The following is a 135513-nucleotide window of genomic DNA, read 5'->3' on the forward strand; positions in this document are numbered from 1 at the left end:
GTTAATCTCCTGGTTGTCCCCACCGTGCTTTGGTGGGGAGAGTTTGTAGAGTAACAGCTGGATTTGCCCTGGATGAAACTAAATCAAGATGCATACCAAGAGGGCTCCAGCCTCATGGGTGTTCAGTACTGGGCATCAGATTAACTTTTTTTTTTTGGAAAATAACCCAACTTGGAGGGCTTATGTGTTTGTGGAGGGTGAATGTCAACTCCTTACCTTCAACTGTTTCAGTCTCCAGATCTGATCCTTTCATGCTTCACTGCTTGCTAGGGCAGACAAAGCCTACACAACTTGCTCAAGGCCATAGAGAACATCAAGGGCAGCGTGAAGATAAAGCTCAGCCCTCCTGAGCTGCTTCTTACCTCTTCAAGACATGTAGCACAATGAAGCGTGCAGTTATAACCTACTGCATCCAAACATCTTGGGCTACATATAGCCTCATATCAGGAGGCACATCTGACCTGCCACTAGCTGCAGTCAGACAAGATGCCCCCATCACATGGACCTGTCCCTCTCATCTTTCTTTCTCACAGAAAAGTGCTTTTATTTCCATCAATGAGCTCCACAGTGACCTGGGACTATTCCACCCACTGGCTTCTGACAAACCAACTTAGTCATGGATGATGATACAACTTGACTAATAATAGGTCAGCAGTGCAAATACTGTGAGGCCAGAAATAATATAGCATGGTGATGACAGTTTCTTCGTGCTGAAAGGATAAGTGGGCAGTATTACTTTTCAGATGAGATTTATTGACCGTAAACTGAAGGTGAAGGTGCAAGTCATTCCATCAGTAGACTTTTTTCCACTGTTTAACAAGTGATTGTTTGCTCTGCTGTGTAGGTGGTTTACAGTTAGCTGAATCATATTGCCTTGGTATTTTATAGAATATCAGCATTTCTATGCCTCGGTCCCAGCTGAAGGGCCAATACCATTGCCAAGTTGCTTTAAGTTTTATTTGTATAATCTCTGGTTTAAATTTAAGGATGAGCAGTGGGAAGGTACAATATTACCTTCTAGCAAGGCCAACATATTTTATTTTCATGTTCTAGTCAGAAAAGAATGGTATTTTAAAAAATGCCTTTCTGTAAATACCTTAGCACATACCTTCTTATTTGTTATACAGCCAAATTTTGAGGAGATTAAGAACTAGATTTAAAAAAGCATTGACATACCTAACTATCACAGGTAGCTAATCAGTCTTGACTCTTATGACAATCTCACTAGGCATCTGCAGATCTTCAGAAATCTGGCCATGTGGAAAATGGTTTCAGATCCACAGAGCCTATCAAATATTTTTTTTGCCCCCCCCAAGAGTTTCTTTTTCGGTAAATAAAAAAAATAAGGCCGATGTGTTATAGAGGGTCTAATGCATTGTAGAAGAATCAAACAAAAAGAAAACAGGGGGTGGGGAGAAAGAGACAGACAGACAAAGAGGCTCAATCATTAATGAAATTCTCTGGTCAAAACTAATGGCAATGCTCCATTGACTTCAGGAAAGCAAATTCAGGCCATGAACCGCAACTGGAAGAGAATAAAAGCATATTGTCTGGACAGGACATATGTGCAGTGTAAGTTCAGAGATGGATGCTACTCAGTTATTTTAGCATGTTGCATTTATGAGCCAGACCCAGGGCTGCAATTACTTGAGCACAAATTAAGTTTCATATAACATTTACTAGCTGCAGAACAGAGCAGTGCTTGTTTACATCTACACGGTGGCTTACACGATATTCCAAAGAAAAGCCAAAGAGCGAGGCAGGTACTGAAGAGCCATAGAGGGCAGGGAGGAAGAAGACTTGTGTATGCAATTAGAATTGCAAAGGAAATTAAATAAGCGGAATATAATTGCCAGGTTGGTGTTTAGCCTGTAAACAGGCTATAATATGCCTGCTTTTACAAACTCCTGCTCAGAAAATCTGATATAAACTCTTTAACATACTGCAAATAATTACATTCTTGGATTTCCTTTAATCTCACATGTGTGGGACTTAAAACCTTGAGTGAGGCACCTGTGGTTTGAAGCTGATTTGTTGAACTCACCTGTATCTGATAGTCCCTGACACAGCGTTGTAAATTAGTCATGGCTAATTTGGTTATAGTTATGTTTTCTCTGTTTTTTGTTGGGTTTTTTTGTTGTTGTTATGACATCCTCCCTCTCAGAATGAGCATTATCCTCACTACTTTTACCTCATCTGTGTTTACTTTTCCAAATGTTCATGATCAGGAGCCAAAGTGAAGGAAACAGGCCTTTATAACTCCCTTTTTTCCTGTCAAATCAAGACTGCAGCCTCCCTCCCAGTCTGGGGATTTGTCAGTAGAATAAGATCTATTTTTTCAGAGTCCTCTTTTTGAGTGAAGTCCTCAAATTCCAGTTAAATGGAGCAGAACAGGGTGATTTAGAGTTTTGCATTTAAAGCTTACACCAGTATCCTTAAAAAAAACCAACTTTGATATCAGAGTGAATTCAGTTCAACAGCCTTTTTAAGAGGATTCAGTTACAAACCCTTGCTGTCCCTCTGGTAAGATTCACTGAGAAAGGGGGATTACAGATAGAATTGAGTTGCTTCAGTGACAGTTTCCTCTGTCAAGACATTGATGGTCTTTATTTACATGCAGTTTATGTGGTTTCCTGTATTGTTCTATTTATTATATTTTATTATATTTTTATTATATTCTATTTTTGGAAAAGGTGTCTGTATTTTATATATTTTTTTAAAATATTATTTTAATAAAAAGATGCAAGTTAACTGAGACTAATAGAATGACTTTGAAGATGAGATTTGTTTCATTTGGGCTTCATCAATAAGTCATCCTGAACCATGATCTTGATGTGCTTTCTGTGAATGGGGTGAAAAAAATATTCATTTAACTCTGCTTTTTTATACATAACAGAAAAATAATAGGATTTAAACTTCCTAACCTGCTGTTAGTAGTTCCTGCTGGTAGATCCACACAGATGGATCCCATGAGGCCCTCAGAGGTTCTTCACACAGAGGTCTCCCTGGGTGCAGCTTCTGACAGACTGTGAGGTCTAATTGGCTTTTTCTGTCAGAACCAGCACGTGATAGCACCTCTCATTCATATACTGGAATCTGTGGTCTATAAATAACTTGTTATCTGATTTACATACAGGTAGCTACCAAACACTCTTATCTGAGCAGTTGCACTGATATTATCTGGCAGCCACTCAACCACTTAGATCTAAACCCACTGGGCTGAAATTACTTTAATCAGATGAAAAAGGGAAAAGCAAACCCATAAACCACCAGCTCTCCCTAGCTCCTCGGTTTTTCTGCCTACGTTGTTCTTCCATTTTGGTCAGTTCTCAGCTGAGCATGTTCAGCTTCTGTGCCCAGTCACTCCCCAGTCTGCATTTTCCAACTTCCAGCTTCGTAAGATAATACTGAAAAATCTTCTCCTCCAGATTTGCTTCATTGCTTATAGACACTTCCTCTACTGATAGCACCTGCTTTTGCTTAGCCTCTGAGGGGCACGGTGAGATGACAGAAAACAGCTTTTTTTTTTTCCTACGTAATTCTGTAGTTTCCCCATTATCTCTGTTAGATTAAACCTCGTTTTCCCTTTTACAGTGGCTTTTCAACAAATGGTTATGAAAGCCCATCAGCGTAAAGCTGTACTGGCTTTTCTGCTGCTGAATTCAGTGGTGAAATTCCTGTTGATGCAAACAACTGGATCCAGCCCTGCATAAATAAAGTGGCTCTTGCCTACTGGAGACAGAGAAGCACAAATTTATCTATGGCAATACCAGCTGTGCTCACCCTGTCTCCCCCCACCAGGACAGGCCCCAGGAGGGCTCAGTGCTTTAGGGTGCCCTGGACCTGGCACTGGGGTGGGGTTCAGATGTCAAAATCCAGGCAGTTAGCAACAGACTAGATGTCCCCCTTGTTCTCCATCCTCTTCCAGAAGAGTGTGGGCCTCCTGGAAGTCCCCTGTTATATCCCAAGGAGCACACAGATGTCTTGGACACTCTGAGATGTCTAAAGTGGCATTAGAAGCCATTGAATCCCACCCATCAGGTCCTTGCTGACAGTGGTATTTCTGACTGAATGTCCACCTTCACAACATGTGGTCTTGGAGCCACATGGAAGGGAGCAGGACAAATTCAAACAAGACTCTTCTGCTTACCAGTCTGCCTGGGGTCATTGGGGCAGGACTGAGTGGGCTAGCTAAAGGCCACAGGGGGCCAATGCACAGGGACCAGTATGTTGGGGAGGAGCCTCTGCAGCTGGGCACCACAAATGACCAGCTGACCACATGCCCTGGAGACCCCACAGAATCACCTTGGTTGGAAAAGCCCTTGAAGATCCTCCAGTCCAACCATTAACCTCACACTGACTGTTCTCAACTCCACCAGATCCCTAAGCACTATGTCTTAGAGACTGCTCCTTACAGATTAACAGTCCTGTCTTTCTTTTACTTTAGACAGTCGTGTTTCAGGTAGACCTGCACCTCCATCAGTAGGTGTTTTCAGACCAAAGCAAGGTGGCTATTCCCAGGGAGCCACTGTTTCCTTAGAAGGTGGCTTGATAACATTTCTGGTCTCCCAGGCTACTGCTGCCTCTTTTCCCTCCCAGCTGGCTCTGCAGCTTGGTAGACCTTTGCTCCCCACCCACTCACCAGGAGAAAACTACCTCTCTCACCCCAAAAGCTGGAATTTATGTCATGTTAAAGGCTTCTGTCAGTTCAAGGAAAGAAGGACGCAGGGACCAAGAGCTGCAGGCAGGAGAACAGTGCTACAGGGTATTAAGCCTTTAGACTGGCTCTGCAAGATCAAACCCCCCCAGCTCAGGATATCCCACTGCAGACTGCAGGAGCCAACAAAAGCCACCCCGTTAGCACGTGTTGATGAGCACTCCTCAGCAACACGGGTTGCAGAGCTGTGGTCTCTGCAGAGATCAGGACTACAGAAAATACTTTTCTTTTTGGTCTCCCCAGTTACTATCACCACCTTGCAGCCTTTCACTGTTTCTGTGAAATTTCTGGGTTATGACTTTAAAATATTTCCAAGAACTTAATGTTTTTATATAGCTAAAGATACATATTAAGATAAACTAACAAATAAAGTTTTCATGTTCTCCCTCAGAGTCTCTGCCACCCAAGGGTTCAGTACATCTTGCTTTTATTAATGAAACATCAAAACATGGATTTTTCAGGTACCCATCTATATAGTCTCCATAGACAGAAGAAATGGGTAAAACATGGTGTGAAGAGGTGAAACACTTGCCCAAGGTCTCTTTATAATGTTGGGTGCCTGACAGATCACAAACTTTTCATTAACTTCAATGGACACCAATTTAGGCTCTTAGTGTGATTGCCAGGAGATGAAATAAAAGTCAAAGTGTCCTGACCCCGGTGCAGTCATGGAGAGTAATTGGATAATATTGCTTTAAATAGCTTGGGAACCCCCCACCAGCCTTTCTCAGCTTGCAGGAACCATCCAGACCCCCACCACAGCAGCTGAGCAGATAGGAAGCCAGGTCTGGTACAATAAGCACAGCGTGGGGCCAGCGTGGTTTCCCTGTATGCCTGGTGTTGTGTAGAGAGCAAAGACACCATGAGCCCTTCCCTGTAGTACAATTGCATTGTCCTCTCCATGGGGTCACGCAGCCCCCCCTCAGCTGCTGCTGGACCCCCCCTCCCCGGCTCTGAGCAGTGCCCAGCCGTCCATCCAGCTCTGCCCATCACATCCCAGCTGGGAGATCAATCCTCTTGACTTGTATTTTTCTTCCTCCTCGCTTCAGTAGCAGCATTTTCTCCATTTCACTAGAACATAACCAACCACCATGGAAAAGAGGATGAACCAGGTAGTCCCCAGGTCATCTTGCCAACCCACTGCCTCTGTGTTTCAGAGGAGACGGGGGTCCAGAAAAAGCAGGGTGGGGGGTGAGTTTTGCTGCAGAAATATCAGAGAGGCCCTGCTGACCAAACTGCTTTTTGAACTGCTCTTTTCTCTCTGGTCTTATGGAAGGGCTCCTGAAGAGTCAGCCTCTAGACCAGGTATCAAGTAGAAAACCACCACTTGGTTGGTTCTTTGTATCCCACCTCAGCTGACCCCTTGAGCCTGTTCAGTCTTTCTGCTGCTGCCTAGTAAGCTCATCTCTAGCCCAGACACAGAGCTCTGCTTTAGCTCCTCTCTAATCCCATCTCAGTAAACTGATCATCTGCAGATCTGGGAAATCTTGTGGGTTTGGGGAAAAAAAAAAAAAAAAGGCTCATTTTGTCAATGCCCTTCAATGAGAGCAATCTTTCAGCCACCCACGCCTATCAGCTAACTATGTTTGGCCAGACATCAAAAACAAAGTCAAGCCTGAACCACTGACGATTTCAGTATAACCTTTGCCTGGGAGGAGTTCCGGAAAGCCCACGTGTTTTCAGGCTGCTTTAATGCCCGCGTCTTGGCTTGCTAACATAGATGCTTTCCTGCATCGATCTGCCCATCTCATCCACTTAACCTTCTTCACTGGGTCTCTGTCGGACACAGAGCCAGAAGCTTTACAGACACGTTGGCTTATGGGGGTAGAACATCTCATTTCTGTTTGACACAGACATTGGCAGCTGAAATACTTTTCATGTTCCCAGCTGTTCCACAGCTCAGAAACTTAGAGGGGGAGATGGAATAAGGGGTCAGGTGTGAAGCTTATTCGGGGGAGGGGTAAAAAGGAATTATAATCCTAAACGCTTATAAAGGGATCAGCAGCCAAAGGTACATGAGTTAGAACAGATTTGCCTGCATGAGATGAAGAAATGTCACCAAAATAAGTCTCGCATGTATAAATCAAGGCAAAATGAAACTCACTGTTACTAAAGAAAGTAAAGTTTACCATGACCTGTGAACTGATGGGGTCTGATAAAAAAGCAACCATGAAGTCTAGCAGCTACAAATGAGGTCTCTGGTCCGTAAGAGGGAAGTGCACCGTAAGTTGAAGGCCAGAGAGTCCATTTTTCCTTCTGTTTTGTGCAGTTGCTTTACAAAGTACTTTGTCATCTATTGGTACCCCAGATAACCTGATGTTTCCTGGTAGAGCTGGACAAATGGTCACCAGCTCAATATGTACAAATGTACAGCAATTTTTTTCACTTTGGAAGGGAAAAAAACATTCTTTTCTAATTTCTAAATACTAGACAGCTGGCCACAGTTAAAGCACCATCTAGTACTTTCTGGTTACCCTTAGTTAAACACATATTTGTAATTTTCAAAACCTAAACTGTAGTTACAGAGTTATGATGGTATCCATTACACTGGTGCTTTTTTATCATTATTACAACTCCTGCCCAAAACGTTGGCAGTATTAGGACAATTCAGCAGCATGTAATTTAACTTACCTCTCATCCAGAGCTGAGGGTGGTCCCTCTGATCAGGTCCGAGGTCACTGATGGGGCAGGTTCAGAGAAAGTTGCTCTTGCCTTTGCCAGGGTCAGACTGACTAGGAAAACCTGAAAGCATTTGTCTTTTATCAGCTCTCCCCCACCATCACTGCATGACCTGCACCAGATCTCACTCATGTGAGAACCATCAGCTAACGGCAAAACAAAAGAGCTAATCACCATCTCAGGAATGGACCTGCAAAGGTCAGGTGGTGAGAATTGCCAGGCCAAGATATTTATCACCTGTGGTGTCAGAAATGATACAACTGTTTTTCTTTCTTTTTTTTTTTTTTAATTTAAATGTGGTGAGGGAATCCTTTTCCATCAGAGCAATACCAACACCAGACTTAAGCTAGGTGTGATCATAAAATAACCATGCTTTGCCCCCATGGGATCTCAAGCACCGTGTGTACCGTTAAATCCTGCGTCGCACCTCCGCGCCGCCTGAATCCTCATGCACCGGCTGCTGACTTGCTCCTCTCGCCTCGGAGTGGAGGAACTCCTGTAGCCCAGTTGCCACTGATGAAGCAGAGGGGAGCGAGTCGTGACTCCTATCTCCTTGCTTGTCAGCGGCTCAGTGGAAGTTATGGAGTTACTAGAGCCACTAGCAGATGTGTAGATGAAGGCGTGGAGGGGCTCCATGATACACCCAGTTATCAGAGTAGCATCAAAGAGCCCAGATCCTTAATCCTCACTTTTTGTCATCAGCAAACATTATTTCAGCATGAGGTGGGCCATATCTCAATGCTGTAATCATAAAACTTCCAAGTTGTTCATAGCTGCCTACATGACATTTAGTTAATCTAGCTCAGCTATTAAGCACAGTTCCAGGGAAGAGCCTCTGTCATGCTTCTGGACCCCAGTGTCCCCAGAGAGCGACCAGCACTGGTTGCAGGAGGGGAGGGGAAGTCCCAGCTTGCTGTTGTTCAAAGTCCCAGGTCTTCTGATGGGACAAGCTGGCTCTGCCAGTTGCCTTTTAACACAGACAGACCCCAAATGTCTTCTAACACACTGAGAACCTGGTTGTAGCGTGAGTTTGTGGAGGGGCCGTGGCATTTTGTAGCACGTGAGAACACACTATCAGCAGGACGTGGGAACTAGTGCAGGGAACCTGTGTCTGCCAGTGGTTCAGACTCCGTGAGGTGGTTCCCCACACCCCTGACCCAGTGCCACTTGCTGTAATCCATTAATCTGGGCCCATGACAAGGGATTTAGCGTCAGCAGGGCTGGCAAAAGTGTCACCCAGGACTGAAGCTTGTGAAGAGCGTGGCAGGCCCCCCCAGTGGCCACGCAGGCCTAAAGGACAGATGTCAGCCAGTTCTCTCATCTGCAGCACACACACACACAGAAACCCTCAGAAAACCAGATCTGGAAGCAGAAGGGAAAAAGTATGTTTGTGTCTTGTGCTCACGTTGCTTCTCTGCATTAACCGCGGTCAGCAGGGACTTAACCTGGATCCTCTGACCCCGCGTAGGTGAAGCGTGATTGATTCACATATTCTGTTTGCCATGATGCAGGAAGCTCAGAGACCCCCTGTGTGGCCTCTCTTCCCATAGGGAGTGACAAAGTACCATCCCAAATGGGAATATTTTACAGAAGAGGGCTTTTGAGTCTTCTCTATTGCTCCACGCTTCACACTGGCTATTGCTCTTTGAAGTGATGAGCTACGTGGATTTACTTGTAAGAAATGTTTACAAGAGGGTGGCCATCAACTGTTCCACGCAGGTGCCCATCCTGGCATGATCTAGATGTAATTCAGAGCGCCACAGTAAAACATCTGGGGTATGAAAGTACGGCATGCCTCTGTCTGCAGTGAACCCAGGAGAAGTTTTCTTTCTGCAGCTCTTCAAGATCTCTCTTCTGGGTCTGGTGGACATAGAATCATAGAATCATTCAGGTTGGAAAAGACATGTTTAACTTCAATTGCTCAGTTACAAGTAAACACTCAGTGATAGAAGAAAAGAAAAAGATGTATGCGGGGAGAGAAAATAAAGAGAGGGAGAGAAAAAAAAAAAAAGATGAAACAGGATAAGGTGAAAGCAAAAAAAAAGGGCTCATTAAAGAACAGATAGCACATTCTTAGCCACAGCAGGAATGAAAAATCTTTCATCAGATCAATGATTTTGGAGACTTGGTGGGTGTACTTTATGTCTCTCTTGTCTAGTAGCAGCAATTTCCACACAGCCTCACACCTCCTGCGCTCACCGCAGGCAGCAGGGAACAAAGGCTCTCAGAAAGCAGAATTGATGTCGGGAAGGGCTTTGGCATTCCTTGCTGTTGCAGAGCGGGGGGGACCGTTCGGCGTCAGACCAGACGTGGAATTTGAGGGAGGGGTGTCCTCCACAGGCACGCAGGGCCGCCCGGGGAGCCCCGGCTGGGATGGGCAGATGCTGAGGTGCGCAGAGGGCAGGTGAGGGTGCAGGACTGCCTGTGCAGGCAGGGGTTGAAACCTCAGCCAAACTCGGGAGCCTGAGATATAAATCAGATTCTGGTCCCTCTGACTTGCTTAGGAGAAACAGTATTTCTTAACTAATGGCTAAACACATGCTGGCCAACCAGAAGTGGCTCTGGCATTTTTATCAAAACTGCGCTCGCTTCAGACTTGGTTGAGAGAGAACAATCAAGTGCTATTTTCGAGGGTGACTGACTTCACGCCCTTGGAATGAGCATCCCTAGGAGACCTCAGCTGATGTCTTTTAAAGAGCCAGCAAAAATCCCAATTTAGGGAAGAGAAGGATTTTTCTTTTTCCTTTCATAGAGAATGCCTGTTCCACAAATCAAAAGGAAAATGTTTAGTTCTGACTGGGTGTTATGCGTGCTAAAAACAGAAGCAAAGTGGCAGCCAGTGGACCCAAACTCAACCCGTGCTATAGAAAACAAATACCTTTCAAATGAGAAGACAAAATATCAGGACAGTAGGTATGCCCACAGTAGAGACAAAAATTGCAGAATGCTTTTATAAGCAGATTTTGATTTTCTCAAAAAGAAAAAAAAATAATATTAAGGAGCACATTTATTTAGTTTGATTCTATTGAATTCACAGAATCACAGAATCATTCAGATTGGAAAAGACCCTTGGGATCATCGAATCCAACCCTCAGCCCGACTCTACAAAGTTCTCCCCTACACCACATCCCCCAACAGCTCACCCAAATGACCCTTAAACACACCCAGGGATGGTGACTCCACCCCCTCCCTGGGCAGCCTATTCCAACAGCCTCATCTTGCATTCTGCTTGGAACTGCCTCAGATTCATTTTGAACCCCCACAACATTTTCACAAACAGACCAAAAATGCAAATACTTGTTTAAAAACTAAAGGCAGCAAGATCCCATTGGCTGATGAGCAGAGCACAATCTCTGTGTTCAGTGGAACAAATGGCGTATTTAAAGATCTTCTGACACTCGCTCCTGGAAGGAGTTATCTTCACAGCGATACCTACGTACCAGCTGATATAAGGCAGCCGGTGTTGAATTGGTGGCTTTATGCCACTCTTCAGAATTAGATATTAAATAATAATTGCATTCACTTCAGTTACTGGCTTGAAATATTGGCTGTCATCCACATACACTTGCTAATTCAACTACAGATCATTACAAAGAGTTACTGTATTTAATCTGGAAACCGTCTCTGTTTTAAAGGATGTAAGAACACAACTGCCTTGAGCCTGCTTCCACAGAAAGCGCAGTCCCTCACGTGTTGGGGACAGTGGTGTAACTCACTCTGCTCCAGAAGTCAGCTTGGGCCATGCTTGTCACTCCACCCTGCATTGCACGAGGCAGGAGATTTCACCAGGGCCCTGCTCGCAGCCCTGATTGATTGCATGTGTTCAGGCACAGAAGCAGTCACGAACTGGATGGGCGAAGTGGATGCTATAATATTTTTTAATGGGCCAAAATCAGGCGTAGTGTGATTTTGTGGTTGAGACAGGAATACATTAATGCTGCACGAGCTCCAAATAATGGATGTATTCACAGTGCTGACAAGCAATTTGCCATGTTGGAGTGTTCCAGTCAGTCACCAGCGGTTTCCAAGAGTTCCCATACACTATAGTTAGGACAGCTACCCTGGAAAGGCACCCAGTATTTCTCTCCAAATCACGAAATACATTTTGTCATCCCTGCACAAGCTTATCCAGCTATCACACGTGGAATGTACCGATTTGAACAGTTACGAAACTTGTTTGTTCTTCATTGCTATTGTCCTTGGCTGTCGTGCCCTCCCCCTCTAAAAGCAGTCACTATTTTGCCTTCTTTATCTGCTAATAAATTGCAGATCCATCAAGAAGTGATTTTAAAACTGAAGAAGTAGAAAGTAGATCAGTCTATCAGCAAATTGAGCTGAAAAACTCCTGGCTTGTTATTAATTTAGTTGACTAAGGGTATGGTCCCGATTACTCAGAACCATCTACGTACACTGAATGCTTACTCCAGCAAACTGTCCTAATCCCACTAGAAACAACTCCAAGGCAATTTTTCCTGCCATGAGACTTGTCCTAGAAGCAGTCCCTGTAGCACACAAGAAGTCTTCCCACCTCTGCAGGACACCTGACTTTTGGCAGAACAACCTGAGACCTGCTGCTCCTCCCGTCAGGAATCTGGCCGTCACCTGTGAGCCTTTGCTTATTCGAGTGATTTTTGTCTCTCCGTACTCCTCTAGTGTCAAATAAGACAGTTTATCCAGTAATTTGATCCCACGTAGTATCTGTAATTGTGTGTTATTGCTACTCATTCTTTTAATGGTGTGTGATTGTTTTTCCAGGGCACATGGTATCACTCTGTGTGTGACTGAGCAGATGACTCTTAAAAAGCAGCGTAATGAACGCTCAGCAGTCTATACTTCTTCTTGTCGTTTTCTTCTAAATGCAAGATTTGCTTGTGATTCTGTTTCCCCACAATTTCCCCACAATGACAATGATTTCAACTTAGATCTAATCAATCCAGAGAGAGCACAGCAAAAGAAAAGCCCTCGAAGTGAGGGCTTTTGCCAATGGAAAGTACAAATAGTTTTAGCTTGTCCCACTTGCAACAAATGAAACTTTAATGTCACAGGTTTGGATGAGAGAAATATTTAATCTTTCCTATCATTATGGAATTATCTAGTTTTTCTGTGCTGACCTATTAAAAGTTAAGACACATCACAGTGACCGTGGCACTAAGCACTCTTTAATTTTATTGTGCACAAAACACAAAATCACCCACTGGATCGATGTTCTCATATGACATCAGGAATATTTAAAAAGCTGCTTGCAATTTTCAAAGATTATTTGGGACAATGTTGGAAAACAGTTTTCCAGGAAGTAGCAGTAATCCTTCTTCTATCCTATTTTTACTCAGAAATGCAGACAGAAGGGGAGAGGTGTGTGTCTGTGGTGGTGTGTGGTTTCTCCTTTACAGAAAGAAGAAGTTTGTAAATTAGTTTGTTCATCAATTTGATCCTAAAATTAGATTTCTGCTGTCCCGAAGCTCTTTCCACTGTAACTAAATACCACTTCCAGAGGAAATAAAGGATCAAAAATTACAGTCTAGAAAATCAGATGGAAACAGTTTTTGTATTTTTGGTACTAAGGCTACTTACTTTTCCTACACTGACAAGAAAAAGAACTTGATGATATCAGGAGAGTCTTTCATCCTCCTTTTCCTGGACTCTATTAATGTAATAAAACATTTTACTTTCCAATCTAAATCAGAATTACATAGGCTAGTAATCACTGAAGCCAACAGTATCTCTTGTAATCTGGAGTTTTCCAAAATCTTTATCAGTTACTTGAATGATGAAAGTCACCTGCGACAAATACATCTGCTTCACACCATTTTTCTGCAGAAATGTGTAACTATTTATTGAAAGCCTAAGGACTGTAGAGGTAGCCACTGACAACACTGAACGCATTTTAAGCTGATGGCGTCCTGAAAACCAGGCTATGTATGGGGTTGGGGTGCTCTGTAAGTGTGGGGGGAACAAACACCGTCAAGAGGGTACCCTTTAGTCAAATTTTACTTACGAGAATGTGTTATCATCAAATCTTCATTTAAGGAGTGAGAATGCTGCAGGCAGAGAAGCTTCCCTGCCACAGAGAACGGAATGAAGGCTCCTCTGTGTACACAGTAGAGTTGCTATGGTCTTTTATTTGCAATGGATCACAGAGGATGATCTTTATTCTTCTTATTCAAAGACCATTCAGGTCAATGAAAGATTCCCTTAAGCTGCAGGGGCTTTTGTATAAAAGGAAGAGACAAATGCCTAGTGCCAATAATGACTGATGAAACAGTGGACTGTTTGGGAATGTGTATATATACACATAATTAATTTGCTTACGGGAGATGTATCACACGATTTTTCTGGTAAGCAGAAAGCAGAGCATACTTCTGAGTATTCCCCATCTGACTTTATTTCCTCATATCTTAACAAACGTAACAAACTGAAACATGGAGCTATTTATTTTCTGTTCTGTAATAAAAAAGATACATTACTTTGATGCCCAGAAAATACATTAAACATTCATTTATTTGTGAGAGTTTCATTATATTATTACATATGCCTTGGTTTGGTGCATAGGAAATGTACAGTTTAACGTGCTAATTTTATTACCAGTTTTAGAAAGGTACGGAGCTTTACTCCGGAGTAGACGTGAGACAGAGGTCTGAGTGCCATGTGTTGCTGAGTACAGATGAGACTGGAATTTAAGCAATATGCCTTATCCTTGTAACAGGTTAATTTCAATTAGAGGTATTTGATTAATTAGAATCAAACATAATCTTACAATCAAATAATAAGTACCAAAAAAAGGAGTATTTTTTAATATGTGCAATAGCTTGTTAGTCTCTTACTATTTCTAGTTCCTTTTGCACTTCCTCTTGTAGCCATAGCTGAATGGTGCTTTTTAAATATCTAGGCTAAACTTTTCAGAAATGATTAGCAATTCTGGCTGCCTATTCAGAATTATCCTACCGGGGCCCAAAAGCGAATATTTAGCTCTTTCTGACAATCTGACTCCTTCAAGGTAGTTAATATTGGGGTGAAATTACTAACCCTTATCAAACTTCTCCATCCAAAGATACCATATATTCATCCCAATGAACTCTGACATCTGGTTTTTTCCACATCCTCAGTCGCTCTGGTTATCTGGCCAAGGACCAATAGTTAAGATCTGCCTAAACATTTAGAAAAGTTTTACATTTCACTAGGCAGCTGAGCACTTTTACACACTACTTATTTATACAGACAACTACATCAGGCTCACTTAGTTTTCTCCACCCTATGTCTAATCAACATAATAGCTTGTTATTTGTCTTAAACTATAAACCAAATATTTAAAAATAAAACAAAAAAACCACACTATTGGGTTTTACAAACAAGTATATGACATAATAGTTTGTGGTAACGATTTAGGTTGGAGCGGCTTGCTTGTCTGGGATTTTAAACGCTCTCTCAGAACCAGTACTCGGAGACAAAGATGTGAACGTTGACGATGTTACGATGAGATACCACTCCACCCATGACGTAGTTCATCTCCAGTTTCAGGATGGCATGGAAAGGTCCAACGATGGGCCTCACCTGGCGAACTACACCTGTTGGGGTAGAAATAGGAAGCTGAGATTAACAGGAGAATCAGATGGGTTTGGATGAGCTACACACCCCTTCGTGTTCAGTATAGCTGATGGAAAGTTATTTTATCTATTGGATCCATAAATAGCTTGCAAGAAACCTTGCACAATAAGAATAAAATATAACTTTTGAATCAAAATACCTTGAAGAAGATCTAGAAGGAGCACTAAAATGCTGCCAATGGCAGAAAACCCGTATATTCTGAAATGAGTGATTTTTTTTTAGATTTTATTCAGAGAGATAAATTCTGTAAGCAGTCTGTGACACTGCTTGTGAGGTAGGACACAAGGAGACTTTCCCTAGGTAAGCCAGTACACACGTTGCCCTGAGGAGTACATGAGCACGCACACCTGGGAATGCCATGCAATTTCTGGTTCCGTGTTGAAAACAGCATTTCATTTGGAACAGTAGAAATTATTTGTAATGCAGCAGTAAAATCAACACTTTCCCTATAAACATCAGACGACGCTAATCTGTAAATTGTTTGTGTGCCATGTCACGGATGGACAACCCCCTGGAAGCGATGGGAGTAAAAGCAGGGGAGTTTAATGAGGAAAGGGGGATTATCACAGCATCTGTCCCTGAGTCATTCCTCACAGGGATGGCGGCCATTCCCTCACCAACATCAGGGCTTGATAATGAGGAAGGAAGTGGCAAGGGAGAAGTAAGCTCTCTCTTTAGGGCTCTAGTCCCTTGGTTTGTTTTACACGGAGGAGGCCCAGTGCTGAGGTGCGGCAGGATGAGGACAGGGAGGGGATGAGAGTGGTGGGGTCCTCGGGGGGGTGGCAGGGCAGGGATCCTCCATTCAGGGCTTGTGCCACCACCCCAGTCAGGCAGCAGGGCAGGCCAGGGGAGCAGCCAGGTTCAACCAAGGGCCCAGGTCACCAGGCAAGTTCATGGTGATGACGCTGGGCCTAAGTCAAACCGTGGAGGCAACGTGTGGGTCAGGGTCAACAGCAAGAGGATCTACGGCTGTGATGGAGCTGGAGACCAGCCCTCTTCCAGCACTGCTCAGGCAGGGCCTGAAGCTGAAATGGGGCTCCTGGCCTCTGGGCAGGGCGTGGGAGAGGACCCCGGGGAGGCCCAGCTGGGCCACGAGGTCTTATGGGTGCCTTGACACAACGTGGCTAAACAGAATAGTGTTACAGGTTCAGACCTACACAAAAGAAAGTCACCGGGAGCTTTGCCGTTGACTCCAAAGGCTCAAGATCAGATCGTAAACATGTTCTCACTTCATGGCTATTTTCTAGGCCTGGTGTTACAGAGGAGGGAGCTACCAAAGGGCTCTCCTCTGAAAGGACGTATCCAAAAGGTCAAAATCACATGAACCTGAGGTCAGCCAGCAGGCAGAGGGAGTCTGGTGGAGACCCCCCTCCGCAGACACCTCCTTCTGACAACTGACTTGTCTGACAGGGCGTTTGATTCAGAAGGAAATACACAGTTTAAGAAAGGATTATTTAAGTTGCATTTCCTTCTGCATGCTGGGGGTTATGTTTCACAAGCGGGCAGCACACCAGCACTTTCACGGAGCCCCAGCCGAACTCCTGCAGCAGTCCCCTACGAACACATTGGCTTGAGATCTGATGGGAGAGATAAACGTTTGCTTATGGAGGCTGTCAGCACCTTCTTCTAAGGCAGTGATGACATTACAGTTTTGTCCTGTTTAAATACTAACTAATATCTTCAGCATGCAGTAAAACTGCAAACTTTTCACCACATTCACTTTGCTTGCCATATTTGATGAACACACTTTTCAAGCATCCCTCCCCCTACAATTTATATGTACATACATACATATATAAAATTTTTTTTTTTTTTTTTTTAGTTTTCTTGGCTATTCTCCTGCACCTTATAAAAATGACTGGGCTTGGCAGATGATATATTGAAAAAGAAAAGCCTTGCTAAAATTGCCCTCCCTTTAGGGTAACATTTAAAGCATTTTGCTAACGACACATCACATTATTGCAGGCACTGCTTTAACTGACAACCACGGAAACACACGGCATTGGAATCGCTCAGCACTGGCAAGCTGTTTAACCCACCCCGTTAGTGGTTCATGCAGTGATCACCAAGCCTCAGATGGCAAAGGTTGCTGTTTCCATTTAGCAATCTTTTTATAGTGTTCTACACTTTCTTGCTCTACTCTAGTAGAGTCTACTCTAGTCTAGGAGTGGGATTGCAAATTGTGTTTTTTTCTGACATGATGCAATTCTACTCAAGATGGTTTATGCCACAGTATGGCATCTATCCGTACATGACTGATGTAGCATTCAAAGCAATTAGTAACTTTCTCATTCTTGTTCGGATGCATTCTGTTAATAGGCAGAAAAAATGGAACATTTCTTTTCAAGGTAGAATGGGCAAACACCCTGTGATCCATGTGGCAGTACTTTTCCCCACAGTTCTCTTGCTGCAGTCTTAAAATCACGTTAAGATGGCTGTGTTGAAGCAAGAAACTGAAGGAATGGACAAAGAAACACAATACTCTCACAATATTTATTTATCCAGTTCATTGTGCCAATGTCCTGGATGGTCCTGAAATGACCACCAGTGCAAAAGAACCGTTTGCCTCCCTCTCCTATTAGATAAATAGGATGATGCAGTCAGATGGGTTTGTGCTACAGCGTGTGTATAAGGAGAAGTCATTCTACATGGGCAGAAGAAAGAAAAAGAAAAGAGTAAGAAAAAACCATTGAAATGTTCTACTGGATAAACGCATATGACATGTTTTCAGCTCTTGGCAGATTACTTTTTTGGTAGAAAGTGCTAAAATGGAAAACCTGAGTATTTTTCTCCACCAAACTCAATGACAAATGCAGGTGGAAACCATGCGATAGCAAAGCTGCTCGGAGCCTGAAACCTGGCTGCACACTCACCCAGCTCCCAGTGACCTGGCTGCCGTGGTCCTAGGACTTGGCTCAGAAATGCTGTTAAAGGCCACCTGCTATAATGTGCCACTGCCTTCTGATGCTCCCTGTGTCTGATTCCCTAATGCCTCGTGCCTCTCCTGTCAGGTACAAGGGAGGAGCAGCTATTCCAGCCCCCAACAAGGCCGGCAGGGCCTTGTGCCTACCCTCACAAACAGATGTCTAAAGAAAAAGCTTGAGACTCAGGCCTGGTCCATGTCAGTCACATACGTGGCTCAGTGAATCAGCCAATATCTCATGAGTATTTAGCACAGGACACATTACACATTCAAAGATGCCGCGTGTAATAACTCTGGATGTTTTTAAGCAATGTGGATTTATCAGTTTCTGCAATATTTGCATCAACATGTTGTTCCACTATGCCTTTTGGCAGACTAATGCTGGGTCCAGATTTGTGGTCTGGCATCCTTCGGCATTTATGGCTGAATATTAAGTATAAAAACATACTTTATAGTAATAGGAAGGTTACAATTTTTAAAAGTACTGAAAAGTCAGGAAATGTAGAAATAAAGCAGCCGCTTTTTGATCTCTTTTTTTTACCAGTCTAAATCCAAAGTAGCTGGATGGAGCCACTCAGATTTGACATGGGGATAACTGCAGACTGGGACTTGCTCCTGGATGGCTGTAGCAGTACACACTGTCCTGTGAGTCACTCTCTATACGATGCCAGGAGAACAATGGTGTTTAAGTGACCTGAAAACAGGGCTCTCAAATACCACCATCAGCTGGTCCTCTCTGGGACCAAAGCTGCAGGCTCTACAGCTGGTAAATGGCATGAGTTTATTTAAGCAAGTTCACCCAAATCCTTTTCCAACAAAATCAGGTTTCAGCTAGGTTAGCATTTTGCACAGAAAAAAAAGCCAGGAGAATATTTGTCTATATTAAAACAGGGTGAATCACTGATAATAAACGAACAGGGAGATTTGCACTGCTGCTGAATCCCACGTGCCAGGCAGTCCTGAGCATCTGTGTTGTCCTGCCTACAGGCACATCTATGCAAGCAAGCGCCGTTACCCTCCAGGCTGATGTGCTGCTCTTGCTGTTTATACTCCTGGGTTCATCATCTGTGACCCAAACACAGACTCAGCCTACAGAAAACACTACGTGTCACAGGCCAGGCAGATGACTTTCCATCAGCTCACGTTTGTTTGGTTTTGCTTTTTTGTTAACTGAGCAGAGATGTTATTACACGTCCCAAATCTGCTGGGGTATCTTCATGGTTTGCTGACCTCCTTTTAGAAAACAATAATAAGGCTTCTTTTTTCTTGCACACTTTGCCCTGACTGCAAACAGGATCTATGCCAATCCTTCCCATCTGCTGATCTGTGTAAGCAAACAGCCTTGGCTCGAGAGGCAGTAAGTGTTTGGATGTCACAGTTATTTCTGCACTGATAGTCTGACCGTGGCCCAGAACTTTTAAAGCTCTGTAATTAATACACTGAGCTGCTCTCTTGCCCTGTTTCTTCTTCTTTCATGTTTCCCATTTCGATTTTGTCTAAGGCAAAAGTATATCACCATGTGTAGTGAAGACATCAACCTAAATAATATATAATACTTATTTTCAAGTGAGAATAATGACAACAACCAGCAATCTTAGAGCCACTGTCACTGGATTACTGAGGCTTTGCTTATCAAAGAAGATGGGATAAATAAGACAGCAAGGTTAATATTGTTAATCTTCCTAAGCCTTTCAGCAGAATTTCTATTATTGTAATCAGATGCCACAGGTATTCCTTGGCTTGTCTATACCTCTTTAAGATATCATTACATTTCTCTGCTTTGAAATATGTGAGAGCCTTAGGCAATTCACCTCTGTGTCTGGTTTCTGCTTGTATTTTTGCATTAGGCAGCTGATTTGCTAAGAAGCTCCATTTTGAACTTAAGAGAAACACTGCTGTTTTGTTACCACATTAACCCATTCTGGGTGACAAGTCCCTGCATTATCATGCATTAACATTTTTGTCTCCAGCAATCCAGACTCCTGATTCTGACTTCTGTGGTAAGCTCACTGCCCAGTATGCTGAAGGAGGACTTGCAAAACTCTCCAAAATACCTTTTTAAGAAAAAAAAATTTTTTTTCTTCTTTTTTTTCCCCACTGCTAACCACAAAATCTGCAGCAATTACACTTGCAATGAATCTGGGTCATTGTGTTCCTTACCCCTCTTGCTGAACACTGCATTTGCATTTTCTCTAGAGAAAGTTTCCTCTAACAGGGATCTCCACGGCTTGCCAGAAAGCAAAGCAGAACCAAAGAAGCTTATTTTCACACTGCCACTAGAAAAGGCTGTTTGGGGCTGGTAGAGAGGATGCCTTATGTTATGTTTTCTGTTCCGGAGGTGAAGGTCGCAGGATTTTCCACAGGGATTGATTCTTAAGTCTAGCCAAATATTTAAATCTGTATTATCATAAGAACACAGTACAGACATAAGCAGTACCCATTCCTCAGAAAGAGAGCCTTGGAACACCTAAACTTTTAAGAACCCCCCCAAAATCACGTTAGTGGAGCAGGCAAGGGATCAGAGGCTGAAGGAGAGGCCACAGGGAGTGCTGATTATGGGGGAGCTCGATCTGATGAGTGCTGGAAGAGGGGATGTGCTGAGGGAAACCTCCTCTTGCCTTACCTGCCTATGCATATGTATTTGTGTACATATTAAACAACCCAAACTCTTGCCAAATCAAAAGTTGTTCTTCCAAATAACCTGTGGGCTATGCTTAGGAAAATACAATAAACAGAATTATCAAAAATTTGATCAATTCCCTCAACCACATTTCAAGCTTTGGGTTAAGTAACAAGCACAAGAGCCCTTTTCGTCTTACCACCTTCCCATCTTTTCCCCCACACACAGGGTTACAGCTATATTGTCTTGTTCTGGTCATCACATGCCAGAGGACAGTAACAAAACTACCTTTTTATCTCCCTTTGTGCTCACAGCAAGCACACAGTCTCCGTTCTGTGACTCCTCTCAGGTGCCAAGTCAAAAAAGAGACACGTAGCTTTTTACAATCAGTTGAATCCAACAGTATATTGCCCCTTTTTTATTAGTGCAAAACTTCACCCTTGACATTACAGGCAGGTACTAATTTAATACTCAGCCATTCTGTGAACAAACTATGTAGGAAATTTTGCTTTTTTTTCTTTTTACATTGTTTAATTGTATGATCTGTGGTCAGCTAAAACTGACCATAAACTGACTAAACTCAGGATGGATGGTGAAAAGTTACTGCGAGAGCATACAGTGATGAAAAGAACAATCCACTTTTCTGAATCATTAATCTATAGTTAACATATTAAGTTGGTCCTAAATAGAACAAACCACATCTTTTTATTCATTCTGAGTATCTAAAATAATCAGAATGGGATATATATTTGAAATACCAAAGGCAGAAAAACAAGTCCAAGCATAGCTCAGTGTTCACACTTCCTTCAAAATAAGCACACACTGCTACTGAATTCTTTTTTTCGTGTTTGCATCCTGGCCATGCATTATTAAAATTAACTTTCACAGATCAGAAACTAATAGGACAACTGAGAATTAGTTCACACTCACTCTACTGTAAGTGGATCTACTGACCATATATAAAAAAAGAATATTTTGCATTAGTTAGAATTAACAGCAACTTGGCATATGAAATATGATATGAATTATTGTGTGGAATACAGCTCCAGAAGAATGTTAGTACCAGCTCCATTGTAAAATACAGTCATAGACAGCAAAGGGTCTAAGAGCTGAGGAAAGCTGAAGAATCTCCGAGGATCTTCTTGGTAATTCTTATGGGCAGTGACGTTCTTTGCCGCTGACATGCAGCCTGTTCTCTGGCTGCCTAGCTCTGAGGTCCCCAGGCAATTTCTAATCAAGTACACGCCAGCAAGGCAGGCAGGACAGCAGGCTCAAAAAGCTGAGCAGGGTATGAAGCTTAACAGGTGAGAGGCAGGATTACATACTAGGGCTGAAAAATGCGTAGCTTCTTCAGGCAGAATATCTGACATTTTGGTAGCAATATACTCATTTCTATTCCTCATGAGATAAAATCCCATGTGAGATGCGTAAGAGCCCAAGCAAATCAGCTTTTCCCCTAAATTTCCTAATCCTCGGGCTATGAGTCTACAGGTCTGATTGTAAGCGAAGGCTAAATTCCATCACAAAATGTGTCCCCTTTGAAAAAAAAAAAACACAGGAAGGATTGTCAAGAGAACGTGCTATTACATGGTGAGAGATAGTGCTGTCTGTTTTCAGATGGAACTTTTGAGACGAGCTGCTAGTGACACCTACAAGAGAGAGATTTCAATGACACAAAAAACACCTTATAATTTTTCCTCTAGCTATTTTCCTTCTGCTTTAAATGGATACTCGGAACATGAAATGATTAATTCGGAAAAATTCAAGTACCAGAGAAGGTGGTGAGAGCTGTGGAACTGGAGTCTAAACTCAACTGAAACTCAGCTAATTTACTGGGGTTTATATTAACTCCAAATAATCCCAGCCTATGTTCTGAAGTCCTGCATTTGGCTGTTCCTGGATCTCTGTTTCCCCACAAAAAACATTCTGGTCCTATTTACAGCCTTGTCAGAGATGAATAGTCCTAGCTGTCACAACACAACAGTAACTGCCCTTTTTTAAGCAATGGATTTTTGGGAATCACAAAAATAGCCTTTAAATAGTCTGCTAGTCTCTCCCCTAATGATAGTGAACTTCTTTAATCCTGTGTGGACATTGCAGTAATGAAGCTGAGCAGTTATCATCTCAGCCTCCTGGAACCTAAAGCCATTGCACGGCTATTAAAGAAAAGTAGCCCAAAACACCGTCACGGTAGCAGTAACGTGTGGTGAACAACCTTTTGTAGGGGAAATGCATGTTTATGAGTTTGCCTTAAGCAACACAAGAAGACTAATCTCCTCATGTTAATGCAAGAACCTGGACTCTAATTTCAAGTTTGCTTTTCTCCTCAAGGCCTCTTGCTTTATACCGCTGGCCAAGATTTTCAAAATTAAGAGTAAACATCTCAGATGCATCAGTGTTACTTAAGAGCCTAGTCATAGTTTCAAAAGAGATGTTCAGGCAATTAGGAAGTTTGGAGTAGGGAAATGATCGTTGCAGTGGCTATTTTAAAAGGCAAAGTTGATAGGATCATTCCAGAAATGAGCAAGAGGAAAAAAAAATCCAGCCATAAATAAACTTGGATCAAACCGTAGACAATGAGTTGCAGGTTAGGCTTGAATACCAGACAATCTCAGACTACAACATGTAAATACATATCTACAGTGTGAAGCCAGAACTATGTAGCCAAACTTTTTTGGCTCTGTAGACCTCAACTCAAAGAAGTTGAGATTTGTAAGAAAAATGTTATTTCATATTCAGTTCATCAATAAGGTTAAAAAATAATTCACGTCCTGATCATAAACAGAAAATACATATTTTTAAGCTATTTTATCCAATTTTTTTTCTGTAAAAAGTTTTGGCGTTCTTCATACATTGAAATTTAATTAAAATCCTTTTCTAAAGGCTGCACTTTACTCCAAAAATTTATGACAAAGTAATGATTTTCAGTGCTTAAATTGCTCTGCCAACATAGTTACTGGAGTACTTACTGACCTATACCGTGCCAGGGGAGAAGGGAAGTCAATCAACTGTTGGGCAACTGCTTAATGTATCCTAGCTTTGAAAATACAATGCTTCAACACTGCACATTAGGGAATGTCTTACTGCATTTGGTAGAGTGAAAGCTGCAAAGTTTTTCCTTTTGTAACAATCCAGTCTTATGTTTTCAACATCACCACAATCCGGAATCAGAATCACAGAATAGTGGACGCAGAAGGCACCTCTGAAGACCATCTCTACAACCCCTTGCTCAAAGCAGCATGTTGCTCTGGGCTGTGTTCAGTCAGGTTTTGAGTACCTCTAGGGATGGAGCCTCCACAGCTCTAGGCAACCTGTTCCAGTGTTCAACCACCTTTACAGTAAAGAAAATAAGTTTTTTCCTATGTTTAAATGGAATGTCCTGTCTTTCAATTTGCGCCCATTGACTCTTGTCCTTTCCACACCACTGAGAAGAGTCTGTCTTTTCTTTACTCCCTCCCATGACATCGATCAGATTCCCCCTGAGCCTCCTCTTCTCCAGGCTGAACAGTCCCAGCTCTCTCAGCCTCTCCTCATATGACAGATGCTCCAGTGCCTTAATCGTCTTCACCACCTTTTTCTGGACTCCACGATGTCTACATCCTTCTTGTACCAGGAAGCCCAAAACTGGACACAGCATTCCAGTGGTGACCTCACCAGTGCTGAGCAGAGGGGACGGATGACCTCCTTCAGCCTGCTGGCAACACTCTTCCTAACACAGCCCATTGGCTGCTTTTGGCACAAGGGCACATCATTAGCTCATGATCAACTCTGGTGTCCACCAGGACACCCAGGTCTTTCTCTGAAGAGCTGCTTCCAGCTGGTAGGCCCCCAGTGTATACTGGTGCATTGGGTTATTGCTCCCCTGCAGCAGGACTTTGCACTTCCCTTTGCTGAACTTCATGAGGTTCCTGTCAGCCCATTCATTACTCTACCCTGTCGAGGTCCCTCTGAATGGCACCACAACCCTCTGGTGTATCAGCCACTCAGCACAGTTTTGTCTCCTCTTCAAACCTGTTAAGGTGCCCTCTGTCCCATCACCCAGGCTGTTAAAGAAGAAATTGGCCCCAATATTGATCCTTGGGCTAGACCACTGGTGACTGGGTGCTAGCTGTCCTGCTGATCACAACCCTTTCAGCCCGGCAGTTCAGCCATTTTTCAATCTACCTCCTTGTCCACTTATCTAGTCTACATTTCCTCAGGTTGCCTATGAGGGTATTATGGGAAGACAGTGTTGAAAGCCTTACTAAAGTCAAGATAAACAACATCCACTCTTCTCTCATCCACTAATCCAGTCATCTCTTTGTAGAAGGCTGTCAGGTTGGTCAGGCATGATTTCCCCTTCATAAATCCTTGCTGACTACTTCCAGTCACCTTCTTGTCCTTAATATGCTTGGAAATGGTTTCCAGGAGGATTTGCTTCATCACCTTCCCATGGACTGAGGTGAGGCTGACCAGCCGGTAGTTCCCTAGATCCTCCTTCTTGGCCTTCTTGAAGCTTGCAGTGACATTTGCCTTCTTCCAGTCCACGGGAACATCTGATCACCACATTCTTTCAAAGATAATTGAGAGTGGCCTCGCAGTGACATTGGCCAGCTCCCTCAGCACTTCTGGGGGCACCCCATTAGCTCCCATGAACTTGGGGTATGTCCAGTTTGTTTAAGTGTTCCCTAACCTGATCCTCCTCCACCGAGGGTGAGTATTTCTTGCTCCGGACATTCCTATCGCTCTGAGGGCCCCGGGACCCCTGAAGGCCAGTCTTATCAGTAAAGAATGAAGCAAAGGCAGCATTGAATACTTCAGCTTTCTCTGTGTCTTTTCTCACTAGGTCTCACGCCTCATTCAGAAGCAGGCCCACATTTTTCCTAGTCTTCCTTTCGCTCTTGTATACCTGTAGAAGCCCTTCTTCTTACCCTTCACAGCAGTGGGCTGTGCCTCCATAGGCAGTCTCACAGGCATTATGTTCCTCCAGTCCTCTCTAGTTCATGACTGTGCCTAAAGGCACAATCTAGCTGTCAAACTGCAGGCATTTCCCAGACCACCAGATGTCTGCTGACTTCAGAAAGTTAATGTACACCTTAGATTCCTCCATCTCTCAAAAGCTAAATAGTCCTTTTCATTTTCCTTTTTTTTTTTTTTTTTGGCGAAAGCTATCTATATTTCTCTCAATTATTTGTGACAATAACAATGTAGGCTCCTGCTATGTGGTGCTCTACAGTTTCTGATACAATCTGTTTTATTAATAAGTGGCTGCTCTTTGGAAAATGAAATATTTCTTGGTAATCATCACTGCAGGCATCAAATCATATACAGAAAAATAGCTCTGAAGATATCATTAATCCTTGAGCTGCCACACCTGACAAACATAAATATGGTTAAAGGATTCAGAAAACTCATTAATCAAAATACAAGTACTGAAATAGATTTCCTCTTGCTTTGAAGTATATTGCCCTCATAACACTGTGAATTAGACCTTCATTCAGGCTTGATGGTGAACACTTCACAAAATAATAGATTTGGAGAATCAAGTTAGAGATGGATGTTAACAAGGTTTCCATGCTGATGGAGAACTGCTTCACAGGAATGTGGCTGGCTATACGTATCGTTGCTGAAGTATCTGGGGACAAGGTTTTCAAAAATATATACTTTTCAAACATGAACCTCCAAGATATTTATTCAAATTCCTTAAAAAATGGCCTAATTTTCAACTGTTGAGCCACCAAGTGCTTATAAAATGCTTCAGAAGTAAGTTTGGACACAAAAAATGGCACTTCCATAAGCTACATGACACTCAGGGCAATTTCACTGTTGGTTTAAGCTGATCAAAAATAGTGGTCCTGCTATGTCCTCCACCCCTTCCCTTGGATTAACACCTGAAAGAAAAGAATCAAAAATGTAGGTTCCTGCACAAGCAGTAATGCTGACAACAGGGAAAGGGCTGGAGTGTTTGTTCAGAGGTACAGGAGAGGGCGATTTCCCTTTCGAGCACCACAAAGGTCCAGATCACTTCATGCAAAACCAGTGTTCCTTATTACGGTGATTTTGGTACGGTAACAGCAAATATTGCACCAGTGGCATGAAGAGGACTCCTAATGACTTGGGCCAGCACGTGCAGTGCTGACTGCAGTGGCATGTTATCCCAGGAACAGGCACAAATGCCTGCGTCCCCAGAGCGATTCGATAACTGCTGCCCCGCAGTGCAGCTCAAAGCTGAGCTGCATCCTTCTCTGAGAGGTGTAAAAGAGGAACAGGGGTAGGGCAAGACAGAATCACAGAATCCCAGCATCATCTGGGTTGGAAAAGCCCTTGAAGATCCTCCAGTCCAACCATGAACCTCACACTGACCGTTCTCTACTCCACCAGATCCCTCAGCGCTGGCTCAACCCGACTCTTCAACCCCTCCAGGGATGGGGACTCCCCCCCTGCCCTGGACAGCCCATTCCAACGCCCAACAACCCCTTCTGCAAAGAAATAATTCCTAAGAGCCAGTCTGACCCTGCCCTGGCACAGCTTGAGGCCATTCCCTCTTGTCCTGGTGCTGGTTCCTTGGCTCAAGAGACTCATCCCCCCTCTCTGCACCCTCCTTTCAGGGAGTTGTAGAGGGTGATGAGGTCTCCCCTCAGCCTCCTCTGCTCCAGACTAAGGCACCCTTCAGAAAAAAAAAAAAAAAGTAGTGTAACAAGGTGGGCCTGCGCCTGCGACCGTAAGCAACATGTCTTGCTCAGATCTCTCCCATGCTCAGAGTATCTATTAACCACAGTAATCCACGTAAAGACAAAGCTCTCCTTTAAAGACTGTCCAAACAATTGTGTCTAAAACTCTCCAGGTACTCACAGCCTTTGAAGTTTCCACCTAGGGTACAAGTCTTAGTTTAAGTTTAGCTAAAACTGAATTTGCTTCTCTTTTTGCCTTTCGTTTCACCTCAATAGAAAAAAGAAAAAGGAAATTACAGCACAAAATCACATTTCAGCATGAAAAAGGATCTTTCTGCCTTATTCGACAGTTCAGAAATTTGGGATTCAATTTATTATAAATGCTATCCTTCAACCACTCAATGAAGTTTAATTTCATTAACACTTGGGCTTTTCTAGAAAGCTTTGATTGCTGAAATGCATCAAATAAAGAGGCAATAAAGAGGCCTCATGGTATTAATACATTTTTTGGCCAGAAACAAATGGTAAATATTTTCAAAGCTATTATCTGTCATGTTGGATCATATGGAGCCTTGGTATTATGAAAGAATTAAAAACAACCTTTGATTTTACTGAGGTTTGGCTAGTTTACAAATACTATGATCTTTATTAAGGATACCAAATAACTTCAGAGAGATGTGCTCTTATCTTGGCTTGGCAAACTTCAAGTGCTTTTAGATCTCTGGTTTGCCTTCCAGCCAAACCTCGCAATGGGTTTTAATGTTGACAATGCTGCGAAATCACTCATGCCTAAAATGCAATAACTGTACTTGAAGTAGCCTCATTAAAAAATAGTTTCCACCATATATTTTTTAATCCTTCCTGTTCCACCTTTGAGAACGTGACATGCTTTTATAAGAATCCTACATATTACAAAAACAGGTGGAAAAACTTTAAGGCTGAATGTCCAATATATGCAAAATCACACATATCGTCCTCCTGATACTTTATTCCCAGTATCTTATTTACAGGGGTTTAGTGTCCATCATGGTACATCACCACATACATGCAATCTCTCCAGTTAGAGAGAGTAGCTTAGTTTACCCTTCCCGTCCCACAACCCCATTATTCCGTTTCAGCTGAGTTTTGATATGGTAGCATATCCATGACACCTGGGCAATTAATTATTGTAACCCTAAGCATTTCTTGGCAAAGAGCCACCTTATGGCACACACAGCACGATATGGCTCTGTGATTCAATTTACCATAGAAGAAAAAGCACCTAATCCTGAGGATTTGACATGAAAGCCCTTATAGAGCTGCTCAGTCATCACCTAGAGGCAACAGCTCTGCTGGTATTGTTAGCAGAACTTCTGACGAGGGAAGCTCTCTGAATTTTCACGTGTGTTAATCCCTGACCAAATTCTCAAAATAAGGCTGAAATAAGGGGGTCACTTCACCACATCTGACCCCTTTAAAAATAAAAGTTAGGGTGGGTTTTTTTCAAGTGAGCCATGCATCTGTGCATCATACCGGCAAAGATTTATGATACGCCTCGAGTCTCTTATCTTCCGTCTCCATGTTTATAGGGTGTGTAGGCGCTACTGCAGGAACGAGATGCTTGTTATCCACACACAAACTCAGGAGCAGCAGCAGAAGCAGCTGAATCAGTCGCACAAATATTTCACACCTGGAGATCCTCAGAAAAGCAGGTCTCTGACTACTCTAAACCTGGGCAAAACACCTCAGAAGGCTGAATTCACACAGACATCTCTCAGAGGAATTGCCGTAGTGTGTTTCTCGGCGTACTGGATTCCAAATCTGGCTTTATTTGCTCATTTATGTAGTATCTCAGCCCACTGTTTAATACCAAAAAATGCATGCTATGTAATCTGAACCAAAGACCTTTGGCGGTCCCCTTAGCTGTTCCCTGACTCAGTCCATTTCTTTCCCAAATTGGCAGGTTTTATACTTCACGCCACAGTTCACAAAACTTCGTCAGAGTCACGGTGTGATTTATTTGTCTGCTGGCTTTATGGAAACTGTAACCGAAGGTGGTCTGTATGAATGTTTTTGTAATACATTACACCTTCCGACCCGAGGGGTGAGATGAACATCGATCAAGGAGGAACGTTGGATTAACCAGATACTTGCAATGTGCTAGAGTGAAATTTGGCATGAGGAAGGTTGTTCCACTCAAGCACGAGACTCATTCTCACCAGAAAAGCACCTTCAGCATTTCTCAGATGCAAAATAAAAATCCACCTCCTGCTCGAGTTGCTTGTTTGCCTCCAGAAGAGCTCTCCAGCCTGACATTTTTTCTGGAGGGGAGGGAGGGTGTTGAGAGATTTGACTACTGAACAGCGCAGTCATCAGCATCCCGAAAGGGCAGGTTCAGGCAATAAATCTAGGATCCCGTTTACCAAATGGCTTCTGGGCACCCTCGTCTCAACTGCGTAGCTACCAATTTCGACGGGGCAACCTGGCATAGAGAAAAACTCACCAAATATTCTTTGCTGAGGGCTCTTGTGAAAGGGGCAAGCCTAGATGAAACCAGAACAAAGATACTAAAAGGGACTGTGTCTTTTTTAATGTAAGGCTGCAAAACCCTGTCGAAAAACCTGCTGAATTATGTCCCTGCTCTGTGTGCTGACTGTGAATCACTGGACAGCATCGGTTTTGTATTGCCAGACACCATTGTCGCTTCATGCTAATGACATTACAGCCATGACAAAAGGTGGCTATCATGTCTTACTTTCTAGTAAGAGTATCCACAAGGCGAGATAAAAGATGTGCTGAAATCCTTACCCCTGTGAACAGCAGAGCTCTCCTGGACGCCCTGGCTCTGCCTACACCTAGCCCCTGCTTCCCCACAGAAAAGCAATTGTAGGTGAACTGGAAGTTTCAGCATCACAGCAGTGCCAGGAAGCCCAAATCAGTCAGGGGATCTCATTATGCTAAACACTGTAACAAATGCAGGGTAAGAGCCAGCCAGCCTCTGGCCCAAAAATAAAGAGTCTCGAGCAGCGGAGGATAAGGGAGAAGCACAGAGGAATGTGAAGGTACTTGCCCGGCACTGCAGAGTGGGTCCAGGGACCAAGTTCAGAACCAAATCTTTTTCAATCCAGTGACTCTGAATTTAATGTCAGACCATACAAACATTTGAGTGGTGGACTGTGAAAAGACTTCGCCACACTGGGAGTGGCCAAACTACTCATGAGATCCAGAACTACTACCCCTGTGCTAAGGACAGGTTTCCCAAAAAGTCAAATAAATCTCCAGTCTCATTCTCCTCCCCCAAACCATATGGGATCCCACAAGCACACTTTTTTTTATGGTATCTGGTTTTGTTTACCTTAGGGTCATTTTTGAAAAGTCTCTCCCCAGCCTCTGGAACATACTAAACAATCCTGACACCATCGTAGAAATTAGACTACTAAAAAATCCAGTGTTGTGCTACAGTAGTTGAGACACTTTCTGTAACGGGTCAAAGGTCACATCATGAACTATCACAAAGAGATAAAAGAGGCTGGAAAGTCAGGACAGAGATAGCAGTGAAATCCTTGCAAATAACAATGGAGAGCAGTTAGTACAAATCTGTAAAATTATAAGCGACCATTGACACCAGTCTATTCAAGCACCAGCACCCCTGAGAAGCTCCACAGGTACAAGTGAAATTGTATAATTGCATTGGCTCTGGATGTTTTTGATAAGAATAGTACCATTCTGCTTAACAGGCAAGAGTATCTGCTTAGGTTAGCATCAAATGCAGTATGGAAGATTTCAGCCTATCAAAACTACTTTTAGCTGTATTACAAAATTTTAAAATCTTCCTGAAGTTTACCAGACTACAAGGTGGTATTACAGTCACCTCAGGAAATGAATGCATAGCTGAGGGGGGAAATGTTTTATAGTATCTGATAATACCTTAGGCATTGATAGGACATTTTTGTACAGGTTGAAAATGCATTCTTCATTTTTCACTGACAGCTGGTTAAAGGAGGAATGCAGTGAAAAGTCCATAAAAGCTTTTAAAAAAAACCCTGGATAGGTCTGCACTTCTGTTTTTCTCCCACCCATGCTAATAAGTGATGTGCAACAGTGCCACCCTGGCCTGTAACCACACCAGGCAACAGAGAGTCTACAGCACTTCTTGAACCAGGAAAGAATGGGGTTTCACATCTCTTTTTAATAAAATAGGGTAGAAATATTGGAGGCAACTTTGTGCACAACTCTTTTTCTTCAGCTTGCATGAAGTCTACGCACTGCCCCTCCAGCAGGCTGCCTTGCATTCCTTCTCTTCCACTGGAGGTGTTTTCTGTAGGTCAGCATAGCTATTTTTGGAGTCTGTTCTTACTTCTTTTGGCTCCTCCATGTCTGATACCGTGATCATCGATTCCCATTTGATGTATCTTCTTTCCTTGCTTTTGCAATACTGTCCTTGCCTCTCTTCTCCTACCTTTGTGCCCACTCCTTCTACATCTCCTTTGGGAGGTCATGTTCTTTCTTTTTCTAACATTCCCTGGGGCAGCTCTCTCCTCTGTTTCTAGTTTCTTCTTTTTTCCTTCCTCACAACCTGCTTCTACACACTCTCCTCTCCTCCTATGACCTCAGCTGCTATCTCTCCATGAAGAATCAAAAACCAGATTGATCAGTCACTCTCCATTCAATCCTGTGTATTTCTCAGCTCCACTAACATCTTCTCCCTGATGTCTCTGTGTCCTCTTACACGGATAATGGCTAAAACTGATGACCTGACTCTCTTCAGTCCACAGTTCTCTGTCAGTGTTGAAGTCCTCACTTTTCTTCTGTAACACCATCTCTAACAGCTCCTCCCACTCTCTAAACCTTTACCAAAAGAAACCTGTACCTTTTCACTTTTTTGACTGTTACACTTCTGAGAGCATCTTGTTCCTTTCCATTCACACAAACACAGTTTAGATGCAGGTCCTTCTTAAGGCGTCATCTCTCTTCTTGTTTGTGACAACCTAGCACAGAGATGTTTTACTAATGAAGGACTTCCTGCAAGAGCATCTTCATTGCTCTGTCCTTTCTCCCCCTCTCTTCCCAGTACTCTCTCCTTTCTTTGAATCCCTTCACTGGTTTCCTCTCTGCTCTGACATCAAGTCAAGGTTTATTACACTCAGCTCTTTCAGTAACACTAGTAACTATTTTCCTGCTTTTTTCCAAATACTCTTATGCGTTTCATCTCTCTGAGCTAGTTCGTGTCTTTTCTTTAAAAAAAAACCCCAAAACCTCCTGTAGAGATTTTCTATCTTTTCTCTTGTAGAGAAAAGATATTTGGTGATCTAATTTCCATTAGCAGATAAAATAGCTTTGATACTCTGGTCATTTCTCCTGAAATATTACAACAGAATGAAACATGCTTATTATTCCTCTTACCCATGCATCTATGTTTTATTGTCAGAGTAAATGTGCTCCTTCCTCTATAATACAGGCAGAAGAAAAAGGTTAAAAAATAGGCTACACAGATTCAAGAGGCATATGCCCATCAGTAATCACCAAGCACGATTGTCCAGGTGTGCTCTCCCAGAAGCATATAAACTGATGATTTCTTAGCTCCCTATAAGTTACTGGTCTAATCAATAAAGCTTTCTGATAACCAGTAAATCCTTCTGCTGTCGTCTGCGCCCTTTGTCTTTCTCCACCCTTACACAAATCCTTCCCCTTTCTTTACAAGAGCGACTTATTCTGTGAACTTCTGTGGACTAGGTTCCCTTCTTATTTATTTGTCTTGAAAACTTCCCTGCACTTTTATAGGAACACCTAACATACTGATTATTAATAACAAGAAAAATGATATTACGATGAGAGCAGCAGAACCGCTGCTGGCAGAATTATTTGCAATCCTAATTTCACACATGCAACATGCTGTCCAGAACCTCTGCCCCTCCAGGTAATATCAGCTGGGGTTTTGTTTTGTTTTTCCTTTTCCAATTCTGCTGCAGGCAGTTTACTTTGCCGCTTCCATCCGTTAATCTCAAAGTACTTTTACATGGAGAAATTAATTAAGACTCTTACATACAAGAATTAATTAAGACAGTAGTAGGCATGTTTTATCATCTCCGTGGTGCACATGGGGGAACTGAGGTGAAGAAAGAGTTGCCCAATTCTTTTGCAGAGCTGGGAACGTACTTAGACATATATAATATCCTCTCAGGCTGGTGTGTAAGAACATCCTTTCTCTGCTAACGTTGTGAGGCAGATACCCAGTTTACGAAGGAAAATACCACTGACACGCAGTCCTATTATTCAAAATGGAAACGCTTCCCTCAGGCAAATACCTTGGCCAGTCAAACTTCTAGACACATCCTTCTTTCTTATTTCAGAGAGAAAGAAGCACACAGCACGAAAAGCAAACTACTGTAACTACTAGGGGATCTGATAACATTTATACTCTAGTTCTAAAGAATCAACCCAATACCTGAAATCTGTAATCTTATCATCCTGCTTTAACAGACTCTCCCTCTTTCTCAGCATTCACATGTATACTTCTGTTTGATAAAGAAAGAAATATAAACCTAATGACTTATGATTTTTATCTACAGTTCATAAAACCTTTGCACAGCTGACACTGTACTATCATGCTTCTGAAATGCAACAGTGCCACCTTCAGATCACGCCAAATACTGCTTTTTCACAAACCATCAGTACGGAAGAAGCACAGCAGAGATTTTTCTTTTCATCCAGACAAGTCCTGCTAGAAAGCCCAGAAGCACATGTATAAACCTGAGCAGAACCTGCACATTCACGTACCAAAACACAAATGTTCACTGGAAACAACGGTCCTTTGTCTTCATAAATAAACATTCACGAAGAGCAATCAAATACTACTTTTTAATACCTGGCATATTCATCCTCTAAGTATGAGAAACACAGCGTATTTCCCTGCCGCTGCACTAGCAACTCACACTGGGCAGAGCAGCACATCAGCCAGGACCTCCTCCTGCTCTGCAACCTTCACATAATTTGCCAACTCCTGGCTACGCTGGGTCCCAGAGTGAGAGCCAAGCTACAGCATACGCTGGAAATATGTATCTGTATGCATGTATATATACTAGATACATCATACACATCACATACTGGACACAGTATGCATTACAGCCCACAAAAGGGCCCTGCTCTGAAGAAACCCACCAGCAAGTATAACCCCCCGTTGCTTTGCAGCCCCTCCCTGCTACATGAGGAGATGCAGGTCTAGGGTATGACCCATATACGCAGCTCTACCTCCTGCCACGCCTCATCCCCACCAAGCTGAGACTGTAAATCAAACGTGTATGTTCCATTCTGAAGTTTCTTCTAAACAACAGCATTTGAGAGATCCCTTTTACCCTCAGCAGAGGTATTTATTTAAAACTGAACCAGCCTGCCATTAAATATTAAAACAGGTAACAGATTCAGTAAATTCAGTCCTGCTTTAAAGATTTGATTATTATCCAAAAATTGATGCAATGCTGTTTAAACAAGAAAGAACAGTTAATTAAATTTACAGTCTCTTTGTTGACATACTACATATTTTATATTTGGTTTGATTACAATGGGCAAATCTCATCATTTTAAAACTAAGCCATTTGCTTTTGTAATTAGAGCCAGTTCTGAAAAAAGTTAAAATACTTCTCAAATGAAACTTTAGGCCTCTGGTATTTCGAACAAAAAATTATCTGTGATATTAGTTCAAATTACACATTTTGGACTGGAGAATATTAAATCAATGCAGGCTTGAAAATCAAGGTAGGAATTAATTACTTGAGTTAATTTCTTCGACCTTGTTCTACAATACTACTGAGAGAAGAAAGTAAACAGAAAAACACTCACCCACTGTCATACCATCCATGTAACGCTTGATGATATCAAAGGAATCTCTTAAATTTCCTTCTGTTATGTCAAATATGATATCTGCCTGGTTGGCCGGATACGTAGGTGTGATGGCACGAAGAAAAATAATCTCTGCAAATAAATAAAGTGTATCACAGAATGTACTGAGAAGTATTTGAAAACATCACTGAAGAATCCAACAGAATTTGATCCAAAATGACTTGTCCTCAAAGCTGGTGGAGGACATTGCCTTCCCCCCCCCGGTCCCTTAAATTTTAAGTCCTTTAAATTGAAGGAAATAAGAACTGGGGAAAGGGAGGATTCATGCAGATTTATTTTCTCCTCCTGTACTGTCCAAGAAACCCCGAAGCTAAAACACTATTACTTTTAGAGTCCAGAAAGACCACTTTTAGAAATCGGTCAGACTTCCAGCTTGTACCCAAAGAGGGATCCCTGAGGATCCACAGGGTGGGCAGTTGTGTGGGACCAAACAGATAAACCCCTGAACTCTGATTCCCTTAGGCAGTTACACAAAGTATTGCTATTACAAATCACAGTCCTTTTGAGTACTGGAGGAGAGTTTTAGGTTTAAAAAAAAAAAAAAAAAAGTGAGACTATTTTTCAAGCCCCTTGTGAGGGAGGTAAGTATTATTATTCTCATTATTATCCTCACTCTACAGATGATGAAACTAAACCATGGGGCTGTAAGAATTCACCCAAGGCCATGCACTGAATTACAGTTTAGGAACGTCTTCTGGGCTTCAGATCGCTAGGTCTCATCTCTTTTTATTAAATCATGAGGATGGACTAATGAGGGAACGGTTTGGGAAGCATCCTGGGCCAAATCCTTAGCTCTGCTGCCAGTACACCTGGTGAAGCTGAAGGGGTGTGTATGGGAGAAGTGGCTATGGGCCATTCCTCAGTTCCCTGTGAAGCAGGGCCAGCCAAGGCCTGAAACAGGCCTGCTGCAATCTGTAGAAGCTCTATACAGCTAAATTATTGGTGGTTTAATTGTTCCTATTTGAACAAGGATTGGGACGTCTCTTGTCCTACTCCCTCTGCCTGGTGCAGAAGTGAAGAATCAGCTTTGCTTTTCATTTAGGACAACTTTCTGAGATAGCAAGGCTGAGACTGGGTGCATCAGAAATAAGGATTCAAGATCTTTAAAAACCCCTCCAAAATAATCTTCCTTTCCTCCGTTCCCTTCATCTCTCTCTGTCTGTGGCACACAGTGGCTCATCCTTCAGAGAAGCAGGGCTGAAGGCAGTCATCCCACCTACGGACGTGTACGCAAGCCCCGGTGAAGCTGCCAGAACAGGAATACAAACGCCAAGGAGCAAAAACTGGCTCTTGATCTGTAAGTTTATATGTGAACCAAGCAAAGTGAGTGCAATCCTTATGGAACTGCAGGATTTAAAAACTTGCAAGTACGGCACAGGCCGAAGGAACTAAAGAAATACAGGAGTTCCCAGGAGAGCACAGCATCTGGGGCTGGAAAACTCACTCTGGATGACTGGACAGCTACTCACTTGGATGCTTTTTGAAAATCTTAGCTTAAAAACTTCCTGTCCAGTCCTTGGAATTTTCCTTCCTTTAGTCTGTATTTTTAAAAAAAACATATTTTTTTTTAACAGGTCAAAAATCAGCAAATCACAGTACTAGATAGTATATTCAATATAATGTATTTTGTGATTAATGCTTGCATGTAGACAAAGGCTCCATTCTTGGAACAAGCCACCTGTCAATAGTGAACAACACACCATAAACAGATGAGAAAAATACAATGAGTACCTACTTCCTATGGTGAAATCTGCAAAAACGGGAAGAAAAAAAGTCATGGGGCACACAGCTATTATGTGAGTAAATGTGGTAAATGAGAATTCAGACTCAATATTTCCTTAGACTGGGAAGCTGTATGAGTTAGAGCTCAGAATGACTTTCTTTGCCCCATAAAATTAAAACTCCTGGATATCGAAGGTTTTAATTAAATGAATAGTACACTATAATTTGGAACTGTGCAAACATTTTACTGCACCGGTAGCTAGTCTGGCTTTAGGCAAGGATTTCCGGTGGAGGTTTTATATGTTGTAGTCTATTAAATGGAACAAGGAACAAACCACTTACCTTCAGGTCTTGTAAATTCTCTGAACGTGGGCAGTGAAATGACAGTGTGGGAAATTGTGTGGACTGGATCCAACACACAGTTGACATCATTTGGTCGACAAGACTTAATGCAACGGATAGTATCTGTCTTTTCAAGCCTGACACTAAGAGAAACAAGAGAGAGATGCATATATATGAAAATGAATTACTTTGTGTTTTGCAATCTGGAGAGCTAGAAGATATAATTGATGTAAGTGTTCATTCTTCACCTCACAGACAAACGCAGATCATCAGAACTGCTGGACCACTGAAAAATTTGGCTTGGCTAATAGTTGCAGTCAAAACCCCTGCAAACCCCGTTCTTCAAGCCAGGTGTGTAAAAATTGGGAGAACTGTAGTGCGTAAGATGCCACGTAAAGTCTCTTTCCAAGTACAAACAGGACCAAACAATGAGGCCCAGATCCTCAGCTGCAGTGCACTGGTGTGGTCTCACCAGTTTCAGTGGAGCTACACTTATTTCCACAAGCCTTTTTGTACTCCATGTGATATCAGTCATATAAAGCAGAAACAATTGTTTCCATTCTGGAAATCTGGCAGGAAATATCTGAAGGGCCAACTTTCTTTCACAATTTTCAGTGCAGCAAGAGCCAGAAAAGCCTCTCTTAAGTCTTTTTTTTCACACACTCCCTTTCCATCTACACTGAGAAAACAGAGAGAAATGGAAACTTGGGGAGGAAAAAAGTTAACCATGTTATTTAAAACCTCAAAGATTGAATTCTGAGTTTGGGGAAATGGTAAGGGTCATTTCATATTCCATCTCAACCAGCTGCTCATTCGTCCTTGAAAGTCTATTAAAAGTTAAATGACTTCTTCTCACCCTTGTCCACTAGAGTGAATTTAAAGTCACTTACAGTTCAAGAGCTTCACACAATACCCGGTCTGTGTTCATGAGAGATGAAAGGGCTACGCTGGGACACAATGTGACTAAGCCCCACAAATGATCTCAACTTTGACCTGCCCATTTCTTCATATTTCTAAGTGGAAAAAAGAAAAGACTGCAGTGTCAGAGGGGGGGAATTAAAAGATTAAAAGGAAGAAAAATTCACTGAGTAGAAGGGAAACAAAAATGGAAGCTTTAGTTTGTCAGATACCTCTAGAAACAAATGGTTCTTGCTCTTTTCAAAATGTGTTACCCAAGTCCACACCTACAAGCCATCTTTTTTCAGATGTTCAAAGGGACTTTATGGCTCTATTAATAATAAATACATCAGTAACTTCTCATTATATGCTACCCACATTTGCTCATCAAAGAAAAGAAAGCCAAACACGCTGATATTGTATGAAGCTAAAATAAAGATAAAAGAGAAAACATGAATCAACGTTAAGGAAATCATGCTTCAACAGATGTGAACTGGCGGAGTCCATGGCAAGGCAATGAAGCTGGGTTAATTTACACCAGCTGAGACCGGCTTGTTATTCTCACTCTGCAGTTGATGTTTTGAGACTGGCCAGGAGATGCAGGCCAGTCTCAAAAATGTCATCATTTCCTAGACATCTCGCAGGGCACAGAACAGGCCCTTCTGCTGAAATGCCTCATGCTGGTCGTTTTAGAACAAATTAATTCTGGATATATGGACATAACAGTCTGACCTACAATAACAGATCCCATCCCTTTATTTTAAACCTCAGCTGCCAAATTAAGAAAGGACTTCCAGCTAGCTGACCCTCTCGTCTGCGAAATAAGGATCAGCTAAATTACGTAAGTCTAGTTCCAGCGTAAAATAGTCTATTTCAAAATACGTTACAAATAGAATTGAGGTAAAATGTACATCATTCATGTTTGTTTCCCTCTCTTCTTTTTTTCTTTCTTCTTACTGCATATACAGGAGTTTAGTAGACATTTACATCTATACAGCTGTACAAAGACTGCATCCTTCCTCAGGATCCCGCTGAGCTGGGGTCACAACAGCCAAGTCAGACTGGCTTTACTTCCAATAACATGTTTACAAATTCTGAAAAAGTTCTTTAAAAGTTCTCTTTGTGTTATATAACACATAAATAATAACTGTAGCATCATCTAAAGGTTTTAGGGACATCAGTAAACAGTAGCTTGCGTAACTCATTTTGGGACATTATCACTAATGAAGTGCAATACGTACAGCACCCTAAATTTTCATAGCTGTATCTAGATAATAGAATTTGTATTCAAAAACATTGTGGTGGGAGTGTCTCAAGTGTTTAGTATTGGTCTGCCTTTGCTCCTTCCTGGGAAGAAAAGGGAGCTTTACTCTTGACTTCACCTGGAAGAAAATTTGGCAAATACAAACATTTCTGAAATTCTCATCCAATAAAGCCATGAATTTGTTTAAGATGAAGTCCTAAGTAAGACTTACATTCATAATTCTCACTTCTGATTCACTGGAGTAAAGTGTTCTGACATGAATTAGGTACGCTGCATACAGAAACGGAGGATCACAATGATCACAAGTGATTTGTGTTAGTAAAACTGGCTTCTAGATCCTCCACCCTGTAACCATACACATGACAGATAAACATTTGTGTCAGCTCTATTTCTTTGCACTGTTTCTCTCTCCTCTTAGAAATCCTACAACCATTTCTTTTTGCACGCTCTGTCCACGCTGCTAAACTTGAGTTTGTGCTTTCATTTGCCCCTAAATATTCATTCTCTGATCTCCTTTCTTTTGATATCCCTGCTAATTGCTTCAGCACATCCAAAGTGCAGCTGGTAACACTTTGTTCTCTCGCTGCTTTGACGGCACATCTCTAGGCATCTTCTGGAGTAATTTCTTTGACAACTAGCATCTATTTCAAATCCTGATATTTGCTATTAATGATGCACTCTGATCTCAAAATACTTTTTATTTTATCCTTACACATCATCTTTGCACTTGATCTTCTGATTAGCTGACGTTTTCCTTTCTGCTCATGTCCTATTATAGTGGAGACTGTGACTGACAAAAGTTTCTTCCTAAGTGCTGAGAACTTTCTTTAGTCAAATCTTTCCTTCAGGTTTTCCCCCTCTAACAAAAATTGCAGCTTTGGAGCTGGTACCTCCTCCAGGCCTTTTTCATTTAAAAGAGAAAAAAGTTAAGAAACCATTCAGTTGCTCTGGTTATTTTGCAAATGATCCTTTCCTGAATATAATTTTTTCTTTCTTCTTGGTTCCTGGTGTCATTCGTTTTCATATTCGCTATAGGATTCAATTAGTAAGTTCTTTGGACCAGGAGCCATGATTTCATTTTCATTTGGAAAGAACCACACACATAAATGGCACTGCATAATTACATGCATGTTCTTGAAAGTTCTCACTACACTGCAGCATTAAAGCATCCTATACAGCAGAATCTGAGCTCCGTGTTCTTGAATTACTTGCTGAATGCAATTAATATGGCAGCATTTTACAATACTGAGGGCCAAATTCTCACACTCCCTTCTTTTCCTGCCAAACAAACATATATTAATGCTTGCAAAAATGAAATTTATTTTTGAATCTTTATCCCACTTAATTATGGCCTCATAATGAACTGGTAGCCAGAGGGCTTTTATATACAAGCATCTTCTGTGGCGGTAAGAAACCCCATTAGCTCAAGCAGCACAGGCTTGTGCTTTCAATATTGAAAGCTGGGACTCTATCCCCACTGGCAACTTCTGGCAGCTTTATAAGTATGTGTCAACAGACTTATTAAACATTGGCATTCCTCGTGAGACTTGAACTCCTGTCAGCCAGCTGGGATAAACTTTGCCTTAGGGAACATGTAATGCTCTGGCAGAGTGCTGCAATCATGCCCCAGTCTAGTCCTTGGCTGATGATGGGCCTGAGAGCTCGCAGCTTACAGCTAATAGAGCAATCCCTTGTGTTAAGTGACTAAGGCTTGTGATCTTGGTTTAGAAGGTTCCCAGTTTCTAACCTTGCACCTTGCCTGTGCTGTCTGTATTTACATAGTGAAGCATTTTTTTTTAATATGTGCATTCACATGGATTATTCCTCATTCAGCTACAGACTGACTGTTCTGCCTATGTGAGCCCAGAATGGTATAAAACAACAATTTCTAGATCATACCTCTGGGATTGAGCTTTTAAAATTTATCAATACAAGGACTGAAGGGTAAAATAAATCCTTTTCCAGCTCACAAAACAAAAGAATTCCAAAGAAATTCCAGTCGTATTGCCTACACTGTTCTTGATTGCATAGAGGGAAAGGAAGAAATTTGTAGAAGTAAAGGAAGAAAGATTTGTATATTGGAATTCTGGCTGACCTTTCACGGCTGCTAGGGTTTGGTTGGTTTTTTTGGTGGTGGTCGTGGTGGGCAAAGTCTTTACAGTTAAAAATGTATCAGCTTTGATATGGAAGTTGGAGAGACAAAAATGTTATGAGACCAATTAACTATCTTTTTCAAATGCAGACACATCTCAGGATATAGCCTGTGAATCAGAAAGGAGCTCTCTGCTACTAGCTGAAAGCTGTTAGGAAGTTCATTGCTGTTTTCTCACCATTAGTTTTTCAATTCAGTGGGAATTCCACAGAAAGGAAGATGAAAAATCTCTGAAATAGATGTTCTTCAGAGGAGATTCTCGTTTGTACCTTCCTTAAAAGTTAGAGGTGGGATCTGTAGCTGGTGGAAATCAGCACAAGCTCACTGGCTACCACAGAGCCATGATAACTAGCACAGCTTGAGAATCTGGCTCCACGCTTTCAAAGTGACTTGTGTGCTGGGGCACCTCTGAGGTCCTAAGGGCCTAAGTTATGTCTTTTGAATAGATTTTCAGAAAATTCACAGTGTTTGCCCCAGAACTGATGAAACTCTCTAAAGACGTCCAGTTGAGACAGCTCAAATTATGTACCTATTTTGTTTTGACAATTTAGACCTAAACATATGCAGCTGTGTATCATCAAATGAGACCAAGTCCACTACTGTGTGAAGTAAATTGATAGTTTTTAGTCCTCAGTATATTCAGATAATAAGCTCTTGGACACCAATTTCTGCTTTTTATAATGATGCAGGGTACACATAAGAATCTCTCCAAAGTGAGACGTTCAGCGACAGTGGAAAGTGGAGAACCGTAATGATGATGGCAAATAAAATGCAAGTGCAGCATGCAACAGATGAACTAAAACTTTATTAAAATTGGGAAAAAAGGCGCTATTCTTAGAAGAGAAAAAATAGCCAATGATGCCTGTAAGTTAGGGATCAAAGTTGTGCAGAGACAAAGATAAAAAGTTTGGCAATAAATGTGTTGACAGTTCCATGGCGGGTAAGTTGCATTTGAATTGTCAGAAGAAGGTCTCTGGGCTCTGTGATTTGCCGCTGCATGACCACAATGCCACTGTGGTTGTTCACTTTTTTTGTGGTGAAAAAACCCTCCTGGTTCCCGCTGATGATGGACAGCAGAATTTTATCCCCAGGGACAGCATTGGAAGGGCCCATGCGGAAAATGTCGGTGGGTACTTGAATGTTGGTAGGAAAAGAGAGGTGATAGTAGGTTATTCTCAGAGGCAGGCTCTGGCACTCCTTATTTTCATTACAAGGCAAGCGCTCACAGCGACTGCAAGAAAAGTGAGAACACAAGACAAGAGGAAGATTAGCGCACATTTAGCAAGCGTGATAGGAGAGCAAGTGCAGTGGGGGTGGGAAAAGATATGTTGACTTGTATACTGTATCCGTTCTTCAGCCTGGCACCTCAGTCAAATTGCAAATGGACATTTATTAAATAAGGATGAACTTGGGTGTAGTTGGTGCTTTTGAAGAAGCGTTGCCACTTTCAGAAGTGTTGCCCTTTCTTTGCACGCACAGACGGATTGAGGCTGGCACCTCAGCATGAGTGAGACTTTAGTTGCATTTAGATCAGCTAAGCTCTTCCTAGGGGGAACACTGGCTTTTTTTTATCCCCCTCCCCAAGTTTTATTCTTTTGTTGATTGGACATATGTTAAATAAAGGAAGAGATACTAGTTAGTGAGTTGATTGTGTCCTACTTGGGATGTCTGGCTGGATATTAAGACTGAGCAAAGTATTCTAAAAACCACAACTGTACAAGGAGTTGGTCCTTCTGAAGAGAAGAGGCACTTCAGATACTGCACTACCCGTGTTCATCACCTGACAGCATACAGAGGAATGTAAGACCTATTTCCAACACTGCCCATACGTTAAGGTTTATTTGCTTTGAAGACAAACCTTCTTCCTCCTGATGAGGCACAGTATTTCTCTGTGCTACCAGGAGAACCAACCTGAGTCAGTCTAACACCCATCTAGGCAAGCACTGAAAACAAGATCCAACGGCCTGATGTCTCCAGCATGTGCCCTACACATTTCAGTACACTCTTACGCAGCCCTGAGTCACAGGAATGATGCTGGTGAATGAGAAAGTTGCCCTCTATTGTTTCCTTCCCTTACCTAGGCACCGCATTACAGTGAAAAATCCAGAGAACTAGGAAGAGATCACCCACACAGGCTGAAAGTGAACAACGAACGTCAGCTCTAGAAATCATGATCTGCATGGAGGGAGCAATCTCCTCCCCTTCTGTTACTGAGAGAAGTGAAGTTTGTCCCGTAAAATACGGCACAGACAGGTACAGGCATTAAAGTCACTGCTATTAAAGAATGTTGTAGTTTACCAGCACATTAATGAAGATCTGACATGTCATGATACCTTGTGGGTTTGAGAAGTGTTTAAAGAACTGCATGCAAGGAAAGTTTATATGAATTTCAGATTAAAGATATGCCCAAATCGCCACATTCAAGTTGGTTTCCGAACACCCTCTCAGACAGGTGCACAGAAGTAAAGGTAGACGTGATGAGCTCAGTTGGATGTTGACTTCCCAAAATTTGGAGGTGATCAGGTTGTGTATTTAGCTCCAAACTTGCCTCATGCGCAACTATGAATCAATTAAATTCTGTACAAGAGTCTATCCACTCAAAAGCAATATTCAGTCCACAGGCTGACGTTTTGGAACCTAAACTATTTATTCAATTCTTCACTAAGAAATGCTCCAGCATGAACCATGGTTTGCTTCTTACTACCTCAAGGAAATTTGAGTGCCCATTTATTTTATTTTGACATATAGAACAGAGCACCTATCAGCAGTATCTGGTATCAACAGAGCTGTGGCTCATAAGCAAGCCCCACTTTGTTGCCAGTGCATGGTGACCTGAATTCCAGGAACTCCTCATTATACACAAAATAAGTATTTTCAAAAAGAGTAGCAAAAGCACCCTCAGTTCTTCAGTTGATGTGTTCTATGTTTTCTTTTAATACCACTTGCAAATGAAAGTACAAAGCAATTCTTTGAAGACTGAAATGCGTTCTTAATTTTATTCATGTGTGTAAAGAGCACGCACAAGTCTTCACAGGATGGCCGGCTAATTAGGTATGGATACTCTTGGAATATTTTCAGGTATAGTGAGTTCTGCATTTTTTTCTGAAATGTCATCGGTAACTCCGCTAAAGAGAATTACTTAGTTTTGTTGAAATAATGAGGCTACTTGGTTTTGCTGAAACCAGGAAGCAAGTGAAGACAGTTAATTTCTTAGTTGGAAATGTTTTCTTCATGTAAATCTTTTTGGAAGCGTGTACATGCTCATGAGCACTTACACGCTCATAAAGATGCCCTGATGTGTTCTTTTATAAAAGTAAAATACATTTTAAAATAATAGTCAGATTTTTTTAAGAGGACAAAAAAACAAAGCTCCCAGCTTTCTAAGATTTGAGAAAGGACATTCTGCTGATTCAGAAAGTTATTTGTGGAGACAGATGTGCCTGCGGCTAGGAGCTAGAATTATTCAAAATTCATCATCTTTTATCTTATTCTTTGGTGGTGCACACTACACACTGCACATTTCACTATAGGTCTAGTTAATGTGCACTAATTGTTCCATCAAATAACCACAAAGGAGAGATAGCAAATATTATTGCTTTCAGGGACCAGAGTTCATTCTGGGGTCATGCACCACAAAGGCAATAAGCACCGAGCATTTAAATCCCAGTGTACTCTCTAGGACTTATTTAAATGCTTCCCTTCAGTGAGCAGAAGAAAATCATACGGCAGGGGGAATCCAACACCCTACTGCAGGCGAGCGAGCAGCCCCAGCCCCCAGGTGCTGCTGCGGCTCCGTGGCACCTCAGGACGGAGGCCACAGAGCCACCGAACGCGGCCACCACGTCGTGTCGCTGTGGGAGAGAGCACGGGGGGACCGTGCTGAGGAGGCAGCAAGATGCTACCAGAGAAACCCAACAGAGAGCTCAAGGAAAACATGCACAGCTTTGCAGTGAGGCAGTTTCATAATACATCTTTGCAAGCCTCTGCAATTAGGCTGGTGGGCTAGAAAAATAAGCATATAATGCTGCTAAATGCTTATTCCTGAATTCGTTCCTGATTATTTTAGCTCACTTACTACTCTGCTCTCTTAGGTTTATTTATGTGGCTGAAATACTGCTTTAAAAGAATCACTCAGAGTTTGAATTTCATCTATCAAACACTGGTTACTCATAAAGGAAAATAAAACTACCAAAACTAGAGAGATTCCATTTTAGATAATGAATACAACATTTCCTAACAGAGAAATGAGGAGAAAATATTTTCTGCCTTCCCTCCTGTTAATTTCTGAGCCTGGTTTTCACGTGGTACAGAGGCAATTTCTCCCATTGTGCCCAAAGGAATTGAGTGGTATACAACAATTCCTCCTACACTGAAGGGAAAATAACTTTTTATCAGAATTTATGGCTTTGCAATTTACTTCCTACAGGGGAACCATGCTGAATGACTAACCAAGTATTATTACTAAACCGTACACTACACATCTCTGAAATTCAACCCTGTTGATTTCCAGAGCTGTAACAATCTTCCGGGCCTCCTAGAATATACCCCACTACAAAGGCACTTGCTCATGCTGTCATTGGGGTGGATTTGCTTTCAGCAGGTTGCACCACACCTTGAGGCCCAGAGGAGCCGTCAGCACACCACAGACCTCTACATTTATGTTAAGAGAGCAGCTGCGTAGGGAAGGTGGGTTTTGTCTTGAACAGACCAGAACTTAAAGGGAATGAAACCAACTGATGGTTGGTTTTCAGAGATATTTCTTAACCAGAGGAGAATCTGGAGTTCCACTTCAGGCTCAGGCAGAAATACAGTATCCAGTAGTCAGGATGGACAAATACTCTGCATGTTCCTCCCACCTGGAGCTGGAAAGCCTCAGGGAGTTTTCAAGCTACAGAAGAGACAGACCCATCTTCATTTTGCCCTCAGTGCTGAGCCTTTATTCCTATCCTCATCTCCTTCATCTGTCTTTCCCAACCTAGCTGCTTCTTGCTATCCCCTTTCCTTGCCTACTGCCCTTCCTGCTCACTCAAACATGAGATCAGGACTATCTACTCAGCCAGTGCCAATCCTCCTCTTCTTGCTCCATCCTCTCCTCCGTTCCTACCTGACAGCCTTAGTCCCAAAGCATACACCCCTTCCCTCAGCATCTTTGTGCAGTCATCCCAAATTATTCCTTGCTCTGATGCTCTTCATCCAAACCTAGCATCAATCACCCTTAAACATAAGCGCCCAGGTCCTGTGGTTGGTTTCCCCCTTGTCTCTAAATTCTTTTACCCAATTTTACCTTCTACCCCTCAAGTATCTCCCAGATTCATTCTCCTCACCTGGTCATACCTTCAGATCCTTCCCTCCCTACATTCAGACTCCTTATCCCTAAGTCTGCCTTTCCTTCTTACGAGTCAGCTTTTCTCTCACCCATGCCAGAAACAGCTTTCTTATCCATGGAGTCTGGGTGAAAGCACGGGAAAAACAGGCTCTGGGGTTGTCTGGGCTGGCAGCACCTGGCCCAGGACAAATAGAAGGTGACATTCCCCCAAGACTGGGCTTCCTTCCAGTGGCTGTATGTGGGAACAGTCTCTAGAGTCACTACCTGCACATTTTTGACTGCTTTAAAGAGCTACAAGAAGCTCAGGTTTGCTAAATCAGAAAAGAATTGTTTGTTGCTAAAAAAGAAAGACCCCTCTACTGGTAGGAAGAATTAAATTGCACTGAAGAAGACAGTCAAACACAAAGAAAGATTGCCACTGAGGCTATGAAATCCTTATCATTCAAGGATTTGAAGCAAAAGTTAAACAACTCTCAGAAATATTCCAGGTAGACCTGACTCTGTTTTGGCATACACGGGCGGATTAAGATTACCCATTAAAGGTCCTAATTTCCTAAGGTTTATGAAAAAAGACTAAATGCAATTGTACAAAGTTCATAATTTCAGAAGGTTCAGAGGTTTCTGGTAAGGATGACAAAAAGCGCAAAAGTGATCTCCTAACAAACTTCAGGTTTCTGCTCCAAAACATGGTATCAAACTGTTAAAAGAAAAAAAAAAAAAAAAAATCACCAAAATATCTTGAACACACAAAACAATCTGTTCCTCCCTATCATTGTTCTTGGAAATGAGTGAACTGCTTTGTCTGAAATTTGCCAAAACTTGAGCCTCAGTCAGACACCTGGCATGTAACATTTCAGCCGTTGGTTATGTTTTGGCAAAATTCTAAGCAGTTAAAAACAGGTCCTACTAATGAGAAGCGACCGACAACCTTAATAACACACAGACATGTCTAGAATATAAAACTATTTCCCAATCTGGCTCAGTGCAGTACACATTTCTGACACACCTCCGTAACAGCTTCTTTATCTTTTCTACTATTTTTCTTGGCTTAAATATTACAAATGTTAGACTTCAGTGTCACATAAAGAGAATTTAATTGTTATGCAATTTGAAACAAAAAGTGTTTGGCAAGGCAGTACAGCAACTTAAGTCCTATTGTGAGTAGCAGTAGATCTTAATTATCCTTGGAAAAATACCAAGCCTATAGGCTGATCAAGAAAAAAAAAAAAAAAAAGCAGAATTTAAGCAAAAGAGATAAGACCTTCAATGAAATGGTTACCATTAAGGATCAGACCATGTCAGGCACTTTGCTAGTCTTGGGGGAAGGTTACACAGGCTGTTTCCTCCTGAAGCTCAGGGTATCTATACAGCATCCAGAGCTTTCAGCACGTAGCATGGGATGATCCTGCGATTACTTCACTTGATGACAATCACCACTGCAACAGCCACCATGCAAAAATCTCTGCTTTAGAGATCAGGTAAGGAAGCTTCTGAAGGCTGTTGCCTATACATAAGGATTTTAAGGAAAAATAAGAACGAACAAACTTGGATTTGCATGACTGAAGCCTATTAAATTACAGCTGTTCCAAAGAAAATACAGGAGAACAGGGTAAAAAATCCCATGAGGTGCCAACTTGATGGTAATGGAAAACGTGTTGTCTTTCTTATGATGTGCCAAGTTGGTGAAACTGGAATGTGTTTTGAATAAAAAGGAGAGGAAAATGGTATCTGTAATAGATGCGCTGTTATGAGAAGCCAACTATTTTGATTTTAGAGTCCTGGCACAAGGTTGAGTGAAAAAGTCATTTAATGTCATTATCATGCAAAAGCTAATGAAGATATGCAGGCTATCAGGTACGTTGGGTTATATATGCCAAAAAAAATGATTCAAGAGTACATAAATCAGATGTAAAAAGGGCATTAAATAGCTGTCTTACGAAACTGTTCCCCAGTGGGCACAAGTCAACTCAACACATAAACCCTGATTCTGGCATGTTGGTATAATACTCGTATGCTGGCTAAGTACGAGAGTTCCTACCTCCCCACTGAACTAACTTGGACTTTTTGCAATAAAGACAATGAACTCATAATCTCTTTGGTTTATGCAAACACATTTTTGACAATAAATTTAGTAACTGTGTCTGTAGCTGTTGAGAGGGGAAAAACCTAATAAATCCAACAAGATAATAACTCAAGGAATTAAAATAATTAGAACTTCACTGAGCAGCTACAGGATTTGTGTCTGACTCATAGCCTAATTATAGCCCTAGCACATCAGAAGAATCTCTCCCTATGAGTCTGAGTTAGGCAGAGTAAGCCATTACAGGGCCCCAACAACCCAGACACAGCAAAACAATTCAGACATTCTACTACTTCCCCAAAAGATCCCCTCCATCTCAAACAGCCATTAGTTTCAACACATGCATAAAAATATAGGTAAGAAAGAAGATGAAGTAGAATGTGTGTGTGCGATGTGTATTTATAAACTGAACTTTGCAACTCAGGTATGTCCAGAAGAGTGGAAATCTGCTGATTCTGCTTAGTGGCTCATTGCAAATGACTTTTTTTGAATTAGTATACATATGAACCCACAATATTGAAAATAAAGAGAACATCTGCATCACGAGGCACTGCTTGTTTATTGATGTGACAAATATAACTAAAAATTTAATTACTATTGACACTTCTCAGAACACAAGCATATTTTATAAATACCTGGGTTTATATGACAAACTCCCTCTACAGCATTCTGATCAAATACAACTGCTGTGCCACCTGTATGGCATTTCACAGATGAAGGTTTAAATGGAAGCTAACTAATCTGCCCAAAGTCCCTCTGATGATCAGCATTAGCTTCATTCTACAGAGGCAGCACAGAGTACTCAGTTTACTCTAAAAGATGGTGGCCATATGAACAGTGACTGTGAAAAGCAATAGCAGGCTGATGAGAAATGTGATTTCTCAGCTTTCCTCCCTAGCTGATGAAGCAGACACTTACCTGGGTACGGGGCACCTGGGGGGGGACCGTGGAGCAGCCTTTGGAAGAATCACTGGAGCACAGGGTGGCCATAAAGCCACGGGGCAGAAGGAAAAGCAGCCATAAGCTCTGGCTACGCGGCTGAAATTTCGCCCCAACTTCTCCACTTTGCTTAGCACCATTTGATGGGTATAAATGAGCTGCCAGCTGCCCCTCCTCCCAAAGCTGTCTCGTATTTCCAACACCAGAATGCACAGACTTTCTCTGAGCTAGGTTGAGACACAAATATGAGCAGCAGCTAACATACCACCCTTGCTAGGATTCACAGCTTTTTTAACAGGGGTGAAATGGTACTAAAAAATCAGACATTCTCGCAATGCTTTGCAACAGAACTGGTAAGAATTCAGAGTGGGAGCTAAAAAGAACTCTTTCACTGAAGTGAAAGTAAGGAAAGACTATGTGTGAAAGGAAATAAAAGACAGAATTTGGAAGCCAAATGTAACCCTCCTAACAGGGTGCCTGTGAGGTAGCCAGAGAGAACATCTGCTTATGGCTCTAGAGAACATTATGACACAAACCACTGACACAGGGCATTTTTTAAGGGAGTAACTTTTTCTCAGACTCAGGAGCATGAGAAAGGGACCAGACCTGTGTGTGCAAACCACAGGGTAGGCCTACCAACAAAATACATATTTGCCCGAATCCGTTATGTATTTAAGTCGGCACTAAGGAGATCACGTCTCCAAAAAACTGTTCAACCTTGAAAAATAAAGCACTTACGTATCTCCTGACTTGCGGTAATTTTCTGGACATTCCAAAGACAGACAGCGAAAGCCTCCCTGGATGTTAAAGCAGGTCTCATTGAAAGAGCAGTTGTGGCTTTCTGCAACACACTCATCAATATCTGCCAAATGGAAAAAGGTGAGTGGATTAAACACGTGCCTTTCCTCTACTTGCAGGTGCCAGATGATGAAAGTATCACATATTAGGTACTACAGAACATGGCATGCAATTAAATATTATTACAGGATTGGAAGGGGAGAGCAGGGGAACAAAAAAGAAGAAAACTAACCCAAACAACAGGCAAGGACAGGAAAAGGAAGAACAGCAGTGCCACTAAGTGGACAAGACCTAAATATTTGCTGAAATATTTACAGCATGGTATTTACTTTTAATGGCTAAACTAACTCATAGCATTTCACAGTGGGAATCTTCATCTTCAGAATTTTTTATAATTCTTTAATAAAGTTATAAAAGTATACTCTACTGCATTCTACAGTTTATAAGAGAAATTTCCTGTATATTTATTATAAAATACTGGTTTCTTCAGATTTCAAGCTGATGTTTACTGCTTTACCTACAATGTCGTAGGAAAGGCATTTTTTTAAACACAAAAACTTGCTAGAACTTTTCCGAAGTCCACAATCCAGTTAGGTCTCCCTGCAGTTCTTGAACTCACCTTGGCAGTTGCGTGCATTGGGTGCCAACCTGTAACCAGTGGAGGGACAAGTACATTGAAAGCTCCCGGGAATATTAATACATCGAAAGGAACAGATATGTCCTCCAGTAGGTAAAGCACATTCATCAATATCTGCAAGAAGAAAACACCACTAATTTACTATGTGTTCAGGACATTCTACCAAGTACAGTGTTCCCACTGTGAGCTCCAAACACAATTTCATGATTCTAATTGCTGGGCAAGGAAAAAGATCATCAGATAGGTGTGGGTCTAGTCAATAAAGGCTGTCTGGAATAAATGGAGGTGTGAAGAAAATTAAAAGCAATATAAGGGCCCAAGAGATAAAGTAAATGGATAAGAGCAAGCACTTTACAGTGTCATGTATCATCATACTTTACAAAAGGGAGGGAGAGGATTAGTTTTATCCTTGTTCTCACAAAAAGGAAATCAAGATGAGGTGTCCTACTGTCTAGTAAATCCTGAAGACTTGAGTCCAAATTCAGGATCTTGTCACACCCGCATCCTCTTTGTATTTGAGGAGAACCTACTTACATATTACTTCAGATCCAGCCACAAAAAGAGGATATATAAAATACTACCTAGTAATATTGTATATTACATATACAACATATAAATGTGTTTGTATCTTCACTTGCTGAAGACTATAAATTTTGTCAGTTCCTCAGGTAAAAAAACCCAAACATTTCTGGCAAGTTACAGAAGGAGGCCAAGCTACAACTCAGTGTAAACAGCAAAACTGACACCACACAAGCAAAGATATTTCTAGACTAGCACATGGGTGGGAGACCTTCATTAAATACAGTTTCATAGTTTCACAGGAAAATACCAAAGACAATCAAATGTTAAAATGCAACAATTACAGGTACATGGGATTGTTCATGTACGTTATGGTGAGAATAAGAGATGCTTGCTCGTCCTCTGCAAAATGAAAAAGCTTACCTTCACATGAAATGCCATCTATGTCACTAAGCTGAAAGCCACGGCGGCAGTAGCACTGATAGGAGCCATACACATTGGCACACTCTTGACTACAGGGGCTGCTCTCACACTCATTTAAATCTGAAATGCAAAATTATATACCTGAAGCCCAAACTTCTTGCTCTATTCATCATTCCTATTACAGGACTAAGACAAAAGTTCGGAAGACAATTTTTTTAATTAAAAAAGGATGGTACGCATGTCACTGAGTAAGCTGGAAATAGTGGGCTTTGGGTGTATTACTCTCAACAGGGTCTGGCAGGATAGGTGTGTGACTTGGAGGGAGTCTTTAGGACCACACTTGCATTTTTATGTCTGGATATCAGCAAGGCTGGTTTGGAAGGTCTTCAACCTGATCTAATTGAATCAGCCTTCAAAATGCAGTAAATGCAGACCCATACACCTCTGCACGATCCAGCCTCAGGGCAATATATTTGAACTGTGGGCTACAGTGGCCTTGATTAATCATAACAGCATTCATGCAGTCAAAGAGACCGTTGCTGGGTTGATTTCTCATGCCATTCCAGTGCAGTCTTACAAGCTAAAATCAAATGGAAATAAAAAAAAAAAAAAAAAAAAAAAACAATGAGCTGTATCTCACACTATATAGCCAAAGTATATGACAGCTGTACCTTCACATGACCTGCCATCAGTTGAAAGTTTGAATCCCATAGTACAAGTGCAGTAATAGGAACCAGGAGTATTCTCACACTTGTGAGCACAAAGGCGGCCCGGGTAGCGTCTGCATTCATTGATATCTGCAATGATAAACAGAGAGAGAGGTCTATGTCTTGGCTGGCTTCACTGCAGTAGTAGTCTGGACGAGAACGTGGTCATAAAAGTTTGATTTTTATTTTCCAGATCTGAATTTCACACTAGAGAGGGAAGGACTTGCTCAAAATGCTCTTTTAGAAGCAGCTCAGTGCATAATTGAATTAGATCTATAAAGAAGAAAGTTGCTTTGATCTTCCAAAGGAATGTTTTGCTGTAGGTGCATATAAAAATATCACAGAAAACAATTACACACACTTTCATAATCTTACCTTTTAACAGGGTAACAGATAACATGTTGACACTACTAATACAGCTTCCTTTGAAGTATCAGCAGCTCTTTAATACGGCATTAGATTTATACAAATAATATAGCAGTCAATTTTACATTCAGATGAAAGAGGTTATGCAGAGAGCAATAACATTCTTTACACGGGATCATTTTTTAAAATGCCATGGCTGCATGTATCTGAGTCAATAGGTGCAACTTACCAATACAAGTTCTACTGATGACATCAAAAGAATACCCAGATTTGCACTCACAACGGTAATTGCCTGGGGCATTTATACAAACATGTCCTTCTCCACAAGGCTGATTAGAGGATGAGCACTCATCCACATCTAAAAAAAGGAGAGAAATGATTGAAAGCACACTTCTGAGCACGCAAGTTGAGAGAAGAGCAACATGTTAACATATTTCAGTGTCCCCTCGGAGTTATAAAGCGTTTTGAAACAGAAAGCAGGATTTTGATCTAGCTCTCAGCTTCTACAAGAAGATAGTCACAAATCTAAACTATTCTTACTGAAGCAGGTTATCTCTCAGGTGTCCTGTTATTATTGATGGACTTGGGAAGGAAAAGAAATCAGGAAATCAGACAATCTTTGGAGGAAATCGGGTGTAAAATTGTTTTATTATGCACATTCAGTATTCATGGCTCAGACCTTCAGCTAGTGTAAGATGCCAGAGGCCCACAGTCAGTAGAGCTTTGTTAAGCCATTTACAAAAATGGAAAACACAGGCAAAAATACCTCTCTTTGCAGAAGCCGCGTTAGTTAAAAGCCAGCCAAAGGCATATATGCCTTTCAACATTACTTGAGTGGCTTCTGTGGGACATTAAGTGGGCCTCGTGTTATACCTCTCTGTTGAGGAGATTTGAGACCACACAGCATCGCTCCAATACGCTAATATAGCCACAGACAATGCCATTTTGGCGCGGTGATTTTCATTTCCCCTCAGAATATAGGGTTTCATGAGTTATATGAAGGACAAGCAGTGGATCCTTGTCATTTTTCACTTGTTGGGACTGCCATGAGGGAAAGAACAGGATCAAGAATTGACTGTAGGAATGAGAAAAACTTGGGCAAAGTGCAAGAAACTGGTCAACATAAACGATAGCTGTGACTTATTTTCTTCAAACTCTTTTTTCTTCCAAACTGCTACTTACCTACACATCTTGTTCCGTCTTCATTGAGATGATAACCTCGGCCACAGCTGGGGGAGATACGCTGGCAGGTATATGAGCCATCAGTGTTAATACATATCTGCCCAGCTGGGCATGGCATGTTGGTGCTCAGGCATTCGTTGATATCTACAAAAGAACAAGTCACTGTAACTATTTGCTGTCTGAAGATGTTTAAGGTAAGAGGCTTTCCTTATGTAACACTTCAGAGGTTTACATCCTGATGAAATCCTTCACAGTTTGAAAAGTTCTGCCCATGGGAGAATACAACTATTCGTGCCATTTAGCTTCACCAATATAACGCTTCCAGGGTGAAGATCGGGATGGGTATGAGAGGCCCAAATCCCACTGATACGCAGTGGCAACTGGGTATAGAACTTGTATTTGTTTAAAAGCCTTTGAAAGTCTCCCCTAAACATACAAAGGGATGATCAACAATTCAGTTCACCAGCTCAACCAGTTTTGCTGCAGCCTGGGGGTTGTGGCTCACAGTGAATGAGCTATTTGGTAGTACGTGCTCACATAGGTAGTAACTGGCACCATTTTTCCAGAGGGATAAACTACTGCTCACAGGTATTCACCATGAATACTTTACCTTGTCTTAGGGTAAGCTGTCCATATAATCATAAGAATGTGAATAGCTTATTTCTGTATTCACAAGACTATGCAGCCCTCTACCATCCATCAAACATATGTCTTGTTTTTTACAAACCGGACAACATATCACTTTGTGACAAAGATAACCTTTGCTTGGTAAGAACCCACTATGAAGTAAATTCTCAGAAAATGTAACGAGATGAGACTAAGCCGTATTAGAGCATGATCTGGTGCAGTGTATCTAGCCAAGAAGGCGAGGTTAGCATGTACTATTAGTCTGGAGAACAGGAGTTTCAGAGTCGGGAATCTGTGGCTACAGGAGGTACTGAGGCAGCCTTTGCTACCTGGAAATGTTGATATGACTTAGACGCCAGCCTGTAGGAGCGTCACCACTTCTGGGAGTAGGGGCTTGCATCCCATAACCTTCAGAAAAGTCCAGCTTCGTGTGAGTACTTCTCTGCCTCAAATTTTCCCAACTGCTTCACTGGGATATTACCATGACTTTACACAGTGGTGCTGTTAACTATTGAAGACCTACTCTTTCCAGTTGCTATGGTATGGTATTAAGCACAGCAACCAGCTTGCAAAATGTTTGCTATCTGAAGATGGAGAAGGGGATGTAGTATAATGTGAAACATTTCAGCCAGGCCTATCCCAGCTCACTAGAGTGTAAAATTTTCAATTTACTGGAAAGACAGGAAAGTTTTCATACTTTTTCCCCTCAGCACCACATAGGGCAGCATTTCATTCAGCGTGTAAAATCAGCCTGTGAAATTGCTTCAGTAAATATTTTGAGCAAATGCATTTTAGGGGACATAACTATTGCTGCTGCAAATTGATGTGGCTTTATTAATATCAGTGAAGGCAAGGTAACTCCTAACTGCCGTGGCCCTGGTGCTAGCTATGGCAGATAGACATCTTCAAAAGGCTTGTTGTGCACAAGCACTGGCCCCCTTCATTTTAAAGGCTGCAATTTTGTTTTCAGTCTCGGCGTTTCCCGTGTCAGATTTCGGCACTACAGGGTATGATGTGGTCGGGAGAACGAGGGGTTGACAATGAGCTCGACTTGGCAGCTGCTGCTGCTCAGCCAGTTCCACGAGTCTGAGACACGCTACGCCGATGGGGGAATTCAAAGTTAAGTTGAGACTTGAAAATACTACAGAAGGGAATAGCTGATAGATTTGTAGGTCATGTTAGACAATTCCATTTAGAGTCTGCTGAAAACCAGTAATTCTAACATATTTATATAAAGGTTATAATTCTGTTTTGTAGGACTCTTGGAAACAAGACAGATGTAATCAGTCTTTAAAATAAAACTCCTCTCCACAGTGTGTTATAACTGGCCCATCATTCTCATACACAGTAAGATTCTTGATAGGCTATAACTAACAGGGAACAGGTCTGGAAAGACCTGCATACCTGTCAAACCATGCATACTAATGGCAACAAAGCGTGTTACAGAGGATGTCATAAATTACAGCTTTTTACACTAAGCTTTAGCTAAAACCTTTTGGATAGAGGGAGGTAAAACGTATCATGAATTTTTTACAAATTTTGTTTCGGATAAAATACCCAAAGACTTAAGGAAAACGTTCAAATGCAGCTAAGTGCCTTAGGTAACCAAATCTCATTAAAAATAGAGATCTAGTATTTAAGTCTTTTATTTAAATGGTTGTTGGCTGTAAATCTTACCTGTGGGACCAAGCCCGCCTTTAAAGGAGCAGAAAAAACATACAGCAGAGCAATGCATAGATGCATGAAGAATCACTTGAGAAGCTCAGAACTCACCCAGTGAAACCAGAACTTATCTCACAGCCAAGACTTAAGTATTCACTGAGATAAGAATATGTCTTACCAATACAGTTGCCTAGCGCATCTTGTATAAACCCATTCATGCACTGTAGCTTGGGTCGGCAACGGAAAGATCCTGGAGTATTCTGACAGATAAAATCGGGGGGGCAGTTATGAGTACCAGTCTCACATTCGTCAATATCTGGTACATCACAAAAAAAAATTGTTAGCAGGAGTCGGACAGAAGCTTTTTCATCACATTGAAAACATACGACATGAGTTACAAATGTCACACAGATTAATCCCCAGCGTGCCTTCATGTGACTCAATGCAGTGAGCCAGGATCAATCTGACCTACTGTCTCAAACAGAATCTCAGTAAAAACAAGTAAAATAGGTTAAGGTTTTTATTATTTGGTTATTAACATTATGGGATGTGTGTGTTATGCTTTACAAATTTAGTTCTCACAACTAAATAATTCAGAATTATTATAGAGCACCCGAAGCATCACGTTCAGCAGTGGTCTGCCTTGATTCAGCAGTGTGCTTGTACATGGGCTCAGCTCTGAAGTCAGTAAGACGTAGTTATAAGTCCAAGTGCAATTTTAATTTTAACCTTACATCCAGAGCAGACATTGTCTATTTCTTTCATAAATCAATTAATTGGCCTTGATTCTCATCCATATTAAGGCTTGCAATATCCTTGATTATTGTGCATTAAAATGCACATATAAATATGATTTCTGCTCACTTTAATATTCCATTCCAGTTCAGAATAGACAATAAATATTTGTGAATAAATTACGGTTCAGATAAAGCAGACAAGGGCTAAATTCATGAATTTAATTCATGAGTGTAACGCTGTCCACATAAAAGCAACTAAAATTTAATGTTTGCCACCTTGCAATGGGATGAAATCTCCTAAAGCGAGTAAAATACAGAAACTTTCTAGCAATAGGATGTCTCAGCTTTTCCATTTATGCAGTTGACACAACAGTAGATGCAATTGCTTATGCCTAGAACTTTGTGAAACTTTAATGATTGTGGAGTCTCTGATAAGTTTAGGATGGGTTAATACTGAATTGGGTACAGCAGGGTTCTACATGTTGCACACCTCAGTCATTTTACTTGGCATTTAAAAATCATATATGAAGATTAATCATTTTGTATCTTCATTGCTATTAACATAACATTGGTAATTAACATTATTAACATATCTTATCCAGATAAGACATTTCTAATGTTAATGGCATGCATAATTTACTGTCTGTACTCCTTTTTTTCCACCGGAGAAAGATTGTTAATACTTGCTGGGAAGCTATTTGTTGGCCTAAATCTCATGTAATTCAAATCAGCAGAAATTTTACTTCAAAGGGATCAAAGTTAGACCATGATACTTTGAAAAGCACTGTCTGTATGTTCTGCAGGTTTTGCACTGGAGTTTGTTCATCAGCTTTTTTATTCAATCTATTATTCATCACTGATCAGTTCCTACAATAAAACCTTACCCAGAATTTTGGTTGAGTTAATTTGCTCAGTGGAATGAAATTGGTCTGTTTATAAACAATTCTAAGCTCTGGGGGAACAGACTTTCTCATAGTGGAAACCAGTTCCACATCAAATGGAGTTTGCTGCTAATCTACACCTCTGCGAAGGCAGCGTGTCAGGTGAAGTTATGGATGCACATAACAATGTACTCTGAGCTAGATGCAACTTGAAATCAGGCACTTCTTTAGTAAAAAAACAGACTATTACCCTTGTCTTCAAGCACAGCCAGTCAAGAACAGTGCTTTTAACTCTTTTTCATTTTAGAATCCTTCAGAACGTTGTGATTAAGAAATGAATCCCATTGTAACAAATTTAAACCTCCTGAGGATAAAGGCTTATTTTTTTTAAAAGATGCATTTACCTTAGAATTTTCAAATTGAGTCACCTGGCCACTCCACCTGCCACACTTCATTTCACACGTCAAAGTGTGCAACCTTGATTCTTTCAGGTGAAATTAAACCATTAGGGACGCCTCAGGAGCAGGACTTAGGCACTCCACTCACTAATGAGCAACCAATTCATAGGACCAGACTAGAACTAGCCAGAAGGAACCACCAGAAAAACGTGTATAGCGTGAGTGCTGGGCCTTCAAAATAAACTCTTTCAGTCCCCATACCAGCTCCTATTGTCAGTGTAAAATGAATGTAGTTATCTCTCCTGGAAGTCTATGTAGTATTCCACAGACAGTCTGATCTGGTATCTGCAAGGTGACAGGTAGAAAACTACTGTCCCAGAAGAACTAGGACTGTCTGCGTGTCCCTGTGTAACTACAGCTTACATGTGTATTTACCAAAAGTAAAAAAGCATGACATGATGATGTACTTATTTTTTTATTTAAGTCTAGAAGATTTCAGTTTCTCTGCACAGGACGTACCTTTGCAACGACTGTCATCCGTTAGTTCATAACCAGTTCCACAGCTCGTGTCCCGCTGACAGCGAAAGGATCCTAATGTATTGACACAGGTTTGTCCAATCCCACAGCTGTGCGTCCCAGTGATACACTCATTAATATCTAGAATATGCAAAATTATTTAAAGAAAGAGAGAGTAAATATGAAACATGAAACTTGCAGAAATCCTTCCTTTGTTCTGCCTCCCACCAACATATGGGACTCAAGACACAAGTTGCAACTTCCTACTTGATAGACATTTCTTTTGTGAATTTTTTTCATTTTCTCTTTGAATGCATAAGAAAATTTGGCATCCATGTGTATCAAATGTAAAAGTTCTTCCTTTTTATGTTTCACGCTAGGCTAGCGTTAATCTGACCTATCATCAATACCTATTTTATATTATGAAGGTTGGATCTGAGCTACTTACCTAAACTCCCTTTTCAGTTAATGACAGAAAAGGGCACTCCTGTTGGGTAACGCTGTTCATCCTAGAATAGCTACACAGAACAGGCAAGATGAACTGTGCCCTGGAAGTGCTTGTTTCTCTCGGGTAGCGACAAAAGGAGCCTCGGCTGACTAGCGCAGAAGCAGACGTCTACACTGCACGTCTGAAGTCAAGTGCGATGAGCTCGACCTGAACCCATTTCATCTGATCTCCCTTTAGTTCTTCTTATGGGAGAAACTTAACAATTATTCCCCCTTGACTATTCCCACGCCACTCACGAGATCCAAAACTTTCATCCTTTCTGTCAGTCAATTAACAAGATGAAGAATCCTACTCTACTCCACCTGCCTTATCAATTACTACCTACTATTATAAAAGAGAACAATAAAGTCAAGATCTTCTGCCTCTTCTCCACTCTAAATCCTCCATCTCTTCTACTGATTCTTTCCTAACTCCATTTTCCTACAACTCTCATTCCAACACTCTGTTTAAATCAACTTTTTACGATCTCATGTCCTTCCCCAGCTGGCATAAGCATATTCTGATCTCTTCTGTCTGGATCTTTTTTTATCTATTCTTGCTCTTTTAAAACAAGGACGTTGATAATCGAGCCAATGGTTTTATTTCTTTTACCTTCACAGTTGACACCATCTGGCTGAAGCTGATACCCAACAAAGCAGGAGCAGACATAACTGGATCCTGTGTCTCTGCACTGCTGAGAGCAGGGACCACCACCTAGATGGATATTTTAAGAAGTGTTATATAATAAAGAGTGTCTTCACAGGAACTGAAACAAACCATTAATTTCCAGGATGCTTGCTGATTTATTTAGAAAAGCAGATAACTAAACACACACATACACAAAAGAAGGAAAGGGCTAAATACTGAAAGAAGTGTTTGTAATCCCTGGATTCTTTTAGCTCTAAAAATGAATACAAGAAGGAAGTAAATTAAGGAGTCGCTCATAGCCCATTATTGTTAGAAGGGAAAATGCTGATGAACTCAGACACCTCCTCAGGTTTTGGCTGGGAAGTTAAAACTTTGTCTGGTGATTACTCTAAAACAAGGAAGACAAGATGCATCACCATAAGTTAGTGAAACATTTTCACTATCAGCTGCATTTGGCTTTATTTTTAGCCCATCACTATTAGGACCACACTCCTGAATTAGCTATAGCATGTGCTCTTTTCCTACTCAGCAGGCAGGAAACACGTAAGGGACAAGAGGGTACTGTGGGTGACAAAGGCTTCAGAGAACCTGAAGGAACCAAGACTTACTACTGCAGTACTAACGACCTAGTGAGGTGTGTGCAGGAGTCACAAAGGATATGAAAGAGAGCTGGGGTTATTTGGGCAGACAGAAAGAGAGAATACTATAGGAAATTCACACAAGATTTGGCTCATCATTAAGAAAACTCACTTTTTCTGATCTTGTCAAAAAATAAATATTAAAAAAATTAATATTCTCACAATAGAGAAAAGATTATATATTTCCAACTATTCGCTGTAAGAATGTTGATATTCTTAGTACAAATAGAACCTGTCTTCTTCCATTTTTCAGAATGGCTGAACGGGTGTTAAACAAAAGGTCTGAGATAAGCACAATCAATGTGGGCAAATGCAGATGTAATAGTTTAAACTTTTGAGTGAATTAAAGTAATTTTTTTTAAGTGCCACAATTTCTAATGAGGACAGGGCCATTAATACACCACAGAAAATTAGGTCTGTACTCAGTACTGGCAAAGGCAATGACATTAGAAGGAACCACGTCTTGTGGTTGAGATGGACAGCTACCGCTTTCTGAACCTCTGCTAATACTGTGAGCTCCTGTCAGCCACAATAAAACCTATTGTGGAGGTGTTGGAAGAACAGAATTAATTTCCTCATATACCATGAAGGTGCTCCAAAACCAACTGCTGAAATTTCCACTGCCTAGGAAATCTAAGTTTCCATTGGTGAAGTTTGGAAAATCAGAAGTAATCCTGGCGTGCCAAGTTTATCAGAAAATATACTGTAGACAGAAACTAATTTGTAATTAGTCATACCAATCCATCTCTTGCAGGCAGCTGATTAACTGACAAATGCACAACTGATTACATAAAGAAATAATGCTAGGAAAATATATAACACATTTTTCTATGTCATCTCTTGTAATTAGCAGCTGGAGAAAAGGAGAAGAGGCAGTGTTGGCTTTGACTAGCTAATGACCTAGCAGACATTTCCATCCTCTCTGGAGTGTAATAGCTATACAATATGTAGCACAGTAAATCATCTCTCAACTGGAATATAAGTCTATTAAATTGATTTTATCCTAAATACATTACTTAGTTCTGAAATGCTTGCAGAAAATAATAAATCACTGCTGGTTTAAGTTTATAGACATGTAAATCACATGTGACAAGCAATAAATCAGAATACTTAGCAGAACAATATCCCAATAACACATTCTTCCCAGGAGGCAGAACGGCCTGACTAATGAGGACAATAGCCGCTTTTCTTCCTTTTTTTCAGGTGATGCATCTCAAAAGGAAACAAGTTTCATTTCATATTCAATCGCTGTGATCACCCCAAGAGAAGGATAAAAGAATGCACGTTTAACATACGATCCCCACGTTCTGAAGAATCCAGAGTGCTCCATGGGTAACACCTCTGAGGTATTATCCACTACAAGTTAAATAAAAGTTATATGTATAGTCTAAGCTCCGGTTGGGTAAGATGAACACCACTAAGGGAGACAATGTACTTGTACTTAAGAACTATTGAGGCACCACATAATGGCCTACCATTTCTTAGAAAGGATCTTCATTCTGTTGTTTCTACCCATAACTAGCCTAGGCAAATGGTTTTGGCTAATCTCTAGATCTAAGTTTGCTTCACTTTTATTGGAGATGATCACAAAAGAGCTGGCTAACAGGACTAGTCACCTGACTTACCTCTGCAGCCATCATGCAGATAAGGATCTTCTTGGTCTAGTTCCTCCTTTGAAATTTCAACTAAAAAGAGGAGAGACAGGCGTTACAGGAGAAAGCACTTTTCTTCTCACAGTAAAAAGCTGCTTGCTTGGGACGGGGCTCAGACCAGGCCTTTGGATAAACCAGGACAAAATTAAAGAGTATTATTTACATATTTTACAGCTATTTCATACTTAAATTTGACATTCAAATGCACATGGCCATGGGGCATTTTCCATCTGACTGATTCAATATGAAAGTCACGCTATGATCACAGATTACGTATGGGCTGAGATTTTCAAATGCAGGTTCTTAACATTAGGCTTTTAACCAGAACTTAACCTCATTTTCATAAGACATGTTGTTGAGGCATGCTTGACTTCCACTGACTTTATAGTAGCTTGGGGTACTCACAGTTTTAATGAAAATCAGATTAACCTCAGTTATTTATTTAGACTTCGTTCCAAAAAGAACTCCACACCCAAGTTTTGGGCACCTACTTATGGCATTCTTTCAAATGTACTTCATATACCTTAACTCAAAGAGTTTTGATCAGCGGTACTTCTACTACGTGCATGTGTCCTGAGAGTTCTTCCTCTCCACCTGGAGGACGTGGAAGGGCTGAATACATCCACTGCCTGAACCCACTGCTTGCCCAAAGGACTAGCTAATGGACTTCCACCAATCCTGCCACTTTGAACGCAGGGGAGATGGTAGGTTAGTAGTGAGATGTGTAAAAACAGAATCTCAAAATTCTCTGGTTATGGAATAGGAAACTTCATCTCATTTCAGTGATTGTTTGTAAGCCTCTTCAACCAGCAGTCGCTTACAAGTGAACAATACATCACGGATGTGAAAGCAAGTGTTTGTGCAGTGGCACACAGCTGGGTTGGTACATTCACAGAATCACAGAATCATCTCGGGTGGAAAAGCCCTTGAAGACCATCCAGTCCAACCATTAACCTCACACTGACCGTTCTCAACTCCACCAGATCCCTCAGAGCTGGCTCAACCCAACTCTTCAACCCCTCCAGGGATGGGGACTCCCCCCCTGCCCTGGGCAGCCCATTCCAACGCCCAACAACCCCTTCTGCAAAGAAATACTTCCTAAGAGCCAGTCTGACCCTGCCCTGGCGCAGCTTGAGGCCATTCCCTCTTGTCCTGGCGCTTGTTCCTTGGGTCAAGAGACTCATCCCCCCTCTCTGCACCCTCCTTTCAGGGAGTTGTAGAGGGCCATGAGGTCTCCCCTCAGCCTCCTCTTCTCCAGACTAAACCCCCCCAGTTCCCTCAGCCGCTCCCCATCAGACCTGTGCTCCAGACCCTGCACCAGCTCCGTTGCCCTTCTCTGGACACGCTCAAGTCATTCAATGGCCTTTTTGGAGTGAGGGGCCCAAAAATTGAACCCAGTCATCGAGGGGTGGCCTCAAGCCACAGGGGTCACACAGAAGCTAATGAAATCAGTTTGCCCAAGTCTGGTCTGATTTTGTAGAGGTCTCTGGGGACAGAGTACCAGAGGTTACTCTTTATGTGACTAAGAAACGTTACACAGGGAGTCAGTTTGCAGCAGTATGCCTTGCATGCCTTGCTGTCACAGAATCACCTAGGTTGGAAAAGATCTTGAAGATCATCTAGTCAACCATTAACCTAACACAAACAAAAGGTGCTAGTCCAAGAAGCTGCCTCACGAAATGGAGACTGATCTCCCCTTCACGACTAACAAAGGTGTCTGTTCACGTTGCTTGCTCTGCCTTTCTACAGGCAATTTTTACTGTCGATAGGGATATATGACATATGTTCAACCACCTGCTTGCTTCTTAGTTTAATGATGAGAACATTGTCCTGCCCTGCTTGTTGACACAGACCCATCTTTGCAATGCATAATGGTTACTATGTGTGCCACACTAACCATACTATCCATATGCATAAAGGTTATTATATGTGCCACTCGCCCACAAGGGTAAGTGGGGAAATACTGTACACTGTGCTCACGATTCTGGATTTTCAGATGTTGATATATTTCTCATGTCATGCAGGCATACTGAGTCTGCAAATTTTTTGTTATTAGCAGAGTGGTCTAAGTACAAGGTGTCTTCCAGTCCAGTCACTTCAGCCAGTGCTAATGGACAAGGGGAATTCTCCTGTCAAGGAGAATTCTTCAAACAAAGAAACAGGCAGGGCATTTCTAAATGTTTCTCAATAAGGGTGTACGCTGACATAAGCCAAGTTTGAAAGACCTGAAACAAGTCTGGTAACACATTGGCTCAAGCAGACCAATGCAAGCTTTTGTGGTGGGGGTTGGGTTTAAGTGATTGATTAGGACAATGTCTCCCAAAATCTGTCACTGGTGATCTGCTAGCCAGCAGGCATGTCTTCAGTGCTCAACTGCCCATGAAGGAGGCAACACTACACAGCATGACTCTTCTGCATTTCAGGTCTGCCTGCTAAGTGAAAAAGGCAAAAGAACCCCAAACCCAGGTCTGTAAGGGTCAGTTTGTCCACACTCATTCTCTTCAGCTCTCTGTGGACTGGGTACGGAGAAGAGTATCAGGAGCTGCTGCCATCTAGATGCCCCTCTTTTCTGATAATGTCAAAAGAAATGCAGATACCATGTTTCCCGGAAACATTCCGTTCTCCCAGACAGTCCAGGCCTTTCAAATGCCCCAGTTTGTGGGCATTTGAAACACACATTGGCCTGTCACACAAAAGGCAACATCTGAATTCTGCTGAGCTGGCAAAGGCCATCTGGCTTTTAAATCCAATTAAAAGAATCAGTTGTCAATTTTCTTTTTAATCAAGAATTTATCAGTGGGTAAAATGCCATTAAAAATTAATAGCTTATACTCAGTCTCCAAGATAAGATCATTAGTGGCCAAAATAATGTGTCTTATAGTTAAGTTCCGACACCAGGAACTGAGTGACCACTTCCCAGCTCTTTTAGCCTCCTGTGGTACACAACGTTCCAGCTACCACTAGCCAAAAAAATGAGCTACAAAACATGCATCATTAATTTACTCAGAGAAGATCTCAAGTTAGAGGAATTCCAACAGAAATAACTTAAAGTACAAGCACTCCTTGTACCCCATATCATTTTGTGTCTTGCTTTTTTACAATTTGCAACATAAAATACCTTGCTCCTTTTTCGGAGCATCATCGCTGATGGACACATCAATGCCTTCTTGACCCTTCACACAGCAGGCTCTGAAGACAATTCCACACTGGTATCCTATCTTGGGGTTGGGTTCACAACTCTGTCCTTGAACTTGGGCAGCCTTTCCCAGCAAACAACAGTAACAACATATCTGTTAAAAAAAAAAAAAAAAAAAAAAAGAAGAAAAAGTCATATCCCAGCCCTGAGCAAATCAATGCAAATTTTGTCAGTAGTGTCAACAGTGTTATCTCACCTTGGCAAACTGATGGACATTTTTCTGCAAACTTTTTAAGAACTGGTATACTTAGGCTCAGACATTTTAATCTGTAGTTGAGCTCTGTATCTGGCCTACATAGAGCCAAGCACAGAGCCTGGACCCAGTTCTCATAAATACTGTGTATGTGTGAATGTCTGTGCAAGGTCGTGTGAAGGACCAGAATGGTCCACATATATATAAGGAATTTCATTGCTCCCTGGCTGCGTAGCCCAGTTTCAAACACCAGCGAACAGTGGGAACTCTTAACACCTCTGCTTCTCTTTTATGTTCAGTTCAATCAAAATGGGACACGATCAATGAAGTGCATGACTCAGTTTATAATTAAACTGCCCACTCGACTTCCCAGCAAAAAGCACCCCTCTCTGAACTAACAGACAAAGAAGCCAACAAACATGATTCATCCAAGTTTAGTGTTAACAGGTCATAAAGAGAAGTTATTCTGCTCTGAAAAACAGACTACATAGTCAAACATTATTTAAAAGCATCGCGGTCCTGACATGGCTTCCAGCAATGAAACATGATCTGCCTCTTCCAGACCTCCTGAACTACGGCCCTGGAATACACCACAGAAATGAACACAAGACAAGTTAATCCTGCGGAGGTTTCCTTTTATTTTAAATTGAGGGGACACTGCTGAGTTATTCAGTTTTCTTCCTTGCTGTTAGAAAGCAGCAAAGATGTTTGGTTCTCTGGAACTGGTGTCTGCCAATTGCTACTGTCATGTAAAAGCAGATTTAAGCTTTTATTGTTCATTTTATTATTCTTCCACTCCTTTTTGCTTGAAGAAAATAGACTGAGCCATTAAACAGAGCAGATGGGCTATAACATAACACTGAACTAAATTTCTGTAATTTACACCTAGTGAAAAGAAGGCAACTATTAAATTTCTTTCATTACTCTGAGATATATACCCCTGCCTGTAAGTTTTCCCTTATAAGGTATTATATATATTTCTCTCTCTGTACTGCAGTGAAAGGTTCTTTTAAAACCCAGAGCAGCATGAAAGTAAAATAATAAAATCCTTTTTCCTTATTTCTTCAGTCTGTTTTCACTTTACAGCATTCTGAAGTATGTAAGCATGCTATTTTGTACTTTGCCTTTAAATACACAACTGAATCCTTTCCCTGCTGCAGAATGCTGTACAGCAGGAACTCTTCCCTCCCGGCCAGTGCTGGGGTGTTGTTTTCATGCCCACCATAATGTTAAGATACACGATTTCCCTTATTAACTACTGTTTGGTAGGATGGTTCCTCACTACCCACTTTTTTTACCTGTTCTCCAACCACTTCCATCCAGTGGCAGATGCTCTGGTTTCATCGCTAATATGACTGGGATATTTCCATCTTTTCTGGCTTTTCCAGATGACTTTAGAAATCAATATTTGATTATCTCTTCCAAGAATTGTAACATTTCTGAATATTTATTCTAACTCATCTAACATTTTCCTGAGGCATCCTTCTCAAAGTTTTTAACATCTGTCTACAATTTTGTTAGATTTCCAATTTTCACAACCATATATTAGAAGACAGAAATGAAAACTGAGCTGAAGATTCATTGACTTAAGCTTGCGTATTTTTGATAACCAAATCTTATTTAAGTTACTGAATACAGCTGACGCCTTGCCAAATTCTGACATTATATACTTCTGGATATCCTCACTGGCTTCTACTGTTAGACATATGAATTGACTCCATCTATTCTTTTGTTTTGTCACACAATGCTCAAATTGGGAGTTACAGAGTTTCTCTGGATTTTTTTTGTAAAGAGCGATCATTAATCTTGCCATTCTTGAAGTGTTGAATAACCTTACGTTCTTTATTTCTTCCAGGTTGAGCCACCACTTGAAAGACCTCTGTCTCCAGCTAACGTGAACCTTCAACTACAGAGCTTGCTAAGTCTTGCAATGTCTGTAAGAAACTGTATCTTCATTTCACATAATTGTACACATTGAACCATTCGCTCCAACCCGTATTTATTCTAACTGTGTGTGATGCATCTTGATTTAACATCTTGATAATGAGAATAATTTATGTTGCTATACCACAGCCAAAATGATCCAGAGATGGAAAGTGTAAAATGTTTTCTTAACTGATGTTTATGGTAACTGGCTTTTAATATTGACCCTAGAAGATTCTGCACTGGCAGTTCCAAAGCCTAACATTTTCTGTTCAACTAAAGAAAAAAAGATGGAGAAGCTGATAATGGCCTTGTGCTCAGAGCCCACCCAGGAGTCTGTAGACCTGCATAAGTCTCCACATATTTCACCTATGAACTTGGAAAGTCACCTTTCCTTTCAGTTCTCCCACTGTGGAATGGTAATAAAACAGCAGTTATAAGGCAAGTTTAACTCACGTTCACTGAGCACTCTGGTATTCCAAGACACAAAGCAACATGTCATTATAACTATCACTATCCTGGTAAGATTAATCTCAACATTGCCTTTTTCACACTGATTTTTTCAGGGTTCTTAGCCTATTCTGAAAGACTTTGATCCTTTAATCTGGAGTGCAGTCTAGACTCCATATTAGTTCAGTTCTTGATGTGTTTGCAGCCATTTCCCAAAGGTTGCCAGCTGCCTGGAGGCATTTTGCAATGACCATTCACCCATTTACTAGAACCATCACTGCCTTCATGGATGGTACAACCTAACGATCAAGTTGTTATTACACACTTTCACTGCCTGTAAGCCTTTGCTTCTTAAGTGATCCCGATAATAATCTCAAACATTTTTTCCTTTGCCTCTCCCCTGTTATTAGCAAAAGCCCGTGCAGCTTCAAAGCCATGCCTTGATCATCGTGTTTGGATAGAAAGCTGTGTCCTACTCGAAGTCCTGTGATCCCTTGGCTGCTCTTCTACCTTCCCTTCTGACAGAAAGAAATAAAGATGGCAGGAAGAAAGGAACAGTTACATGTGAGAAGTTTGAAGATTTTTGGTGGGATTAGAAAGCACTAATTGCATTCATCAATAAGCTCTCTTAATTACTTAAATTTTATAATAGTTCTTTATTATTTATGTCACCATTTAAGTTACCAGATCGGGAAGAGTGAACTATGTCTTAACATTGCTTTTGTGTATTTGTCCACAAGAGGTCTCTCACTTGCTGAAATCCAGACTAAACTAGTAAATGTTATGAATAACAGACTGAAAAAAACACAAATAACTCAGGGAACTTTTTCAGAACTTTTGAAGATCTGAACAAAAATAAAAAATATGTTCAACAGTTCAAAGCAATAAAACTTTTGTGCTCACCTCATATACACAACCAAAGTATCCTTGACAAAACTGGGGAGATAGCGCTGTATTTTGATCTTTGGAAAAAGAAAGTGCCTATGACAATTTGGGGGAAAATGTCTGAGCACCTTAAAGAAGGTCAGATTTCTACAAGATTCACTCCTTTCTGCAGGGCTGTTGTGGTAGAAACTTTCAAAAAATCATTTCTACATCTCCTGTATCAGCGACAAATCTGGAAATTGATTACTGTCTTTTGATGAAGATTTTAAAAATCAGTGATTAATTTTGCATCCTTTTTTCCAAGGCAAGAAAAGCTATGCTTGCAAAAAAATAAAGGAGTAAAATTATGCCCATCATTACCTATGCCTACCGCCCTCAAGTGTAAAAGCTGAGGCGAGTGTTTTCAAAATATGGTCTTTTTATCTTCTTTCCAATTGTGAGTTTTGGATTCAAAAGGAATATTAGCTGCCTCATCTGCTGCAGAGTACTGTGATTAATCCTACTAATTGAATTACTAAATTGCTCTTTCTGCTTCCTTGAAGGAAACAAAGAAGATTCAAAAGATTCCCTATGCTACCTAAACTAAACAAAACCCGACCAGCTCAGGCAAAATAAGATTCAAGCCCAGAAGCTTGCTTAGCACGGCAAGGGCACAATTGTCACATACGTTGTATGTCTCAAGGTCATCAGATTCAAAATGTATTCAACAAAAGAAAGGAGGAATTGTTCATTGATACTAGATCATAAATCATCTATGTCCATGATGGATCAAAGAGATTATCTATAAAGATACTCCTACAGCTCCCTCAGTACAGTTATTAAGTGTAGGATATTCCTGTTAGGGAGTGGGGGAGGAGAACGTGGCTCACAAAGATTAAGTAACACTGACTATGTTTATACCAGTAAATTAAACAGGGACAGAGTATGGGCTCAGGCATTGTCCTGCAATCATCTGTAATGTTTAAATATTAGCAAGCTCTAATGGCAACTAACATCCTCTCAATGCTGAAACATAATTTGGGGTTAGCACAGTCTAGCGAGCGTTCCTAACAGCCCTCGTGCACGGTGCTTTGCAGGGGAAAACCACCAGTTACAGGACATGAGCTGTGCTGTACCGTTTATTCTCAGGGCCAGAGATCAAGGCCCAGTCCATTTTGTTTAAGAATACAGCTGTCACCATGAAAACCTGCCATCTTTAAAGTCTGGCCATTCTAAAAACCAGCATCATTAACTCCTCTTCCTCATGCTGACAAGCTCACACAGGGAAACACAGAATCACCTCAGTTGGAAAAGCCCTCGAAGATCATCCAGTCCAACCACTGACCTCACACTGACCATTCTCAACTCCACCAGATCCCTCAGCGCTGGCTCAACCCAACTCTTCAACCCCTCCAGGGATGGGGACTCCCCCCCTGCCCTGGGCAGCCCATTCCAACGCCCAACAACCCCTTCTGCAAAGAAATCCTTCCTAAGAGCCAGTCTGACCCTGCCCTGGCGCAGCTTGAGGCCATTCCCTCTTGTCCTGGCGCTTGTTCCCTGGTTCAGGAGACTCATCCCCCCTCTCTGCACCCTCCTTTCAGGGAGTTGTAGAGGGCGATGGGAAAGTGGGTTTCCTTCAACAGTTACATTCTGCGGTAGCGTTGTCCCATGGTATGTGTTTAAAACAGTGCTGCTGTTAGAAACCTCTCTCTGGCAGCAAGCACTTGATCTGCAGGTACTCGCCATCACAGTCCTTGTTCATAGCCCTTCAAAGCACTGACACAGAGGGCTAAATATTTTTTCATGCCACATTCAGATCGAGGTGGACAGGCTTCCTAACAGTAAAGGCTGCGTAGAGGAATCTCCAGGTCATACCCTGAATGTGCTCAACGGGTGACATATGTCCCCCTTGGGGGACACACTCCACCATGGGACAAAATCACGCTGCACATGCAGACCAGTCTGTGACAACCCACCAATGCCAGCCTCATCAGCACATGTTATCTTCCTTCTACTCGTAGCAAGAATGTGGGTTAGTTCACAGCCCTGGCATCAGCAGCATCCTACTGCCAGGAACATGATCAAGCCAGTGTTTTGAAAACATATGAAACTTGTGAGTCACACGTTGTCTGCCATCTTCTATATAGTACATTTTTTTTAACAGAATGAACCAAACCATTTAGCATCTTTGAGCAGGGGGAAGAATTAAAATTACTCTATTTTCATCACAACTGAAAGAAATCTGTAACAAGACCAGAGCTGTTCGTGACTGGGTCAAGGTCATGATCTTACTGATGGAACCTTCTTCCAAAAACACTATGCTCCCTTTCAAGAAAAGAGAGAGACAAAGATAGCAATAAAGGCAGAGGGCAGGGCACAGATTAACTAAAGATGCCAACGATAGGCATTTTTATTCTAATAACAACTGCTATTATCGTAAGCTTACAGATGTCTCCATTCGATTGTAAATTGGAGTCATGGTAATTAAGGACACGTGCACAAGGTGGAATTATAAGTATGCTGGGAGGATTAACTTCAGTCTTACCCCTTTGGACCACCAAAAGTAAAACCCACTGAGTTTGACCCCAGGCCATGAAGCTCTCATCAAAGATAAAGTCTGAAACATGTCGGAGTTTCTCATCCATCCCCTCCTACAGCACTGATGTGTTCTCTTCATGCAAAAGTAGTTTCTTAGCCAATTACCTGTTAAAAGAGTTTCCACCCTTTTGCATTCTACCCTCTGCTTCTGCTAAAATATATTCAGACAGTCTGCTTCACTCAGTGGGGAACTGTTTCTCTCAAAGAAGCTCAAAGTGGACAGCCTTAACAGAGACATGAGGTGTAGGGGGGAAAAAACTGGTTATGTGCATCAAACTGAGTGTGGTGACCTTCGGGGTCAATCCTTAATACCAATCGAGACAGTCAATAACATTTCTTAAAGACAAACAGGAGTAGCTGATGTCTCACCTTGAAGTATTCAGCTTCACAGGTGGAGTTTTTATCAATATGTGAATCGCACTCCTCACGCACGTTGGCGAATTCAATCCCATCTGAACAGTACTGCTTCTCCAGCTGGCTGCGGCAGCACTGTACCTGAGTCATGCTGACAAAAGGACAGAAGCAATGGGAGAAGAAGGTCATATATAGGTCAAGAACAGATAATGCAAGTTTTGACAATTAGCACTTGTACTAGTCCCATGGAAAGAGGTTCCTGTGGGCACACATTTTCGTTACAAATTAAAAATATTCTCTAGGAGAAGGCAGAATGTCTAGGTGATATGTTTAATACAGTTTAACTGCCTGCCTACCTTGCAGTCTGTCCTAACAATTTCTTTAAGCAAATGGGTAACTTCAGCCGCGTTTGCCACAGGGCTCGAGGTCTCCAGGACGTGCATTCTTGCACGTTCTGTGAGAGCTGGTGGCTGAAGAGAGGATGGCGAGAAGCAAGTTGGTGCTCCAACTGACAGAAGGGAGAAATCAGGCCCTAGACATTGTGACAGTCTTCAATGCCATGGCCAGCCCACCCTCGCACCCACCGCCCCTTGCTCACACAAACAGGTACAGCATGTTGAAGGAAGCTCAGAGTGTTGCTCTGTGAGACAACTGGAGCTATGGGGAGAAGTGACGATACCAACAAAAGTCAGAGTGAGGAACAGAGTCTATTGCAAGCAAGAGGTGAAGAAAGACGAGAGAGAAAAGTATTAGAGAGCAGGAAGACGCAGAGACAGGATTAAAATCTGCAGGACACTCAGCTTTGTTAGTTCCACTGCTCATAAAATTATTCTATTTTATCTTGGTTTCAGTGAATGAATTGAAAACTCCTTCCCATGGAAAAAAAAAAATCTGCGTGATGAGGCTTTGAACTCCTCCACTCCTGTTCCTACTGCCACTTGAATGCAAAGCCTGCTGAAGGAGGTATCTCCCCTCTCTCCACTCTGTTTTTATGTGTAACTCTGCTTTGTTGGGTAGCATTGTTGGTGGAGCTTGCAATTTAAAGCTCTTCCACCGCTACCTCCTGTAACAGACACTGGGAAACAGATAAAAAAAGTTGTAAGAGTAACAAATCAGGTTACACATACAAGGATATAAACATAGCCATGTGTTTTGTGATAACCCAATTTCGCTATGTTACCTGTGTTGCTAGGGGGAAACTATCCCAAAGGCAACCCAAGCTGATAAATTCTATTTATAGCAGAACAGGGGCACCTAAAAGGCATGCCCTGATATGTTAGAGCTCTACAGGAAATGCAGAAAAATACCCTAAAAATGCACTTTTATACTTATCAGCACAGGAAATCTTACACATCTTACAGACCAACACAGTGAACACATTCTTTTTTGTTGTTAAGAGTATACATTTTTTTTTTTTTCATCAACTCTAGTTATTTGAACTGATGAGTAAAATCTTTTCAAGGGTTACATAGAAATACATAAAATGTATATTCAGCAAACCAATACCCTTTACTCTTAAAAATCCTTTATTAACACTGTTGGAAATTTTGGAAGTATGGGGAAGAGGGGTGGGTTAGTTGCACCACTGAACTACAGGCTTCTCCTACTGTCATCTGAGATTCCCGAGCATCACCTGTGGAGGAGCTTCCCTCCTCTCGATGACCATGGGATGAGCTTTCAGCTCCCAGGCGGGGCGAGGGACTCCCTCAGCTCTAAGGTCAGGCCATCCAGTCCAGCCCACTAAAAGCAGGGGACATGTGGGTCCTGGGCTCAGATTCTGCATCTCTGTGCATATTGGTGGGGTGAGGTTGTCAAGGTACATTCCTGAAGATTCCTGATTCTTACTTATTGGGTTTGTAACGGTCTGACTGTGCAGTTCTCACTCGCACAAAAACAGCTCTGAGACTTCAATGCATAGGAACAAAAACCAGGATAAGTTCATGAACAAATTATTCAAAAATAGACTCTAAAGTCATAGCAAGAAGTTAAGCCCAGGACAGTAACTTTATTTGGCAAAATAGATGAAGTTTTTGATATTTGATTTAGTTCCAGTTTGGAAGAATATATAGCTTTTTTTGTTGCTGAAATTCCCTCTGAAGCAGAATTTCCATTCCCTGCCCAGCTCTGGGGTGGTCTGACTGTCAGGACTCTGGAAGCCTGTAAAGCCTGAACCTCAAACCCAAGAGTGTGGGAGCTGAGAATTTCCAGCTCCTTTAGCCCTCCAAGTCCTGGTGAGGAGCTAGATATGTTAGCCACAGACAAACAAACAAACACACACCAGCAGTCTTTCAGTAGATTTGTTTGATTTCCAGTGTGGTGGGGTTTTTTTTTCAAATACAAGTCATCTCTTTGAAATCTCTGACAAATTGGCAATTTCAACCAAAACAAAAAAGTGTCTTAACAATGTTTCCCACAGCTCTATTCATAAGTCATGTGGCCCACCCCAACTGTAATAAGGAATTAAACATCAATTGAAAACTAGATTAAAATACCATTTGTTCATTCTCAGAACAATAACAATAAAGTCACACTTCATTGCCCAAATCCTACAGTGAAGTTGCACTGGTAGCAAATATTGCTTGAGACTGCAAACACTTATGTGGCTGTAACAGAGGTAGAAAACCTTGAAAGATGGCAGAGAAAAACGCTAGAAAAATCTGCACAGTGCTGGTCTTCCACCTGCAACTTCGCTTGCCCAGCTGACCATCCTCTTCCACGTGCTGATGGCCACTAGAGCGTACCACCGCAAGCTCTTCAGACTCCAGGACTTTAGATGAGGACTAGCACTCCCTATCTTTGCTAAATTATCTGTGTCTCCCTGACTTAGACTCTAATATAACCCTGGCTTAGACTCTAATATAACACATACCTGCTTTCTACTTCACAGTAAAGGAGCCATCTCTACTGGCTACTAGGACATCTAGATTTGTCTCTTCATGTAAAACCTTTCAACTCTTCCTGCGTAGCATTCCTAGTAACTTCATGTCTATAGACAGCTTACAATATGGGTCTATAAAAAGAGAGAAAGTAAAGGAGTACTTTCCCGTGTTTTGTTTTTTTTTAATTACTCCTAACAATTAAAAAAGCCAAAGGCTACTTCTTCCTTATCTGCCATATTCTGATTTTCAATTAAAAGAGTGCCACAGAACTTTATTGCAATAAGGAAGTATTTAAAATATGTCTGGAACCTTAAAACACTAAATACGGCATCTCTAGGAGCATGAGGCCTCATAACTGACATTCACCTAGAATATTTCAGGTCAAATCATGCATCTCTGAACGATGGGTTTTATTCGTGGCTCACCAGTGAACAGAAATCACGCAGACATTTAAAAAACCTTTGTTCTTAGTTGCAGATGCTGATCTAAAATTAATTTCATTACTAGGTAATTTGATTATAAATCAAGTTAAGAAATAATATTCAGAATTTATATTCTTTTACTTCCTGTTACAATTTAACCAATGTTACTGATTTTCAAGGAATAAATTTCCAGCTGAAAACCTACATGCGCATTTACCTCCACAATCCTTTCACATTTATTATTCTCCTTCCCAGAGAATGCACTCCTAAACCAGCACAGATTTCGCAATCACCTATTTTTCCTTTTATTTTGTTCCATAAAAGCATTAAAATTTAACTTTGCTCTGAAAATAATGTCTTTGTTGTCAGCCTAATTGCATTACCCTCTGCCTCCCCCCTTCTACTTATTAGCCTGTCTTCAAACTATGTCAGTGCTATTCATGTGCACAGTGGAAGGTCTTGGACAAAAAATATTAAAACTAAAAACTGAATGATTCCACTCCAGAATTATTTTGCAAAACCAAGCTGGGTCTTTCGCCCTTAGTCCTTTCAGTTTGCAGTTTAACATGCAACAGAAATGAACTTCGGAAAATTAAAAGCAAGAGCCAGATCTGGTATTATGAGTGACACAATATGACAAATGAAAATAATAAGAGTGCCTCAACAATGAAAATACATATATTTGATCACGTGTTATAAATTAGCAAGACTCAAGCAAAAATAATTGAGTCAACAAACCTCAAAATTAATCAGCTGCAAACCATAAACAACTTTGTAGATTACATCATAAAAGTTTTCTTGAAGGTGAAGTGTAAAATTATATAGATACCATACATTATGTAGAGAAACAATACTGGTGACATTGTGGCAGAGAAGGACGGAGTCTGACATTATTCACAAAGTGAAGCAAGCAAGTTCTCCTAAATGAGTGGCAATAAAACCCTGACAGCATAGCAGATTCTTCTTCTATCCCTCTGACTGTGAAGCCAAAAATCTTAGTGACCGTGAGGCACACTTGGCTGGCTACAGAGAAGAGGTAATAATTAATAAAGACAAACTTCTCCAAAACTAGCTTTAAGCAACTTTTTCAGACATAAAACTGCCACAACTTTGATGTCGAAAATCTCAGGCTCTTCCAGACTGACAATGGCATAAATCAATAAACATCTATCAGCAGTGAAGCCCCTGGTGCCTACCACTCCAAACACTCTTGTCTTATTACTTCTTTGTGTTCCCGTCTGAGTCTGGAGCCAAGGGCTGCCACTTGGCTCCGCATGGGAACACAGACCACCTTTTTGTTCTGTTTACGCACAGTACCTTAGCAGAGCAGCTTCCTCTTTTAAGCATTCTTGCAACATTAATAATAAAAAATGTTATTCCCAATGTAACTCCGAAAAGACTTTACACAGTGCTAAAGGCATGGAATTCTCATATGGAGACACGCTGTTTCTGGCCCAGGAATTCACTTCACTTGCTAAGGGCTCTGGGCAGGGGAAACTCTTCATTTTGAAAGGAAGATTTATTGGGCAGGTTGAGTTCCAAAAATAAATGGCAGCTGTTTCCAGCTGCTGTGAGTTTAACCACATCACAAGAAAATGGATGAATGGGCAAAAAGCTGCTGCTATGACAGCCAAAAGATATTATTCGTTAAAACACTACACTCATATTTACTGAGTCATGAAGACACAGGAAAAAATACTGTTGTTGTCCAGAGTGATAATACAATGAGGTGTACCCACGTGCGGGACAAGCGACCACAGTAAGAGATTGTAGAAGTGACTGGACATTGAGACTGGAGTCTTGTTGCAACTTAAAGGCAACTAAGAGTAGCCAGATAGATCTTAGGAATTCATGTGCACTTCAGACAGGCAGCTGGCTCACCGGCGGTGTAGGACAAGAAAGCGAACACATCTCCAGTTTCAACTGTCCCATATTCAGCAAGTGACGCTCACAGAGATGGCAAGTCCCTCAAGAACCACAGAGGCTTTGGGGGAAGGATCCTAAAAAGATGTTGAAACCCAGAACTGTCAGCTTGTTTCTAGGATGCATGGCATATATGAGAATGTCAGTGCTTGTGTGGAAACCCTCCTTGATTACTATGAATGTGCTTTAAATGGTTGGGGAAAGGTCAAGGGGACAACTCGATAAGGCAGCTTGTTCCTCACACGAACAAAAGGAAAGCAAAAGAAACTCTAGCAGTGGGCTTGCTTTGGGGGAAGGACTGAATCCGAGATGCCATTACGTTACTACTACTCTAAGCAGAGGATTCAAAACCAGCATGTAAATTCTTCTAAAGCGTGTTGGGGTAAGTACTCCCATCCAATCTGTTCTGTGTTGCACGGTCTTTGCAAAGGAACTAGACAAAACCATTTTTACTCAGTGACTTCATGAAATCTGCTCACTTCACAATGTATTTTTCCCTCGCACTCAACTGCTAACTTTGCAAACCCAAGCTGAAACACGCAGGGCAAACAGCTCCAGCTGGCATGAAGTAACAGGGGTTTGTACACCCAAGAGGCCCTCAAAGGGTGGAGGAGCACTCAAAGTCAGATGATCTACACTGTCCAACGCTGTGCTGCACTAGACAGTCAAAAGACCCCAGCTGGGGTTTAAACAACCACGTAATAGATGTCTGTCCCCCAGCAGCTCCCACTGCATGTCGGTGTCTAAATAGGAAGCAAGTTCTTTTGAAAATCTGTAACCAAAAAGGCATCCTGTGCCATATTCTCACCTGCCTAGACCTCAGCAAGCGCAAAGCCTGGTTTTGCTCTGAGCAGTAGGAACAAATGTACAAAATCAGTGTCATCACCCTCATGTGCCTGCAAAGGGAATCATGCTCCCTCACTGTTCGTTCTGGCTCCAGTTACACCAGCAATTAGGAGTAGAATTCGGCCCTTACTTTTGTGTCTGAAATGGCATCATGAAGTGATTTTTCTGTACGTGTGTTTCTGTAAGTGCTCGTGCCTCTCACAGAATATGTGCCTTTACTCACTTCTGACTTACCATCACTGATTTACCATCACTATTATTTTCTTAATTACGTATCAGTTATGCACAAAAGCTACATGAAGTATTAGTAAGCTTTTCCAGTTCCTACAAAGTCGTAAAGACTCTCTAAAATCTTTAAAAGAATACATTACATTTACAGCAGAATCGCAATTCACATTAATCAAACCATCATTAAATCATCAAGATTCTCGCTCCCAGATTGTTCAATAAACTTGGTTTCCTGTTTTTCCTGCCTCTGTTCTGTCTGTAACTCTTCTGACTCTTCAAGTATTTCCTAAATTGGGATATGAGTCCTATCTGTCAATTCTTCTGTGTAAGAGACTGCTTTCAATGCCAATATAAATGCAAAACTCAGAAAACATGGACAGACTTGCCTGCAAGACACATTTTTTCCATAATAAAGATGAATCCAACACTTCTACAATTACCATGGTTAAATCACTTTGCAATCCATTTGAAAAGATAGAGGGGAGCAGTGTAACGTGTTTTAAATACAAAGTCCTCTGTGAAACTGCCCCTCAAACTACCAGTCACAAATTGTTAGCTCTGCAAATTAAATGTAACAAGTGCACTTAACAGCAAAAATAATTCAAACTATCATTGACATAAAAAATACGAATGCCCCAACCGTGTAAGAGATTCAGTATAACCAAAATATTACTGTGCAAATCATTTTAACATTTACCTTCACTATTTTGTTTGCTAGATTACATAATAGAAATCAGTATCCTATTAAATATCAGTAGAATTATGAAATCTATTTATTAACTATAAGGTTACTATATTCTACGGTCAAATACATTTGACAGAAGTCGGACACTCTGCATAGCTAGGAATTTCTTTGACTTAAGCTTTAAGTTCCTCCACACAGCAATTCAGCTAAGAACTGGAGGACAATTATTTGTGTGGGACCCCACAGGAGAAACAGTTTTAAAAGGCTGTTGTACACGCATACATACGCATGTATTCAATCCATAGATGATTCATGTACAGGATCTCTTATGTTTCCTGATAAACTTTTGCCCAAGGATTTGGACCATTGCTGGGCTAGATTCACAGTCAGTATAAACTGAAGAAGCTTTGCTGACATTCGTGGAGCCACACTGAGATGTACTGACTGTAGGCAGAGTCCAAGCTCTGTGAGTAGAGCACAGGGGAAAAACTTCTGACTAAGAGACAGTACATGTCAAACAGATTAGAGCTGGGTGACTCCACACTAGACCAACAGCCAAGATTTGAAGGATTTAATGGAAGAAAAGTAGGTGCTCAGAAGGTACTCTCCAAGGCTAGATGTGGATTCAAAAACTTGGATTTAAGAGCCGGGCGCTTCATCTTCTAAATCAGCTTTCATACCTGCCATTCCCATAGTTTTACATTAAAATATGAACTACAGTTTAATATATAATACATAACGATATACCTGCATTCTCTGGACTCGGATATTAATGGCAGAGAAGTACATATTCTGTTTTTGTTTGCCCATTCAATACCCTTGTCACAGCATTCTTCCATTGAAAGATCTGCAGAAACGAGGAAAGAAAGAAAAACACGACAATGTATTTAATACAACCTTAGTAAAGGGTATTGCATCTGCCAGTTAAAAAAGAAAAACAACCCAAAAGCCCAAAAGAGAGTCAGTGCATTTTCCCCTCCCTAACCTACACACAGAATAGTGCCCCCCCCAAAAGGCAGCCACGGCCAAACGAACCATCCGTTAGCACCTTGCAATAAGCCCAAGTGCCGGAGGTATTTTCTCCTCGGTGAAGCGAACTGCAGTTTCCCTTAACCTTCCACATAAAGACACAGCCTAGGGACTGATACTCCAGCAGAAAACAGTTCAGAGTCCTGCACAATAAAAGGATCTGTTGGATTGTACTCCTTTATTAACAAAAGCGGCAGCAGCAATAAGCAACCTTTTAAAATCCTGAAGAATACAGGATAAATCAAATAACTGTCTGATGTGAAAGACAGAACTTAATTTGCAGCACTATTTTTTTCCTGAGGCTACTATCCAATTAATCTGGTTTGCTCAGAATTATGTCTGTAAATGCAAAAGTATTGCCCAGAGAGACAGAAATGTATATGGTATTTTGATCACTTAACATATGAAAGAAAAATTAATATAGATACCAACTTATACCAGCCCTGAAACTAAGGTAAAAAGCATACTGAAGATAATTATTTGTGCAGAGTATAATTTTTGCAACAGTCTCTAATTTAATAAAACTAAATACTGTTAATGAATTGACAAGCACTACAGGTTTGCTTCATATCCCCAGTGCAAAAGTTCACTGCACAGCAGGTGTATCAGAACTTGGAATAAAACATGAGTCACATTTTCCTATTAATTATCTCGTAGTCCAGACACTGAACAGCTCCTTGTACGACAAATATGCAATCTGTGTAAAAAACCATCTGATTATCACGAGGGACAGCTTTCTAATGCTTTCTCTTTGTTTCCCAAGTTTTTTGACTGACGGCCCTGACAGGCTGCAGCCCTGAGTGCTGAAGGAGCTGGCTGGTGTCACTGCCAGACTACTCATGATTATCTTTGAGAGGTTACGGTGAATGAGAGAAGGTCCTGAAGAACAGAAGTTCAAGAAGGACAAGAGAGAAGATCTGGGAAACTCTTCTCACTGTCTGGGACGGTGATGGAGGAAATCCTCCTGGAAACAATGTCCCAACACATGAAGGACAGGAAGGTGTTCGGGAGACATCAGCTTGATTTATGAAGGGAATATCATGCTTAACTAATCTCACAGCCTTCTACAACGAGGTGGCTGGCTCGGTGGATGCAGGGAGAACAGTGGATGTTGTTTACCTTGACATCAGTAAGGCTTTTAACACCGTCTCCCTGTTCTGCTGATCGAGGATGCCATTAAACTCAGACACCAGAGTGAAAAGAGTAGGCTGATTTTACTGCTAATAATTAAAGGATATAACTAAGTACTACAGAAAATAAGCAGTAAGAAAAAAAACAGAATAGTACAGTTACTTATTACTACATACAGTTAAGCAAGGCAATGCACCTAATCATTACTACACGACAGGGAGAATAGTGATGAAGAAAGATCCCTCACCACTTGCATCCGTTACCATCATCTAGAACTGCAAATGCTGGGCAGCCCCGGTTACAGCGAGGATTTGGAGAACTTTTCCCTGCAAGTGGGAAGTCCTACGCAGTGCATCCACCCATAGGTGAGGCATCCAAAGTCGTTGCAAGAGGGTCCAGCCTTATATACCAGGAATCAGCAAGCCAGAATAACTGGCACCTTTGTTTTGAGCAGAAACATCTGTTTTCATCCTCCTGTTGGATTCCACCCAAAGCCTGGCCAGGGCTCAGCGTGGAGAACCAAGGGAGTTTCTAACAAGACCAAACACTTGGGTTCTCAGCCTTGAACAAGGCTGAACAAGGGAAGTTGGATACATTCTCACAGCATTTCAGCCTCACTACTCATTAGATTTTGTCTAAGGTACATCTTTCACTAGTGAGCATACATATTTCATTAATGATCAGATACTAACAATTAACGGTAATGGTAGTAGAGATTTTACTAATTAACAGATACTAATAATAGATAACATTTAGTTGTGAGGTTCATCTAGAGGTCAACCTTGTTTTGGGGCCTATTATTCAGGCCCTAGCACTACACTCCCACAGCATCATCGCAGACAAGCTCACCGTGTACAGGTTAGGTAAGCGGACAGTGAGGTGGACACTGGGAAGGACCCTCAACATGTTCACAGATGATACAAATCTGGGAGGAGTGGCTGGGGCAGCAGATGGTTGTGCTGCCATCCAGAGGGACCTCAACAGGCTGGAGAAACAGGCTGACAGGAACATCACAAAGCTCAGCAATGGGAAATGCAAAGTCCTGCATCTGGGATGGAATAAACCCTACGCGCCAGCACACACTGAGGGCTTATCAGCTGGAAAGCAGCTCTGCAAAGAAGGACCTGAGTGTCCTGGTGGACACCAAGCTAATCATAAGCCAGCAACGCACTTTGGCAGCAAAGGCGGCCAACACCATCTTGGGCTGCACTAGACAGAGCACTGGTGGAGGGAGGTGATCCTTCCCCTCTGCTCAGCACGGATGAAGCCACATCTGGAGCACTGGGTCCAGTCCTGGGCTCCCCCATTCAAGAATGGTATGGACTTGTTGTAGTGAGTCCAGCGCAGGGCCACCAAGATGATTTATGCACTGGAATATCTTTCATGTGAGGAAAGACTGAAAGAGCTGGGATTGGTTAGCCTGGAGAAAAGAAGGCTTGGGGTGGATCTGACTGATGTTTATAAATACCTGACAGGAGGGGATGAAGAAGAGGGAGCCAGACTCCTCTCAATAGTGTCCACTGACAGGACAAGAGGCAAGTGACACAAATTGTACCATATGAAGTTCCATCTAAACATAAGAAAACACTTCTTTAGTGTGAGAGTGTTCAAACACTGGATGATCTCAAGACGTCCCTTCCAACCTAAATGATTCTGTGACTGATTACTTAATGAAAAATAAATAAGACTCATCTGTAGGTAGCTGTGCTGCACAGAGGAAGACAAATCTCATTTCATTTTTTTTGATGGAGAAGCTGAAGTACAAAAGGAAGAAATTACATGCCCGAATTACACGGCAAGCTGGTGGCAGAACAGGGAGTACACACCAGATCATTCCCAGACCATCTCTCTCCACTGGATCATAAAATACCTCCCATGATTATCTTATTCTTAGTTTTGCTCCAAGCACATCTAAAGGGAGCAAAATTCAATAAGCAGCAGCATTACATTCAAGACTATCCATCTTCACAAACAGCTTCCTGCAGAGTCTCGTAAGGACAAGCATCTGCCTCCTTTGGCTCTTCCTACATCAGTTACAAAGCCGTCGTTCCCCAGGTGCTCCTGATGTATGGGGGTTACAGCCTTCTTCCATCTGCCCACGTATCCATCTCCTAACCTGTTGCAGTTATCAAAATAAGCGTAAATATTATTTAATATGTTCATGATCACACTTTGACACGCATCAGAGAGAGTTTACATGAGTACCTCGACTGGCAGATCTTCATTTTTGCAAAAGTAAAGGCAGCTGAAAGCAAGTAGAGAAGATAATCCCCTCCAGTAACTCAATTTCTTGCAGGAAACAACCTATATTCTCGACTAGTGACTATAATCCAACAGTTTAAAGCAAAGGAAAAAGTTAAACGAGATTTTAGGATGCATCAGTCATCTTAAGGTAGCTACTCTTAAGATAGTTATCAATTCTACAGTGCAAAGTTCTGAAGTACTGAGCATAATTCTCGCTATCCCTCTTCAGGAAAGATTACATCAAAATGGAAAATGTGGGAAGAAAGGCAGGGAGGATGGTCAAGGGAATCAAAACCCTATTACATGAGGAGAAACTGGAAGAAATAGACCATTTGAAGCCTCGATAAGTAAAGCCTGTGAGAGGATGTGGTTCCTGTCAACAAATATTACAGCAGTAAACAATAATCAGAATTATGGGATCAAGTAAACCAAACTTTTTTTAATAAGAAAATCATTATATTTGTAAATGGAATTATATTAAATGTCAGTTTATAACAGAGCTCTGTACTGTATGACCCAGGTCACCCTTCTAGTCTTACATACCCAAAACAATGGTCAAAATTCTGTCATTCTGGAGTCAAGGCAATATTCTCTTGAATTCCTCAGTGTGTCCAGAATTCATGCCAGTGTCTGAAAGCTAACTGTAGTTTATAATGCTACAGAGAAAATCAGTCTTGTAAATAAATATCTGCCTGTGGTGAAAGACATGAATTTGTGTCTGATCTCTTCTCTGGGAATAGGGACCCTGTCTGGTGCTCTCTGTCTGACAGTGTATTGCTAACAAACATTGTATGCATCAAATTTCATACAATGTGTTACAAATAACCATACTTTTAGTGCTGTTGTCTGCAATCAATCTTAACTGTGTTGAAAAATGATACACATTTAACTGAAGTGCAGAGCTGGCTGCAGGTCTTTGCAGGGCTTTGTACAAACGGGTCTTCAGCCAAGTTCCTCCCCAGAAGGACAATCCCTGGCTCTGGACACCAGTTCTTCCCTCCCAGCTCTGGCAACACACCTCTACTCCAACCAAATAACTCAAGAATTCAAAGCAGGCCAAGCTAAGCAAGCTCGTCTGTAGGAGTGCATCCAGACAGAGAAGGATTTCGGATAGTTTTTTGAGGGAGAACTGTGGTCCAGGCTCATTGTTTTGGTGACATCACAATTCATATCCTCCAAAGATCCTGCCAAAAATCTCTTGAGAATAGAGGGAAGTGAAAAACAAGCAGTAAAAAAAGGACTCCACCCTCAAGGCCATTCTTCTAAAACATAACAATAAACCAGTGAAAAACATTTTCTCTAGCTTGGCTTTGCAGTTTGCTTTTAGAAACGGTCCTTCGTGGACAAATCTCTACTCTTCCAAAATCTCAGAAAGTGAGTGTCTCACACTTTGGGTGTCAACTCCGGATTGCACTAGAATCGATTTTGACTATTTTGGCATCCAGAGTTGTTAATGAGCATTTAGAAACAGGACAGTCTTACCGTCTTCTAACTGTATCTTTCCAGTGCTCTGGATTCAGCTGTATGTGTGCATATTCATGTGGCTCCCAGTCGGAAATCTTCAGGCAAGTAGTTCATACTGAAGCTGCTTGTGCCTCCTTACACCCTCTTCAGGGGACCAACATCATGGGAGGGGGCCATGGTCTCTCTTCAGTTTCTCATAACTACAAATTTGGGTGTCTGAAAGCAAGGGGTAGTGGGAAGCAGATGGTAGAAACTGCTCTGATTATGACATCTCGAAGAATCTCACTTACTATGCAGAAAGTGATAGTTCTTTTTCCTCTGACTGTGACCACGTGCAGTTGATGGGCTCGTGGCACCCCTCAGAGCTGGAGTGCCAGAGATGATCCAACAGGAATTCCAGTACTGCTCTTCTGAACCTGGTGCCCCTTCAGCTGTTTTGCCAAGTGCATAATGTTTCATGCAAATCAGCCAGAGAAATCTCACGACAAAACACTTCTGGGAAGGGCTGACAATATTGTCTGCGTTCAACTGAAATGTGCCCTTTCATTTGGAGGGAGAAACCCTACAGGGAAGTTGTAACATATAGGAATACGCAGTCTGGTCCATTTTGTAAGTTTGAAGCAATTTTTCAGCTTTTTGGTATCACGAGACAGAAAAATATAAAGATAAACCAAAGATTTGTTAGGATGGTAGCATGTTTACTTCCTTTTCACTCAGATATAGTAATTGTGCATGCTAATTGACTAATTGAGAAAAATCCAAGTCTATTTTGGACAAAATCAAAGGCAGGTTTATCACTACTTTGTCCCTGTAAAAAAACATGTGCAGCAGGGCATCCACAAGAACCTTGGGTCATGTTAGGATGGTAACAGCGACGATGCCTGTCCTGATGTTAAGGTGGTACATGTAGTATTCTGAGAGAGATTTCAGGAGGAAGAGGACAGTAGAAACACAGCTGGAACTCAGATCTCTAATTCTACAAAAGCCGTCACGAAAAAGACCTATCAGATAAGAAGTGATTAAAGGTCACACAATTCAAACATTTTGTGCACATGATGCTTTCATGTGCTAGCTCTGAACTATGCTTACACAGACAAAATGCACACGAGCATATGGTTGTTTTAAAAAAGGTAGTTTGCTAATCTTAACAGGATTGCCATACTGTGTGGGAGTTCAAAGCAAGAAATGTGGTTAAAATCTGTATAACCTTAGACTTCTGTGATGTAATAATTGCTTATTCAGCTGTTACAGTGAATATTTTGTGCAAAGGGGAGATAAACTTGAGAATGCTATCCAAAAGCATGATTCCTGGAATAGGAAACCCTGAATTGCTCTGGGAATTGCGCAAAAAATAAGCAGAAGTAAAAAGGACTGGATAATTTTCATGGCAGTAGCATTCCAGCTAGATCAAAAAGGGACAGATTTTTTAAGTAACAATCTACAAGAGCAGCTACTCTGTACAGGAGCTGATGGTGGAAAAGCTGGTGTACAACCCGGGATTAGATAGCTGTTCATTACTCAGTGCTGATCTACAGAACATAAAGCTCATGATAGTATCAAACCAAAGCCACCCGTGCCTGGGCAGGCTTATCAAGCTAGTGCTAGTAAAGCTTTCCAGTTCCTCAGTGCAAGAAGTGACGTGACCACCATATTCATTGACTTCCCAGCCCCCATAACCATAGCTGGGTATATATTTGGAAGTGAGTCCAGGTCAGGGGATCAAAGTCACACCTCCTTATGAAGATTTTTCAATCTTTTAAGCACATTAATTGATTAAGTTTGTAAAATGTGGTGCAGGCCTTGCCCTTCACTCAAGTTACTCTGTAAGATCCTCAGCACTAAGGAATGTGAGAAAACAGAACATGATTATCACTTCTCAGCATATGCAGATACAGGCAGCAGATGGGCTCTGTGAAAGCTCAGCGCTAGTCCAACACGTTTCAGTAACAGTATGTCATCCAGAATTTTTGGAACTCATGATTACAACAGACATGCATTGGTTTAGGTTTCCAGTAAGAAAAACACTTTCAACTTTCATCGCGCACTTTCTGACGAAACCTTTCTCGTCCTGTCAAGAAAACCCTCTCACTAGTGATGCTCATCCATCGAACTGTCAGCTGAAAAAAAAAAAAAAGTCTACATACAGCATTTGATCCTCAAAAGGCCAGATTGGCCATCCATATTATTCAGAGTCATGTTCTTTGTCTTCCAACCTCTCTTTACAGCTGTAGCCTCCTGACACAAAACCAGAGCAACTGCGTAGCCCTTTGGCCAAGGCTCCACTGCGTTACAGGTTCAGGGCAGACAAAGTGTGCTTGGCCTGCTCTGCCACGCCAAACCAACTGTTCCCAAAACAATGACACCTGGCTAATATTAGGTGGACGAGTCAGCTGCCTTTGTAGCAGGGACAGCAGTCAAGTGCTCGCAGCTGGGATCTGTAGTCTTGATTTTTTGGCTGTCCTTATAATAAGCTGTGGAAATGCTGTTTCTGGCAATGCAAATACACTCTGGCTGGCCACTCAAGGCATCAAATAGACCCAGAGACTGGATTAGACAAGAGGGAAACCAGCTGACTTCAAAGCTCCAACTGGTAATAGACTAACATAAGTACAGCCTTGTTGCATCTTGATACCGTGTGTAAGCCTAGGGATTAGGCACACAGAGTAGAGGAAAGGGTGAAGGAGACCTGAAACTATGACAGACATAGAACAGAAAACATGCCCTGAAACAAATGCTTGGAATTGGGAGTAATGGAGCGATGCAGGAAAGCATTACCTTTCTCCATCTGAGGTGATGTGTTTGCTAGATCTCTTCAGACTGGAGTTGGGATGAAGATGTCCCTCCTCCATTTTATATGCAGAGAAAGAAGTAAACACTGAATAGGATCTTCTTCTGCAGAGACATTCTTGTTTACCTCAAGACCGTACATCAAATATGCCAATATACTGACGGGGTAAGATGAACAGAGCTGAGCTGTGCCATTAGTCACCTTGGGACAGTAAACTATTCTCAGTCCTTCCACTAGGTTGTTCTTACAGGTTCCCTCACAGGATATACCAGCTTGAACCTTGTAACAAACACCTGAAACTTGGAGCCAGGACGCCCTCTCTTGTGACACCCACAGCAGCACAAGCCAGGGAGCCATCTCCAGAGCATCTGTTGCAGCTTTCAAGGTTGTGTTTATCACCAACTGTCCCTCCCCGGCACTGCTCTAGACTAGTTTGGCCTCAAAGAGGGCCTGTGACGATAGCGCTTCTCTCCTTCAAGTGTGGAGGTCATATTGAGTCTTTACAGACCAACAGAAAATCACTCACAGTTCATGTGCTGCTAAAAAACACAATATTCTCTCTGAACAGGCTTAAAGGGTTGGAACCTTTACATTCAGATGAATTCTCAGCTGAGTGTGATTATTTCAGGATAGCTGAAATCACTGAAGAAACCCAGTTAGCACACTAACTAAAGCAGCAGCACCCTAAAGGAAATGCCTGGTATGTTAGTGTGTTTTGTGGTTGGTTTTAAAACAGCCAACATTTTACTGGAAATTTTCTTTGGTCTGGAGAACACTCATTTATGGGGAATGTGGCTCTGGTAGCACCAGCAGTGGCCATCACACAATTAGGGGGATTTTTCAGATATGGCCAAACCTCATTTTATGAGGTGTCTGTTTGCAGTTTATAAAAGCAGCTCTTAAAATCCTTCATGGCAATTGCTGGTGATGAGGTAGCTGCTATGTTTGGCGATAAGAACAGGCCTAAGGGAGGCAACGCTATGTTGCAACATGCCTTATTTTCTCTGGTGGGGAAAGTGAGTGTCTGAATGTGGGTTTTTTATTTTGTCTCAGGTCTCATAAAAATATCTTTCAAAAAAGTAGGCAACTGGCTACTAAAAAATTAGAAAAGACGACTCCATCTATTACAAGAAGACTGTAAAGCATCCCATATACATATCAAAATACCACAAAAGATAGGGATGAAGGAGCCCTCAGAGGTAATCTTGTTTTACCCACTGCTCTCAGGCAGAACTGATAAAATTTGGTCAGTTCCAGGCAGATTTCTATTTAGTCGTTCAAAACAATATCAAGTGAGGCTGACTGCACAACCTCTCACAAGGCAATGTGCTCTTGTGCCTCAATGTTCCTCATGACAGGGAATTTTTAATAATATATTACCTCACTGCCCACTCCAAAAGGCCATTTAAACCCATTCTTTTGTTACTACCTCTTACACACAGGCTCTTACACACAGGCTCTTACACATTTCAACAACCATCTGAAGACTGCTGCTTCATGGAGATGTCTTTTCTGTGAACAAATTAACTTGAATTTTTTCATCTTTTTGGATAGGTTATTTTCTGGATTTCTGTGAGGAGGCTGGAGTTCAAAAGATACTAAGACTAGAAGACTGGAGGCTGTTCTGAAGATTTCTAGAAGACATGAAGATATTGAGAGAAACTTAATACCGGAGTCCACCCAGTCAGCATCATGTAAACAGCTTAGTATAAGTAATGCCTGTCCTAGACTTTACATACTCACAAGAATATGAAAAAGGGGGTACATTCACAGCTCTGATGGACACAGGTGGCCTAAAGAACCCAGTCTCACCAAGATGACATAGGTGGACCTACAAAAAAGACCCATCATCATCATCATCATAACAGCAACTGCTCTTTCTGACAAGCACATGCTAAATTTTGTCCTTCATTCCTCCCTGTATGGAAAAATCATGCAAATAATGAAATTATTTCACAGGGTGTTGATAGCCTGAAGTGCCACTTTCTCTTTCTCATTTAAGAACAAATTTTTATCTTCTCTTGATTTCTCATTTCAAATCTTAAAAAGTTGTGTCATTAGGAAGTTTTATATAAGGTGTTACAATTAATCTGTTGTTAGTCCTGTTCATTTGCATAAAGGCCATGATCCAAAATGTACTGCAGTAAATGACAGTCTTCAGCTAGATCTTAAAGAGCTTTGAATCGAGTCCAAGTATGTGTATATATTCAAATTAAAGCAACTGAAATAGGAAGGATATGAGAATGTGACAGAGCAGCACATCTCAGTATCAAACATACATATGCTCAAGCGTTCCTATATTTGCTAATGTAAAATGGTTGCAGGAGAAACATTTTCACACCGGGATTTCTCTATTTTCATCTGACCAGAAAATTAGCAAGATTAACTATGCTTCTACGTACTGCTTAAGGGAAACATATCTACTCTGTAGGCATATTTATTGCTGAATATAAAAAAAAAAAAAAAAAAAGATGGACAATGATGAAAGACTGATATTCTACTATTGCCATAAAGAATAGTCTGGAAACACTACATAGATGGGACAAAATTTATAGCTCAATGGGACAAGGTTCAAATATGGAAGGAACCACAGACTACAGAGCAGGGAGAAAATAAAGATCCATTTTTTTGTATATAATTACGTAGCATTGATTTAGGGAAGATTTCCTTTTGGAGAAAATGTTACTAATACCCCCCCTTACATGAGATTTCCCTCATTTTTGAAATTACTATATACAGAGTTGCAAATTGATATCTAACTCTTCCAGTTTTTCTTCCAAAGTATTGATAATTAGAAGGACTCAGTACTTGAAATTTAGTCAGTCATAAGAGCTGGAAGATTGTAATATTTCAAAGAGATGTACTGCTGGTAGCATCTGTACAATATAACCTTCCAGCGCTTAGTAAATCCTAGGAAACACCCTAAAAAGATGGAATATGCCAGACAAAGTATTTCTATATCCGTACACTTACTTTGGCATTGATAAATTTACTAAGCTTAAGGTCTCAATCCAGATTTTGACTAGACTCAGAAGTGAACCTTTTAGTAGGGAACATCTTACAAGCTTGTGCAGTTTGGGTCATTTGTGGGTGCTAACATAATCCAGAACATAACAGACTTCCTCTACTTGTGTAATAAGTACCCAAAACTTCATCAGAGAAGTCATTCAGCTTTTTTGAATGAAAATTTTCAGTTAATTTAACTGAAAAGAATTTGAATGAGAATTCCTGCAAATCTAGAGACTCAGTTTTCTTCTTAAGATCCAACAGCACAGAGTTGAAATCCAAAGGGCAATTTCTCAAAACTTTTACATCTAAAGTAGGTTATACTAAGTACGAAGCAGAGACAAAGTACTCATGAGCGCAGAGAACAAAGAGGCGTTACTCGTTTAAAAAAGTGAAGGCAAAAAGCTTCATTAACTGCATTAGCCAAAGACGTGCCAGCGTATGCAGGAAAGCATTAGCGCTGGAGAACATTCTTTAGAACTGTTGCATCCTGTTGACCAGAGAAAACTTTCAACACAACTTTTACTGGACTATCCCAGTGTCTTGCCAGAGATGATTTCAGCAGGACAAGAATCCAAGTCTGATAAACAGGCAGGTACTGTCACAATTTTTCCCTTACCGTACACACTCATCCTGTGACTGGAAATTACCTGGTACATCATCTTACGTAGGTACTACTTTGACTATTCCTTCTCCGCTTACTTGACATTATTCTGAGCATTTCTAAACTAATTTTTACTCACAAAGTATTACAGCCGGTAATTCTTTACATTCTTCTAGGGCTCTTCACTGATCTGTACTGACCCTTTGTCTCCTTCACATTCTGCCTTTTTGCTCCTCGTGCCCTTTTCCTCTGTTCTCCCTCTTGCTCCTGATGACTCCTTCACGGACTTCGTTGTGGACGATTTTTCTACTCTTTCTCACCCTGCAGTCTTCTCAGTCTTCTGCCTCCACGTCTACATCTTACCTTGGAGCAATGTTATCTGCTCTCCCAGTGATGACTTAACTATTAAAATCTCAACACCTGGTCTACTTCCTTCCACTGAATCTACACATAAATACACGTGCTTGACATTTCCCGAGTGCTTTACAAAAACTTTTGCCTATTCTGGCTAAAATGACCTGCTTATTTTGTTCTTTCTTAACTTTACTCATTTTCCTTACTCCCTGTCATGTCAACCATCACTTTTTGCTACCTTTTTCACAAAAGCTTTTGTTCATTTATCTCTTTCACACTAAACCACTCTATGCTACCATTAAAATTCTTGCCCATGCCCTGATGTTTTATTTGGATTTCAGCCCTCTCTTTCTCGACCTTCTCTGTCCCATCCCCTTTTAGTCTCCACAGATATTTTACTACATCTAGTAAACCCATATTCTCTGTTTACTGAATTGATTTTGCCACCTACTTCTTTAGATCTATTCATAACTCACAAAACCAAACTTAAATGCTTTCATGGTCCCAGGTAACTCTATTTCTGCCAAGTCCCAGAAGGCTAAGACCCATCTTTCATTTCAGAAAATGTTAATAAAAGTATTGTAGAACAAGTTGCTCTTAACTACTTATTAAAAACACATGTAAAGTTGATATGGGCAGAAGAGGCTGAAGTGCAACGATAGATAAATAACTTTTGAAAATCCATTGACCTGCTATCAGATAATGCCCGAAATCTGACAGAATAGTATAAATACACTGCAGTAACTTGATAAGCTAGTTTATGGATTTTCATCTTGGATTTCACTAACGTGTCTGCTTTCAATTACACAGATGAAAAACAAGAGTTTAACATCTTGCTCTTCCCCTGATTGCAATAAAATGTCATGTTTGAAAATGGACTATTAAAACAAAACTCAACTGAAAACTAATTTAGAGATAGCACTCGTATTTTAGAACTGTATTTTTTGGTAGTATGAGATTTTGGGGGGAGATTTTATCTATGATAGCAAGCAAGAAAGCATAGAATTAGCCTTTTGTAAGTCCTACCTCCACCCATATACTTCTTATAAATTTACTGCTATAAAAGCACATGTAAAAATCATAATCTTAAAATAAAACTCATTCCACAAAGTCAGTGGAACATTTTTTTTTATTACAAACTCTAAGCTCACCCTGAATAGACACGCTTCCAGATGTTTAGTGAGTTAAACTGTCTGTGCCTGTAGCACCAAGACACGCCAAAGACGCAGCCAGAGGATGAAACTATTCATCCACTGGCTGGGGATAACGATGGGAGCAATTCACCTTCCCCAGTAGAAGGTAGTTTATAGCATAAGGAAAAAAATGTTTAAAAAAATGCAATATTTACAATGAAACAAAGTTGCATTACAAAATTTAGAAGGTTTTTAAGACCCTTACTCTTGCAAAGAATGATGGCGTATCTATATTCATATGCACTGGGCAGTTCCACTGAAGGCAGTCCCTTATGTTTTTTTAGAATAAGGACTTTAATTAATTGATACTGATGATTTGATGATTCACTTGTAAGGAAAAGCAATTAAGAAAACTGATGGTAACAAGCTTAGGGGGAAGCTGTATTTCAGAAATACGTTGTCCTAGTGACTTGGCACTTGTATCACTAAAGCACTTTGGAGCTCGTCTTTGCCCCAAGCCCCCTTATCCCAGTCACAGAGAGGAACCCAGGCTCAGCCCTGAAGAACCTGCACTTAAACAACAGCATCTCACAAGCTAATTACCCCATTTGCCTGCAAAACACAGATGGCCACGTGAAATAATGCAGGGAAAAAAAAAAAATCTTTCTTAGAGCAATTACAATTCCTAGTACTTTTAAATTATTAAATACAATTACTAGTAATTATTTAATTTGAGCAAAGTCTACTCTTCCAAAAGGTAGTGTCCTAAGCAAGGATCCTCATCTGTTTTCATATATTTACATCTAATTTTATCCAGTATACCGTTTTCAAAGCTCTAAGGATTTAGAAATTCTCAGTGAGAGTATGGATTTTTATTTGAGAATAAAAACCCGATATACCTTTTACTGCCAAATTTGGCTATACTTTGTGTTAAAAAAAAACCAGCTTTGAAAACCTGAACTTATGTATCTAATTACTTACCATTTTTCTAAATAGTCTAGTAATTAAGGTTAAATGTACAGAGATTACAAAATGAAATTCTTGGGTGTTTTACAGTAATGTTGAATGCTTAAAATTACTATGTCCCTTCACTGTGATACATCAAAGCCACAGTTTTGCTGATGTACTCTGTTGTCTGAGAGAACATAGGAGTTATTTGGGGATTGGGGCATAAATGTTGCTTTTCCAACGTTCTGTATTCTGTCCCTCCTCTTGAAAAGGAGTGGCTAACGTCCCTCTATCAAAAAGCAAACATTTTGAAGGGTATCTGCGACAAGTGCTCTGCTATATGGAAATCTAAGAGCCAAAATACTGTGACAGTAACAAATAATTTCCTTCACTGGCTTTTGTCTGCCATTGTTAGGCCTAAACCTGAGACCATATGTTTCTAAATGTTTCTAAGTGTTAGCCTGGCTTATAGCATCATCAGGCCTCAAGTCTGAATGGCCCCCTTGGGGTTACTCTAATAGAAAAAGCCACTTACCTGTTAGTGATGATAAATTCACTATCACCATATGAAAATGAGTTTCTTTGTCGTATCTTAGCAGTTATATTTGCATCAGATTGCTACACTGAATTAAATCGAGTAAATATCCTCTTTTTTAGACAGTATTAAGAACAGACTGTGGAAGGGGAGTCATGGCCCAGATCCAGCTCCAGGAGTGACCACACCACATCATTCATAGACGTTTCACATCTTCGCCTGCATCCTTTGCTTCGCTGTCCCTCCCGCCCCACTGAGATTTCACACAACTATTGATCCTGTTTCCCCTTTTTTGGGGGTGTAAGTTGGTCTCCTGCGGATCAGATCCAACCCCCCCAGTTTTGGGACCCCTCACCTTCGCCGGGTGTCACTGAATCCGCCACCTTTCGCTGCTGGAGGGGGACACACACACACCCCGGGCGCCCACCGCCCCGCCAGCTCCTCACTCCCGGGACACCGGGCTGTAAAAACCCCGCAGGCGCCCACCCCACACCCCCCCCCCCCCCCCGCCCCGAGTTTGGGTTGGGGGGTGCCCGGGCCAAGGACGGACAGACCCTCCGCCCTCCCAACCACAACGCCCGTCCCGGCGGAGCCTCGGGTGCCCCCCCCGGAGCAGAACTAACCCGCTCGGGTGGCGGCAGCCCCGGGCGGGGACGGGGACGACCGGGAGCCAGCGGCGGAGCCGGTGCACGCCACGCCTTTCACCTCACTGGAACGTGGCAGAGGCGCTTTAAAGCCTGGCCGGGGGTACGGGGGGGGGGACGACACATACACCCCCCCACATCCACCCACCCCACCGGGGGGAGCGCGGCCCCGGGAGAGGGTACGGCCGGGGCAGGCGGTCCGGGGATGGGGATGTGGGGGGAAGGCACCCCACTGCCGGCAGCCTCCCGGCCAGGCGGGGCTTCACCGGTGCCCCGCAGCCCGCCGTGGTGCCCGAAGGCAGAGCCGGGCCCGGGGGCGCCGGGACGGCGGCGGAGGAGGAGGAAGAGGAGGAAGGGGGGGTTGGTGAACCCGGCTGCCGCCCAGTGATGGGCTCGCTCCCCGCACTTACCTTGGCCCCGGAGCGGAGGTACTAGCGCCAGGAGCAGGAACAGGAGCAGCGGCCGGGCCCCGCCGAGCTTGTCCATGGGCCGCCCGCAGCTCCCCGCCGGCGGGAGCGCTGGCAGCGAGCGGGGGCTTGGCTCTCCGGCAGCGGCCAACGGGCTCCCCCCCCCCCCCCCTTTTTTTTTTTTTTTTTTTTGCTTGCTGCTGCTGTTTCTGATGTTTATCCCAGCCGCCTGAGACCGGTTGGGAAAGAGCTCGCAGAAACACCCCCCCCCAACTCCCCTCCCCACTCAGGGGGCTTTACAAAGATTGAATTCACTGCCGGCCCGCAGCGCGGGGCAGAGCTGAGCCGCCACCGCAGCTCGGAGGCACAGACCCTGTGGCTTCTGAGACCCCAACCTCTCTCCCCGCCACCCCCCCTACACACACACACACGCTCTAAAAGTGACTCCCCTTAGCTCGGAAAACTTCTACAGCTACTCCGCGGCAACCTAGGGCCGGCGTGAGTGATTCCGTGAAGGAGAAATGCAGCGATTTCGCTCGGTGCCAAGGAGGAGAAAGCCACAAACAAAAGGCAAAGCGAAGCAAAACGAAAGAAAGAAAGAAACCACCTAGCAGGGAAGGAAAGGTTGAACCTCTGGAGGGCAGATTTTCAACCCCCGTCCTTGGTCTTCCCGTGGATTTTACTCCAACCCAACCTCTGTCAATAAAAAGGGTTTAAAAAGGAGAGGGATTCTAGAATCTTTCAATGAAATTCACTGGGGGGAAAAAAATTCTCTTCTTCCCTCCCCCTCCTTTTAAAAAGTCAGGATGAGAATTTCAACCCAAATGAAGGAGGCAGCCCTGCTCTATCTCTCTCCCCTCCCTTTTTTTTTCTTTTTTTTTAAACCTGCTCTGCTCTCTCTCTCCCCTCCTTTCTTCTTTTTTTTTTTAAAACCTGCTCTTCTCTATTTCTTCCCTCCCTTCTTTTTTTTCTTCTTTTTTAAAAAAACCTGCTCTTCTCTATCTCTTCCCTCCCTTCTTTTTTTCTTCTTTTTTTTTTTAAACCTGCTCTTCTCTATCTCTTCCCTCCCTTCTTTTTTTTTTTAAACCTGCTCTTCTCTATCTCTCCCCTCCTTTTTTTTTTTTTTTTTTTTTTTTTTTTTTAAGCCTTATCTTATTTAAACGGGAACACAAATACTGATAGTGGTCAAAGGAAGCTGGAGTTGAAAGCACCCAGTTGGCTATGCTGTCGCCAAGATCGTTTAAGATAATGTGGGGGATAATATTTGCAGGCAAATGGGACTGGGAACAAATGGAGAGTTCATCACCCCTCTATACTTTGCCCTCGGTTTTACTCAGACAAACAGTTGGAAGTCAGTTTGTGTTTACTTGGCAGTTGTGCCACATGGACTCCGATTGTAACTACTCAATAACATAACTTTTAAGTATCTCTCCTCAAAATATCCTACTGGAAAAAGTATTGAAGGCAGTAAGAGTTGAAAGTGTGCACATTTTGTTCTGCACCAGGTTACTTGCTCTTCTCTTTTCCTACACAAGAACATAAAAATGGCCATGAGGCCAAGGGTCCAACTATCCCAGTAGCCTGTCTTCAGCGCAGGAACAGGGAGAACGCGGGCGGTATTTTCCTTTTGTTCCTTTTGAACCTGGCTCCACCCAACCTTCTCCTGGTGCCTCCTAACCCTACTGCAGGAAGAGACATCAGAGAACTGACCCCTCCCCACCCTCTTGATGCCCAGGTCATCTTTTTTTGACCGCTGTTTCTTTTTTGTTTGTTGGTTTGTTTTTTCCCCCTCTATTTTACTGGGAAGGGGCAGCTGGAAAAGGGGAAGAAGGAGGCACAGCTGACTTGATTTGGGGGTGTTTTTTGCTTTCTTTTCCTACACAAGCATGCCTATTTCTGCCTCTTCTTTAAATGCCCTAACTCAGTTTACAGGGATTTTCCCTCAGTTACAGTGGGACCTTGGTGTTTCATCACAACCTCCAAGCTACTGCTTTTCACCTCCCAGACAGCTGCAGGAGGCAACTAACAAAGCTCACACCTTGTCTAAAGTTTGTGCCAGCTTAACTGAACCGGTGGAATCCCCTCTATAGAAACTCTGGCTTCAGTTCAACATTGGCTTATTTCACTTTGCTTTAAAACCTCTCCTAATTGATTAAAGGTGGGTAGAAAGAAGTTCACCAGATTGACTAAAACTGTGTCAAGTCACACATAATAGCCTGTCCACAGATGGAGTTACCCTGATTAACACCATGTGTGGACATTCTTACTCCAGAGTAAGAATTCCTTGTTCCTGTTTAGCTTGCCACCACAAGCTATTTACCAGAAATGAGGCAAATTCAAGTAACAGATCAAGAAATATTTCTAGAAACTATCATGGCAATGGTTATCTGCAGATCTGATAATAGGTTTTTCCTTGGTTTGGGTTTCCTTGGTGGAGTTTTTTTGCATGATATTAATACACATTTCCAGTATCAATTGGCACTCTCATCTGCAATCAGATTCAGTGGCCTTGAGTACATGTGATTCTAATTACTGACCCCAAGCTTTGTAGTGAGCTAAGCCACGCACTTCAGGCTCAATTCAAAGGTCCTGGAAATCAATGGAAAGTAAGGGCTTATGAGCGGGAACATTTTGCATAACCACATTTTTTTCTTACATCTGTTTGCAAAGGCCCTGTAATCCTTTGTGTAACTTTTAAAACAAACAAATTCTTTAATGGGGATTTTATTTTACTTCAGAAGAATAAAAATCATTTGCAGAAGCTCAGATTAATGAGTAATGACAGCGTAACAAATCATTGCGCAAGTCATTTCCAAGGGTCTAGTCGAGAGTGGATACATGCAAGTAGAGTGACAAAGGATTTAGAATTACTCTCACAAATCCATTATCACCTATGGCAGCAGGTTCACCGTTGTCATTTAGCGATGTAGTTTCATGGGACCAGGAATTCTTGAGATGGCCTGAATAAGCCTATGTAAGGACATCAACCTCTGCCTAACGAACAAAGTCCCAGCTGTTGTGCCTCCCAGCTCCTCTCTTTTACTGCAGCTTCCAAATCTTGATTTTTTTTTTCCTCCACCCATCTGTCCCAGAAATTGAGCAAAAGAGAGGGAAATTACCGAATCATCTTCCCTGTTTTCAAGAAGAATGTTGCAAGGAAGAAAATAGATTCGCAAAGATTTGGGCCCCTCACTCCAAAAAGGCCATTGAATGAGTCGAGCGTGTCCAGAGAAGGGCAACGGAGCTGGTGCAGGGTCTGGAGCACAGGTGTGATGGGGAGCGGCTGAGGGAACTGGGGGGGTTTAGTCTGGAGAAGAGGAGGCTGAGGGGAGACCTCATGGCCCTCTACAACTCCCTGAAAGGAGGGTGCAGAGAGGGGGGATGAGTCTCTTGAGCCAAGGAACAAGCACCACGACAAGAGGGAATGTCCTCAAGCTGCGCCAGGGCAGGGTCAGACTGGCTCTTAGGAAGGATTTCTTTGCAGAAGGGGTTGTTGGGCGTTGGAATGGGCTGCCCAGGGCAGAGGGGGAGTCCCCATCCCTGGAGGGGTTGAAAAGTCGGGCTGACCCAGCGCTGAGGGATCTGGTGGAGTTGAGAACGGTCAGTGACTGGAGGATCTTCAAGGTCTTTTCTAACCTTGATGATTCTGTGATTCTGTGAAATGAAATCTAACTGTAGTTTCCTGAAGGGAAGCTCCTTGGGTCCTATGGCAAAAAAATGAAGCTACATATTGGCTCTTGTTATAGAAACAGGCCACACTAAAGATGCATAAAAAGGCCTCTTTTCCTTCTTAATATGAAGAATACATCACTGACTGCTACAAATGCACAAGGATTAAGAAAAGCCCATATGGATGTTATAATTTCCCACTGTAAAAATAAGACCCCAAACTTTACAGGAGGCAAATCCATGGCTATTGGAGTACAAATGACCCACTCAGCTTAGCTCTGAACACTGGGACGTGCAAAGTACAATTGACATTCGGCTTCTTTCCTGGAAAAAACACTACCTGAGTCTTTTTTGAATTAGAATATAAGGAAGACTCTGTCCAAAAGACATGTCACATAACCATTTTAATATTGGAAGTTGTGGAAATTTTTCGGTTTTAGCATCTTAATATTGGAAGTGGATTTTTAAGGTTTTTGAGTGCCATTCTGACTCTCTCTCCTGTCCTTCTGAACAGTATTGGCAGGTTTTCCCATTGAACTACAACGCAACTTTTACAAAAAATACTTGTCAGGCTTTTCAGAGACAGATGCACCATAGTCCTTGGTTATTTGTCGAAACTGTTAATGGCATTACAGAAAATTTTTTGCTTATATTGAGTCTAAGTCAATCTAGTTTTTAATAGATCTCTGGGCTTGTATTCATGTTGAACTTGCTGTTGCTATGTACTCAGTGCTTTGTGCATCATCAGTGACCATCAAAGCACCTCAGGGTGGTGCAGCTTGTGGACACTTCCTACGCACCTACCATATCTTGCTAGGGGTTAGCTTGGAATAAAACCTCCCCTGAAATAAATCAGTTTGTCCCCCACACCGCAGGCTCATCTCCAGTCTCAAATCCCAAACTACTGACTATCCACAGCAAATGGAGACCAGCAGGAGTCACGCCAGGCCCTAGATGAGCAAAGGCCTTAAGGTGGGAGGACTGAGATCTCCTCTGTTCCCTAGTGTGTACGAAACTGTGCCTCCAAGTCTAGCCAAGAAGCCTGACCTAGCCACTGCCTCGATACCATCTGGCTTGTGATGGCACCTTGTAGCTCAAGTCAGGCAGAGAAGCTGGCTCAGGCCTCCTTCCAGAGTAGTTACAGTGTCAGATGACATTTATATCCAACCTAATTTGGACTGCTCTTTATACAAATAATATTACATATATATATAAAAATACATATATAAGTAATATTACATATATGCATATATATAATTATGTGGATGCCAAAAGCCCAAGCCACTTACACCATACAGGTAGCAATACAGGTGCTTGTACCTCTCTACCTGGGCTCTATGTTTCAAATTCCTAAAGACTGTTAGAAGAGGCTTGTCTTACTTTATAGAGCCTTCCTTGTACAGACAAAGCCTTCCACTGCTAGATTAATCTTGGAATATTTTTTTCCTCTTTGAGTGGATCGGTTAAATATTCCAGACTGGGACTCATAGCCCTGAGCCCTTTTCAACAACATTGCTTCTAAGCATTTTGAGTTTTTAGCCATTTTGGAGTTTGTATCCATTTTGTAAGTGTTGCCTAAATTTTCTTTGCTTTCCTGTCTGATTAAGAAAAATATGTATAGCTATCTGGGACACTCAAAACACACACTGGTTTTCTATTAATATGTATAGGGTCTGCTTCTAAGACAAGGAGGAGTTTATTGGGGCATAAAGGAATGCTTTGATGATCCATGTCATTTCCCTTGTGGCATTACTTGTAGAATTCAGGAATAACTCAATCTGACATTCATGGGGCATTTCCTGCTTCTCCTTCTAGAGATGCATCCTCCCAGTCTCTCAGATCTCCCCATTCCCATAAATTTCCTTTCCCCTTCTAGAGTCTCCCCTGTCACTGCAGGCAGAGCTAGTCTTACGTGTGAATAGGCAAGGCGTTTTCCAGGACCCGAGGCCTAGGAAGGCTGGGCTCTGTTTGGATAAGCTGGAGAGCAGCGTGAGTCATGCACACATGGGCTGGAGGGGACAACAACGGCATCTGCCTTAGACCCTGCTTGGGGCCTCCATAAATCTAACAACAGCAGGGATCAGTCATTATTTTAGCTGCAATCTCTCAGAGGGTGACTCTTAAATTTGTCAGTCAGCATCTGTACCAATGGTTATTTTCACTGTTCAAACAAAAATAAAATCTCATTATAAAGGGTGGGGAAAAGCCATCAATAAAGTAAATGGCTGTTCTGGCAAAAGGCCATTTCCCTTCCTGACATCCCTGATAAATCTGAGCTCTATCCCTGTCAAACAAAAATAATATCCAAGTATGTGACCAAATGATCCCTGGGAAACAGAAAATGTACAAGTGAATATAAGACATTTCAGGTTTGCAAAATAAAATTGCAGAGTCTTTTGTATCTAGAGAGCCCACAGTTCTCTATGTTTCCTTGTGATCACTTAAAATCCACTTCATTCGGTGCTATTTCATTATTGGTTTATGAATTTGCTGTATTATTTACAAATGTTTTTGCGTAAGTCTAATAAAGAAAGAAGCCGTCCTATCCATCTGCAAACAATCCCAGCCCGCCACAAAACTGTTATCTTACCAGGAGAAACTGCGATTTAAACTCAGTATAATGTAAGCAGAGAGTTAGCAGAAAGAGTATGAACACTGATAAAGCTCTACAACAAATTCACGTATGCTGGGTTTCCTCCTTTTCTTTCAGCCTCTGTTTCTTTTCCTCAGTCTCAGTTTCTTTAATGGAGATTCCGAAACTTTATTTCCTCATGAACCACATCTTTTAGACTTTACAGCCTTGGGCTGTAATATCTTTGTCCCAGGAACCCAAGATCATCCTTGGTGGCCTGATTCTACAAACACATGTTAATAATATTATACACAGGGAGTGGGGCTTGCATTCACACAATGCTTACACAATTCTGAGCTGTGGCTATGGGAGGGCACCTCAACACAAATTAATTTAAAAGTTATTTTAGTGTAGCAAACTGTTTGGAAGAAAAATATTATAAACTTACCGTATTTTCTGACACGATTCTACAGAAACTGGCTGACATCTGGGGTATGTGAAGTTGGTAGACACTGGCTCTTAATTGGAAGGGTGGATGGATCAGAATATCTTTGGGCAGCTGCGAAAGGAAAAAATAAACAGATTAGGCCTGTTAAATGAACCTAATGGGTTAAGCTGTTCCATGCTGCATGTACCCTGTGGCTCCCAGGTCTCAGAGCAGACATTTTCATTTGTAATATACTATATCATTAGCCACAGGCCATGTAGATGAGGAGACTGGCTCAGAGTCTTTGGAGAAGAGCTGTAGTATAATTTAAGTTTTGCATAAAGTTTGACTTTTCTGTCAATCGGAGACTACTCTAACACTCCTTTCTTAGCTCTTGGCTGAGCTCTGGAAGCAGAGCTAGCAACAGAATTTAGGTTTCATCTAAAAAAACTCAAACCAACCAGCCCTGTACTAGCCATTTTATTCCAGAAAACCCTTTCCTCCCACTCTTCTTTCGACTGTGATCTCACAAATATTCTTAGGTCTAGTCATAGGGTTTGGGACGGGGTCAAGGAGATATTCCTATGAGAGGGAAGAACAGTCCCCAGGGCAGTGTATAAAAAAGAGAATGTGGCATACAGGCAGCCGGCAGCAACTTATGCCAAAGGGAGGCAGAAAAAACATGCTCAGTCTGCTCTCAAAAATGACACACACACACACCCCCAAGTCCTAACTACTGAGGAATTAATTATCTGGGAGAAACGTGGCCTGCTAAACAGCAAGTTTGAGCAGATTTTAACAGAGGTTCTGTTTCCAGCTCTCTCTCTGGCTTATGAGATGTCTTTTGGCAAGATATTTACCTCTCTGTGCCTCATTTTATCTATAAGAATAACCTGATTTGTAAAATGTTTTGAGCTCCATCGAATTAGACACGCTACATAAGAGTTAGCAGTTATAAACTAGCAAACTTGCGCCATTAACTTCCCATTAATGTGGTATGAAGTAATTTGGGCCAATTTTAGCTTCACTTCTATTTCCCCTGTTAAAAAGCAGCATCCTACATAATCATCTATATTAGAATAACATTAGCGTTCAGAATAGCTCTCATATTCTTTTCTCTAAACTTAGAAATGTGCAGACAGCCAGATTTCCAGCTCAATAGCAGATATATACATTTGCTTTGATAGTTATTCCATAATTTGTACTTTACTTCTGAAATGTTCCACAAACATACAGGCCAGTCATGATGAGGATCTAACTTTTGCATGTAAGTAATAGCTTCATTGCAAGTCAGAAAACAGGATTCTTTCAAGATTTTAGATTTCCCGTTAAATGTGTTCTCTGTGTATTCAGGAGTAATATAAATTGTGTCTTAGCTCTCATAAAGCAGATAGCCAGTAAGAAAAGCATTTGCAGAATCATTGACATGAATCCAGAAAAAGAAGTTTCTTTATCTGTAGCTTTCACTTTTCCCCTCAGCTTATGCACTATACTGTATTTAATAGCTCTGCTAAAGACGAGTGAAGTCTTGGCTCTACGGAAATCATTGGCAAAATTCCCACTGACTTCAGTGGGGCCAATACTGCTGTTAACTCTTCCCTACAAGGAAAATCCAGATTGCCTAAGAAACTGACCCAGCTCTGTTAAGACCACGATCCAGACTGCTTACAAGTCGGACTGACCTTGTACAATTACTAAGGCTGTTATTCTTGAGAGTTTGCCAAATCCCTAAGACAAAACTAGCATCATAAATTATCCCCAAACTTTTACCCTGGAGTAAAACAAACCTTCTCACTTTCTAAGTGAAAGCACCTATGCAGACTTATGTGTTCCAATAGTTTCACTGAGAGTTTTGCTTTTACAGAAATTAAAAAACTCATTCTCAGCTTCAGAAAAAAACCTCGTTTCTTAAATGAACACTGATGAACTGTTTTGCCCTCACATTTCACTATAAATACACTAAACTATACAAAATTTGGTGAAATATTAGTATATTCTTTTGTCTCTCCAGAAGCTATCAGAATTAAGGACGGTTTAAATGCATGTTTACATCAGACCATTCATTACTGTGCTTGGTGTGTTTCAGCTTGTTCCCACTCAAATATAAAGACGACTTTGTGAATAGGAAAAAAAAGCACTTAAAGGACATATACGCACAAAGTACGGAGAGACACAGATAACAACCACTTCCACACCTTCCTTCAAACACTTGGCAATCTACTTCAGTAATCTGCTGAAGTTTCTACACTCATTTAGTTATAATGGGCCTTGCTCCCCAGATCTGTTCCATCTAGCAGCAGCAACACCAAAAGCCAACACTGTTTTGTTTGCTTCATTTACTGAAGCTGGGGCATTAGTATCAGCCATAACTCAACCTTATACACGTGTTCTACTACTTAGCTACACATTACAATCGTGAGTGGTTTGGTCGCATTATGTTTTATATGATGCATTGTGCTTAACCTAATTCTGCCCCGTTCCCTGACCGCTGGATGGAAAGCCAGGCCCTGAACTGTCCCCAGATAACAAGAAACTCCACCTTCAACATGTCACAGAAAATTCAGCAACATTGTCATAGTGCAACAAAACCCCTAAAAATCTAGCCATGGAGAATCCTCTGTAATGATACACTGAGGATCTTCCATATTTAAAGTGCTTTGCTAAACATACTGAATGCAGATACATCAGTGGTCATTGAATAAATCTCTGTGTTCCCTTGATAAGTCTTGCTGGCTGCTTACATTTTTTTGAACTCTGGGAAGTTTTGCAAGAGATGTTAAAGAACTGTTGTTCTGTTCCTAGGTGAAAGAAATTTGACTGTTTGCTCTGAACCAGCAAAGCTAAGAATAGCTTTAACTTTGCAAGTAACTGCCACTGAAGTAAATGGTAATACTTGGAGTGTTCTAAGAGTTGTTCCCATGAGATGGTATGTAGTCTGATTTCAATATAGCAAAACACTTCATCATTTTTTAATAGTCTTATTAACTTCAGTGGGATTACTCACACACCTTAATTTATATATGCCCTTAAATTCTTCACTGAACTGGGTCATATAAAGTGTCCTAAATAGAAAAGCTTACTCATGCTTTTCATTTTCCGAAGTCTATGTTGGGAACTGTAGTCTTTCCCTACTATTTCTCCAGTGCTATTTAAAAACTGGCATTTACCAGACTCCATCGTGGGTCAAAAGAATCTTTTTCACATACACACTACTCATGCCTCCCTCTGTATTTTCTGACAGGTCACACAACTTGAGGTCCTTTTGACTTCATTTCTTGTCACGGTGATCTATCTCCTTTTTTAGAAAAGCCAGCCTTACAAGAAATTGTAAATGTTCTCCTGTTTTGCTGTTCTGTTTCTAGTAACAAAATCCATGCTGGAGCTCCTGAAGTTTCCACTGCAAGATTTCCATTCAACTCAACATTGGGGAAGAGAACATGAATAATAATGTCAGCATTGCTTTCATATGTCTAAAACTGGCCGTAGCTTTTGAAATGGTGGAACAGTCTGTTTCTCTGATATTCTGAGTTTATTTCTTCTGTGAGGGAAGCAATGCCTGCTCTCCTTTTCAAAGAGCTAGCTAGCTTGTCGTTGAACTTTTCCTCAGAAATTAATTTCCTGGAGAATGGACAGAAGAGTGTGTTTCTGTCTCAGGAAAGTGTATCTCATATTCACTTTAATCAGTAGTGGGGACTTTCAGAAGAGTACAGGCAAACACACTGTCACATCAGCATGACTATTGCGCATCGTGTTAGCTACATGTAAGCTGTTTCAGGCGTGGTTATACATGGTAGAATCACTCCTTCATTTGCTTACACGGACATTAGCTGTATACTGCGAGAGTATCTGGCACTGTGGAATCCCATTTCTAAGACAGACCCCTAGATATTGCCTTGATATAAACAGTAACTAATTATATTAATAACGTTATATGTACTTTCCATAAAAAACAAGGGGAATCCCTTTTTGATGATAGCATGAAGAATTCCTTTCATCTGTTCTCTTTTCCTACATTCCATGGCTCCTCCTTATACAATATATTTAACATTTGCCTTAGGTGCCAGTTAAAACACTCAAGCCTTAGGCTGACAAAGTTTCTAACAGCTTCTCATCAGAGTGAGGGCTTTTAGATGGAAGATTAGCTAGAGAACTTTCTTGTTGGAAGAAGTCTGCTCTTAAGAGCACAGCCAGGATGGACAAGAGACTTAATTGCGTATGTGACTGTATACAGTCCTCACTATTAGGCTAGCAGGATAGCAAGGTCAAAAAAGTCCTTATCAGAAGGATTTTATCAGCCTTTCAAGCTTATTGTGAGTATTCACAGCATTTTCAAAATGTTTTCCTATGGTCTTATGTCCTATATGGCCCTTAACGTTTAGACATATGATGATGGGGGAACCTCAAAATACCTCTCGCTAAAATTATTTTTTTTTAAAACTAATATAGGTTGAAAGCTTCTGTCCTATCTATGAACAACTATCTATAAAGCTTTCATTTAAGAATACAGCCAAAGAATGACAAATCATTTGTACTTCTCCATCTCAGGCTGTTGTTTTAATTATTTCACACCTGGTATTCCTTGGGTCTTTTCTATACTTCTTTTTCTTTACAGTCATTTTGATGGTTGCTTTGGCTGTCACGGAACCGTTGTGTTCCACGGTTACTCTCTGCTTTGTGACACACCGATTAATAAAGTCACTTTAAAGTTCCTTTGTTCTTAGAGTAATGCAAACTGGTTTTGTTTACAACCTCCTTGGTATTAACAGACACAGCTGAGCAACATATACAGCAGCCTGCAGCAATTTTAAATTATACATTATGAGTGCAAAGGCTGTATAGCACTTGAGAACCAGAATGCACACATCATGATTTCTCTCTGTCTATCTCTGTCCCATATGACACTGTTCAAAATTTAGACTTTTTTTTTAGAATATGAGAAAATGGTCAGCCAGCGTGAGTTTGTCTGGCTCACATTTTACTCAGTTTGTAGTACTTTTGGCTTTGGCGTTCCCATTTACTACCCAGGTTGTATTTTATTTGGAGGCATTTTCACGGTGCTCCTCTTTACTTCAGGGGACTCAAATAAAAGTAAAGGGAATGGCTGTTTTCTATTGTACATAGGACAGTGGATTGACATTTCCTTTGTGATGTGGGAGTGGAGCTGTCACTGTAGCATGTATAATTACATTTATACAATGAATTGTTTAAGCACTCATAGTTATCTCAAGAACAGGATATGTATTTTCTGGGACGCACACAAAAAATTACTTAGATTTACTTAAATTGCCACTTTCTCTTTTGACCCTAATACATATGAAAAACACCCATAATTATTTGTGAAACACCACAAAAATGCTAAGTTCGAGCATGTATTTCTTTGCTTGATCGTGTATTTATGTATATAGGCATGCATTTTTATGCTGGCCTGGTTTTTGGATCAACACATCTCCAGTTCCAGCTGAAATGTGAGGGAGGTTAATGTTCAGTGTCTCTCAAAATGAAGAATTCTTGTTTAAAAGACCATTTGTACATTTCAGCAAATTAGATGTTTTTGCCTCGGGACTCCTCCACTCCAGCCATAATTTCAGGGAAAGACTGAACAGATACATAGTCTAAAAGGTCATCCATGCCATGAAGAAAAACAGAAGTGATATCGTAACCAAAAATGCAAAGCATAAATATATATATGTCAAGATTCTCAACTGTGTAAATCCTCATGGCTCCACTCATTTCAACAAAACTGCCAATTTACAACAGGAAAGGACTTCCAACTCTTGGAAAAAAAAGGAGGTGTAGTATCCTACTTATTTCTATATTTCTGTATGTAGGATAGGAAGTTTACTAGTGTTTCTTCAAAGATATTCTAGTTCATCTCTTTATTAAAAAAAAAAAAAAAAAAGAAAAAGAAAAGCCTTTAAAGAAATCCTAGCCAAAGTTTTGAAACTTAGACTTGGAAAAATACCAGTCACTGTAAAATCAGACCTTTAACACATTATGGTATAAAGCACTATACTTAGCTGTAATACTTAAAAATATTCTGACACTGCTTGTAAAATCATATATAGGACTTGGATTTAAAGTTCTTTCTGTTATTACATTTCCCGTCTCCTTTTTTATGTCTTTTTTTTTTTTTTTTTCCCAGGGTCAAAACTTCTTAAAGCCTCTGCTTCAAATGAAAGAAAATCTGGTCCCAGATGTCACTAATTGGGAACAGGTTAGCAGAGAGATTTAAGCAGGGATGCCTGAAGTTACAATTCATCATGTGGGATCTGACAACAACCTATTTCACTAGGCTCTTTCATTTAGTTTGTATGATAATAAGCTTTAACTAGCACCATGCAAAACACAGAGGATACATTTAAGCAGGAAAATTGAATTAATACAGGTCTTTCTAAATGCTATTAGTGTTTGCAATATACTGTATTCCATGTAAACATCTCCTTTCTACCCATAGGTTTGGCATAAGCACAGACTGAAAAAGAAATCCATTCATCAAAGTATTTTGTTCCTCATATCAAGAAACCTTTTTCTTAACTTCTGACGTTTAAAAAGTAAATTTACATTGAAAGAGTTACGTGTCTTTCAGCAGATCATTAGTTAAAGAACATTTTAAAATTAATTTTCTGTAATAAACAAGATATTTGGAGAGGGCAGGAGGAGTAGAGGGAATTGTGGTTAGTTATGCTGTAGACTTGGTTCTGGCTGCTGGAATCAGCAGGAATTTTGCCATTAATTTCAAGGGTAGAAGGATCAAGCTAACTACATTACAGTTGCATTAAACAAATCAACGGAAATACTTACTGCCCACAGGGTTAAAATAGGCCATGCTTAATTTGAAATCTAGTCTTTAAAAAAATAAAAACATCTAATTAGAAGCAATCAAGACAGTTTTGTACATTTACATCCAAGCTTGGCCCAAAGACCACTGAAGTCAACTAACAATTCTTACCACATCTCAACTAGTTGAAATTGCCTGATACAGCTTACTATCTGCTAATTATTTAATGGAGTGAGATACTAGCACTTGTGCTCAATTAAAAATGTTGAATTAGTATTTATAAGGCTTTTTTCCTACAATACAATGTAACAATGTAATTGAACATATAAATGCTGGCCACTCCAAATTACAGTATTTTGTGAGCCTTATTATCCATTGTCCTGTGTCTCGTGTTAGTCATTACCACTGGTGCTAATTGCAAGTAAGACTGAATAACAGTGGGGGTTTTCTTTCATTTTCTTTGCTTTTTCTCAAATGACTGTATAAGCATCTGGGTACGAGTTAGGTCCCTTGAAGTCTATGGCAAAATTCTCCTTACTTCATAGGAAATAGGATCCAACCCGAGTTATGTGAAACATTTTATGTTGTGGAGATTAGACATACTCTGTCCTTCAAATAAAATGAAAACTAGCAGGCAGTGGGTATACACATATATACTAATTAACCATATATTTATTATTCTAGGATGTCATTTATTAATGTACAGATTATTTTTACTCTTAATATCATGGTCTTGTGAATATTAAGATCTGCATTTGAATACTGCAGTTGAGATGCACTGGTTCTGAAAACAAAGGTTTTAAACAGTGAGATCCCATTTTCTTTTTCAAGATCACTTTTTATTGCTGTACCTATAGCTCATTATAATTATTCCGATATGCAATAACTCCCTTTCCTGTTTTAGCGGTCTGTGCTCTCACTGACATACCGGGATGTTTTGTGGGAGCCAGATGACCACTGGACATTGAGGTAGGTGTATCCCCTTTGGAAGCCTCATGGCAGGAGCAGGGGAGGTGGAACTTAAAATTGAATTTCCACAAAAATCGAGTTTTTCACTTAAAAACAAAATAAATGTAAATTTTTCACTTAGGGCAACTGGTAGCTGCACCTGAATTCTAACATGGAGTCGTCCTCCTGTTGGTTTAAAAAGATTCTGTAGTTTTTTCTGTTCATTTAATCCCTGGTTTCTTTAATGGGTTCATATAAAATCTCCAAACAGGAGAGCTCAGAAGGCTTAACAATGCAGGTGAAATGGAGACAAGCAAACTGCTGTTGTCTCATAACAATTGTGCAAATCAGGCAAGTAAGGCCACAAGTAAATTTTTACCAATTTGTTTTACAGGATATTTCAAGATCTCAATGGAAGTATCCAAAATACCCTTTCAAGCTCAGAATGTCTTCAAGATTTAGTGAGGAAATGAAACGGTATCCAGCCTGAACAACGGCAGGAGTGGCAGCTTTGGCTTGTGGAGGGAAGAAAAGAAAGACAATAGGAATCACCATAGATGCCTTATGTTATGTCACCCTACAGCTCTGTACTGGACTGGGACAGAAGCACCACAGCCACAGGCATTTTCAGTGCATGCAACAAGCTCACACAAAGACTTAAAGCAGATCCTCAGGACACAAAACACTGAGGTGGCAACATCACTCCAGAGTGCAGTGTTATTTTTTTTCCCCCAAACACCGATATGCTACTGAGCTCCCACCAAATTGTAAATTTATACACAGAGGGTGTCCAAACATTGGGAATACATGAAGTGCAGCTGTTTGAAGAGACAATCAGACATATCCAGCATAACCAGAGCCTGATGTCTGATAACTAGTACTGCAGGTATACAGAGGGATAGGAGCAACTCACTGAAGTACTTGCTCTGTGGCACTGGGATTTGGGGCCTTCCCCTCCAGATCAGTGACTGTTTGTATCAAGTTTGTAAGGGTCTAACAGGTCCCTGCTTGGGGCACTAGCAGAAGTGGAACATGATTTTATCATGGACCTTGGAAGGGTCAGAATGAAAAATGTTAGTTGGAGGCAAAAGGTACGAATCTGGTTTTATGATGTCCATAGTGTACTCAAAGCATTACTGGTAGCTGCTGTTACTTATGAGTTGTACATTAAATTAATTATGGAAATTAAATACAACCACTGAGAAAACTATGAGAATGAAAATCAACATTATAGCATTTTTACAATTCTCTCAATCTTCTAGAAGTACTAAGAGAAGAAAGAGACTATAACATCCCGAAGTAATTTAAAGGCAAATCCTTTTGTTTGTACCTGCTGTGTCTCCTTTCAAAGAGCCAGTTTGGCTTCCCAGTGAGGAATGGGAAAAATAAATCTACTGTGCTGATCAGAAGCATAATTTTCAGCCTACATTCAGTTCATATTAAAAGATATCCACACAGGCACAGGTCTCAAATCTGTCCTACAGGGCTAAAGAAAACAAGGCAATGCAACTTCTGCTGTAAACTAAAACGTTCATTGCTCCTAAACTAGCCATTTGCAACCACTTTAGAATCTGAATTTCAAACACATTTGCCTGTACTAGGCCCCTTGATATACTAAGGGCAATTTTTTAACAATACGAGAAAGATAATATAGTGGAGCCTTTTGGGCAATTTGCCTGAATTCAAACACTTATCATCTGTCGGCAAGAGAGAAATTGTTTGGTTATGTCAAAAGTGGCCTACATTATTTTAAGAAACAAATCTCCTACACAGCAAGGAATTTAAACATGAGTGTAACTTTTAAGTACCTGAACAATGCTCTCAGTCGAACAAGAGGACTCCTGTTTAAAGTGACAAACTACGTTAAGCATCTTCCTGAATGAAGGCCCAGTACCCAGGAACTGATGTGCTGTCTTATGATTTAAGTAATACACTAAAATATTAAAAATTCTAAATGCCATCAAGCAAACTGGCTAATAGCATTCTTTATTAGAGCTGGAGGAGGAGAAAAAATTAAAATAGCAAAATTATGACCTACACTGCTTCTATTTTTAGACTTGAATCTTGGATGCATTGATGTTGGTAGCATAATTCTTAGCGAGTTCTCCCTCCTTCATTCAAAACTTCAAAAATTCTCTTATTCCAACTCAAAAATTTTGAATTTTTGCACTTTATTGTTTACTAGATGTGCAGATGAAGAAACAGGCTGTTGTCTACTACTGCTACTGTTTCATTGCACATTAATCTGACATTAAGAACTAAAGTGATGTGCTAACTTTACAGAAGATAATGATAATTGAGGGTTCATAGACAATAAAAGCAACATGTAATATAAGCAAATGTAGTAAGAAAATTCCTAACTTTATCAGAAATCTTGTACTAGATTGCTAGATATACTATATATCTATAAAAAATATTAATTTTCTAATCAGTCAGCTGGAGTGTTTAGGTGGAATTCAGAGTCCTAGTGTGCTAGCTAGCAAACTTAACTGAACTGAGTAGGCATAATGATGGGCAGTGTGGTAGCATCTAGATAGACAGTGCATTTTCACTCGATAGACGGTGAAAAAATAGTGATTTCACTATTTATCCCTTCATTAGTAGCTTTATGCTAATATAACACTATTATTTTCAAAATCCTAAACTTGCATAAATGTCATGAAGTTGAACAAAAAGTGAGTTAATTGCTGTTAATAGCATTAAGCTGAAGTTACGAAAGTAAAATATAGTCTCCTTAAATCCCTGGAATTCATTAAAGAAAACGTTATGCATTGTAGCTGTGGTGGACTGAATGTTAATCTAACGCACATGCTCTGGGAATGTCCATTCATACATCAATTCTCAGATGAAATATTTGAAAGCATTAATATCATCTTGGACAGCAATACTCTTCTAGATCTTAAACTGTTTAGTTTGAGGTTTTAAGAAATATATGCATTAAGGAACCACATAATTTTTTGTTGAGTCTTAGCTGAAAAAAAACCCCAGTTGATTCTTCAGAAAAAGACATTCTAAAGGGTTACACATTCTGGAGTGTTACAGGAGCCTCAGTGAATCAGCAAATGAAGAGAGCAGTATTCTGCTTGAATGAACAACAGAATACATTTACAGAATAGTCATGTTTCCTGGAAAATCATGATTAACATCAGTTTGGTTTTGAACTCTTTGGGTTCTTTCTCTTTTTGGGCTTTGGGGATGAAAATTTAAAACAGAAACAGGGTTTCTACAGTGAGTAGAGTTTCTATTCACCTTGTATTGAAAGTATGTATGGCAGATTAATAATCTTAAAAGATTAAGAGAAGAGATGAATCTCTAATTAAAGTGCAAAAGTCAACATAATTTTAACTGGAATCATTACTCTCTAATATTGCCTGTTGTTATTTCATGCCCCAGTTTTCAAGGACAACAAATACAATGAAATATCTAAACCTGACTGCAATTCACTCAGATTTAAGGAAGCCAGGCCCCCTTCATGTTTTATGAAAATATCAGCTCTAAATTCTTAGATATCTAAATAGCCTAATAACACAGAACACCACATGCCCAACAATCTCTAACTGGGTGACTTCAGTCTTTATTGTTTTTTTAAAAAGAAACACATTATTTGCACTTCTTATATTCTCAGCATGAGAGCTCAGCATCTGCAACTGAGCGAAAGAAATAAGGCTCATATAAAATCAGAAATGCATCTATGGATTCAAACCAGGGGTCTGTTTAACTGTTAGTAGCTTTTTTTCTAACAGTAGCCATAGGTGGATGCTCAGCGAAGAGCAACAGAGGAAAAACAGACTTGACTTTCCCTTTGGTAGTTCCTCAGTCTCCAACGATATTCAAGTCACGCCATTTCCTGAGCTTAATAGAGTTTATCTGTTCAGAAATCTTAGTGGATTCCTTTTCTAAGTGCTTGTCCACTCTCCCCTAAAATACACATAAATATGAGCATCTACAATGCCTTTTGGTGAGCAGTTCCATGGATCTACCACCCTTTGCAGAAAGAACTCCCAGATTATGTTTGTTCTGACACTGGTTTAGCCAGCTTCATTTGATGGTCCTTAGTTTGTGTATGAGAAGAGACAGCGAACAGCTGATCTGCATCAGCTGTCCCCAGGAAAGCTAGGATTTTGTGGGCCTGCCATCAGCCCTCTAAATCACCCTTTTCCAAGTTAAAAATGCCTAGCCTGCTAATCCATCCCTTCTATAGAAACTCCATACTTATATACATAGAAGCTTCATCATCTTTTTTCGCCTTCTCTGAACATTTTCCAGTTTTAATATACTCCTTTCTGAGACCAAGGGATCAGAACTTGCACAGTATTCAAAACATTGTTGAACTATAAATGTACATGGAGCATATTAGTGTGGCACAATGGTGTTCTCTGTTTTGTTTTCAATCCTGAAAATGCCTAACAGTTGATTATTTTTTTTTTTTGACTGTCGTTGAGCAATGAATCAATGTTTTATGAAACTAAGGATCATAACCTCAGAATCTTGCTCTTGAGTGGTAACAGCTGCTTCAATTTTACATGACTCTAGAGTTGTTTTCACCATGTGTATCACTTCACATCTATCTACACTGAATTTCAACTGCCATTTTATTGCCCAGTCCCTCAGTTCTCTAAGTTCTGCTTCACAGTCTTCTCTCTTCTCCATTCTACCCTGCGTAACCTAGTATCTTCCACAAATTTTTAATCTCAGTGTTCACCTCTGCTTCCAAGATATTTATGAGTACATTGAATAGAGTAGATCCTAGCACAGACTGCTGCTGAAGTTTGCAAATGACCAGTCCATTGCAAAACTGACTTTTTACACTTATCCTCCTTAGTCGATATTTTAGTCAACCGTTTAGTCAACCGTTCAGCTATGGCTGATTACTTAAAAGCTTTCCTTGGGGGGCTTCATTAGGTGCATTACATATCTACACAGACTATATTGCCTGGAACAACATCGTCCACAAATGTCTTGATCCTCTGAAAGATCACCCAGAGGTCTGTAAGGCAGAACTTTCCTTTATAGAAGCTGTATTGAGTCTCTTCTGTAGATCATATTTAGTTAGGTTTCCACTCATTTTAATCTTTAGTATGAATTTATAACAGAATTCTGCATGGAACAGATGACTGCACATTATAAACACTAACAAATTAGTACTTCCAAACCCAGACAGGTAATTGTTTTTACAAATATGGGGTCAATAAGCCAAAGAAAGAAAGGCAGAGACTTAAGGAGAGTCAGATGATGCATCCTTGCCACAGTTCCAGCAGCCCAAGGTATAAAGGATGGGGTAATACCTCACTGTCCTGATGGATTGCTGGGGAAATAATTATGGTTCAGATCAGAAATTCCTTCTTACTATCTCAGCACTTCTGGGGAATACAAACTGACTTACAGGCTGCGCTAGCTGTAAATTTGCACTGTCACGTGCTCATAGTAGCCAAGCTTAGCAAGTAGCTCGCCAAAGCTACCTTTAATCCTCCTCATTTATGTCCAGGCTGCCTGGTCTGGAAGGGGAGCAAATGAGTACTTTGCGCCTTTTGCTTTTACATGTCAGATCCCGAAGTTGAGAAATATGTAGAATGGCCTTACTGCTCTTAACCTCTTTGCACAGATGAGCAGCTGAATTGTTACCTTCTAAACTTCTGTTCAGGTTTGAGAACACACAAAGGAGACCTTGTTACTCAGTGAGCGAGGTTCACAAGGCAGAATCTGCCGTTCTGTGCTTCTGAACCCTGCAGACAGCTCAAACACAACACACTAACATCATTCAGGGTGGAGAAATGGCTCTGCTATCTTCAGTCTATACTACTGTAGCCTTAGCAGTGGGCATAGCCATGCTATTTTTAGTCTTTAAGCTGCTAAAATACTACATTTGTCAGTGTGCAAAAGCAGCAAAAGCAGCAGCTGATGAAGCTGTATTGATTTACATCAGCGGTAAACTGGATTGCTTCGCTTTCACTTTCACTGGAATGTACCACTCTGTAAACCAAAATCACAGGTTGCATCAAAAATGTAAAGTGAGATGATTAATTCTTTTTCTTTAATTCATGAGAAGGAAAAGAACTAAACAATTAATTGTGAAAACCTAGAAACCTGGAAAGCTAAAGTTGACTTGGAAGCAACCTCACATAGTTATTATTTTAACCCTTTCTAGCCAGAAGAAAGGTTACTTAAAGTACCCAGGAAAATCTTCAAAATATATCATTTAACTGTGGATATTTTCCTTCCCTACGATTAAATTTGATTTAAAAATACCTGCATTAACTAAAGTTACTTTTTTTAAGTGATACCCACAGCCAGTGTTCCATGACCAGCTATACACCACATTGGCTCATAATCCCTAGAAAGCTCAATCTAAACAATATTTTCTTTTTCTACTGTCTGGGCCCATCCATGAAAACTCCCTATGGTGCAAAATCAAAGATGAGTGAAAAAATACTGTCTGGATCATGGCATTCCCAATGTAGTGGATACATTTCTAATTAGTATTTATATTAAGGTTGGCTACATTTGTAAAGATATTTGCTAAGGCATTTAATTCTCTCTGAATTCGACATGAATTAGCACCTAAAAATATTTAAAACTCCACCGTGTAGGACAAAATGGGAAACAGAATTCTTTTTAGAGGTCAAACAAAAGCACACATGCACCAAAATATTCCTTATTAAAATTTAGGACAGAAAACTACAGTGAGAGATGAACACACCAACGGACGACAGGCTAATGGAAAGATGGCAGTGTTCATGTAAATTAGTTGTCTTGTCATAATAGTTGAGCTGCTTAGCACCCTGTTAATGAGTACTTTCAGCCTTTTTTCTTTTATCAATAGTAAATCATTCATCAAAGTAACTATAAAGTAAATTGAGGAGGCTACAGGGACAAATAGCACTGGTAGAGTAGCCCCAGATGAGTGTCCTGGGTGCGGGCAGCAGCTTTACATATATAGAACAATTGATTTCAGTGTCTCCTGTTTTAATGAAGACTAGTTTATTACAGATCTGTTGCAAAAATGAACTGATGCAAGACGCAAGGAGTAAAGAACATGAGTTTCTGAGGACGTGTTGTTCATGTCTGTTGGTAATAGCCAGAATCTGGTCAGCACTGAAGTGTGGAAACCATATGGTAAGCTTCACAAACACTCCGAAAACACTGCTGTGCAAACTACTGGAGACAGCAAAGACCATGTTACATTTACAGCATTTTTACCATAAGCTTCGTCAGCATGGATGAAAGAGGCAGCTATAGCAACAAGATGAAAACCAGAATATTTTAGGGACAATTGCTGGGTCTTTGGCAATAGAAGCCATGCGTGAGTGAAGAACTTTTTGGCCTTTAGTGGTTATAATAATAATAGTTACAATTAAACACTATTGCATATTTTAAAAGTGTGGCTTTGTTGTGGTGTTTTTTAAAACTGAAATGAGTAGTAGGTTTGTTTTGTTTGCAGGGCATCTCCAACAAAAAACATCTTTAGCATAAATACATTTTTTGTCTAAAATAGTCCAAAACCCAACATCCATTCAACTTCATTGCAATAATTAAAATACCCAGGCCAATGTCTGTTCCCCACCCAATCTACTGTAGAGCAAGGAGATATTCAGTACCATGTAACCTTTTTATACCTAGATCTAAGAACTGGCTGGTGGAAAGGAATCCTTTAACACCCCTGTGAGCACAAAGCCTAAGCTACAATTCTGCACCTGTAGTTACATTTCTAGATAAACTGATCTGTTAAGACTGCTTAGCTGGCCCTGATAAGAGAGGCTTATCTCCAATGCAAGTTTGAAATTCAATTTACCAGCTTCTTCAGTGCAGCTTACAATGCGTGATTCAAGAATTTTCCAGAAGAATCTTCTGAAGAAGAAACTTCTTAAAAGTGAAGAACCCCATTAGAAATCCCTCCTTTCTCTATCCAGACACCATCACTGGAAGTACAAACACTGCACCTCAGCATCAGATAAAGACTATTCCCTACTCAATAGAAAACCCATAGGTAAATGCTCATCACTTGCCTCACCAATGAATGGCAAATACTTCCCACTGTGAATTGCCACTTCCCCGGGCACATTTAGGTTATGTTACATCTTAGGGAGCTAATGTAAGGGGACAATGTATCAGGCTGGTCTCTTCAGCATACTGGCAAATTTGTAAAACAATTTTTACCTCAGCCTGCAGCTGAGCCTTGCTCTGTGTTACTCCAACTGCATTACTGCCATTTCCTTTTACATTTAACTTTCCTGTGTGATTTCTAGTTGAGCTGGTATGATCTTATTAGAGAAAAAGTCTCCCAGGGCAAACATTAAAGGCTAAAAAAACCCCAAAAACAAAGGCATAAAAGAGGTTAGATTGTCTAAAATGCTTTTTAAAAACTAAATTAAATTGCTCTTTGTTTCCCTAGTGTGTTCACACTTCTGTCACTTGTACATTATTTTCACAGCCTGGGCCAAATTCAATAGACACATAAATGTGAGAAAGATCATTAATTTCCATAAAGGCTTGTGACAATAGGTGCTTGGATAAAGAATGACCTTATCTGATCTCAGGTCACTTCTTAATTAGATGCCAGTAAATTATAACATGACAGGTAGCAGGTGAAAGAACATACAAATTTCTCAACCTTGGGCAAAGCTGAATTAGCAGCTAGAACTTCTTAGACTCCAAATCTGAGACACAAATATATATGACGCAAGCATCATTAGTTATCTTGCACATAATTTTACAAAAAATATTAGTGATAAATTAGGATCTGGCATAGCAAACTGCAAAATGATCATATGCAGTTGCCTTGGAGATTCTCAGAAACAGAAGATACAATCCACAGATTGCTTAATTTCAGTTTTATCTGAGGAAGATTGCATTACAGACAGTAAAGAGATTTTGCATCATGCTGTAGGAAAGTTTATTAATTCCTAATCCCTGGGAGTGAGTCTGTGAACTCATGTGATACTGGCAAATATAAATTTTTGTAGGCAATAGGCCTACTAGAACAACTAAAAATAAGCAACTAGATCTTGGATTCTGCCATTAAGTAAGAAAAAACCATGTCATTTGAAAAGATGAAAGAGAGGCGTAATTTTTTTTCTTCCCCACAATTTTAAATGGCAAGTTGTGTGGCCTCTACACAATTCCATGGATGCCTCAAATTCTGAGTGATATGGCTTCCATACTCTTGAGAAGGCAGGAGTCCACCGAGTCATATATTTCCTCTTCATATTCCAAAATAACCTAAAATATTCTACTTTATTTTGAATGATAAAATAATTAATTATTTTATTAATCATTTATTTTGAATTATTGTGAGAGAGCAATGTCTCACAGCAGCAAGGGACAAAGAGCCACCTTCCCCGTCTCCCAGACAATGGTACCTTCCCTTCTCTGTCCCATAGCACTTCAGTTGCAGTCTATTGGTACTATTTATGCAGCTTGGAGTGCTATTTAAATGACAGAAAAATACTGGCTCTGCTTCCCTGCAACTACCAAGAATGTATAATTTCTGTCTCTGTCACACTTCATATGTGTAGATGGGTGGATTCACTGTGAAGGTAGAATGATTAACTCTGTCCACAGAATCACTACTGAATAAATTTTGAAAACACTACTAAGTTTTGGAACCATGGACTCTTCCCAGAAGGGATTAAAACTTCTTGGTTTTGCATAGAAGAATTTTACTCCATCGGAGTTTTCTGGTCTCAATGGATAGCTGTTACTTCTATTACAGTATTCATGTAATCTTTTTTTATTTTTTGTTTTCATTTTTCCTTCATTCTACTTCATTTATTTCCTCCTCCTTTTTTGTTATTTTACGTTTTCACTTTCTTTTTCCACCATCCAAGACCTTTTGAGACTAATTTAGTAACATGGAAGAACAAACAAAAGCAATGAGAAACCAACCTATGGAAACTAAGAATCTATTTTGCTTGTGTATTACTTCAGAAACGGCTTATAATGTCTTACTTGCCTTGATAATTATAGTTATCCAAATAGTCTGGAGGTTGTACTTTAGAATGGTGTGGTATGTAGCTGACATACAGATGTTTCTTCTGCGTTCCACTGAATGTCTCAGTGATATGGAGATGAAAAAATGCTTAGATACATTGATGAACATTTTAAATGAAAAAAAACCCTACCTCATATAGCCACCATTTCTTTTCTTGTCTCCTCCAATCTTCCACTTCCTTTCTTGTTTTCTTCTCATAATTTTTCATGGACACTAGGTAAATATTAAGACAAGTCACACTAAAACATCAATATTAACACTTGGTTTCTGATGTGGGTTTTTTTCCTGTCACTATTTCAAGCACATGTTTAAAAAGATACAAACTCCAGGTGAAGTGTTTCCTGTGGCTGAAGAAATTAAGATTTTTTTTCTCCCATGTAGTTTTTTTGGCGATGAATACAGCTGCAGGCTTTTCTTCAGCTAGACTGTTAATGAATCCTTCTCTGTTACCTGTATTCAGATTTGTGGGAACTTCTCACCGAGATCTTTCCCATTCAGTTAAATGTGACTGAAATTGGCCAAGGAGAGCCAGCTTCTCAGGGGAGCCATCCAGATAAAATGGCACACAGAATAGTCGTATACGCTTTTCCCCAAAAGGCTAGAGTATCATACTGTCTATTTGGTTGCACCCACCACTTAGGAGGAATACGGCTGTCCCCCTGTTCTTCTCAGTCCCTGTCAGGTCCCAACTAGAGACACATGCACTAGTACAGTAAAGTCATTTGCCTCCTCTCCCCCTCACAACTAGGGAAAAACTGAAAGACAACGAAGAAAATCAAGAACCATATTAACTCTTCTGCATGGGAAACTGTAACAGTTTTTCCCTGTAACATACTGAATATCTTCACAAAGGTAGCTACTAGAAAGAGAATTCTTCATCTAAACACCAACACATATATTCCCTTCTATTTTTAGAGGTAAGAAATGAACTCAGAATCACAGAATGGTTACACTTGGAAGGGACTTCTGGAGACCATCAGGAGACTCCCTAATCAAAGCAGGGCCACCTATAGCTGGTTGCCCTGGACCACGTCCAGACGGCTTTTGAATTATCTCCAAGGATGGAGACTCAACAAGTGCTCTGGGCAACCCGTTCCAGTGCTCTGTCATCCTCATGGGAATGACTTCCATCCCAAGCACAAAATGACAGACCCATGCAAAAATAGCACTATACACTGTTTTATAATGAAATATAAATGTTTAGGTAAAAGCAGAAAAGCTAAAGATGAAAATTCGTGTTGGCAGTCAAGTAAATCATCACAAGAATACACTGCTCATTCTACTTTATATCTATTCGTACATTTGTATCTACTATTAGGGATACTATCCTCCACCAAAAAGTTTCAGCCCTTGTTTATTCTCTGTAAAATGAATATGAAGGTAACTATATATTCGCACTCAATACCATCATATCCTTTGACAAAAGTACAAGCACTCATCAGATAATAGAAGACACCAAAAGCACCGAGATCCCACTGATTTTGGATGTGGACATTAACCTCTTTGAACCAAAACTCCCAATGTCTCTTCAGTTGTACATCTTCAAGATTCCAGAAAGAGAGACATCAGTTTAATCAGATCAGTGAACTTGTATATTTATTCAGCGTAATGACTATTATCCATATTAAACATTTATTTTCTCTAGACATTCAAAAAAATACAGCTAAAACACAACTATACTTTCCATGAGAAGTAAGAATAAAAAAAGACTTCTATGGTATCTAATTTGTGCACAACTTACTCAGGGCCTGAGGCTTCAGCATTTGAATCTTCTCCTCTTGCACATAGTCCTAATTCAGATCACAGTATGACAGTGCTATTTAGTCAGATGATCAGAATTTAATTATTCTGTGTATCTAGGACCTCAAGTTTTAGCATATTAAAACTATTAACATGGCTCCATTCTAAAGATAAACAACAGTCTCTAGACACAACAGCAGCTTTTGTTTGCATAAATGCTTTTTACTGAATCTGAGCAGCATTTGAAAACCATACATTCTTTGTTTAATGTTACTTGCCAAGAATGAGAACACCATTTGGGCTACAAGCTTAGTGACATCATTGCTGAAGAATGAAATGATTTTCCCATCTACTTAAAAAAAACCTGGATGCTATATAATGTTTAAAAAAGGTAATCTCAATTGTCTGTTCTTAGTATGTACATTTCTAATATTTTACATTTCCTACTGGATATACCTCTTCTATTTTTAGAGAGGCCAAACGGATCATACAGAAGAAAGGGCTCATAATTCTTCTTTCCTCTATGGATCACAGAAAAAGGAAAACCAAAACTAGCATCAAAAAACTGCTAGTTACAGGAAAATATAAGAACATGAATGACCTATTGGATCAAACCAGTTCTCCATCTATCACAATATCCTACCTTTGACAGTAACTTATTTATTTTAGGGGACAGTAAAAGAAAGATGTAATAGACACCTTCTAGAGAACCTGCCCATAGTTGTATTATCTTTCTACCATCGGACTGTTAGCTCCCGAGCCAGTAAAGCACCTCAGTGCATACCATCCTTAAACATGAATAATCCCATTGCTTTGAATGAAACCATGCACGTTCTTAACATGCTTTAGTGACTGATCGTATGGTGGTCTTGATAATTAGCTGAAGCCCTGAAACATGACAGTTTACATAATAATTTTCACACCATGCCCAGAGTAGTTCAAAAGATTCTCATTGACTGTGTAAAGAATTTTAGATTTTAGTAAACTGTCTCAAAGATTCTGTTTCCTTGTATTACGTGTTGCTTTCACAGAATCACAGAATCATTCAGTTTGGAAAAGACCCTTGTGATCATCGAGTCCAACCAAAGTTTCAAACCTTTCCTCCTGCAATTTTAGGTGTATTGACTTCCATTTTCATTGTCTTCTATCTTATGTTATCAGGGAATAAATAAGATGGCCCATTCACTTTGTCTATGTTCTCAGCTATTCTATTTGTAGCAAGCCTGGGTGACCGGAGACACCTGAGCTAGCCCAAACCAGTCCTGATTTAGATTGCAGTTCTGTGTGGGTGCAACTGCTCTACTTTCAAGACTGGTGGCATTTCGGAAGCAGTTGGTGTTATCACATGGATCAGAAGGCAGTTAAATAAGTCTCTGCAAACCTGAGGGGATGCCCACGAGAACTACAAAACTACTAAGTCCAAATAATATGAGATCTGTAATGGCTCGATGTGTGTGTGTATTAGCTGAGATATTCGGGCCTACCAGTCGCCCAGTACAACTTGAAGGCCATTGTACCTACCAATTTATCTTATGTATTTTTATATCTTTCTATGGTGACATAAAATCTTTAGTATATCTTGTTCTTCTGCTTTAGCTGTCTTTTTCAATGCAATTATTTAGTCTTATGATTTGACAGTAGTGCCTTGAAACAGACTTCAAATTTCAAGTGAGCATAGAAAGTAGGAGTAGATTTAATCTAAGTATTTGTTTATATTATTTGCTACAGAATTATTCTCATTATGCAGACTGAGAATTAAAGTGGAGAAAACTTAAAGAATGCTCTTGTGGGCAGATGTGAAATGTGTGGCAGACCAAGGGTATGCAATCGTGGTCTCCACTGTTCTAAACTATTGCACAAGCAGGTTTTTTCCCTGAAATTCAAACTGTTTTTTCTTTCTCGTCCCCAAAATGCCCCTCTCTCTACTTTAGAATTTTTTAACAGAGAGCAAACAGAGCCAAGCGTAAGGTATTGGATCATATGTTAGTGAGTTATGTAATTTCTTAATCCATTTGGGTTTTGGGGCGGTGTCAAACTGGCTATAAGCTTTCCCCAATCTATCTGTACTTGTCTCAGCTCTTTTTCTTCAGTGGCTACAATTTCTACTCAATCGGAGTCATTAGTATTTACAGCACGCCTTGACTTTCACGAGGTTTACTGTACAACCATGCTGCTTCCTGACTTTGTCAGCAAAGTGTTCTATGTAGTTACTATTATCAAAAGTGCTTCCTAATGTGTCTTATGCTGTCAGAGATCTGGGCTAGAGAAGGGATGATATTTACGTTGTGCCCATAGATCACAGAATCACAGAATCATCAAGGCTGGAAAAGACCTTGAAGATCCTCCAGTCCAATCATTAACCTCACACTGACCGTTCTCAACTCCACCAGATCCCTCAGCGCTGGCTCAACCCAACTCTTCAACCCCTCCAGGGATGGGGACTCCACCACTGCCCGGGGCAGCCCATTCCAACGCCCAACAACCCCTTCTGCAAAGAAATACTTCCTAAGAGCCAGTCTGACCCTGCCCTGGCGCAGCTTGAGGACATTCCCTCTTGTCGTGGTGCTTGTTCCTTGGCTCAAGAGACTCATCCCCCCTCTCTGCACCCTCCTTTCAGGGAGTTGGAGAGGGCCATGAGGTCTCCCCTCAGCCTCCTCTTCTCCACACTAAACCCCCCCAGTTCCCTCAGCCGCTCCCCATCACACCTGTGCTCCAGACCCTGCACCAGCTCCGTTGCCCTTCTCTGGACATGCTTGAGTCGTTCAGTGTCCTTTTTGGAGTGAGGGGCCCAAAACTGATCGCTGTGACTTGCATGTTTCCTGTGGAAATAAGACTTGCACAGTCACAGTGCCCACATGGCCGATCTTGCATTCCTGCTTTCTCTTCACAGGAACACACTGAATCTCCTGCCAGTTTCAAACAAAATAAAAGAAGGTGAAGTTTTCAAATATAAATTCCTTTGAATTTCACAAGCTGTGCTTGGAGAAGGTAGAAAGAACAAAGCTTATCATCCCATTTAGGGAAAGGGTGCAGCAGGAGCTCAACAACTCTGTTCAATGTGGCTTTGTGGGAGTCAGTCAGCACACCTGTAGGTCTGAACAACCACCACAGTTTGTGGTTGGGTGACAGGAGGGAGACTGGGAATTTTATTGCAAAACTGCATCATCACAGGTTAAGTTTAAATACCATTATTTCATTTATCATTGAAATCTTTTCTATAACTGTATCGTAATATTGGAATACAGCAGGTTTCATATGCTAGAGACCGATTTTACCAACTGATGGAGATGTTAGCATTACTCAAATACCTTCTCTCAACATTTACCTTCAGTAGAACACCAACAATCCAATATTTAATCCTAGAGTAGCTAGTTATAAACGACAAAATTTTCCAGTAAACTGAAACATATGGATTAATACATGCAACACAACTGAACAAAGATTTAAATTCATAGTAAGGCAAGGCAAGTCAATAAAGCCTGAGACGATGATTCTTATATAGGCACCTTTAACTGTTCATCTTACTAACAAATAATACTAAAATAACTAGAGAGAAGTGTTTTGCTGTGCTGGCCAAACTTGGTACATTTTATTGTTCATTAGCTTTTTCTAATAAGCTGATCTTTTGTACTGAAATATGACAATAAAACAGTCTTCTAGCACTTACTAAGGCACTGAAGAAAGAGGCTGAGGCCTTTCTTTTTCCCCAAGCCTTTGTTACGTTGAGCTGTAGATTAGTAACTTCAGGGTATATGGGTTTTGTCTTACAGAAACGTAAGATGTATTTTCTTAAGCACAAATCACATTTGCAGAAGAGAAAAATGTGTACTATTTCTTTAAAATCTTTTCAGCCTTACTTATGTTTAACAGAGGCTTTTTTCTGCTCCACTCTGATGCATTTCCTCATAAATGGAATTATTTCACAGTTCTGTAGTTTATTTATAGACAGGCTAAATTTAAAACTGATGCTGTATTCCAGACTTAATATGACAAGGGCTTTTGTCTTCAGCAAGGTATACAATTGAAAATTTGTGTTTTATCAGGAAGAGAGGAAAGAAAACTGCAAGTCAGGAGAACATTGCCATGACATCCTCTGTTTTTCTATGCTATTCATTTTTTGTGCTTAATTTATTCCGATATGGAATATAACTTAAATACACACTCATTTGGTAGCCTGTGATTCTTCCCTCTCTACACAACCTGGGTCTTGAATATAAGCATGCAGGGAGAAACTTTAAGAGGAATAAGTCTCTCAAGTGCCCTTCTGTGTTAACTAAGCCTGTGCAGAACATGTAATTTCTTGTCAAGCTGGCAGATATAAACAACTAAATCAGGAATGAGCAAGAAAAAGATTGTAGCAGGTGTGTGGCAAACCATGACATCTTTGCAGAATTCTGATGAATCAATGCACCTTGTAAACTACAGAATAAAAGGGGCAGGCTTATTTCAGAGTGAAAGAGGAGTTGCAGAAACGGTCACCTTCCACTGCCTTGAGCTTGGTACATGCTGCTGCTTCTGTTTTGGGAGAGTGGTCACAGCTGTACACATTTTCACTTTCAAATCATGGCTGCAGCCAACAACGGCCATAATCATGACCAGAACCTCAGTGACCTCTGCTCTGTTTTGTTCATAAATTACCTCTCAAGAGCCTCAGAAGTGCAAAAATTAGAAGTATCAATAATTGCTTTCATAACTTGATGACAATATTGATGACACCGAGCCATGTGGTGCGGGGACACACTGAGGGAGGGATCCATCCAGAGGGACCTGGACAGGCTGGAGAGGGGGGACGGGCCAACCTCATGGAGTTCAACAAGGCCAAGGGCAAGGTCCTGCCCATGGGCCAGGGCAATCCCCAGCACAAATCCAGGCTGGGCAAGGAGGGGATAGGGATAGGGTGAGGGGTAGCGGGTTTAAACTGACAGAGGGCAGATTTAGATTAGATGTAAGGAAGAAATTCTTCCCTGTGAGGGTGGTGAGGCCCTGGCACAGGTTGCCCAGAGAAGCTGTGGCTGCCCCCTCCCTGGAAGGGTTCAAGGCCAGGTTGGACGGGGCTTTGGGCAACCTGGGCTAGCGGAAGGTGTCCCTGCCCGGGGCAGGGAGTGGAACTAGATGATCTTTAAAGTCCCTTCCAACCCAAAACCTTGCCATTTTGGGATGTTGCATAAAAGTATAAAAATTTGCTGGATGCTCATTTGAGCTGTTTCTGTCTCTTACACTTCTCTAGATGCTGATCGAGTGGACAGCACAACACTGTTTCTGATTTTTCATCAGTTATTTACTCGTTTTCTATTTTTTTCCATTCTGTTTCTTGGTTAGATATCTGAAAACATAGATGATTTACTTAACTAGTATGAAATCTGTTTTCCTTTGTCTAAGACAAATCTTGCCACTAACCCTTGTATCAGTGAAATTCTATCTATAACTATAGTTATATTCTATACAAGATGCTAACAATGGCTTCTCATCCTAGTACTGGGTGGCAAGTAGGAATGAAAAAAACCTGCTGTTTTGTTAACTCCACATCATGTGTTAATATTTTTCAGGAAACTTAAGTCCTCTATCTGTATTTTTCATGTCTGCATGCAATTTTGCCAACTAAAAATGTGCAGTAAGCAAACACTTTTTAAATGAGAACACAGTGTCCTTCAGCTTATAAAGTATATAATATGTAACAGAAACATTTTCATACGAACAATATTAGCACTTCTGTTAATTTGGTGGCTTTTTGAAAGCTTTAAAGATTTTTCATTTACTTTTGATTTCAAACCTGTTAAAAAAGATTCTTGCATTTTTACTGTACTGCCATTTGTTGATTGTTTAGATCAGTTTCCTATTCTTTCCAGATTTTAGAATGTAATGTAGACCTAGAAAGAAAAGAGTTTACCACCTTTTCCCTCTGTTTGTGTCTTTAACTCTTCAAGTTTTCTCCCTTAATTTGATATGGACAGTCTAACAAATGAGGTTCTAGTAATGTCATCTCCATTTTGTTTGTATAAAATATACCTACTGAAGGCAACACGTACAGCTTATTGGGTAGTGGGGTTGAACAAAACAAAAAACAAGGAGAGATACTGGATGAAATTTTGGTTCCACTCAGGGGTTATACACCTTTTAAACACACGTAGGTGTACACTGCCAGAGATCACTTGATTGAACCATACGTGACTAATGCTCTCAGTTTTGTAAGAACTGTTACACATCCTACTAAAATCTCAAAAATAGAAAAGCTAAAAGCCTTTAGAACGTGCCTTAACGCAGCTCATCAAAGAAATAAGCTATTTCCCAGCTCTACACCAGCTGTGCAACACTTGGCTAGCCTTGGCAGAATCTCTCATTCTTCAGTCATTTAAGCTTTCAATGAAAAACATTTTATTTGTAGAAAAAAAAGCTTATGATCTCTGTCGGAATGAACTCTGTTGCTGGTCATCCTTCTGGAAGTGCAGTTTTTTTGTTTGCCTGTTGTTTGTTGTTTTTTTGTAAAGTCAGCAGGAGCTAAACAGATGGCCTTGAAAACTGCACTTTCATTCATATGTATATGCACCTACACTCACACGTTACACGTTCATCTATACAGTGGTAGGCTAAAAAATTGATCCACTGCAATTTTAGTTACCCTGAGTCTAGACTTAGTACTCAGATCTCAGAGCTGGACTCAGATAAATACAGATACAGGAAGACCTGAATCTTCCCAGAATTCACAACTCAAAACTTTCCATTGCTTCAGACTGTTATCCCAGCAGGAGCATGAACCTGGGCAATGACAGTGGATCCTTCTGCATGTGATAAGCAAGACGGCATTTTCCAGCTAGATGGAGACTTGCTGGAGACTGCTGAGTAGCAAATAGGTAAAATAAACTCCAATTATTAGGTCTGCGCAGTTTCCTTTAACTGAGCTTTCTCATATACTGCAGTATTAAACTGTTCACCAGTTTTACTGTTTTCTCAGCTATCTTTTCACTAATTTCTTCACTCATCCTGATTCCAGAGCAGTATCATTGGTTTCAAGTATTTTAACCAATTTTCATGACATCGATATTTTAATATGTCATCACTTAATTGCCAGTGATGGCATTAAACCAGCAACTGATATTTTTATATTACCAATGAAATATTTTGTTTTAAAATATAGTAATATCTTTATGTAGCTGGCTGTTTCTTTTTGTCAATTTTTCCTGTATGTGCCGTTTTTTCCAATCCTTACTTCCTTCCTAGCATTTTCAATTAAGGAAATGGTATGAATTAACTCTTAAATTGTATTGATGGGAAAAAGGTCATAGAAAATATAATAAAGCTCAAAGCTAAATAATTTTCATTTTTATATGCCGCGTCATAAATAGCTAGCTAGTACTTATAGTACTCTTTCTTTTTTAACAGATTTCAAACACCACCACTGTAATGGCAAATATTCTGTTAAGAAAGGCAGAGCACATATTGGAGTGCTGTTTTGTTTCAAGTTGGTATGATGATGTATCTGAATCCTCAATATTTCCACTCTCTTGTATTATTGCAAAATGGCATATTTGGATTAGATCATGTATTATTACAAAAGAATTACTTACCCTTATCCATCTTTTGTAAGGATAGAAAGAAGGGGATTATTAGTTTTTGGAGCTTAGCATGAGTATTTTTTGCTGTGTTAACTGCAGTTGTGCAATTTCTACTATGACGTCTAGTGGCTGCTGTTTATTTTCTGTGGTTTCTTCTACAGACAAGATTTTTGTGGTTTCTTCTGTGAAGAATTAGGATTGCTAATAAGAAGCCGCAGGAATTAGAGTTCTCAGGGTGAGAGTTCACTATGATTTTGCTAAGCAGCACTACATTTCTGACTTAGAACATCAACAGCAAATTCTAACAGTAATGTCCTCCTCTCCTGACTGGCAAATACTCATGCAAATACTTTACTACCTGTACATCAGTAAAGTAACTAGTGCACCTTTCTCTAGACCTGGGACAAATACATATTCATATGGCACTCACTTTTCATGACTGGTCTCCTGTATATATTTTGATCGATTCTCCTGGCTCATAGTTTCATCAAGAAGAACTATGGCTTTAAACTGCAGGAAGGAGTATCTTTCTGAAGCTGACAGCATAAAATGCAGGTAGTACATACAACCAGCAAGGTGTCTGGCTGTGCAATGCAGTCCCATTTCATAACTCCTGTCATAAAGCTAGAAAAGGACATATATTTGAAAAAGTGTTTAAACCAACAAAAAGTATGCTGAAGTCCTAAAAAAGTATTCAAACGTTCATGCAAAAATAGGCACAGATACATATCTGTAGCAACAGAAACTTATAGTAGCAATAATTTAATAAAAAATCAATAAACTAAACCAACCTTTAAATATATTCATATTTAGATAAAACTCTTGCTTCCAAAAAGCAGTATCTATCCTGATTAAATGATCACCTGAAGTACTTCTCATAATCCCCGTACATCGTCAGCCTTTGAGTAGAATGCCTGCTAGATATTCAATTTTTCCTGGTTCCATGTGCTGTCATCTGAAAAGCATTTCACTCCATTAATAATTGCAACATGGTACATTGCATGGCATGACACAAATCACACATACCACTTACTGGAACAGACTTAACATTAAACTTCTCTGTAATTCATACAGAATATTTCCTTGCTTCAATAATCTGAAGTACAGTTTTGTTGTATTACAGGGCTGAGAACAAACACAGTACCCTCAGGAAATAAATGTGGAGGTATATGAAAAGCAAATAAAGAACAGTACAATTACAGTAGTAAAACCAGAACTGACCTGGCTTCCTTCATTAAGTACTTTTATTTGTTTATTAGCATTACTAAAGTAACATTAGATAAGAAAAAAATACTAATAACATTTCACTAATAGCTGCAAATAAAACTTAACTTTGCCCTTGCAGCAGGAAAACCAGGAAATCTTAGTAAAATGTAGTTTATCCATTCAGAAATTAATTTCTTTCCCATTCAGAAACTATTTTTTTCAAATTTTAAAATCTATATGCCCCTTTGTGTATGAATAGTTTGCCTTGTTGATTTGCAAATTAAATTTGTGATTATGTAACTCATCCATCTACATTGCAAAATTTTGAGGTTAATGTCCTCTGAGTCTAATTTAATACGAAGCACTATCTTCAGTTTAACACATCTAGCTAAAAACTGGTTCTGAGGAAGTGCTCTAAAAAGAATTCATTTGGAAGGAGAATACCAAGATCCTCACAGAAATATGAAACAGAATAGAAAAAGAGAGTTATTACTTTTTCTGATTCTATCATCAAATTTCAGTATTTGAAATGGCTATATTTATGGGAGCAGAAATCTCTTTAATATTACAAACTTGAGTCTCCACTACTTGCTTATGCAACTTGCCAAAGTAACAGCAGCAACTTACTACATGAACTCCTTCAAACCCGTATTAGAATACCAACTTTACACATGAAGATTTGCAGTCTTCCAGCAGACATGTCTTCTATTTCTATAGAATTTAATGACTCGTGATGATAAATAGATGTCATCTACCCACCCAAATTGAGTAATATAATGGGCTTAATTATGATTATTTCAATTGAAAGGTTAGTTTTACTCCAGTCAACAGATGAAAAATATTTAGTGAAGGGTCAAACTTGATCCAGAATAACACTAAGAAACTATTTTATAAGGTTTGTTTAGTCCTTTTGGATTTATGATGTTCTGTTGGGTTTTTTTAACTGAAAATTTGCTTTGTTTCTCAGCATGTTTTGATGAAGTTACACTTTAAACATCTTTCTTGTACTGTGCAAACAACCCAACTTTAACAGAAGCAGTAAATTTTACTTCAAAGCTGTCTTTCATTATCTACTGTGATGTTTAATTGCAGTAATTTCTGACTTTTTACCAAAAAAGAGCTGAACCTTGCCTATTCCCAACCCAAAGCTCACTAGTATCTGCCAGACTCCTACTAGGCTTTCCTAAGTTTTTATAAGTTGGAGAAAGAGATGGCATTACATTAGCACAACTTAGTAACAGCCATCTCTTCTAGTAAAATAGCAAATAAACCAGCAGACTTACTTGTCTTTAAAATTTTAATTAACTGATAAAACTGGAAAATTCATACATTCTTGGAAGAAAATAAACTGCCCACTGGCATGAGGATAAGAGGGGCTTTTTTTGTTTGTTTAATTTATTTTGTCTCTCACCTATATAATAAAATAAACCCAGTGGAAATATTTTTAACAACATGATCTTTTAAATTAATTTGCTAGAGGTTATGAAAATTCCTAGTGAAGTAAATAACTACTAAAAGAAAAAAGTAAGCAGAATTAAACATTATCAGGATCTTAGAGAGAACAAAGCTTCCCCAAGCATCATTAGGCAACAAAGCAAATGTTTTCAAGGATGCTGTCTTATCTCTGATGGTTGGTGTCAGAAGCAGTGGAAAAAAAAAGAAACTGGAACTCTGGCAAGTTAAATGTAAAACTTAACAACACAGACCGAAAAGAAGTTTAAGGATCTCTAAAGCAAAGGTATAAAATTTGTACTCATTTCTGAAAACCTCAGTAGCAGGTAATCTGAAAAAGGAGCCTGTAGGAGATGAAATTTATAAGAGCAGCAGTTGGAAGAAATAAGGTCATTGCAAACAGATTTAAGAGATTTTTTGTGTGTTCACAGTGGAGGAGAGTAGGGATGTTTCCAGACCAGAATCCTTTATTACATGTAACACATTGGTAGGTGACTGAAGCCATTATGGTGATTACAGAACAGCGTAACAAAACGGACAGTAACAGGTTGCCAAGAATGAATGATCTGCTGTAAAGGGAGATAACTAATGAAGTCCCACAAGCCCTTGTCCTAGGTAAAATGCTACTCAACATACTGAAAAAGAAGGCAAATATTGTGATCATGTACTTCATTGATCGTATTAACCTAGCTGTGTGGTAAAAAGATGGTGAGAAGAACTGCACGAGAACTTAGTGATACTGAGTGGTGGGGAGACAAAATGGTAGGTGAAGCTTGATACAAAAAAAACCCATAATTGATACATAGGAAAAAAAACCCCAGAACCCTGATTTTATATATATTTTGGTGTCCGTGATCTAGCTGATACCACTGAGGAAAAAGATCTTCGAGTTACAGCGTAGAGTTCTATGAAAGTGCATCTCCATGCTCAACAATGGCCAAGAAAACAGGTGTTGGGATTATGTATGGAAATATACATATATATATACACTATGGAAAATATGGAATAAACCAGAAAATATCCCTATTACACAATCTTCTGACCCACTCAGAGATTATATAGTAACATTTTTAAAAGTACAGAAATGAGTAACAAGGACTGAGAAATCTACGTGACAGCTTTTTAATGAGGAATAACTGAACGAACTAAGGATTCCTCAGCCTAGAAAAAGGGAAGATTAAACAGTGATGTGACAGAGGTCTGAAAAGAATACAGGGAAACAGCTGTTCACCTTTTTAAAATATTTTCATAAAAAGATTTACAAGAACCAAACGAAGCTTGAAGATGTCAGGTTCAAAAGCAAACAAACAAACAAAAAGCATGGAGTCTGCAACAATACATCCTGGATGCTAAATTTATGTGGATTCAAAAAGTATAAGACTTTTCTATCACAGTTACTAATTGTCATAACAACCACTTATAGCTCTGGGAAGTCCCTGAGATTGTCTCTATAGAAAGATCAATCTCATGCTAGCCTCTCTTCAGAGAAGGAAATAAAAATTCATCTATAACATACAATATTCAAAGAAATGTAGCTTCATATGAAAATGGCTCTAATATGAAATTATTTACTCTTCAGTAGTTCTTCTAGGAATAAGTGAAAAGCTGTTGTGCATACACTGTATGAAATTATAAAAATATGGGTATAAAAAATCCCAAGAAAAAGTAGAATGTTGGACTTGGTTCAACCACTGTAACTTCTTTTTTAAACTTTAAATACATACATTTCCCCAGATTATTAATCCAAGGTAAGTATCAGTAGTGCGAAAAACCGTGATACAAGCAAAAATTTAAAAAATTTAAAATCACAAATTTAAACATGATGGGTACTAATCATTGTTTTCCTCCTGAAATCAGATCCTAGCATGTACCTCTTACCCAAATTACTTCAGTGAATGCTCCATGAAGCCCATTTAACATGTGGACAATTTTATAGTGCCTGAATCTAATTAATTAAGCTAATTGTAAGGACAGTAATAGGAACTGATCAGTGTTAGGAACTTCTTATGCAGTACTCAGTTTTTTAAAAAGTTTTTTTTAAAAAAGGGAAATATAATTTTTTTTGTGAAGAGATACTTGCTAGCCCTCTACTTCCAACAGTTGTGATCTGTACTGATTCCAGTTCCTCATACGGAAGATACTGTCTTTTTCACTGCCATATTTATTAGAAATACCTATAAATATCACAAAGAAAAGATTACCTCAGTAATGGAAACCAACAAACATTTTAAAACAGCACCTACAATCAGTTAATCCTCTTTTAATACATCTTGTCTAATTATTTTGATATTCAGCAGTAAAAGTTAAGAGAGTAACATTTCAAAAGCTGAAGATCCCAGTCCACAGAGCCATACAGGTTTGGGAAGTTCCTCCACCTCAACCCCTTATTATCACCTACTCAGCTGAGATACACCGACTGAAAACATGGCTTGTTTCAGTGCAAAATAAAATAAGTTGGTGTAAAGTATCAGCAACAATCAGACCTTTTTCACTTTACACCAAGCATGTTCTCCTCAACTTGGTTGTGCTTCTTTTTTAACATCTAAAACAAATTTAAGTTTTTGTATTCCGAAACAACAGGTAGAATATAGCATGGTTGTTCCTGCAAATATGACTGATGATGCTGAAAGTTTCCACGGGAATTTAGTGACGCCTGATCCTACCCAACTATTGAATTGTCAGAGTCTTCTTATTTGAATTTCTATTTAAAGGCTTATTCATAGTATAACAGAAACCTATCCTTTTTGTAACTTCATATAAAAAGTTTTCAAGCAAGTGGCTTTAATCATATAGTCCTTCCTTACAGAAGCTTAAATGTCACCTGATTAGGCCCAGCATATTTTAGTTAAACTGCACTGCTGTCGTAAAGTCTGTAAACACCTACTCACACAATTAGGAGAAATGAAGACAACTTCATGAACTTTTCAACACTTACTTTATTCATTTTTCTGTCAGGTAACTAAAATTTTAGTTAAAAAAAGAAGTCAGAGCCTGAGATATTCAATACAGATCAAGACCAATTTTAATTAAATGAAAACTACTATAGCTAGTCTGTTGTTTTATCCTCCCAGCCCATTTGCTGGCCTTTCTGTTCTGAGACAAGTATCTGCACTCCTGACATTGTCAATTTAATACAGTATTTGGTACTGCTACAGACATCCAGCGACGTGTGAATCCCAGTCTGACAAATAAACAGATCTCCAAATGCTATCACATTTGGATCTCTTGAATACCATCCCTTCCTACTTCTTTGTAGTCTGGCTCATCATTAATGGTGCCCCTCTCAGCTTTATCTTCCAATTTTTCTTGATAGCACATTCTTCAGTTCCTGTATTCCAGCCACACTGCTTTTCCACCTAGTTTATAGCTATACTGCAATTTGTTCCACTTATATTTAATACACTAAAATTGGGACATATCCTTTTGCTACAGGTTATCCTGTTCCAAGACACTTCTTTACCCATTTTTATATTCTCCTTATTTGATTTTCTTCCCCTTCTCCACCTAGAGGGATTCACATGATGGTCTTTTCCAAAATCCTGCTGTTATTAGCTGGTTCAAGATGGTAATTAGTCATATCAGCCTGATGCCACAGGGCCACTATTTCAGCTGAGCAAACAGACCTGTTTGAAAAGGGTCCCCTTTCAAGAAATGCAAACAGACCTGTTT

At 40.6% G+C, this 135513-nt stretch overlaps 1 protein-coding gene across 4 annotated transcripts; it reads right to left on the reverse strand.

Moving 5' to 3' along the window:
* Positions 1-13753: 13753 nt before the first annotated feature.
* FBLN1 (fibulin 1) lies at positions 13754-96892 on the reverse strand. Of its 4 annotated transcripts, XM_074872119.1 has the most exons (18): positions 96558-96892; positions 95518-96447; positions 79975-80074; positions 72260-72395; positions 65785-65956; positions 62640-62699; positions 60341-60442; positions 59245-59382; positions 56888-57025; positions 54421-54564; positions 53468-53596; positions 52837-52962; positions 52166-52285; positions 51206-51337; positions 50527-50650; positions 37131-37273; positions 35007-35138; positions 13754-14958 (listed from the first exon to the last, which is right to left on the reverse strand). In XM_074872119.1, exons 2-18 carry the CDS (start codon positions 95591-95593, stop codon positions 14819-14821), a joined length of 2112 nt encoding a protein of 703 aa, XP_074728220.1. In that variant the 5' UTR covers positions 95594-96447; positions 96558-96892; the 3' UTR covers positions 13754-14818. The 4 variants fall into 4 exon arrangements, with proteins under 4 accessions (XP_074728220.1, XP_074728219.1, XP_074728222.1 ...); XM_074872118.1 differs by having other exon boundaries at positions 95518-96892; XM_074872121.1 differs by lacking the exons at positions 95518-96447; positions 96558-96892 and adding an exon at positions 85114-85144.
* Positions 96893-135513: the final 38621 nt, after the last annotated feature.

This window comes from Strix uralensis, chromosome 5 (genome assembly GCF_047716275.1).
Source record: "Strix uralensis isolate ZFMK-TIS-50842 chromosome 5, bStrUra1, whole genome shotgun sequence".
Classification (NCBI taxonomy): Eukaryota; Metazoa; Chordata; class Aves; order Strigiformes; family Strigidae; genus Strix; species Strix uralensis.

Excerpts from the sequence above, each read along its gene's own strand:
- FBLN1 (XM_074872119.1), bottom strand. The coding sequence starts at position 95,593 with ATGGACAAGCTCGGCGGGGCCCGGCCGCTGCTCCTGTTCCTGCTCCTG. Across the intron at positions 54,565-56,887 it reads TGCGCTAGGCAACTGTATTG|ATATCAACGAATGCCTGAGC; the intron begins GTAAGACATATT and ends GTTCTTTTGTAG. Across the intron at positions 53,597-54,420 it reads AGACGGAACAAGATGTGTAG|ATGTGGATGAGTGCTCATCC; the intron begins GTAAGTAGCAGT and ends TCCTTTTTTTAG.